This window comes from Megascapheus bottae, chromosome 14, assembly GCF_031878675.1.
Source record: "Megascapheus bottae isolate mThoBot1 chromosome 14, mThoBot2.hap1, whole genome shotgun sequence".
Classification (NCBI taxonomy): domain Eukaryota; kingdom Metazoa; phylum Chordata; class Mammalia; order Rodentia; family Geomyidae; genus Megascapheus; species Megascapheus bottae.
Genome location: NC_143522.1, coordinates 22,095,561 through 22,214,697, shown reverse-complemented (window position 1 = coordinate 22,214,697; position 119,137 = coordinate 22,095,561). Strand labels below are relative to the sequence as shown.

The following is a 119,137-nucleotide window of genomic DNA, read 5'->3' as shown; positions in this document are numbered from 1 at the left end:
CACTGAGCTACATTTCCAGCCTTAGGGAGATGTCTTTAGGCATCTTTTTTTTTTTTTCCTCAGAAGGCAAATACTGAACAGTAATGATTTTGAAGACAAAGTGTGGCTGGCCTAAAGTCAGGTAAACCTTGTGAGCTACTAGGGATCTTTTCCCATCTTTTCCTTCCAACCATATTAGGAGGAGAAAGAAAAATAAATCCCCATACTGGCAGTATTTTCTGATCCAGTTTCAATCTCCTTTATCGCTGAAGATAACAGACTGACAATGCTCTTGGCAAATTTAAGTTATCTGCAATTTTCTCAAACCGCTGGTGAGTCCCAATGCACATATTATATTGTGGAGACCTTAAGATGAGCTGTAAAATTGTAAACTAAGCAATGGATTGTTATAGATAAAGCTTACTAGAACCATTTTCCTGCAAGAGATAACAAAGCAGAGAAAGACCTTAATCCCTTTAAACATTTCCCAATCAGCTCTAGATCCCAGCTCAGATCTTTATCTTTTGTCTCCAGTACTAGATATCCCTTTAGGTTAATTCCCTTTAAAAGCAAGTGTAACGTTAAATGCCAAAGGCTAAAGTTTTCATGTGATAAATTGGAATTATTCAAGCCACTCAATTTGCCCCAGAAGAACAAATGTATAGAAAGAGATGATTTGGTCAACGATATCCGTGTAGAATCTTTGGAATGATCCCCTTGCAGAAATAAGTCTGACGCTGGTGGATGTGCGTACAACTCCCTCATCAAGAAGTTTCTGAGACAGAGTAATGATGGATTCCTAGCTAGCCTAAGTTATAAAAAATAGTTACTGAAATGGACACTGAACTTGAGGCCAGTTGTGTGTTCTCGGGCAAGGTAGGAATCAATATAGGATGATTTTTGAAATCCCAGTATTGCTGACTAAGTTTTTCTGAAGACCTCAAGAAAACTGTCTTCATATGATATTTTTAAAACCTCATATCCTCTTGATACAGTCCTCTTGGTAATCTGCTATTCATTTGACACGTATTTCTTGAGTGCCTACCTGTACCAGCTACTTTTTAAATCATAGGGATGTAGCCTCTCTGTTCTCATGAACGGAAGGAGAAATTACACCTAGTGATAAACTAAGGACATAGGAATATTTCTTTAGCTTGTTTAAAGCATACCTATCTTCAACCACAGTCAAAAACATACACAACACTGCACCCTTAGAAGCATTTTCAGTAAAAATCTAAAAGAATATGCTAGCACTATTATTACTGAATATTGTTCCTGGCTAATGTAATTTTTTTTTAAATTAGGGGTTTGGCTATTGGAAAGACAGGCCAAAACTACTGTTATGCAACTACAGATAATTATTTCTCAGCAAAGTTTTATTATGTAGAACATCTGTGTTCCTGTCCTTTTCAGTTCTATAGATTAAACCCAGAGCCTTTTGCTTCCTAGGTATGTACTCTGCCACATGAGCCATACTCCCAGCTTTTTTACTATTGGTTTGTTTTTCAGATAGGGTCTCATGCTAACTTTGCCTGGGCTGGCCTCAAATTCATGATCCGCCCACCTCCACCTCCCAAATAGTTCAGATTATAGGCAGGAGCCATGAGTCTCAGCTTGGAAATCTGCTTTTTAAAAAATATTTATTTTAGCTGGGTGCAGTGGCTCATGCCTATAATCCTAGCTACTCAGGAGGCTGAGATCTGAGGATCGTGGTTCAAAGCCAGCCTGGGCACTAAAGTCCATGAGACTCATATCCTACAACTGACAAAAAATACTTATTTTGTAATCTGTAATTTATTGGACATTTTGATCTAGTAATTTGGAGTGCTGCCATCATCATATGCTAATTTATGTTCAGTGCCTTATGTATTCAGTGCCATTGATGTAGAGGTCAATATTTATGACCAGTCAGTACAGTTTAGATTTTTATAGCTTTGTTACAAATCCTCATGTTGGTCTTTTTTCTTCCAACATATAAATCTTTATAAACACAAATAATGATCTTGTGCCAATAGATTTCTGGCATTTCAAATACTTTAACAGGATTTTTTTTGTTGTTGATCTGGTGAGAAATAACATTCTATAGGAACCTCCAAATCAAAAAAGTGCTACAAAGCTAGTGACTTCCCTGAAAATAAAAATGCTCTCAATTTCTGCACACAAACTGCATTGCATTAATCTCAAATTACTGACCATCTGCCAAGAGCCATTTTCCTCTTGTACAGCTTCAATGAAGTCACCACCTGCTATTTTGGCAAAGATCTTAAAGTGAAAACTACAATTATCCAGCCTCACCTTTGATTCTAATTCTGTTTGTTTAAGTCTGAATATCACAGGCAATTACACATTGACTAAGGCGATCCAAACAGGTGTTCTCTGGAATATTTATCAAGTCCTTCTGATGCACATTGCATTCGACAGCCTAGACAGGTTTAAACTAAGCACATAAAGAGAGCTGATTACACTCAATTGCTTTTTCTATCAAGCTTCTTGTACTCTGAAAATCAGATTGAAAAGTCTGAAAACGAATTAATTTTCAACAATGGAAGTAAACTTAGAGTTTGGTTGATATAAATTCTATTGATGCAACAACCAGTTCTGGCTCCAACTTATTCTGATGCTATAGAATAGGATGGAAAAGAGTATCCATTTCTATTTAGTAGTAAGGAACCATAACAGATTATTTTAAAACATTTTCAATAGAAGAAAAATCTAAAATTTTAAGCTAAAGTAGTGATGTCTATTATATTTAAGATGCAAAAAATCCTCCTCAATTCTTTATTGTGATAGACAATTTATCTTCACAGTTTTTTCCTTGTACTGGGATCTGCTACAAAGTCTCTAAGATGAGAGGTGAGCAATAAGTAAGAAAGGGCCTTTGCTTCCCCTAGAGTGCTGCTCTTTAGAAAAACATATTAAGTTGCTTCCAGACACCATCTAAATTCCTTTCAAGATTTTCATGTTTTTGCTGGCTGTAGTAGTGCAGTATATTCAAGTATAATATCAACACTTCGGAGACTGAGGCAGGAAGATTGCAAGTTTTGGGCTATCCTGGGCTACATACTGAGACATCATCATATTCATCATCAAGCCCTCCAGGTAATAGCTGCTGACTATTCTACACTCAAGCAGTACTGGTCTCCTTGCAGGACATTTTATGTCTACAGTGGTCTGACTGCAGATATCCATTTGCTTCAACTCCATGATTTCATAAACGTTTCCAAGGACACGTTTCATTGATCAGGTCCTCCTTTCAAGCCATCTCCATCTCCTTTCCCTGATTCATTTGTTTTTAAAGTACTTATTATCACTAACAAAGATTTGTTCCTTGACCAAACTTTAATCCAATTCCTTTGGACCTTTTTCTCTACTTATTCATGATCTTGGGCTTCTGTGTCCATTCCTACAAAATCCAGTTATGATAAATTGTTTTAGAGAGAATAGCTGATCCCTCTCAATAGCTGACCAATTTCTTATTTTATAATCCACCATTCCAACATCTTTTGCCTTCTTTTGGCAAAAATCCTGTTAACAAGAATTGTCCCTAATCTTTGGGTAAAGAAAACGTGGCACATACATACTATGGAAATAATACACAGCCATGATGAAAAAATGAAATCATGTCATTTGTAAGAAAATGGATGGGACTGAAGAAAATCAAATTGATTGAGATACACCAAAACTCTCAACAAACCAACTATTAAATGTTTTTGCTTATTTTATGGAAGCTAGATTTAAAGGACAAACATCCACGAACATGTGCATACACAAATACAAATACACACATATATGTACGTATACATATGTATATATGTATACATTTATATGTGTACGTGCATAGTCTATGATTCTATTTCTAGGACTGTTTAGAGAAATGAGCATGAGGGGAGAGGGAAAAAGAAAGATGTAGAGTGCATAATTTTGAAACACTTTGCAATTATGTATGAAGATTGGTTATAAGGAAAGCAGTTGATTAGCAGAGGATTGGAGGTGGGAGTGGGAGAACAGCAATGCAGAAGGTTATCTGATTAAAATTTAATATATGCAAGTCTAAAATATCATGGTGAGCATTCTTGGTGCAATTAATACATACTAAGAAGAAGAAAAAAAAGAATGACAGGAAAGTAAAGCTGGCTGTGTTGGGGTCAGGGGTGGAGGGGAGGCGGGTTACCAGCAGAAGAATGAATGAAGATGAGCATGTTCAAGGAGTGGATGAAGGGGTCATAAGATGATAAGGAGTGGATAGTCTTTTTTTTTTTTTGCCAGTCCTGGGCTTGAGCTCAGGGCCTGAGCACTGTCCTTGGACTTTCTCAAGGCTAGAGCTCTACCACTTGAGCCTCAGCACCACTTCCGGCTTTTTTCTGTATGTGGTACCGAGGAATCGAACCCGGGTCTTCATGCATGCTAGGCAAGCACTTTAACCACTAGGCCAAACTCCCGGCCCCGAGTGGATAGTCTTGTACACATGGAAATGTCACAATGAAAGTCCTCTGGTACAATGAATATAAGCTAATACAAATTTTAAAAGCAATCAGAAAAATTAAAAAAGAAGTCCTTCTACTCTGGATAGCTCTTAGTGATTTTTCTGTCTCCTTCCTTCTACCTTTATTTTTGCAATGCTCTCTGTTGTATTTGATCTGCACTGATTCTTCTTATATTTGGAGTTGAGCTGAGGTTGTTTTTCCTTTGTCTGAATGAAATGTATTTTTGTTATGTTGCTGTCAGGCTTTGGTTTTCTTTAAAAAAATACTTTGTATATTTTGTAAGTGTATTTGAACATATGATCATCTAATTTACCCCCCTCCCAAGAATATTGACACCAAGAACAGAAATTCTGCTGCCTCTTTCTAGTGCCTAGAATAGTGTACATAGTATTGATCAAAAATGTTTGCTGAATAAATAGCTTTCTTTCTAGTAATACACTTAACACAAAAAGATCCAGACATTATTTAATATTTGATAACTCTTAGCACTTGGTAGTGTAGGCTATTTAATTGATTGCAATACAGATACTTTTTTTTCTTTGCCAGTCCTGGGCTTGAGCTCAGGGCCTGAGCACTGTCCTTGGACTTTCTCAAGGCTAGAGCTCTACCACTTGAGCCTCAGCACCACTTCCAGCTTTTTTCTATGTATGTGGTACCGAGGAATCGAACCTGGGTCTTCATGCATGCTAGGCAAGCACTCGACCCCTAGGCCAACCTCCTGGCCCGCAATACAGATACTTTCTTAGGAAACTGTCATCTAAAGAACTGCTAGCTAAGAATGATGGTATGCCTGTCACCTTGGGAAGCTGAAACAGAGGATCAGGATTTCAAGGCTAACCTGAACTACATTGTGAAATCTTGTTTCAAAAGCAAAAAACAAGCCAGGAACTGGTGGGTCATACCTGTACCTCTCCAGAAAGCTCAAACTCAAAACATATCTTCATAAGTATTTAATACTTATGAAACTATGAACTACTTATAAACTATTGCAAGTCTTCTTTTGTTATCCTTATATCCATTTCTTTAATGTGATACCTTTTCACAAAAGCATGTTCACTCTTTATGTAATTTTTCAATCCTTTTGTAATTTTTCAGAGATGATGTTGGCTTGTATTGAAATATAGGTATATATGTAAAAATGTATATACATACATTAATCACTGTATATATTTTTCACTTTGTCTTAAAGCTTTATCTTTATCATGCTTCACTCCTCAGAATGTAAATTCTTTAAAACAGTATGTGTATATTCACTTTTCTTGATCACTCTCGATAGTAGCAAGCTCAGTGATTTACATGTGGGCGTCCAACTTCTATTTAGGAATAATTATGGTGGTGGTTCTTAACCTTTTCCTTTCTGCTTGTGAATAGTAGAAATGATGCATACGCCTGGTGGATTCTTATTCTCTAGCAGAATAGACATAAAACCAGGAACAATGAACCCAGAGATAGTAAAGTAATAAAGAATTTTCATTTAATAAAGAGAAAGGAAGGGGCCACTCAGGAGAGTGAGCAGCAGAACCCAAGACCCAGAAACTAGTTGTCATCTCAGGAGTCTCAGGGTTGTTGGTTTATGTTACTCCTACTCTCCCCGCCCCATACACACTTTTTTTTTTCCTCCTCTCTTTAGACTATTTGTCAGATTGTGATTGGCTTGTCTAAAATGGGTAAGACCCGCCCCTGGGACAGTAGCTGCAAGATGGTGGGTTGACTTGAGACAGTATAACATTGCCCTTTTTTTTTTAGAGAAAATTTTCCCCTTAGGCAATTTGTTAGATTGTGGGTCTGCTTGTCTACTCCATAGGGAGTAGCTGAAGGATAGTGGGCTGGCCTGAGACATTGTGTCATTTCCTCCTTTTCTCTTCCCTCAGAAATTTGAGCAATGTACTTGAAGAATTAGAAACAACTTGGAGCAATCCAAAAACAGTTACAGAATAAGCACTACTCAAATTATATCTCTCATTATCTACTCAATCATTCTCTTATAACATCTTCAAATAGCACATCTCTATCTGAGTAGAATTGTTTGTGTTGTCAATTCATAGAGCAAAGATCTCTCGTGGTTTCTTTCATTAGATTGCTGTCAAGATATTTATCTTACTAGTCCCTAGCTAGTTGTACTGTACTATTCTCCATTGCAGGTTTAAATCAATGTTTTTAATTGTAAGACTAGGAATGTAGCTCAGTGGTAGAGTATGAGCTTAGACATGGAGTTAAATTTCACATGTTTACCACAATCTGAGAGCATTTCTAGTCATGATATTAATCATTTACTGTAATATGTAGGATCTCTGTTTAGGAAGCAATGTGCTTTTTTTTTTGCCAGTCCAGAGGCTTGAATTCAGGGCCTGGGCACTGTCCTTGGACACTTTTTGCTCAAGGCCAGTGCTCGGCCACTCGATCCACAACACCATTTCTAACTTTTTCTGTATTTGCCATACTGAGGGATTGAACTCAGGGTTTCATGCATGTAGGCAAGGACTCTACCATTAGGCTATGCTCCCAGGCCCAGGAAACAATGCTCTGTGGATCAACATATTACTATACTCTTGAGAGCACAGATATGGGCTGCCTCTGTTCCAGACTGTCTTGAAAGGACTTTTATGCCATGAACAACCATGGATAATAAAGATAGTATCTCTCTTTAGAGCAGAGAATAGGCTTGTTTATTATCCATTTGCTAAAGATAGAATCTCCCTTCAGGGCAAAGTTCAGATAATTTTACTGCCCATTATAAAATATTTAGGTTCCCTAGGTTTGGTAGAGATTTCTATACTAGAACTCAGTGGATTGTGTAGGGGTCCTCTGATCCTATTTGGTATTTCTATGAGGAAATTGATCTTCAGGATTTGAGTTACATCTCTGTTTCTGTCCTCCTATTTCTCTGCCTCCGTTTGTCTGTGTCTGTGTGCCTCTGTCTCTCTCTATATCTCTATTCCTCTCTCTCTCTCAGGACTGAGGCCACAGGAGAGGTTGGTGTATGCAACCAAAAAGTGTGAGCATAGATTCTAATTCTATGAAGTAAACTTGCATGAAGGAGGGAATTGGACGAATAATTTCTCTCCTTTTTCTTTTGTATGGGTGACTTCTGCTTGCTTCTCATTGAGGCTGCACCTGCCTCGATACGTGTTGTCTCTTCACAGTTTCATATAAGCCAGGCAGTAACATCATTTCATGTCACTTTACATGACTTTACTTCTTTTTTCACCCTCATTCTTCTGGGGTTGTTCTTTGTCATTACACCACCAATGTCTTAGTCTTTACCTTGTGCTCGGTTTTCTTGAGACTCTTGACTAAGGTATTGGATGGGAAAAGAAGGAAGGCTCAGGATTCTAAAAGAATTAACAGGTAAACACATGCTTTCCAGTACATATCCTATAGAATTAGAAATGAACAGTTTTCTAAAATGCAGTCACCATGCAACTGTAAGGTTTGTAAGATTTTATCAAATGTATTAGTTAATTAAGTAAATGCTAATTAGCAAAGGAGAGTGTGGCTAGGGCTCTTGCAGCAAATTACAGAGAAAAGGTGTGAATTCATTTTCCAGGGCTGTTATAAAATAGTAACAAATTGGGAGGCTTAGACAACAGAAATTTGTTGTTGCAGTTCTGGAAGATGAAACCTATGATCAAGATTAGCGTTTTTTGGTGGCTGTGATGAAAACAACCTGTGCTTTCTCCAACTTCTCGTGATTGTGGCAATACTTGCTTTTCCTTGTCATGTGATATTTTCCCATATAGGTTTCAGTTTTCAATTTTCCTGTTCATATAAGGATGCTAGATGGATTAGATTAGAGTTCCATCCTACTTCATTAATTAAGATAAGAGCCTTATCTTGATACAACTAGCTATACCTGAAATGAAACACTTTGTCAATAAGGTCACATTTTGAAGTCTTAGAGATTAGAGTTTCTGTATATGGAATTAGGGGGAGGGGCCTTTAAATCAACCCATAACAAGATGGTATATTTAACCTGCGCTTAGACACAATAGGAGCTAGTAAGATTGACAACTGAGGTTATTACTGGTCATGGATGCCACACATGTGTCTGGAGTTCTGGAAAAGCATGCTTAATTTTAGGAAGAACTATTAATGGAGGTGGCAACTCAGAGCAGGGTGGATGGGACAGGCAGTGAGACTGTTAAAAACCCACTGGAGGGGGCCGGGAGTTTGGCCTAGTGGTAGAGTGCTTGCCTAGCATGCACGATAGACCCAGGTTCAAGTCCTCGGTACCACATACATACAAAAAAGCCAGAATTGGTGCTGAGGCTCAAGTGGTAGAGCTCTAGCCTTGAGAAAGTCCAAGGATAGTGCTCAGGCTCTGAGCTCAAGCCCGGGACAGGCAAAAAACAAACAAACAAACAAACAAAAAACATTGGAAGTTATATGTGTAATAAGGAGAAGTTGGTACTTTATTTCATCTTTATCTAGAAGCCTTCCATCTGGTCACTCAAAATTATTGTTGTTACCTTAATTATAAAGATTAGTAGGACTGAAATATTGGTTGGGGTTTTGTGATCATTCAGGAATCTCAATATGGCCAGAACATACAGGTTCTCTCCTTTTGGAATTCATTGCTTCCACTGTTCTATCCAGAACATTTTATGGCTTCTTTCATGTGGTATTGCTTCCCACCACATCAGCTCAGATGAAAATCTCCAAGTCTCCGGTTTCTAATTTAAACAAGGAAAAAAAAAACCTACCATTTCATGAATTGAGAAACTTCAAGATTTGGAGAGACTTTGGAGAGAACTGTAATTATGTCGTCTTTCTGACTTCATTCCTCCCTCCTCTTCCTGGAATGACAAATTCAGCCTCATTGCTCATGCAGAACAGTCCTGCCCACATTCAGATCCTTTAGGATCTCATGTCCCAGGCCAAATACTCATTCAGGTATTTTTCCAAATGAACAGAAGTCTCTTTTCAGGATGAATTCTGAGGAATAAGATTCAATCATGTCATTACATGTATTTTTTTAAAGGACCTAAGAAAACACACCAGAAAATTGCCCCTGGTCCCAGAAACCTTACTGAGTTGCTATTTGTTCCAGTATTCATTCTATTATGCAACTAGGCTCATTTTATATGTCCATTAATTTGTATCCTGCTTGATTTTCTCCAGGGTCTCTGGATCACCCTCTCCCAAGGTGGACTTCAGTCCCCAGGCTTCACTCTATGGCTATAACAGGGGCACATAAGTCAGCCAATCAGAGTCAATAGTACCAAAGTGTAGTAGTTTCTAGAAGAGCTGGGGAGAAAAGCTCTTTCCACAGGGTTGCTCAGGTATAACTGGAGCTGTTGACAATTCTGCTTGTCTGGGAATGGGGTCAAGCCAGAGAAGATGTGAGTTAATTGTGATGAACTGGTTCTGATGATATCACCTGAATCCTAGGATCCAAGAACACCAGTGTCAGTTTTAGGGCTGTTCAGTCTACAGTTACTCACACCTGTAATCCTAGCTACTCAGGAGGCTGAGATTTGAGGATCGCCATTCAAAGCCAGCCTGAACAGGAACGTCTGTGAGACACTCATCTCCAATTAACCACCAGAAAACCAGAAGTGTCACTGTGGCTTATAGTGGTAGAGCACTATCCTTGAATAAAAGAACGCAGGAACAGTGCACAGGCATGGAGTTCAAGCCCCATGACCAACAGAAAACAAACACTATAATTTCTTTTTTTAGTGTAAACCTCTTTGAATAGTATTTTATTACTTATTTTTATTGTTAACAAATAATCAAGTCCTGATTAATAATATGGCAAGCATTTCAAGTTTTCAAGGGTTACAAATTTCTCAGATAAAACTAAAAGGAGGGGCCAGGAATTGGGCCTAGTGGTAGAGTGCTTCCCTAGCATGTACATAGCCCTGGGTTTGATTCCTTGGTACCACATACACAACAAAGGCCAAAAGTTGTGTGGCTCAAGTGGTAGAGCTCTAGCCTTGAGAAAGCCCAAGGACAGTTCTCAGGCCCTTTGTTTAAGCCCTGGGACTTGCAAAAAAAATTAATAAAAAAATAAAACAAACACAAAAAAACTAAAAGGAGTCATATTGTCAGTATACAATGTTTTGTTACAAAATATGGAAAAGGAAAAAGAAAAAGGACAGAAAAAGATTTTTTTTTTGAGTATTCATGAGCAGCTCATTTTTCTATTACCTTGTGCCTCTGCCATCTCTTCTGGTCTTGAGATGTCATCTGAGGATGGTCTAATTACGAATGTTTTTGCTTCACATTCTACCCTTGGGTCATTAAAAATTGTAATGGAAAAATATGATAATGGGAAATTAATGATTTAAATCGGTTATTAACCCGAGTACTTAAATATGTATCATGGGATCCATAAAACATTGTGCTGAAAAATCTGAGACAGAAGCATAGTTATTTCTTATTCTTATACATTTTTTGTGTATGTAGCTAGTAACTGCTGTATCACAAATGTACAGCAACAGAATAGCTAATCTTAATTCAGTGCTTAAATTCGCATAATCAACATCTTTTTTCAGGAACATTCTACCTGATCACAATATTTAAGCCATTTGACTTCACGATTACCCTACATGCTCTGCAAGAAATTATTTAATTAGGAGGCAACTGATGGTAATATCCAAAATAGCAACTGGAGAAAAAAAAACAAACAACGATCCAGACACCATTACTATTTATTAAGAAAATGGATCTGACCTGTCAAATGTACACTTAGGAAATCAAATTTTCTTCCCATCAAATGTCTGGACCAGTGAGCTTGGTGAAGCAAGAAAAAAAAAAAAAACAACGAACCAAACACAAACGAAAGGATGAAGTTAGCATCCCAGTGTTAACATTCCCAGGAAGATGAGTAGCCCAGGGTGGGTACAGAATACAGAATGAGAAAGCCCTGCAACAGGAACCGCGGTTGCCAAGGGTTCGTCTGAGTGCTGAGAGGCTTGGTGATGGGTGCTGTAACTGGGAGGAGAGCGAACGCGGCCACAGGGAGAAGAGAGCCACACGGCACAGCAGAAAGGGCTTCACAGGGGCAGAGACCTCTGGTCACCCCACCAGGGATGTCGGGTGAACGGGTGAAGGGGCGTGGCGAGCGCAGGCGGGGACGGAGCAAGCGCGGGAGGGGCGGGGCGAGCGCGCGGGGGCGTGGCCACGCGACGCCGCACGCCCCGGGCTCGGTGGGACTCGGGAGCGCGCGGTGCGCGTGCCTCAGGCTCGTGGCAATCCGCTCCGTCGCGAGGTCGGAGCGCCGCAGGTGACCGGGACTCGCGCGCGGGCGGAGGCTGAGGCGCTGCCGGCTGGAGACGGGCTCTGGCTCGTCTCCTCTCATGACCTCGTTGTTGCGGGCGGGGGAGTCGCGGCCGGCCGGCGCGGGCTGAGGAGAACTCCGGGGCGTGTGGGGGGGGCGTGGGAGGGGAAGACGGGGGGTTTCTCTGGACGGCCGGCGGCGTCCGCGGCGCGCGGCATGCCCGGCGGGGCGCGGCGTCCTCTCCCGCCCGTGGGCTGACGCGGGATGCACTTACGGGGCGCTGCGTAGAGGACGCGGCGGGCGGGCGCGGAGTCCCAGCGGGTCGCCTGCCGGGCGGCCGCCGACGCCGCCTCCCGGTGGGCCACCGCCGGCCCGAGCCCCGCGGCGGGGTGGGCGCCCCGCCATGGCGGCCCGGACCGCCCCGAGCTGCCACCTGCGGCTGGAATGGGTGTACGGCTACCGGGGTCACCAGTGCCGCAACAACCTCTACTACACGGCGGCCAAGGAGATCGTCTACTTCGTGGCTGGGGTCGGCGTGGTGTACAGTCCGCGCGAGCACCGGCAGAAGTTCTACCGGGGACACAGCGACGACATCATCAGGTACGGGGCGCGCGGCCCGGCCAAGCTCCGCGGGGGCTGGCACCCGTCCGCCCCGGCCGCGCGTCGTGACTGCTTCTGCGGGGAGCATCGCCCCGCGTGGAACCCGCGGTCCGAGCCCACCCCATTTGTCACCCTGCTCCCTTCCTTCCCCTCCCCCCCCCCCGTCCGATCTTTCTATTCGGCCCGCCTCGGTCCCCCGACTTGTTCTTTGGTGCTTAGGGCGTTCCGCTGGATTGCCTCTCACCTTTCCCCACCCCCGAGCAAAATGATAAAAAAAAAAAAAAATTCCTGCAAAAAAATGTTGTTTTGGTAGCGCAAAAAGAAGAAAAAAAATCCCACGAGAGGTTTCTTATTAAATTAATTCTTAAAGAGCGAGGGGCAAAATCCTTACCCCCTAATAGAGAATTGCCCTGAACCCCACGAAGCTGGGGCTGGCGGGTCTCACCGACTGCAGTTAGCGGCAGATGGACAGGCAACCTTGGCGCTATTCACTGGAAGTTAAAATGTGCACATCCAGAGTCAGGTTAGGGGTACATCTTGGTTTGAAAAAGTTACCCCCAAATAATTCCACAGATCTCCAGTTCTCTTGTTGCATCTTCATGAAGATACTCCTGTTAGTTTACATGCCTACCTTTATGTTTTTATTTAAATCACAGACTTGGTGTGCATTTTCTTTCTTGAGCAATGTCTTTACATTGGTCCAGGTGCTTGTTTACATTTCCGTAGTGAGTGGCATACGTAACGTCATTTTTCAGCCAATGGTTCAGTAAAACTTTTATAGTAGTTAGGTGCTTAAGGGATTCCTCTAGGCTACAGATTATTGCCTCCACCACAGCGTGTTCATCCTTTACGGAGGGTATTACAGTTTAAAAAAAAAGAACATGTTAAGATTGTGTTTGTTGGCTGCTCTGAGCAGTTATTCCCAGAGGTTCTGTGATTTTGATTTGGTTGCTTAATTTTTATTCCTACTTGACTGTTCCACAGGCTTGAAATTGGGCATTTCATATTCAATGTGTTGATTTGATGTTTTGTATTTAACAATTTGTGGTACTGAAATTCTATGAAGCAGTTGTTTGGTTTTGTCTCTCTGTACATCTGTAATGTGTGGGAGGGGAAAGCAGGCCTAGAACAAACAAAAGGTAGGACAAGATGGAGAAAAGGAAAGCAGAATTTTCATATTATTGATAGAAAATGAAGCATATATACATATACATATATATATATATATATATACTGAGTTTTTCTAGATTGTGCTTGATGAGTTGCTTTGGAAAGGAAATTGACCACTCATTTTAATTTTCTCAAATTAGGATTTTTATTAGCATTAATTGCTTGTACAAAGAGTTCATTTTAACATGCCCAGATATGCATACAATTCAAATTAGGATTCTCTTTATGGTGGTAGACATTTAGTGTAATAATTCAAATTGCTAGCTGAAACACAACACATAGTAATTGTGGTTTTGTTGCTACCAATGAAGTTTACTTCAGTCTGGTTTTTCCCCAGTCCTGTCATCTTTCCTCATCTTTTTCATGAATCAGGTCTTCCAGAGTCCCAGGTACATAAGCTCCACCTAGGTGAAGTAGCAGTGCTCAGGATCTTGTCTGTTAGGTTGAATGAAGTACTGCGGGTGTAAAGATTTAATGTTTTTCATAGTGCATTTGAAATAGATATGGTCTTTTTGGGGTGATGATAAATTATGTCTTTATCTTCAGTGACTAGAAGCCACATTATGCATTACACTGCTTTTTTCCCCCTGGATTTGAATCCAGGATCTCAACAAGTGCTCTACTACTAAGCTGTATTGCCATGAAATTTCATATTTGATTTCAGTGAACTGTAAAGAATGTCATGATTTGGGCTGCTTACAGGATAGCTGCATAACCCATACATATAATCCCAAAATATTTTAAATGACATACTCTCTACCACTTTAAATACTTACCTGTGCTTTTATACAAATGTCACATCCTTAAATTAATTTGTAACATTTACAATAAGTTTCCAGAAAAGTTGTAGTGAGTATTAAAATCTCAATCATATCATGTATTTCAAAAGATGACACAAATTTAGCCCAGCACTGAGAATGTAAGTTAGAAATAAACCAAAAGGCTCTGAAATTTTTATTTACAGAAGTAATGACAAATTAATTTCTGGAAATAACTCATGCAAATTCTAAGACCATTGGATTTTTTAAAATTCAATGTTTGATCTGTAATTATAATAACTATTCCAGTAATTTTTAGAAAAAGATGTGATTTTTTTTATCAGAGTGACAATGGTAGAAAACAGTAGTGTGATATAAATTTTAGTAATAAAAATGCTGTTTTCACCCTTGGTTTTGTTTCCACATTTTCTTTAAACTTCCTTGAAATTGATTGGTCAGATATGACTTAATCTGGAGCTAAGATTAGTCCAAAACAAGTAGGTCATTGTTTGTAGGATTTGCAAATGTGTTACATTGGTCACAAAAATATAATCACTACCAGTCACTTGTTCAGTGGTTCTTCTGTTATCTCAGCTGTCATCGGTGATTGCCGATAGTGGTGCCATGTGACATCTCATCCTTCTCTCTGCATTGTTCATATTTGGCTGTCTTCTTTTTGATTATATCTGATTACCTTATACTTCTGTTGTAGACGCTAATATTTATCCTAATAATTATTTTATATGTAGAAATGATCCTTAATATCAGATATACTACTGATTTTTTTCTTTGTGTGTTTCTCTCAAATTATATTGATAAAACTGTACTTATTAGATATTTACAACAGGTTTAAGCTTATATCATAACATAAGCTACTAGTACCAGTTTTAGGTATAAAATACACATCAGTAGCCTGGTTTATATTTGGAAACTTTTGCCAGTTGTCTTGTCTTCTTTTCTTTTTGGGATGGTGGGTCTGAAACTCAGGGCCTGCCCTCTTTCCCTGAGCTTTTTTGCTCAAGGCTAGCACTGTGCCACTTTAAGCTACAGCTCCACTTCTGGCTTTTTATTTTTTTATTTTTTGGATAGTTTATGGATGTAAGAGTCTCACAGACTTTCCTGCTGGCTTTGAACCACAGTCCTAAAATCTCAGCCTCCTAATTAGGATTACAGGCATGAGCCACCAGCACCCAGCAACCAGTTGTCTTTTTTTTAAAATATTTTATTGTAATTAATAAAAGGGTTACGTGATATTTGCCAGATAGAAGGTGCATTAATTCACATACACTGATACCCTTTCACATGTCTTGGTACCCATTACCCAACCCCCCATCCCCTCCCCCCAACCAGTTGTCTTTCAAAAGGATAAGATCGCTTTTAAATTTTGTTTTCCAGTTAGTGCCCATCACTTTTTTTTGCAAGTTTGTCTTGTCATCTTAAAAGTGGTAGATATTGGGCCGGAAGTTTGACCTAGTGGTAGAGTGCTTGCCTAGCATGCACGAAGACCTGGGTTCAATTCCTTGGTTACCACATACATAGAAAAAAAGCCGGAAATGGTGCTGAGGCTCAAGTGGTAGAGCTCTAGCCTCAAGAAAGCCAAGGACAGGGCTCAGGTCCTGAGCTCAAGCCCAGGACTGGCAAAAAAAAAAAAAAAGCCAAAAGCTTTTTGGGGCCAGGAGTTTGGCCTACTGGTGGAGTGCTTGCCTAGCATGCACGAAGACCCAGGTTCAATTCCTTGGTACTACATACATAGAAAAAAGCCGGAAATGGTGCTGTGGCTCTAGCCTTGAGAAAGCCCAAAGACAGTGCTCAGGCCCCAAGTTCAAGGCCCAGGACTGGCAAAAAAAAAAAAAAAGTAATAGACATTAGGGGCCGGGAGTTTGGCCTAGTGGTAGAGCGCTTTCTAGCATGCACGAAGACCCATATTCCATCCTCTGGTAAAAGCCAGAAGTGGTGCTCTGGCTCCAGCAGTGGAGCGCTAGCTTGAAGAAAGCTCAAGGAGAGTGCTCAGGCCCTGAATTTAAGCCCCAGGACTGCCAAAAAAAAAAAAAAAAGGTAGATATTAAGTTTTGAATTCATTTAGAGCTGTGAAGACCATTGGTAGAATAAGGTTAACTTGGTGTATTTTGGTACTTCACTCTGGTTAAATCATGAGAGTCACTAGGGCCCATTTTTGATGCATTTGTAGATTTGAAGTACCTTGTTGTTGTTATTATATGTCTCCTTAATTGAGAATAAACTGAAATGACAATGTATCCAAAATAATTTGAGAAGTATATCATTATTATATGATTGCAGATTAGAATAGTAATTCATTGTTTTTCATTATAGCTTTTCCTTGTTTAAGATAGTGGAAAGTGTAGAGTTCTTTTCAATTGTGGTAGGTGATATGGTGGTGTTCTTAAGAAAGAAAATAACCCAACTCTCACTGTGATCTAATAAAAGTGGTTTCTGACAGCTTAGCAATTACAGTAAATAAGCTTTATTCAATGCAAATCAAAATTGTACTTGGAAAGGCAATTTAGAATGTTTAACATTAATATGATGAATCAGTATTTTTGTGTTTATTATTTGGGGCCAAGTTAGTAACTTTTTAAGGCCTAACAGTAGTCTTATAATGACTACTTTTTATGTCCTGGACATATGTGCTAATTTAGATTATATACTCTGCAAATATTTTCTTCCATTTTTCTGATGTATTTTCATATTCTTTGTTGCCATTCTTAGAAGCATAGAAGTCTGATTTTCAGATTTTTAAGTTAGCATATATTAATTGGACATTTCATTGACATTAGCGTTGAGGCATATAATGTATTTGCCTAAATTTACCCCCCTCTATCACTCTTTCATGCCTCCTCTACTTCCCCTCTTTTTATAGCTTTTAGTGGTTTAGCTAGGCTATTTGCATATTTATAATATACTAAAATCATATTCATCCCATTCTCCCTTTCCTTTCTTACTTCTTTCTTTTACGGATTCCCCTCTCAGATGTTTTTTGTTGTTGGTGGTGGTGGTGGTGGTGGTGGGGCTTGAACTCTGGGCCTGGGCGCTGTCCCTGAGCTCTTCAGCTCAGGGCTACTGCCCTACCCCTGGAGCCATGGTACCACTTCCTGTTTTCTAGTAGTTAATTGGAGATAAGAGATCCTCAGATCTCAACCTCCTGAGAAGCTAAGATTACAGGCGTAAGCCACTGTGCCCAGCTTCAAATGTTTTGATTAAGTCTATCTTAACTTTTTTGGGGGTCACTTTTGGTGTCACATTTAGGAGACCATTGCTTCATCTAAAGTCTATAGATGTATGCTTAAGTCAGGCACTGGTGGCTCACACCTGTCATTCTAGCTACTCATGAGGCTGAGATCTGAGGATCATAGTTCAGATCTAGCCTGAGAACAAAAGTCCATGAGACCATTATCTCCAACTAACCACCAGAAAACTGGAAGTGGTGCTGTGGCTTAAGTGGTAGAGCATAGGCTTGAGCTGAAGAGCTCAGGGTCAGTGCCCAGGCCCAGAGTTTGAGCTACAACTGACCAAAACAAAACAAAACACCCAGTATACTTAATACTTCCTTCTAAGACTTTCATGGTTTTTGCTCTTGATCCACTTGGGGTTGATTTTTGTATGTGGTTTGAGGTATGGTACAAATTCATTCTTTGCATGGGGATATTCATGTGTCCCAATTTCATCTTTTGGGAAGACCATTTTTACCATCTTTGAACTGTCTTGATTCCATGCTTGTTAAAATCAGTTTATCAACAATTGATTTCTGGACCTTTAATTTGATTTAATTATCTTTATGACAGTCCCACACCATCTTGATTCCTGTAGTTTTGTGATAAATTCATAACTTTAAAACTGGAAAGTGTGCTTTCAACTTGGTTATGATTGTTCTGGGTCTTTCTGAATGTTAGAAGCAACTTGTCAACATCTGCTACAAAAGCAATGGTACTTTTGACATGAATTGTGGCAATTTTAGATTAATTTAGGAAGTATTGCCATTTTATAAATACTCTATCAAGTATAGACCCTGAGATGTTTACCCATTTATCTAGATTGTAAAAAGTGGTACTGAGATTTAAATTTAGGGATGTGAAAGTGTTTAGCGGGCACTCTGTTACTTGAACTACTCTTTAACTCCTTTGCTCTAATTATTTCTGAGAGAGGGTCTCTTTTTGTTTGAGTCCGCCTAAGCCATGGTCCTCCTATTTGTGCTTCTACCGTAGCTGTGATGACAGGCATGTGCTATCACGTCTAGTCTTTTGTGTTGCGATGTGATCTCACAAATGTCCCCCTTCTCCGCTGGGTCTTGGAAACTTTTTACAATCTTCTCGGTCACTCACGTAGCTAGAATTATAGGCATTAGCCACTGGTATGACTTTCAGTGGAATTTTGTGGATTTCAGTGTGCAAATTTTTATAATATTATTGTGAAAGATTTTTTATGCTACTGTAAATTGGATTGATACTAAGTTGTCTGTAGAAATGGAACTTTTTTTGTTTGTTTTTTGGCCAGTGGTGGGGCTTGAACTCAAGGCTACCTACCTAGCCCTGGAGCTGCAGTGCCACTTCCAGTTTTCTGGTGATTAATTGGAGATAAGAGTCTCACAGACTTTTTTAGTGCCCAGGCTGACTTTGAACCACAATCCTCAGATCTTAGCCTCCTGAGTAGCTGGGATTACGGGCCATCCATTTTTGCTTTTTGGCCTGTTTTTCAAGTAGGGCCTCCTGTTTTTGCCTAGAACCAGCTTGAATTGAGATTCTTTTGTGTATCTCTCTTTCATAGCTGGGATTACAAATGTGAACACAGCTCAGCTTGTTTTGTGTTGTTTTGAGATATGGTCTTACAAGCTTTTTTTTTTTGCCATGTTTGCCTCAAAATATGATCCTCTCATTTCTGACTCCTGTGTACTTGGAACTCCAAGCATATACCACTGTGCCCAAACCTGCAACTAACTTTTTATGTTGATTTTTGTCTCCTGCTTGGCTCTTTTATAGCTCCTCCCTTTTTTGCTTAAAGATTTCTTAGGATTTTCTTCACAAAATAATTCCATATACAAGCAGAGATTGTTTTACAGCTCTCTTTGTTTCTTTCTGCCTGACTTGTCCTGGTTAGACAATGTTGTTAATCATTAATGAGGCTGGATTTTTATTGAACTTTTTTTCTGTGTCTATGTATATGGGAGATTGCCTTTTATTTTACTTATGTATTTGTTGATTTCCATGTGTTGGCTCAAATTGGCATTTCCACTCATCAACTTTGCATTTCCACTCATCTTTTCTCCTGTTGTATTCCCTGACATGATAAATTCTACCCCAAACTAATCAAATGCACAAGTTAGATATCAAGTCATCTTAAGCCCTTCCCTTTCTTTTATCATCATCATCCAACCCAGAGATTTTGTTTTAAAATCTTCCTCACTTTCCCTTTTCAATTTCTTTACTCTGATGCTAGACATGACTTTTTTTTGTGTGTGTGAGTCATTAAGCTTGAACTAAGCCTGGGCACTGTCCCTGAGCTCCTCTGCTCAAGGCTACTGCCCTACGCTTGACCCACTTCTCATTTTCTAGAGGTTAATTGGAGATAAGAGTCTCAGGTCCTTTTGTGCCTTGGCTGGCTTTGTACCTTGATCCTCAGATCTCAGCCTCCTGAGTAGCTAAGATTACAGGCATGAGCTACCACGCCCATCTAGACATGATTTATTTTCTAATGTTTTAAACCTACTTTTAGAAAAAAAATTACTAAGTAGAAATTTATTTTCCTATATGCTTTTTGTTATTGTACATAAATCCTCACAAACAGATAAGTCTTTGTCTTATTTTAAAAAACTCATAGGTCACTTTCTGTGAACCATATAAGACCTTTCTGGGTTTTTAAAAATATTTTTTATTGTATTTAATAAAAGGGTTACATGATATTTGCCAGATAGAAGGTGCACCTTTCTGGTTTTTACAAGAGGATTTGTAATTTAGGTAATATTACTGTAGGAATGATACTAAGTACCATTAAGATTTGGTCTAAGCTGTGAGTCAGTGGCTCTTGCCTGTAATCCTAGCTACAGGAAGCTGAGCTCTAAGGAGCATAGTTCTAAGCCAACAAGGCCGGACAAATCCAAGACTTTTATCTCCAGTTAACTAGCAAAAAGCTGTAAGTGATAGAAAGCCAGAAGTGATAGAGCACTAGCCTTGAGTGGGGATTAGAGTGAGGGGGAGCATGAGGACCTGAGTTTAGTCTCTCTCATTCTCTGTCTCTCTGTCTCTGTTGCGCATGCGCACTCTCTCTTTTGCTCTCTTTCTCTCTCTCTCACATACACACACACAAATTTGATCCAATACTATCTACTAAAAATAATGGGCTCCAGTTGTTTGTAGGGGACCTGTCTAGTACATGATCCTGAGTTCAAACCCTAGTACTCCTAAAGTAAATAAGTAATGGTCAAATGGAAGACAGGGCTTAAAAATAGATGACTACCAATTGGGAAAATTCTATATAGTAGAGTTACTCCAAATTTGGTGGTGTAGTTCTGTTGATGTCTTGTGAAAGTTCTTAAGAAGTTTTTGGACAATATTATATAGGGATTATGAAGTGTAAAACTAGTTTATCATTAACTGCTTGTTATATTACTGAGATTAATAATTCTTAGAAAGGAATTTTAGAAATTATTTCAAATCCAAATTAAGATAAAATTCAATGTGAACATTGTTATATGTAGATGTTATGTATTCAAAGACTTTAAAAGCTCACTTAGCAACTTTTAAATCTTATTATTAATTTATTCTTTATTTTGTAGTCTTGCGCTGCATCCTGAACGAGTATTAGTAGCAACAGGACAAGTTGGGAAAGAGCCTTATATCTGTGTTTGGGATTCATACACTGTGCAGACCATATCAGTTCTAAAGGATGTTCATACTCATGGTATAGCTTGTTTAGCATTCGACTTAGATGGACAGGTATGTGAAAAAATTTTCCATTTTTTAAGATTTAAAATGTATGTAATAATATATGGTTACAAAGCTAAATATGAACTGAAGAGTGACTGATAAAAATGTTCATGCAAAGACAGAGATGTGTATAAATGTGGTATGGTAGGTGGTTGACTTATATGATAAAAATTAAAAGAAGGGGCTTTTATCATCTTTTTTTTTTTTTTTTTGCCAGTCCTGGGCTTGAACTCAGGGCCTGAGCACTGTCCTTGGACTTTTCTCAAGGCTAGAGCTCTACCACTTGAGCCTCAGCACTACTTCCAGCTTTTTTTTCTATATGTGGTACCGAGGAATCGAACCCAGGTCTTCATGCATGCTAGGCAAGCACTTTAACCACTAGGCCAAACTCTCAGCCTGGCTTTTATCATCTTAACTTCCTTAGTTAAATGAGTTACTACCTTAATTCCCAGGAGATTCTGATTTTGTGCCATATCACCTGATTGCTGTAGGAAATTTTATGTGCAACTTTTTTGTAGGTAGAGTATTTTCATGGGACAGATGAAAAATGTCTTAGGAAAATGTATATTTCCTCTAAGTAGAGCTGTACCTTCAGGTATTTTAAAAGTTATTTTTTATAATTACATTTTTATTAAAAAACAATGAGATACACAGTACTGACCCACAGACCAAGGGCATTCTTCTTAGTCCTGGACTAGCTCTGGGAATGAAAGAGGGAAGTTGGAAGCCATATTGTGTGTCAACCACTTAAATGTTAACACTTTCAAGTAACACTCTTCTCCTTGGCGCTGCCATGGGGACAGAGCATGTCTGACATAGCAGCCTGACTTTTATACCTTAATCTTAAGATGAGAAAATATACTCACAAGAGTCAAAGAGTCCTCTTTATATCTGACTGTAAAGTTTGTTTTTAAGGTTATTTTATGAAGTTTTTTTTTTTTTTGGTGCAATGAAGTTTGTTTTGTTTAAAAAAATTCTATGTTGGGGCCAGGAGTTTGGCCTAGTGGTTAAAGTGCTTGCCTAGCATGCATGAAGACCCGGGTTCGATTCCTCGGTACCACATATAGAAAAAAGCCGGAAGTGGTGCTGAGGCTCAAGTGGTAGAGCTCTAGCCTTGAGAAAGTCCAAGGACGTGCTCAGGCCCTGAGCTCAAGCCCAGGACTGGCAAAAAACAAACAAACAAAAAAACGGTAATAGTTTTCCTACTTCACAGTAGTATTAAATATTATGGAACCAATGTTAAATGTTTTAAAAAATAATTCATCATTTACATGAAAACTCAAGACATTTTAACTGTGAGAACATGTATACTTTAAATATAGGTGGTTTCTTCCTAATTTTTAAAAATTTCTTTTTAAAATGTAATATATTGCTTTCTTGAAAACTTTCTTTAACACATTTCCCCAAGGAAAAATCCTAAAATCCTCCCTATAGCATTTTACAGGTGAAAAGCCTTTAAGTTTGCTTACTTTGATCAACTTAGAAGAAAATCTTGGACACAAGTACTCTACCATCATAGATCTTCATGAGAACATGCTATTATAAATTTAGGCTTCTAAAACTGAGTATCTGAAAGTTGTGGAACACATAATAAGTGCCAGACATTTTACTAAGCCTGCATTATCTCACTTTATCCTCACAACAGCACTATGAAATAGATACTGTTATTATCTCTATTTTACAGATAAAGAAACTTGAGACTTAGAGAGGTTAAATAGCTTGTCCCAGGTTACACAGCTAGTAAATGGAGCCAGAGCGGGAACCCAGGTCAGTCATAATGAAAAGCTCACGTTCTACATCACAATGCTTTGCTGCCTCCCAAACATAATTTGAAGGAGGTTATTTACATTTTTAAAAATCATCCAATTTTAAGAACAGGTAAATTGTAAGGAACAGCTGTCAGTTGAAAACTAATAGTATAAATAGGAAAATGTGTTTGAGAGAATATATTTATTTGTTTACTTATAAACTGTTCATGGAATACCAAGTAGGGAGCAGCTTGATTTTCGTACTTTATGCTAAATTTAAAATTACAAGTGATTATCTAGTCAGTGCTTTTCCTTATTTACGGTAATACTGATAATTTTTTTTTTTTTTTGCCAGTCTTGGGCTTGAGCTCAGGGCCTGAGCACTGTCCCTGGGCTTTCCTCAAGGCTAGTGTTCTACCCTGAGCCACCACACCATTTCTTTTTCTATGTATGTGGTACTGAGGAATCGAACCTGGGTCTTCATGCATGCTAGGCAGGCACTCTACCACTAGGCCAAACTCCCAGCCCCTAATACTGATAATTCTTATTCCAGAAGATTTCTTCTAAATAAGTTGAATCCACATGAATCCATTCTGCCTTTTTGAGGGTAATTCAGACTTGAAAAGGATATTTCTATGAATTCATATCCATCAGAGAATACAATTTCATGTAGTAAAATGATAGAGGAGTAGGAAGAGGAGAAGCTTAGTACTTTATCTTTAAGATATGACTGTGGCTGGCTGAACTCCCATGGCTCATGCCTGTACTTCTAGCTGCTCAGGGGGCTGACATCTGAAGATAGCGGTTCAAAAGCCAGACCAGGCTTCCTGAAAGTATGTGAGACTCTTATCTCCAGTTAAGGACCTTAAAACTGCAAATGGAGCTGGAGCTGGAACTCAAAGTGGTAGAGTGCTAGCCTTGAGCAAAAATAAAGCTTAGGTATGGGGCCTAGACCCTGAGTTTAAGTCACCTGCCTAGCAAAAAAAAAAAAAAAAAAAAGACTTGACTGGGGCACCTGTGGCTTGTACCAGTGCTCCTAATCCTAGGGATAGCATAGGTGGAGATTAGGAGGATTGCAGCTCCAAGCCAGCCCAGGTCCTCCTACTCCCTACCCCCGCCCCCAAATCTCTGTGGGACTTCATTTCCTCAGTGTGTGTGTGTGTGTGTGTGTGTGTGTGTGTGTGTGTGTGTGTGTGCGCGTGTGCGCGCGCGTGCGCGTGCATGATCATCATCTAAGCTTGGAACCATAGTTCTACTGACAAATCTTGTGCCTAAAGAACATACAACCCTCAGTTCAATCCCCAGTACTGCCCCCACTTCAAAGACCGTAATTTATAAAAATCAAAAAACATTTCACTCAAGAGAACGTATTTCTTATTATTGCTAGTTAAAGCTAAGATTGTAGCAATCCTGTACGGGAGAAAGACCTCAAGAGAAATGTCTGAATTTTATTCTTGTGTCTATAGAGAAATAATATGACTACTAGGTGCACAGTAGGTTTTCAAGAAATGCTTGTCAAGTAGATACATTAATTTATACCTTTCCTACTTGGAGAAACTTTTAAGAATATTCATATTTCTTCTTTGTATTCCTAAGCATATACATGCCATTTCAGAAAATAGAATATAGATTTTTTCTGTAGCCCTTTGGTTTGGATTAATGTATTAAATGCTGGACTTTATTTTTCTAAGTTATTTAATTTGATGCCCTAATATTACTTGATTTTCAGGGCTTACTTACAATAGCGTGGACATTAAAAAAGCAATCATTTTGTTAATAAGAACATAGAAACTTGTTAGCTGTAAGATGGCATAAAACAAAATGGTTCAGTTTACGTTTGAGTTTTAAAACATGCACTTATAGATGATCATTTTTGCAAAACAGTATATTGGAGTGATGAGGATAACACAGAACTCTGGCTTTTTCCGAGTGCATTTTAGTTTTCTTGTTATCTATATATACCTCAGTTTTTGAATTCTTGCGTTTTCTTCTCTTTCATTGTATTTTTTTTTTGCCAGTCCTAGGGCTTGAACTCAAGGCCTTGGCACTGTCCTTGGACTTTCTCAAGGTTAGAGCTGTACCATTTGAGCTACAGCACCACTTCTGCCTTTTTCTATGTGTGTGGTACCAAAGGATCCATACCTAGGTCTTCATGCACACTATGCAAGCACTCTACCATTAGGCCAAACTCCTGGCCCTTCATTGTCTTTCTAAACCCTAACGTACTTACAAAGGCTTTCAGTCTCATTTGATCACTGTTTATTCAGTTAAGCCCAACATCCTCTCTAAGATTTGTGATCTGTAATACCAAAAGTTTTATTATACCAAAACACTGAAATTGCAGGGTGCTTTATAGTAGAATCAGAAGTTTAATCATTTAACTACACTTTATTTGAATTTGTTTTATAATTGCAGGAACGCATGAGATTCTTCTAGTATATGGTAGGTCATTTTTCTTATTTGAATGATGTACTACTTCCAATTCAGCTAATGGGCACAAGTAATATTTTGTTTGGGGATAGGATTGGGGAGGGATTTGGGAAACTAGGTAGAGGCTTCTTTTTTAAATTTTCTTCATTCTCTCTGATTGTTGTTTATTATCTTTAAAGGAGACTAATGTTAGTGTTTATCTCATGTTAGTGTTTATCAGAAATCTTTAGTTTCTCATTCCCCAAATGATTATCTGGCCCTAGGCCTTCCATTCCATAGTGGCTCTGGCTTCTCTCAACTTTCAGTAATCTGAGTGTCCAATATACATCCATTACTACACATTTGGACTTCAGTATTTGTTCATTCTGAAACTGTAAAACAAGAAAGCTTACTTTTTCTTTTGGCTTCTGGCTAACTCTCCAGCCTAGTTCTTGCTACTTTTCCATTGATGCTTCTTGGCAAGACATATTGAATTACTGGCTTTGCTTTGAAAGCATTAGGGTCTTGAGGTTCTGGGCTCCTGGATCTGAAATGCACTTTCTATTACTTTTCCATCTTACTCAAATCAGTAGAAACTGGAAGAGGTAGTATTTGACCTGGTCTTTTTGCCCTCTTTCTTGTTCCTTGTCTTCTGCTTAAGGAGTAGATTTGGGCCATTATATGGTTGCCATGCCTACAGAGTTCATTTTCTTATGCTTACTTTGATGCTGCCTATAAGGTAGATGCTTTGACATTCTATATTTTTTCCTTTGAGGTTGTAGATTGAGTGTTAGCTGCTTTATACTACATAATTACTCTACCAGTGAGTCACTTCTCTAGGACTGTCTCTATTTGGATGCATGAAGTTTGAAAGTTTTTGGCCAGTTGAGGTTTCCTAACCAAAAAGAAGAGACATCAATAGAAAGAACTGTTCAGCAGTTTATATTTGTCTTGTGACATTTTTGTCTTTATACTATGCTATAACAAGAGGCAGGTATCTTTGTAGATATCTTCTAGATAGATACTAGGTAGTCCCTAATTCTTATTAACTCTTAGCAGGAGGAAATAATTTTCTATTCCTGTACAGGCTTTTTCCTAGTTTGATTTGATATAAAATTGTTACCGATTGCATTCTGCATCTGTGTGTGCGTGTGCATGTGCGTGTGCTTGTGCATGCACACATGCATGCCATTCCTAGATCTCAAACTCAGGGCCTGAGCTCTGTCCCTGAGCTTTTGTGCTCAAGACCAATGTTCTACTGAAATCCAAGATCTCAGTTTCCTCAATAGCTAGAATTACAAGCATTAACCACTAGCACCTGGCTCTGTATCTTTTATATATGAGCAATTCTTTTTTCCCACTTGGTTCAGATCATAATTCTACTTTGTCAGTCATGGGGCTTGAACTTGGGACCTGCGCACTGTCCTGAACTCAAGGCTATTGCTTCACTATTTTGAGCCACAGTGCCACTTCCAGTTTCCTGGTGGGTAATTGGAGATAAAAGACTCGGACTTTCATGCCTAGGCTGGCTTTGAATCATGATCTTCAGATCTCAGTCCCCTGAATAGCTAGGATTACAGGTGTGAGCCACCACTGACCACCATAATTCTACTTCCTTAAAGCTATTTTTTATTTATTTTTACTTCGAATTTTTTTGTTTATGTGGTACCAAGGAATTGAACCCAGGGCCTCATGCATGCTAGGCATGCACTACCATTAAGCTATATTCCTAGCCCTTTAAAGCTTTAACTGGGTTTTAGATAGCGTTACTCAGTTGGACAAATAAAGTGTATGGGTTCTTGAAGCTGTTATAGTATATTAAATTAATAGTAATGATGCTGATGATATAAAACTTTTATGTGACATATGTCAGGAAGCTCTTCTAATTCCTTCGTAATGCTAATTTTTATATTATCCCTGTGGTGTATTATCCCCATTTAATGAGTGAGGAAAATAGGGCTCTGAGAGGTTACATAGCTAACTATCCAAAGCCCACCAGCTAATCAGGCCAGTCTGATGCCAGAATTTATGTGCTAACCTGCACTCTGCTAAGCTTAAAAAAGAAAGAAAGAAAAAAAACCTGATAGTAAATATTTCAAGCTTTGTGGACCATATGGTTTTTGTTGTAGCGATTCATCCTGCACTGTGGCTTCAAAGCAATCATAGCCAGTGTGAAGAAATGAGTGTGGCTGTATTCCAGAAAAACATAAGTTGTGAAAACAGGATATAGTCAGAAATTGGCATGATGGTTGTAGATTCCCTAAACCAATAATCCTCCAAGAATTTATCCCTCACATTTTCCCTGTACTTTCTTCAACTCATTAGTTATTTAGAAGTAACTGTTATTGTCATTTTCAAATATTTGAAGAATTTTCTGGATAATGTCCTTGTTAATTCCTTATTTGATTCTGATATTGTCAGGGAACATACAAATGACAGAATAACCAGTTAAATGAAATTTTAGATAAGAATGTTTTATTTACAGATTTACCATTTGAGGATTCTTGCTTATATGTGTAAAAATAAGTTTCTATTTAGTATCATTTTCCTTCTGTCTGAAAAAAACTTCGATTATTGTATCTTGTATGCAGTCTTGCTGACAAGCCATCTTCCTAGTTCAGCTTCCAAGGAGCTCAGACTATATGTGTGTGTCCCTCTATTTACCAGCTTTTGTTTGCTTTGGGGGGGCAGGGAATGTTTTGACTTTTCAAAAGGTACTTTTGTTAAGAATATAGTTTCAGGTGACTTCTCCGCTCCCTCATCCTTTAACATTGTAAAGAGATTTTCCACTGTCTTTTGACTTACATTGCTCTAGATGAGACCACTGGATAGTTAATTTTTTTTGTACTACTAGATTTGAACTCATACTAGGCAAATGCTCTACTACTTAATGTATACCTCCATCTATAGGATAATTTTTTTATATTTGTTCTTTCATACAAAAAAATTCTTTTCTGACTGCTTTTAGAATGTTTTTCTTTAACAGTGGACTTAGTACACTAAAACCCAGTTCAATAATTATGTGTCTTAACATATGGTTTTTCTATGTGGATGATTATTCTGCCTGAGATTTGTTTAACATGTTTATGGATTTATTTTAATCAAATTTAGAATGTTTTCAGTTATTATGTCTAATAATAACCCTTTTTCCCTCTGTCTTTTTTTTTTTTGAGCTACTTTTTGCTTGGATATCCTCAAACCACTAACCTCCAGATCACAGCCTCTTGAGTGGTTAGGATCATAAGATCTAGTCACTGGCTCCTGATTTATGTCTCTCTTTATCTTTTTGTCTGAGCATTTTTATTTTAACTGGTTATATAGTCCACATTTCATTATCTGTATATTTTCTATATCTATTTCTATTGACTTGATTCCTTCCACCCTTGTAATTGGCATTATATTTTTAAACATGCCAGTATTGTTTTATTAGATATTGAACACTAAACATACTATATTTTGAATATGTATTTTCTTAATCCCTTTAAAACAACATTTGTCTGACATGTGGCAGATCACTGACTACTGATCTTCACTAATCAGACCAGTCCTTACGAAAAACTTGATTTGAAGTCTTGGCTAGAATAGTACCTTTCACATTTTTTTTTCCAGTCCTGGGACTTAAACTCAGGGACTGGGCACTGTCTTTGGACTTTCTAAAGGCTAGCACTCTCTCTACCAGTTGAACCTCAGCACCACTTGCAGCTTTTTCTGAGTATGTGGTACCAAAGAATCAAACCCAGGGCTTCATGCATGCTAAGCAGGCATTCTACCACTAGGCCATGATCCTGGCCCACCTTTCACATTTTTTAACCCTCTTTCATTCATCCTGTTTCATTTTATCAACTGTCTTTCATCTCCCAGTGTTATTTAACCTGATGTGTTATTTAACTCTTCCACTGAGATTTATTTATTTTGCTTGTGCTCTTCCGCCCTCCCCCCTCTCTCAGGTTATGGGGCTTATGGGACTTGAACTCTGCCTGGACGGCTGTCTCTGAGCTCTTCAGCTCAAGGCTACCACCTTACCCTTGAGCCAAGCACCACTTTCCCATTTTCTAGCAGTTAATTGGAGATGAGTCTTTGTGCCCTGTGTGGCTTTGAACCTTGATCTCCAGATCTCAGCCTCCTGGGTAGCTAGGATTATAGGCATGAGCCACAAGCACCAGGCTCTCTCTCTTTTTTTGTGTGGGTACTGGAACTTGAACTTATGGTCTGGGTGCTGTCCCTTAGCTTTTTCACTCAAAGCTAGTGCTCTACCACTTGAGCCATATCTCCACTTCTGACTTTTTAAGTGTGTTAATTGGAGGTAAGAGTCTCAAAGATTTTCCTGCTGTGACTGGCTTCGAATTGCAGTGCTTACATCTCAGCGACCTGTGTAGCCAGGATTACCGACCTAAGTCACTAGCACCTGGCCTTATGTTTGTTTTTATTGAATTTCTTCCATATAGAAATTCTTTGAGGAAAGAATTGAAAGTTGCATTCTCTTATATGGATTTATATTTGCCTATATACATATTGTTGGAATTGCTTGAAAGTACAACCATTCCATAGGATCACCGAGTGAAGTTTCCTGCTTGAAAAGTCAATATTAGTGTGAATTTAGGTTTTATGACAATGTAAATATTCTTCTAGTTACAGATGTTCAGGGAGAATCCCCACCCCCTTTCCCGACTTGCTCTTCATGCATTGCTCCCTTTCTTAATAAAGAGAGTGTTCCTCATTGTACCTTGTTCGGAGAGCTTTACTACTGTAGAGGTCTAGATGTAAGTCAGGTACTTATCTTGGTAAGCACTAGACTTTATCTCCAATCCCCTTTGCTCTACAATACAAAAATCAGGAGTTCCAGGATTCATTTGACACCTTTAGAGTAGATGTAGGCTATCTGTTAACTTCCAGGATTCCCGTTGAGAACCTGGTTTTGTTCTTATTCTTGATTTCTTAAGCCTCTAGGCAATGTGATTTAAAATTCTTTTTTTATATTTTATCTAGAATGCTTAATTGGGTTGGAATCACCTGTAGGATATTTTTCTAATCCTGCTATTAGAAATAGAAGTCATTCTTCTATTTCTTAGCGTGAAAAAATATATATCTATGCACAAATACTAACATAAAATAGATCTACTTTCCTTCTGTGGGATCTACGAGATGTAAGTTTTGATGTTTGTAAAACTCACTAGGTAGAATTTGTGTGCCAATTATAATTTGGTGGTTCTTTGATTTGTTTGTCTTTTTATTCCCTCCTGGACTTTTGGACATTATCCAGCGCTTAGTTTCAGTTGGACTCGATTCAAAGAATGCAGTTTGTGTTTGGGACTGGAAAAGGGGGAAAATGTTGTCCATGGCTCCTGGTCATACAGATAGGGTAAGTATTCTCTTTAGGATGTCTAATGATATTGGATTAAAAAAAGGCTAAAGGAGAGTTCAGGATATTGTATTCTTCAGTGTCTTCTTGCTGCCATATATATATATATATATATATATATATATACACTATAGTTAATTAAAATTATATCATTTTGGGGAAAGAAAGAGAGTATAGAATTCCTACTAATAGTTATGGAGTTCCTTTATTGGCAATGAGAAGTTCTAAAACTGTAGTCATTACAATTCAGTGAGTGTACCAAGAAGCACTGGAATTTCACAAGTTTTAGAGTATGTGAATCATATCTCAATAAAGCTGTACAGTTGTACATGCCTATAAAATCTTAGTGTGTATAATAGGACTCAAAAATATGGTTCAATATGTAATGTTAGAATAAAACTTTTAACTCACTATTTGCTTTTGGAAAAGCTATGCAGGTTTTTTTAATTTTTAATTTTTAATTTTATTGTCAGGGTGATGCATAGAGGGGTTACAGTTACATTCATAAGGTAGTGAGTACATTACTTCTTGAACATTCTTACCCCTTCTATGTTTTTCTCCCATTTTTCTTCCCCCCACTCCCTCCCAAGTTGTAATGTTTATTTCCAATATATTATCTTGTGTATATATAGTAAGAAGGTACCAAAGTCAGTTACAACAACAGAAGATAAACCATAACTGAAACAACAACAACAGGGAAAAAAAATGAGTAAAGAAATAACTTCACATGGTACATTAAAAACAACAACCACATTAAAAACAACAACCACATCTCATAGAGGCTGCGTGTAGTGAACTGCAGTTTTTTAAACAGATTTATTGAAATATAATTGATTTGTAAAGAACTATTTAGTGTTTGATTTGTACCATTTGATATATACAAATACCTAGTATTCAAGTATCAGTTTTTAAGTTAAGTGATTTTTGTCTAGGGTCTGTTAAGTTTGGTTTACTACTAATATGTTGCATATATGTTAGTTAAGGTGAACATTGATATGGCTTGTGTGAACTTAAATTTATTACTGTGGGTTAGAGTTGTTACTATGTGGTAGAGTGCTTGCCTAGTATATACAAGGCCCTATGTTCAATCCCCAATACTGAAAAATAAATAAATATTAAACTTTTGCACTGTAGGTAAATTAAAAATGAATAAAATAAAGAAAGAAGGTGTAACTAAATTTTCAGAGGCCTAACATGTTTTATTTTAGAAGCATGTAAAATATATATTCCTTATTCTAATACCTAGACTACTAATTAAAATAATTCTTTCATAGCTAGTTTTTTTTTGTTTTTGTTTTTTTTGCCAGTCGTGGGCTTGAGTTCCGGGCCTGAACACTGTCTTTGGACTTTCTCAAGGCTAGAGCTCTACCACTTGAGCCTCAGCACCACTTCCAGCTTTTTTTTTCTATGTATGTGGTACCGAGGTATCGAACCCAGGTCTTTGTGCATGCTAGGCAAACACTCTATCAACTAGGCCAAACTCCCGGCCCCTCGCAGCTATTTTTTAAATTAAATATTGTGCCACTTTAATAAACATTAGGAAATATCATAAAATATATAATTTTATTTGTTGAAATGAAAAATTCTGTTTTATAAGAATCCATGAATCCATAAATGCTGTAAAAAAACATGTCAATTTATTTGCATTTTTAAAGAAAATACTTGATTTTTAGCATAGTCATGAAGGATCCTGTTACCATACTAATACATATAGCACATAATATGTAACATATTTTATTGACAACTGTATGTCCTTATTTACTTAGATCAAAGTACTTTACATATTACTACTAATTATAAAAACAATATCAATACAATGTTACTTTTGATTTAATTTTATTGTCAAGGTGATAGACAGAGGGGTTACAGTTACATACACAAGTACATTTCTGGTTGAACATTTTTCTCCCATTTTTTCCCTTTCCCTCCATCTTCCCCTCCAAGTTGTAATGTTCAAGTCCAACATACTGTCTTAGGAGTATTGCTGTTGCATTGGTTCACTCTTTATCCTTTGTCTCACCATTCAAATAGACGTGTCTATAAGATACAGGGTAACAAAATCAAATACAGTGACAACTGGTGATAAAAAGGGGAAAAAGAAAAGAAAAGAAAGGTAACTTCATACAATACATTACAAACAACAGTAACAAAAAAAACCCTCTTGTTTCTATATCTTGGAGTTCATTTCACTTAGTGTCATGATCATATATACTTACGGTCATATTGAGCTATTGAGCTATTGTGATCCTCTTGGAGGACTATCCTAGACATACACAAATGAGAGAAACTGGAGTCTGTGTTTCTTTGGAGTATTTTTGTGGATTGTATTTTAAAGTTCATATACATATATGTGTGTATATATAAATATATATATATATATATTTTTTTTTTTGGTCAGTTGTGAAGCTTGAACTCTGGGTCTGGGTAATATCCCTGAGCTCTTTAGCTCAAGGCTATCACTTTGCCATTTGAGCCACATTGCCACTTCTGGTTTTCTGGTCTCACAGACTTTAGTGCCCTGGCTGGTTTGGGATTGCAGTCCTCAGATCTCAGCCTCCTGAATACCTAAGATTACAAACATGAGCCACCTGCGCCTGGCAAAGTTGATATATTTTTATATGACCTGTATTATTAGTTAAACATCAATTGGAAAAGGTATTCTCATAAGGATATAACTGAAAATTTTTAGACGTATAAGCATCATAAGTTAAAGCATACAAGGGTCCAAGAAACGTAGTGATGGTAGACTAAGTCAGTTATTTAAAAAATTTTTGTCTTTTATTAATTTATTATGTGTTTCTAATGCATATTTTATTTCATTTGTAGCAAAAATATTTTGTATATATTTAGAATTTATAGGATATAATATATGAACAAAACCTGGACCCTCTGAAATTTAAGTATGTATAAATTAATTTTAGTTGCCTCATATAGAGTAATAAAAGGAAAATATTAGTGTGAGATAAATGTCTGAAATTTTTATGAAAGTAAATGTTTGTGTAGAAAACTATAGAAATATTCTTAATTTTTAACTATATATTTAAAAAATTTTTACCTCTATAAAATTATGCAGTATTTGCCTATGGCTTAATTATGTTAAACTATTATTATTTATGAGCCACGTTATTTTTTAAAAAAATTAAAATGCTAGGTACCAGTAGCTCATGCCTATAATCCTACTTAGGATGCTAAGATCAAAGGATTATGGTTTTGAAGCCCTCCTGAGCAGGAGAGTCTGTGAGATTCTTACCTCCAATCAGCCACCAAAAAGCCAGAAGTGGAGCTGTGACTCCAGTGGTAATGTGCTAGCCTTCAGCACAAAAGTTCAGGAATAGCAGGCCTTTCATTTAAGACACAGGACTACCTAACACACAGAGAAAAAAAATTAAAGTTAGCTGGGTACTAGTGGTTTATACATATAAACCTAGCAAGTCACGTAGCCGAGACCTGGAAGTCCTGGTTTGGAACCAGCCTGGCCAAAAAAGTATAAGAGACTCCCTCTCCAACTAGCCAGCAAAAAAGTAAGACTGGCTCAGGAGGTAGAGCACTAGCTATAAGCAAATAAACTATTGTGTGTGTGTGGGAGTGGAGGGGCTCGAGGGGTGGGAAGTGGGCATGATAGAGCAAGGCATATTGATTCATACCATGTTGCTGAGAAAGGAGGACTTTGAGTTTGAAGCCACCATGTGCTATTTAGTAGTACCCTGCCTAAAAATAAATAAACAGTATCAGTTTTTAATTTACTCTTTATGAAGTTAAAACTAATAAATAGCTTTTATTCCTTATCATGTGTTTTCATATTTACTTTTTCTTACGTGAGTTTGTAATTGGGATTCTAGTTATCATATATTGATATTGCCTTCATTTTGATAGATGGAGGTGTGGACCACTTGCTCTTTTTGACATAATTCTTAAGTGATGTTGGAAATAAATATTTTAACAATGAGTCTGATTTATTTACAGATATTTGATATTTCTTGGGATTTGTACCAGCCAAATAAACTTGTCAGCTGTGGTGTAAAACATATCAAGGTACTAGAATGGTCTTGTTTTTTATAATAGTATATTTATTATATTATATTTAAATAATAGTATATATTTATAATATATTTGTATATTATATAATATATAATATAGTTTATATTATACTATGCCATATTATATAGTATATTATATTTAGTTTTTTGTACATATCATACTATTAACAATTCAAGGTAGTTTCAGAATGTTGACAGTTCTTAGTTTTTAAAATGTTAACTTTTTAATGTTCTTGTGTTCGTCTAACAAATATTATTGTGTAGTCATTTTGGGACAGTATAAGGGAGGGATATAAATGTGAATTGGGAATTGAACAACTTCTGTGCATAAAGGGTTTTGTAGTCTGATGAGGTAGGATTCATTGTGTTCATCTTTTTTCTTCGTATTTCTGTTACAAATGAAGTCTAAGAATAAGAAGCAAAGTCACCTAAGAAGTTTTTTATTCATAGAGCTACAGTGGAGTTGAAGAAGCAAAATTGATAGAGTTGGTCCTGCTGTTTATTAGATACTTAACCTGAATGAGCCATCTAACACCCTTTGAGCTTTCTTTTCATGTCTTGATACTATGCTTGCTCTTACCATTCTCAGGGTTAATTACAAATGTAGCATATTTTAAGTGCTTATTGTTACAGTGTTCTGTATAGGATAGCTTTCTGAAAGTACTGGAGTTTTTTCCTTTTTCTCATTGTGTGTCTTCTCATTTGCCTTCAACATTGGTAACCACTATTTACTTTGTGTATGCAAATTCTGTAGTATTTTCTTATCCTTCAGGTTTTAAAACCCTCAAAGTCAGTGAGAATATTCTTTTCTTTTTTGCCAGTTCTGGAGCTTGAACTCAGGGTCTGAGCACTGTCCTTGGGTTTTCTCAGGGCTAAGGCTCTACTACTTGAGCCTCAGTACTACCACTTCTGGCTTTTTTCTATGTATGTGGTACCGAGGAATTGAATTGTGGTCTTCCTGCATGCTAGGCAAGCAGTCTACCACTAGGCCAAACTCCCAGTCCAATAGTGAAGGCTTTTTGTCAGTACATAATTTAAACATTGTTCAGATAGAGAATCATGCCTTCAGTCTAGTTTTTTTCCTAATTGGAAATGGAGTGTCATGTATTTACAGGCCTCTGTTCCCTGTGCCTGATTATTTAAAACAAAAACAAAAACATATATATAGTTTTTTAGGTTCTGGTGCTGGAACTCAGGGCCTGGGCACTGACGCTGAGCTTTTGCTCAAAGATGGTACTGTAACACTTAAGCATCAGTGCTGCTTCTGGCTTTTTCGGAGTAATATATTGGAGATAAGAGTCCCATGGACTTTTCTGCCCAGGATGGTTTTAAATCCTGATCCTCAGATGTTAGCTTCCTGAGAACTAAGAATTACCGGCATGAGCAACCAGCACCTGGCATCAATATATATATATATATATATTTTTGGTCACTTGTGAGACTTGAACTCTAGGCCTGGGTGTTGTCCCTGAGCTTGTCAGCTCGAGGCCTACCTGTTGAACCACAGCACCATTTCTGGTTTTCTGGTGATAAACTGGAGATAAGAATGTCATGGACTTTAGTGCCGGGGCTGGCTTTGAACTGTGATCCTCAGGTCTCAGCCCCCTCAGTAATTTGGATCATAGGCATGTGCCATTGCACCCAGCTCAAACCATATTTTTTTGTGAGCCACATTTTCTATTTCCTCTGATAGTCAATCAGAGGTGAAAGAAAAAATTGTAGTCATCTTTTGCAGCAATACATATAACGGAACTGAGTTCCAAAGATGATCTAAAACTGTACTGTTCAGTACAGTAGCCACTAGCTACATATAGCTATTTAAATAGGAATTAAAGTTAGATTTAAAATTCATTTCTATGCACCTTTTGTTATTCTGTCTGTCTGTCTGTCTGTCTAGCTATCTATCCATTCATCCATCCACCTACCTATAATCTATAGATAGATAATTTTCACTGAAAATTCTGTTGGATGGTATTGACCTAGATTCTTAACTCCTGTTGAGTATCAAAAGCATTTGGAAATCTCAGCTTAATTCCTCAAAGATTCTTCCTCAATTATTATCGCAGTTAAGGAAATTTTGTAATTCCTCTTACTTGATCCTAAAATGAAGTCAAGTTTGAGAATCAATGATATAAGAGAAAATAATAGATTCAGATTAGCACTTGTGGAAAAGAAGAGACTATCTGTTCTTATGCAAATTATATCACTGTTAAGTTTAAAATTTTTACACATTAAACCCCTCAGATACTTGAATGGACAAGTATCATAGTTTTTAGTTCTTTAGGCATCAAGCCTTAAAATGCAAGTATGTATAGCCAGGCCCGGTGGCTCACGCCTACAATCCTCACTACTCAGGAGGCTGAAATCTGATGATCGCTGTTCAAAGGAAGCCTGGGCACTAAAGACCAAGAGATTTATCTCCAGCTAATCACTAGAAAACCGAAATGGTGCTGTGGCTCAAGGGATTGGGCAGTAGCCTTGAGCTGAAGAGCTCAGGGACAGCACCCACGCCCAGAGTTCAAGCTACCATGACTGGCACACAAAAAAAGCAAGTATTTAATTTTGAAGAACTGTTACTTTTTATGGTAGTTTAAAGTTAAATTAGTCTGTGGGCCTACTTTCTTCATACAGAACTATTTTGCGTATCGGCCTCCACTGTGCTACATTAAAGAGTTTTTCCTCCTCTACAAAATTTAGTGGAATCCAAATAATATAGTAAAAATTCTGGTCATGAAGATTCATGTATGATTTTTATCTCTACAACAAGATTAAGTCATTATAAATGGGTTGCTATCTTACTATGGGTTTTTTTTTGCTGTTGTTCTTGGTCTTTGTTTTTGTTTTTCTAATTGTGGGGGCTTGAACTCAAGGCCTGGGTGCTGTCCCCGAACTTTTGTTCTTAAGGTCAGAACGCTACCACTTTGAGCCACAGGTCCACTTCTAGTTTTCTGGTGATTTATTGGAGAGTCTCACAGACTTTCCTGACCAGGCTGCCTTCCAACTGTAAACTGCAAATCTCAGCCTCCTGAGTAGCTAAGATTACAAGCATGAGCCAGCAGTGCTATCTTGTTTTTTAAGATTTATAAATAGAAGAATTGTTCAATTTTGAAATGATGATGAGAGTAACATACAGTCTTTCCCCATCTTTATTATTTCTATCAGTGATTGAATATTAGATTTGGCCCTTTTCCTATTAGTGCATGATGTTGTGTCTTCATTCTCATTGCTAGCTCTTATTCCCATTTTTTTCCCCTGAAGTACCTTATTAAACTTACTCATTTCCAACTTTGTACCTAAGTTCCATATAGACTTTTAGAACAAGATACGGAAGGTATATGTCTTTTTTAAAAAAACTAGCAAAGTCTTTATTCTTACAGATAAAGATTGAAGCACAGTGATTTATTTGCTATACCATAGCTTTTGACAGCACTAGGATGAGGATGTGAATACTGAAGGCTATTGTATCATAAGGCAATTACCTAGATAACTTCTGGCTGCTGCTAGCATCCAAGTATTGGAAATGCTCTACTTTTTAAGCTTTATTTTTTAATTGACTGTTTTATATTCCTTTTAGTTCTGGAGTTTATGTGGAAATGCTCTGACCCCAAAACGAGGTGTCTTTGGTAAAACGGGTGACCTTCAGACAATCTTGTGCCTCGCCTGTGCACGGGATGAATTAACGTATTCTGGTGCACTCAGTGGGGATATATATGTTTGGAAAGGAGTTAATCTTATACGAACAATACAAGGAGCCCATACTGTAAGTACATTTTGACACTACAAATTCTTAAGTTGTAACTACTTAACTTTCTTACAACAGAAGAACATACTGTTTCTAATCAGTTAAGTGCTCAAGACCAGCACTCTGCCACTTGAACCACCACTCCAGTTATGGCTTTTTCTGTGTATGTGGAATTGAACCCAGGGCTTCATGAATGCTAGGCGAACACTTTACCACTAGGCTATGCTCCCGGCCCCCCAAATTTTATTTATTTGTTTGTTTTTTTGTTTATTTCCAATCCTCGGCTTTTGCTCAGGGCCTGAGCATTATTCTTGGGTTTTCTCAAGACTAGAAACCTACCACTTGAGCAACAGCACCATTTCCTGCTTTTTCTGTGTGTATGGTACTAAGGAATCAAACCCAGGTCTTTGTTTAGGCTAGGCATGCATTCTACCACTAGGCCAAATTCCTGGCCCCCCAAATTTTATTTTTGCATGTAGAATTTTCCTCTATAATTCAGTTTGTTTTCCACCAGTCCTGGAGCTTGAACTCAGGATCTGGACACTGTCCTTAAGCCTTCTCTAGGCTAATGCTCTACCACTTGAGTCACAGCACCATTTCCAACTTTTTCTGTGGTACTGAGGAATTGAACCCAGAGCTTTGTGCGTGCTAGGTAAGTAGTTTACCACTAGGCCACACTCCCAGCCCTCTATAGTTTCATTTTATATGTCCTGTAAAATTTAACTTTGTTTTCTTTTGTGTTAGGTCTTTGTCATTACCTACCACCTTAATTATATACTAAGTTCCTAAATTTATTTCTAGATTTTCTTTTCTGTTTTCTGAATGTTTTGCTTATTTTTATATCATATATGAATATTGCTAAATAGATTTTTAATTTTGTATAACAAATATTCTTCAGAAGTTTATATTGTTAAATTACTTGTTTCTTCATCTAGGCAGGAATTTTTACCATGAATGCCTGTGAAGAAGGATTTGCTACTGGTGGCCGAGATGGCTGTATTCGTCTTTGGGACTTAACTTTTAAACCAATTACTGTGATTGATCTCAGGGAAACAGAACAGGGATACAAAGGTAATAATGAAATAAATGCTTCAGTATGGGGCAAATTCTTGATAAACCAAGAATTGTTATTTCAGTAAACATGCATGTTTTGTAAGAATATATACAAGTTTGATTTACCTCTATACACTGTAATCCTAGCTACTTAGAAGGCTGAGATCTGCAGATCAAGGTTCAAAGCCAGCCCAGGCATGAAAGAACCTGACTCTTATCTCCAGTTAAACTCTAGAAAAACGGAAAGTGTGGCTTGGCTCAAGGGTAGGGTGGTAGCCTTGAGCTGAAGAACTCAGGGACAGTGCCCAGGCCCAGGGGTAAGGTGGTAGCCTTGACCAGAAGTGCTCAGAGACAGCAAGCACCCAAGCCAAGATCAAGCCCCATTAACACATACAAAAAAAGAAAAAGAAAGAAGAAAGAAAAGAAAAAAGAGAAATATTCCACATAGAAAACAATATGGATCATTAGAGAAACTGAGATTATGAATCAAAGATTTGGGTTATTTTCTTCTATTTCACATTCATGATATAAAAGGTACAAAAATGAAGCCAGGTGCTGGTGACTCATGCAGAATTTTAGATACTGAGGAGGCTGAGAGTCTCAGTTCAAAGCCAGTCCTGGCAAGAAAGTCCATCAGACGTTTATCTCCAAAAGCCACCCCATAAAATCTGAAGTGCAGCTGTGACTCTAGTAGTAGAACACTAGCCACAGGAACAGTGTGAGGATGAGTGTGCATGCACTTTTACACACTCATGCACACATGCAAAAATTGATTTCCAATGAGAAAGATTGGCATTATGTTACCAGATTGATACTAAAAACAATTTTAATATTGATATTAAATGTACTTTTTATAGGTTTGTCTGTGAGAAGTGTTTGCTGGAGAGGTGACCACATTTTAGTTGGAACACAAGACAGTGAAATTTTTGAAATTGTGGTACATGAAAGAAACAAACCTTTCCTAATTATGCAAGGGCATTGTGAAGGTGAACTTTGGGCACTTGCTGTACATCCCACTAAACCTTTGGCTGTGACTGGAAGTGATGACCGTTCAGTCAGGTAATCAAGTACAATTTACTTCACAAAGTAATTCAAAAGGCTGAGATTGGTCCTTAGAAACACTTAGAACTTAAAAAAATACTTAGATGTAAGTATGCTGTAGCTTAGAATATATCAAATGAACATAAAAGAAACTTAAAAATTAATAGAATTGCTGGGCATTGGTGGCTTACTAGCCACTCAGGAAGCTAAGATCTGAGGATCATAGTTTGAAGCCAGCCCTGGCAGGAAAGTCCAGGAGACTTCTATCTTCAGTTAACCACCAAAAAGCCAGAAGTAGACGTTTAGCTGAACTGGTAAAGCACCAGCTTAGAGTGAAAAAAATCTAAGAAAGAATGCCTGAGTTTAAAAAAAAAGAGATTATTGCTTTAAACAAAAAATTTAAATAAAGAAAATTTAAGACTTATTATTAACTGTTCTTCTCAAATTTTAAATTAAATGTTGCAGGATTTGGAGCCTAGTAGATCATGCATTAATAGCAAGGTGTAATATGGAAGAACCAATTCGCTGTGCAGCTATAAATGTAGATGGAATCCATCTTGCCCTTGGAATGAAGGATGGCTCATTCACTGTACTTAGAGTCAGGTATGGTATTAGGGTAGAAATAGAAACAGTAATTTTCTGTTACGCATTTAACATGTATAATTTTCATTGGTTTACCCATTCATCATTTTTCCCATTTTGTATTAATATGTTTCAGATATTAGCTTCATTAAATATTTACAAGTTTTATTAGAAAACTAAACTCAGAAGCTTTGGTTTGGGGAGTTAAAAGTGATTCATAGATAACTAGCTATACTTTTGAGCTATACATTTGTGTCATGACTTTTCTTTCCTGCCACTGAACATGAGGCTATGAAAAATAGGTCCATAGTATTTTGTTGTTGATTGTGTATTAACACATTGAAAACAATTCTTGCATTAGAGGTGGGAGTCTCATAGTTTTTCTGCTTGAGCTGGAGGCTGGGTTCAAACCAAGATCCTTAAATCTTAGCCTCTTGAGTAGCTAGGATTACCAACACCGAGCTCCTTCTCTCCACTTTTAGACTTGGAGAGCATCTCAGTTTTTGGGTTGGTTTTTTTTTTTTTTGGTTTTGGTTGTGGGGCTTGGACTCTCAGCCTGGGTGTAGTCTCTGAGCTCTTCAGGTCAAGACTACTGCCCGACCCCTTGAGCCACAGCACCACTTCTGGTTTTTCCAGTGGTTAATTGGAGATAAGATTCTCAGGGACTTTAGTGCCTAGGCTGGCTTTGAACCTTGATCCTCAGATGTCAGCCTCCTTAGTAGCTTGGATTACAGATGTGACCTACCTCAAATTTTATTCTCAAACTGAATTCTACCCTTCCTTGGTTCCTTCTTATCTTTAATCTAGTCTTACTCTTCTTTCAGTACTTTTCCTTCTTTTTATCTTGTTTTTTTTCTTTGAAGTACTGGAATTTGAACTCAGCCCTCATATTTGCTGGTGCTTGTATCACTTGTGATACCTTTGGTCCTGCTTGCTAGTTTTTGTGGAGTTGGAGCCTAGCAAATTTTTCTTTCCAAATTGGCATGGTCTCTAAGGGAAGAATTTGTGTTCTGTTAAGTTGTATATGGTGGTACATATCTGTAATATCAGTACTGGGGAGATTGAGACAAGAGCATCTAGAATTTGAGGCCAGCTGTGGATACATAGTGAGTTTAAGGTCACTAACCTGAAGTATATAATGAAAGCCTGTCTCAGTTAAAAAAAAAAAGGTCAAAGAGGTTGAAATAGAAAAACATAGTAGTGAGAAAAGATGAATAAAAATAACTAGTGCTAAGTAAATAAAGCTATATATTCAGACATATTATTGAAGTAATAAGTTATTTCATAAAGGAACAATTTTTATGATCCAAAATTACATTCATTATAACAGCTTGTTTGAAAAATTATAGTGTTTATTAGTAAATTCAATGTTTACAAAGAAATTTTATCACAAAAACCTTTGAGTTTGTTTCATTTTATTCTCTGAGTCTGGAAGTAGTCTAATGTACTTAAGACCAAAGTAATTTATAAACTGAAATTTATCATTCTTTTCTACTTCTTTTTTTTTTTTTCCAGTCCTGGTTTGAACTCAGGGCTTGAGCACTGTCCTTGGACTTTCTCAAGGCTAGAGCTCTACCACTTGTGCCACAGCATCACTTCCAGTTTTTTCTACGTTTTGTGGTACCAAGAAATTGAACCTGGGTTTTCATGCATTCTAGGCGAGCACTCTACCACCACTAGGCCAAATTCATGGCTCAAGAGAAACATTTCTTGGAGCTTTACCACTTGAGCTACAGCACCACTTCTGGCTTTTTTTTTTTTTTTTTTTGCCAGTCCTGGGCTCAGGCTCAGGGCCTGAGCACTGTCCCCGGATTTTCTCAAGACTAGGGCTCTACCACTTGAGCCACATCACCACTTCTGGCTTTTTGCTATGTATATGGTACCGAGTAATCGAACCCGGGTCTTCATGCATGCTAGGCAAGCACTCTACCACTAGGCCAAACTCCCCGTCCCCACTTCTGGCTTTTTCTCTTCTCTTCTTTTTTTTTTTTTTTTTTGCCAGTCCTGGGCTTGAGCTCAGGGCCTGAGCACTGTCCTTGGACTTTCCCAAGGCTAGAGCTCTACCACTTGAGCCTCAGCACCACTTCCGGCTTTTTTCTATGTATGTGGTACCGAGGAATTGAACCCGGGTCTTCATGCATGCTAGGCAAGCACTAGGCCAAACTCCCAGCCCCTTCTCTTCTCTTCTTTTCTTTTCTTTTCTTTTTTTTTTTTTTGCCAGTCCTGGTCTTGAGCTCAGGACCTGAGCACTGTCTTTGGACTTTCTCAAGGCTAGAGCTCTACCACTTGAGCCTCAGCACCACTTCTGGCTTTTTTCTATGTATGTGGTACTGAGGAATCGAACCCATGCATGCTAGTACTCTACTACTAGGTCAAACTCCTGGTCTGGCATATGTTTTTATACAGTAAAATAATTATTGCTGAACTATGCCTATCAATTTTGATAGTTTATAAACACTTAATATAGCCTTACAGTAATAGTGTAGATATTTAAAGCAATTTTTGATGACATTTATTCATACTGTTTTAATTTTTTTCTTAACAGAGATATGACAGAAGTTGTACATATTAAAGATAGGAAGGAAGCAATTCATGAATTAAAATATTCACCAGATGGAACTTACCTTGCTGTTGGCTGCAATGACAGCTCAGTTGATGTATATGGAGTTGCTCAGCGTTATAAAAAAGTTGGCGAATGTGTTGGATCACTTAGTTTCATCACTCACTTGGACTGGTCCTCAGATAGTAAACATTTACAGACAAATGATGGACATGGGAAAAGACATTTTTATAGGATGCCAGGTAAAATTTTCCAGCAAACTAAAGCAATAGTATATAGTTTACAGATTTTTAGTGTCTGTACAATATTTTTTAATTTTGCTAGAAATGAAATATAGCTTGGTCATAGGAAACCAAAGATAATCTAAACTAATATTTCTGGTATTGTGGCCTTTATCATGATATTGTCATCCTTTTGTAGTTTTTCCCTCTCTACTCCAGATTACTAATATATAACTAGCATATAAAATTGTGTGTGTGTATATATATATATATATATTTAGCATATATAATGTAATGTATATACCTGCATTGTACACTATAAAATAGTTGCTACCGGGGCTGGGAGTTTGGTAGAGTGCTTGCCTAGCATGCACGAAGACCTGGGTTTGATTCCTCGGTACCACATACATAGAAAGTGCTGTAAATAGTCTTGTGGCTCAAGTGGCAGAGTGTTAGCCTTGAGAAAGCCCAAGGACAGTACTCAGGCCTTGAGTTAAAAGCTCCAGGACTGGCCAAAATAAATAAATAAATAAAATAATTGCCACAATCAAGCTAATTAACAGATCCATCACCTTACAGTCACTGTTGTGTGTATGCTGAAATCATGTGCCTTAGGATGGCCTAGAAATCATAGCAGTTCTGCATTAACTCCCATGTCCTGGAATTATAAGCATACATCATTAAACCCAACATGTTCTAACATTTAAGATCTTCCTCTGATAGCCATTTCAGGCATACCATTTGGCAATTATGATAGTCAATATACTATATATGGGCTGGTCTGAATTCATTCTGTGTAGCTGAAGCTTTATACCCTTTGACCAACTTTTTTGCATCCTGACCACTTTTCCCAGTCCCTAGAAGCCAGCTTCTGAATGGTTTCTTAGTGTCAGCCTTGAGCAAAATAGCTAGAAAAAGCATTCACGTTGTAAGCTCAAGGAAAAATTAAAAACATTGTGACTATTAATAATATAGCTAACAAACTTCTAAAAATAGCTCTCATCAAAAACCTATTTATTTATGTGATAGTACTGGGGTTTGAATTAGTTTTGAACTAGCTATACAGGTATTCTACCATTGAGCCATGTTGTTAGCCCTTATTAAAGATTTAAAACACTGATAGTCACAAAAGAATAGAATCTATCAGCAAAGTACTTCATTTACTATGACACTTAGTAAACTAGTCACTATTTTCTGAGAGCCTACTTAATGAGACTTTTCCCCATAATTAAATTAATGCATTTCCCTGAAAGATTTTTCATTAATAATCTAGGTACAATGAATATTTACTGAGTTCTAAAAATCCTCTTGTCAAATGAAAATATATTCTTTTATAATCATACTTTCATTTTTAGTTCTTTTTTCCTTAATTATTGTAGCTTAGATTTTCTTAATATCTGATTTTTTTCTTATAATTTAGGCTATATCTAATCTGCATCATGATTGAGTAAAATTCAGTTTTTATTATTTTTATTCATAAGTGGAAGTTGTACAAGGAAGGTTCATTGTGACATTTCCATATGTGCATATAATATATCCCATACTCATTCCTTCTATCATTCTTTCTTACCCTGATTCTCATTTTACAGAACAGTTTTTAGCAAGTTTCATTGTTGTGTTTTCACACATGGATACTTGGACCGTATCCTTTTACATTCACTCTCCTTTCACCCTCCCCTCTCCAGCTGATACTGCCTACACACCAATAGAGCTTTACTTTATTATCATTCTTTTGGACTTTTTTTTTTAGTGTGTGTTAACTGTACCAAGGAGTTTCATAATTTTATAAAACTTTTATTTTCTACATGGTTGAACCTACTAAAGTAACAATCACATTCAAATCTGTGTGCCTCTGAATCAGTATAATTTTATCAGTAGCCTTGTAAAAATCTCTTGCAATGGGCCAGGAGTTTGATCTCGTGGTGCAGTGCTTGCATAGCATGCATGAAGACCAGGGTTCGATTCCTTAGTACCACATACATAGAAAAGCCGGAAGTGGTGCTGAAGCTCAAATGGTAGAGCTTACCCAAACTTGCTTACCTATTTATGTGTTGAGGTAGAAAATTATTTAAAATTTTCTATTGCTAATTTCAGTTGCACTTTAAGCGTTAGTTTAAAAAAAAGAATGAAATGAAATCACTTCCTAATTTAAGTCTAATTTGCTTTTAGGAGGAAAAGAAGTAACAAGTAAAGAAGAAATAAAAGGTGTTCACTGGGCTTCATGGACATGTATTTCAGGACTTGAAGTAAATGGAATTTGGCCCAAGTATTCAGATAGTAACAATATAAATTCAGTAGATGGAAACTATATTGGCCAAGTTTTAGTTACAGCTGATGACTATGGAATTGTAAAATTATTCCGATACCCGTGTTATAAAAAAGGTATCTTTGGGGGGCTGGGAATATGGCTTAGTATTAGAGTGCTTGTCTAGCATGCATGAAGCCCTGGATTCAATTCCTCGAAGTGGCGTTGTGGATCAAGAAGTAGAATACTACCCATGTGGAAAAGAAGCTCAGGCACAGTGCCCAGTCCCTGAGTTCAAGCCCCAAGACTGGCAAACAAAAAAAATATATTTTTTCTTTCAGAACAATTTATTCTCTCTCTTATAAAAAGACATGTTCTTAAAATATGTATATTAATACACGAAGAATTTTATTTTCGTCTGGCCACTGGTGGCTCACATCTGTAATCCTAGCTATTCAGGAGGTTGAGATCTGAGGATCATGGTTTAAAGTCAGCCCCAGAAAAAAATCCCCGTAACACTCTTAATTCCAGTTAACTACTCAAATAGAGCTGTGGCTCAAAGTGGTAGAGTGCTAGCTTTGAGTAGAAGAGCTCAGGGACATTGCCCAGACCCTGAGTGCAAGCCCCACAACCACTAAAGAAAATATTTTGCTAAATCAAAATATGTCACATTTATTTTGGGATATGAAATTTTATTGGAAGATTATTTTTAATATGTTATAATGACTAGACTAGACTTCTTTTTAATGAAACATTTTCCTCCACACTTCCTGAAATTATTCATATCATCAAACTATGCAAAAATGATTTAACTTTTCTTATGACTTATTACCTGCAATCATTTAGTTTGCTGAATTTAGGTGTTTTGGGAAATACTTTTCTCAGGTTTTACCTCTAAGAATTTTAAGTGTGTAATCAAATGTGACACAGGTCACATTTTGGAACATTATTGGCTTGCTGACTGGTTTTCATTTGTTAATGTGTTTTCGCTTAAAGTCTTAGAACATAGTGTTTTGACATTTCTTAATTTTGAGCAATAGTAAGATGTAGAAATAGGTTTTATTATTGATTATTTTCTTTTTTTCCCATCACTTGTGGGACTTAAACTCTGGGCCTGGATGCTATCCCTGAGCTCTTCTACTGAAGGCTACCATTCTACCACAGTGCTACTTCTTGTGGTTTTCTTGTGATTAATTGGGGATGAGTCTCACAGACTTTTGTGCCCAGGCTGGTTTTGAATGGCTGTCCTCAGATCTCAGCCTCTTGAGTAGCTAGGGTTACAGGTGTGAGCCACCAGTGCCCAGCCTATTGGTTATTTTCTATATAGTCTACATATTATTACTTTTTTCTTGGATCTCTTCTAAAATTAGGATATTAATCGTTCTGTTAATAGAACCTGTGATGATTAAATGAAATGATGTACTAGTAATTTATTTTGTACTTCCATTCATAAAGCAATTTGTGTAAAGAAACAGCATAAAAGTAAATACAAATATAAGTACCATATTAAATCCAGATAAAGTAACAGTCAGATATCAAATGTGAGTCTAATCTTCGTAGAAAACAAAAATAAAGCCAACACACAAAATTATACATTCATTTTAGATTTTTGTTAAATATATACTTAACTCTGAGGAAAATCAACTTTCTTTTGAGATTGAATTTTCAAAATCTTTCCTGTGTAAAAGTCTCTATATTAGGTACAGTGAACATATATCTCTACAATATCAACACTTTTAACAGATAGAGTAATAACTTTTACCTGACTTGTTGAAAAATGTCATTGAAGAAATGTTGAAATAAAATAACAGACAGTTATGGGAATAGCTAAAGTATGTGTTACTGTTACCAGTTTTGAACCAGCATTTTTTATCATAATTAAGATAATGGAAGGCTAACATAATGCTTTGTATATATGAATTATTATTTTGTGTATTGATTTTAGTTTACAAAATTAAAGATATATTTTTGTTATAGGGGCCAAGTTTAGAAAATATATTGGCCATTCGGCTCACGTAACTAATGTCAGATGGTCACATGATTATCAGTGGGTTATTTCTATTGGTGGAGCAGATCATTCTGTCTTTCAGTGGAAATTAATTCCAGAAAGAAAACTAAAAGATGCTCTTCATATAGCACCCCAAGGTGAGTAAGCATATACTGCCTAAGCAATATTGTCATCTTACAACTCTAACTTCACTAACTCCAGAATAGCAGTTTTACTCTTGAAATGTGATATAGTTTCCTAAGTTAACAGTATAACTTGTTGGCAGAAATTTTCAATTAAATATTAGGTCTACGTGTTTAAAGTGAGATGTCACAGTATGTGGCATACAAAGTACTGTGGGTTATATTTTAATCTATCAAATGATGAGTGAAGAGGGTGTTATGTTATCAAAATGAACATAACACTGTTTAGGTTTTATATATGTTTTTCATTTTTTGCGTGTAGTATTTTTAGTTATCTTTCATGTTAATTATAGGTTATATCCACTTATATTTGCACAGACATTTAAATTTGGTGTAGCGGTCATTGGGGAACCAGTGAAGGGATTTAAAGGAGCTATTGAGTTTGCAGTGAGTGGAGAGGAAGATAATCTGTAGTACAGTTTACTGACATCTGTGTCACTTGAATAGGTAATTCCATTTGATTGTTTTATGGCTTGTCTCCATGTCAACTGATAGAGTCAATTCTTAATCATTACTTTACATTGCTATTTTGAAAATGAATCTTCTTTAAACAAATGGCATTGTATTTTTAAAACACTACAGAAACCTTGGCTGAGTCTAATAGTGATGAATCAGATTCAGATCTTTCTGATGTTCCAGAACTGGATTCTGAAATTGAACAAGAGACACAACTCACCTACCATCGACAGGTAGTTTTCTATTATCACATGATTTTTTTTTCTGAAAAGTTTACTTTCTCCTTTTCTGATTCTCTGCTACTTATCTATTGTTGATTTTTATAGCTTTTTAGTTTTCCAAGTATTGTATAACTATCTGTTTTCCCCCTTTATGTAGTAAAGCTCACTTGTGTAGTGTTCTTTTATGTTAAATGCTCGATATACAAGTATGCCTGCATTCTGTTTGCCCATGGCTTTTCCCACTTATACTCTTTTGAAGCATAAAGATTTCTTGGCTGGGCAATGGTGGCTCATACCTGTAATCCTGGCTACTCAGCAGGCTGAGATCTGAGGATCGTGGTTGAAAGCCAGCCTGGGGACTAAAGTCTGTGAGACTCATATTTTTAATTAACCACCAGAAAACCGGAGGTGGCCCTGTAGCTCAAGTGGTAGAGTGGTACTCTTGAGCTGAAGAGCTCAGGGGCACCGCCCAGGCCCAGAGTTCAAGCCCCACAACCTAGGGGAAAAAAAGATTTCTTGGACACCAAATATATCTTTTTCAGTGTAATTTATACAAAATAAGAATTACTTTTTTAGGAAGTAAAGTTTGTGAAGTACTCTCTTACTGAAAACTATTAGCAGCTCATTAATAGTAATTACAAGAATGAAAAGTTATATTAGGAGTATATGAACACCTTTATTCAAATATAGGCTAAGAATATTCCCACTTATATACATTTTTAAAGGTTTACAAAGAAGATCTACCTCAGCTTAAAGAACGATGCAAGGAGAAACAAAACATCAGTACTTCTAAAAGAAGAGATCAAGCTCCAGGAAATAGTATTCGATTACACTTTGTTCATGGGTATGAAACTATGTGATTTGGAATAAGTTACTTAGCCTCTATTTCCTCTTCTGTAAGTTAGAAATAATATTAGTGGAGACTTCCAATATCATCTGCCATGTAGTCAGTTACTATATTAATTTTTATTAAATAATTACTGTATGCAACTTTGGTGTTATGTTTGTAGAAATGGACACATTATGTTCAAAAATGTAAAATATAGATATTATCTTGACATGGAATAATGTGACATTTCTACCTGAGCATTCTGGTTCTCCTGTTTTAGTTTCAGTAAAATACTCATTTCTGGGTTCTGAACATCTAGCAGTACAGGTCACTTGTTTTAGCTTGGCAATGACAGACTTTCCAGTATTACTTTACCCCTTAGCCAGCATTCATTCTCTTAAGCAGACTAATAATGCATTCCAAAAATTTGACCAAAAGGATTCATTAAAAGGATTTTCCTGGGCTGGGAGTGTGGCCTAGTGGTAGAGTTCTTTCTTAGCATGCATAAGGCCCTGTGTTCGATTTCTCCACCATATACACAGAAAAAGCAGAAAGTGATGCTGTGGCTCAAGTGTTGCAGTGCTAGCCTTGAGAAAGCTCAAGGACAGTGACTAGGCCCTGAGTTCAAACCCCAGGACTGACAAAAAAATAAAGTATTTTCTTGCCAGGCCTAGTGGCTCACTTCTGAAATTCTAGCTAATTAGGAGACTGAAATCTGAATATTGAAGTTCAAAGCCATCCTGGGCCAGAAAATCCATGAAATCTTATCGCCAATTCACTACCAAAAAGCCAGAAGTATAATTATACTTATATATGCTATATAATTGTGGCCCAAAAGACCATGAGACTATTTATCTCCGGTTAACCACTAGAAAACAGGAAGTGGTGCTGTGGCTCAAGGGATAGGGAGGTAGCCTTGAGCTGAAGAGCTCAGGGACAGCACTGAGGCCCAGAGTTCAAGCCTCATGACCAACTAAAAAAAAATTATGGCTCAAGTGGTAGAGTAATAGCCTTGAGCAGAAAAGCTCAGGACAGCTCCTAGCGCTGGCACCAAAAAAATGATTTTTCTTCTAATGTTAAAAGAGGCAGCATTTCTATTCAGTTGTGATTTATGAATTGGTATCTTTAAAACACAAAGCAAAGTTGCCATAGGAATTAGTGACAATTTTTTTTTTTTTTTTTGCCAGTCCTGGGCTTGAGCACTGTCCTTCGGCTTTCTCAAGGCTAGAGCTCTACCACTTAAGCCTCTGCACCACTTCTGGCTTTTTTCTATATATGTGGTACCAAGGAATCGAACCCGGGTCTTCGTGCATGCTAGGCAAGCACTTTAACCACTAGGCCAAACTCCCGGCCCACATGAGTGACAATTTTAAGAAGATTTGGCTTATTTTTCCTGGCTAACTATTTTAAATAACTTTAAACCTATTTTGGGGATATATACTATATCCTCCTTGTTCACAGTAAGAGTTTGGGAACTTTTGCTTCCTTTCTGCCTTTATTGTGATCATTTATTTCCCTTCTCAAGTCAACACTGTTGTTCAGTTTCTGAAATAAAAGTAAATGGGCAAATAAATACAAATAAATGTTATTTGTATACTCTTATTAAAAACAACCTGTTTTGTTTTATAGCATCAAAATTTAAAGCTAGGTGCCTATGGTCCTTAGCTACTCTGGGTTCAGATCCAAGGATTGTGTTTTGAAGCCAGCCTGGGCAGGAAGGTCTATCTCCAATTAATCACCAAAAGGCCAAAGGAAAGCTGTGGCTCAAGTGGGGTAGAGCTATCCTTGAGCAGAAATGCTGTGGGAAGATGGGTGTGGTGGCTCACGTTTGTAACCCTAGCTACTCAGGAGGCTGAGATCTGAGGATCAAAGTTCACAGCCAGCCCATGCACAAAAGGACCTGAGACTCTCATCTCCAATTAACCTCTAGAAAATGGGAAATGGGGCTTTGCTCAAGGATAGGGCAGTAGCCTTGGGCTGAAAAGCTCAGGGACAGTGCCCAGGCCCAGGGGTAGGGTGGTAGCCTTGAGCTGAAGAGGTCAGGGACAGCTCCCAGGCTGAGTTCAAGCCCTAAGATTGGCACCAAAAAAATTAATATTATATTGATGCAAATGCTAATAGACTCAGTTTACTTTTCTGCATTTTGCTGTTTTCTCTTGTTATTATAGAGTGGATTTAATTATTTGTAATCTGAGAAATTCATAAAAACTTTTAAGATCTGAGAAAATTGCATTAACTTTCAATTATTATTTATCCTTTAAAACTAGGGATTAAATGAAGAGAAGGCACCTGCTTCTCTGTATGTTCTGTATTGACCATATAAAAGGCCAAAATTAATTATATATGATTTGTCTTTCTCTATTAGTTACAGAGGCTATGACTGCCGGAGTAATCTGTTTTACACTCAAATTGGCGAGATTGTATACCATGTGGCAGCAGTGGGTGTTATTTATAATCGACAGCAGAACACACAGCGTTTTTACTTGGGTCATGATGATGATATTCTCTGTCTGGCTATTCATCCTTTGAAAGACTATGTGGCAACAGGCCAAGTAAGTTTCTTCGAAAGATGAAGTAACAGTAGGCCATATATATTAGAGTTTTGTTGGAGTTTCAGGTTACATTCTTTCACACACATATATACATGTGTACATACATTCATACATACATATATATACATACATTCTGTCTGTCTGTCTGTCTTTCTGTCTCTCTTTTTCTCTCTCTCAGAGAGTGGGGGATTTGATTTAGGAAATGTAAAGAATTCTGCCAGCCGCTAGGAATATGACCTAGTGATAGAATGCTCACCTAGCATGCATGAAGCCCTGGGTTTGATTCCTCAGTACCACATATGCAGAAAAAGCCAGAAGTGGTGCTATGGTTCAAGTGATAGAGTGCTAACCTTGAGAAAGCTCAAGGACAGTGCCCAAGCCCTGTGTTCAAGCCTTGGGACTGGAAAGAAAAAAAGGAAGGAAGGAAGAAAGGAAGGAAGGAAGGGAGGAAGTAAAGAAGGAGTTACTATTATTATATTATTACCTAAGGTAATGTAATAATAAACTACTTCAGATGTTTTATGACAATATAGCATAACTATGATGATTGTGCTTTTTACTTGGTAATCATGATAGTAACCTGTTTATGTTTAATGATGTAGATAGCTCAATACTAACATAGAAAGCACTCAGAGTCTTGATTGATACCTCTCTGTACTGTTATTCTAAGAGAAGGAAGGGAAGGATGCATGTCTGCAGATTCTTATTGTATATATTTCACTAGCTTCTTAATGTATATTTATTCTCAGCTAAATGCAAGAAAGTGAAATAAATTCTCCTCATTTATAAAGAGAAGAAGACATTTAGGTCTATCAAAATTAAATTTTAAAAAACTGTGAAGTGTTTCCTAAAATCAGGACTAAAATAAAGGTGCCCATATCCTCAAATATTCAATTTAGTTTTCAAATTCTTATCCAGAGCAACAAGGCAAGGTCAACAAAGACAACAGATACAAATAGTAAGGAGTAAAATTATTCCTCTCATGCAGATAGTGTGATATTCTACGTAAGAGATTCTGTAGATTCTATGGGAAATCCTAGAACTGATAAACACTTTCAGCAATGTAGCAGGATACAAAAAAGCCTGTTTTTAAAAAAATGGCAGCTGTTGGGCCGGGAGTTTGGCCTAGTGGTAGAGTGTTTGCCCAGCATGCACGAAGACCCGGGTTTGATTCCTCGGTACCACATACATAGAAAAAAGCTGAAAGTGGTGCTGAGGCTCAAGTGGTAGAGCTCTAGCCTTGAGAAAGTCCAAGGACAGGGCTCAGGCCCTGAGCTCAAGCCCAAGATTGGCAAAAAAAAAAAAATGCAGCTGTTTGTCTATGAAGCCTACATGCCTGATGCTTTTATCTTCTCAGTCTTTGAGAAAGCACTTGCTTGGTTCTCTTTTTAATCTAAAATCTGAGTTTCTGAAAGCCCACATCTAGTGTCATCTCTTTCATTGTATATTTTCTCCAAAATTTTTGGATTCTCATGAAGTATATATTACCAGGTTTTTTTCCTATTTATCTGAAAACATCCTGTTTTTCCAATTAGTTTGTAAAAGTTAATCTGAATATTTTAGTATCCATTGAATCTACCATAAAATTCCTTCTAGTAGCAGATGCTTAGTCATAGATAGTATAAAATTATAAGATTATTGTATAAGATTTAGAAGTTGCCATAGGTGGTGGGTGGCTCATGCCTATAATCCTACCTACTCAGGAGGCTGAGATGAGGATCATGATTCAAAGCCAACCTGGGCACAAAAGGACCTGATACTCTTATCTCCAGTTAACATCTAGAAAATGGGAAACAGGGGTTGGCTTAAGGGTAGGGCGGTAGCCTTGAGCTGAAGAGCTCAGGGACAGTGCCCAGGCCCAGAGTTCAAGCACCATGACCCACAAAAAAAAAAAAAAAAAAAGAGATTTAGAAGGTATCATGTAGTTTAGTGGTATGCCTGGATATATACTGTGTTTTGTCTCATGAGCTTCCCATACATCACCACTACCACCCCACCTTTTTTTTTTTTTTTTAAACTGTGAAAACTGTGATAGGGATGGAACCAGGGCTTCAAGCATGCTAGGAAAGTGCTGCATCACTGAGCCACATCTTTAGCTTGTTAAGAAAAAAAATCAATCATATATACAGTCTGCTTTGTATTTTATATGTGATAAATCTAGCAAAACTAAAGCTGTAAAATCTCTTGTTTTACTTCCTTTTAACAGATATAAAAATAAGCAGTTATATAAATTCATTTTTATCACTTTCAGGTAGGTAAGGATCCCTCAATTCATATATGGGATACAGAGACTATCAAACCCTTGTCAATATTAAAGGGCTTCCACCAATATGGTGTCTGTGCTGTTGATTTCTCAGGTAAGAGTGTGTCTATTCAATAATGATCAGAATGAGAGGCAATATGTACCACTTTAGTCTAAATCAGTGTAGCTTCAACTTGTTTCTGTAGTGCTCTGCAGGAAAAAAAATGAGAGGGAAAGAAAAATTTAAGAAAGGGGATTCTGTTGGGATAGGTGGGGAAGGGAATGATAGAAAGGATCATATTGATAAGATACATTATATTCAGAAATTGAATTGAAACCTCTGTACAAGTGCTTAAGAGAATTTCTTTAAAGAACTGAAAAGGAGAGAAAGGATTTACTTCAACTAAATCTATCATAACAACTGATTGATAAGAACTCGATGACTACTAAAAGTTAAACGAAAAAGACAAAGGTCAATTATTTTAGTTGTTGCTACTGTCAAGCAAAAAAAATGAACTATCCTGCCTCTCTTTTGAATTTTTTGGGGAGTGGGTCATGGGGCTTGAATTTGGCCTGGGCTCTGTCTCTGAGCTCTTCAGCTCAAGGCTGCCGTCCTGTCCTTCAGCCAAGACCCATTTCCCCATTTCTAGAGGTTAATTGGAGATAAGAGTCTCAGGTTCATTTGTGTGGGGCTGGCTTTAAACTTTAATCCTCACATCTCAGCTTCCTGAATAGCTAGGATTACAAGCATGAGCCACTGTGAACGGCTACATTTTATAATGTATACACACATGCATGTTTGTCAGCATTTGTCACAAGGCATTTTGCTTGAGCACTTTTATCTAATACATTTGTTATTTTTTGCTTGATACTGATAACAACCTTCAAAAAGTAGGCTTTTAATAAACCTACTTTTTTAATAATGACAATGTGATGTAGAAATGCTTGATTCATTTGATTAACTTTATAGCCACTGAGTTCTTAGATAACAACATAGTTCTTATGGTGAATTAATTGAAGTAAATCTGGGTCAGGCATGATTGTCTAGCTACTTAGGAGAGGAACATAGTATATGACCCAAGGCCAGCCAAAATAAAACTTGAGATATTATGTCAAAATAATACTAAATGCTAAAAGGACTAGTAGAATGGCACAAGTGGTAGTGTTGACCTGGCAAGCACGAGGCCCTGAATTCAACCTCCAGTAAAAACCAATTCGTTTTTTTCTTCATCTCCTTTGTTAATTTTTTTCTTTCTCTCTCACTTTTTTCTGAAAATTTTTTTAATTGCCCATAATGACTATTCATATTTATGAAGCATTGTCTAATGTTTTGATACCTATGCATGTTATATGATAATTAACACCAGGTATTTAGTATATCCATCACCTTGTACACTTATATCATTTTCTCCCTCCTTTCCCTTCCCAAACTGATGGAGAAATAAAGTAAATAAAGTTAGGTGAGATGGCATCAAGATTGACCACGTGATTCAAGAAATCATTATTACCCCCCTTTATAAATTCTGTAAAGTTCCCTTCATAGCTGTATGCATGCCTAACATTCATTATTTTTCAAGTTTTAATTATGCTGTTGGAGCATGCTGATCCATTTTTTTTATTATAACATAATATCTGAGGCTGGGTATTTTTGTTTTTGGTTGGTCATGGGCTTGAACTCTGGGCCTGGGCACTGCCTCTGAGCTCTTCAGCTCAAGGCTACTGCTCTACTACTTGAGCCACAGCACCACTTCTGGTTTTCTGGTGATTAATTGTAGATAAGAGTCTCATAGACTTTTGTGCATGACTGGCTTTGAGCCACAGTCCTTAGATCTCAGCCTCCTGAGTAGCTAGGATTACAGGTGTGAGCCACTGTGCCCAGCCCTCTTGAGTATTTTTAATAAAGAGTTTTGTTTAGCTCCGAGTTGTAAAGTATTACTGAAAATTCAAGTCAGGTGATCCCTTTGGTTCTGCTTTTGGCTGTATCACAACATATTAGAATAATGTGCATGAAAGAGACATCACAGGATGATACAGCCAGAGAGATTCAATAGTCGGGCTTTTGTAATAGCCTATGATGATGAAACTGACTCTAACATTATTTTTAAGGTCCCTCAAGGACATAATCAGCTCACATTCCTTCTTAATGGTTCCACCTGCTTAACTCTTAATTCATTGAGGACCAAGCCTCCGGCATATGAAACCTGGGAGGAAAACTATATTCAAATTAAAGCATGTAGCTTTAAGATACATAGTAATTTTTTTAATCTTTCAAATGTTAATGGTCAATAAGATATCTTTCTGATTAATTATCACAGCGGATGGGAAACGTTTGGCGTCAGTTGGAATAGATGATAGCCATACTATTGTGCTGTGGGACTGGAAGAAAGGAGAGAAGCTATCAATAGCAAGGTAGGGAAAAAAGAAAAACATGAAAACACACTGTCAATAATATCCCCAGTAGTACTTTTGCTTTGAGCTTTTTTTAACCATTTGGAAATTAAGCTAATATGTAACTCTGACTTCTATCTTTATTAAATTTGATAAATGTAATCATGATTTTAAAAAAAAAGTAAGAGGCCAGGAGTATGGCCTAGTGGTAGAGAGCTTGCCTAGCATACACAAAGCCCTGGGTTTCATTCCTCGGTACTACATATACAGAAAAAGCTGAAAGTGGTAATTGTACTCAAGTGATAGAGTGCCAGCCTTGAGAAAGCCTAAGGACAGTGCACAGGCCCTGAGTTCAAGCCCTAGGACTGGCAAAAAAAAGTGATTTTATGGTTTCTTTGTAAGTTTATCTCAAATGAACCCACTAGCTAAAGTAATTATAATATGGTGTTCTAATAACCATTCTCTCAGGGCTCCATGTATAGTTGGAGTATATTTCAGAGGAGAGACTATTGAACAATAATTTCAGAGCATGATAAAATGTTCTTATGTTTAAATGAAAAAAAGATTCATATATCACAAGGCATTTCTATGTTTTTATTTTCTTATACATTTTCTTTGTACATTTTTCTAAAAATGGGTATTATTTCTATAATAAATATACGAACAGTGCTCTGAAGAAATAGTCAACAGTGTAAGAGCTGCAGTTTTAATTTTCTGTTCCTTACTGTGCACATTCGAGCACTAAGAAGTAGATCCATGCTTTCTGCAGTGTATAGATAATAAAACCTCATTGCACTTTATTAGTCTTCTGTACTTCACTAAAGCATAATATAGTCTTTCAACTTTGAAGGTAAGATTTTTCATGCCGCCAACAGCATTCTAGCACAAGTGACAGCCAAATGAAGTTCAGCTTTCATTGTTCCTTTCTTAGCCTATTAAAATTTTGCCCAAAGAATAAAAAGTATGCAAATGTATGATTTCACAACCTAATATTCAGTAAGTGGAATAACCAACATAGATTGTGGTTGCCAGGCCTACTGATACTCAGCTGTAATTGTAGCTTCCTGTGGGCACAGACAGGAGGATTGCAGTTCAGTGCAAGCCCAGAGAAAAATTAATGAAACTCTGTCTCAGGAAATAAGCCGAGTATGGGAACACACCCCCTGGTCTCACCTACTTTGGAGATAAAAATAGGACTGTGGTTCAAGGATAACCCAAGTAAAGTTAACAAAAGATTCTGTCAGAGAAATCTAAAACATTAAGTGCCATGGCTCATCCCTGTAATCCTAGACAGAAACAGAAGGATTGAAGTTTGAAGTCAACCTGTGCAGAATTTTATGTTATTCCCCCATCTTGACCAATAAAAAGTTTGGCAGAGGGCATGCACCTGCCATTCAAACCATGGGAAACAGAAGTAAGAGAATCTCAGTTCAGGGCCATCCTGAGCATAAATATTCGGCCCTATTTGAAAACAAAAGCATAAGGGGCAGGGCTATCAAGTGGCTCCCCTGGCAAGCAGGAAACCCTGAGATCAATAATCCTAGAACTGAAAAACAAAACTAAAATACTGAAAAAACAAAAGGATTGGGGTCTTGTGATAAATAGTAGAGCACTTAGTGAGTGTAAGGTCTGAGGGCTTGGGTTTTTCTAAGGGAAGGAAAGGAAAACATTCAAGAAGTACGAACTTTTTGCCTAAAAGTTCTAGATGATTTATCTTTAAAACTAAAATATTTTTATATTTATTGCAGAGGAAGTAAAGATAAAATTTTTGTTGTAAAGATGAACCCCTATGTGTCTGATAAATTAATTACAGCTGGAATTAAACACATGAAATTTTGGCGTCGAGCAGGTAAGGAAATATTTTTTCTACTCTTTTAAGATTTAAGGAATTGTCACTTTTAGAAATAATTTAATCTAGGTGTCAGTGGCTCAAATCCTAGTCCTAGATAAGACTTGAGATATAAAGATCAAAGTTCAGAGCCATCTGGAGCAGAATTCGAAATTCTTATCTCCAGTTAACCAGCAAAAAGCCAGAACAGGAGGGATGGCTCTGGTGGTAGAATGCCAACTGTGAGTGAAAAGGCCAGTGAGGAGTTTGAAGCCCTGTGTTTAAGCCCCATACTGGTACACATACACTAGAAAAAAAAATAATTTAGCAGTGATGTGCTGTCCTGGGCATTAGAAAAGGGACAGTAGAAAATCTGGTTAATTGACAGTAGCAGAACACACGTGTCATCCCATCACTTAGGAGGTGGAGGCAGGAGAACCTCAAGTTCCAGGCCAGCCCTGGCAAAGTTAGCAGGACCCTACCTCCAAAACAAAATGTAATCCAAAGGGCTAGATGGATGACTCAGGAGGTAGAGCATTTGCCTACTCACAATCCTGTATACAATTCCCAGTACTCAAAAAAAAAAAAAAAAGCAAAAAGCTAATGAAATCCAGTCTAGCTTATAGGAATATATCAAAACTGTTACCTTAGTTTTGACAGAGATTATGGTAAAATATGATATTAAAATTGGAAAAACTAGATATAGAAGTATATCAGAAAATGTTACTTTTTTGCATCTTTTATAGAAATCTAAAATTATCCAAAATTTACTGGAGTGGGCAGGATATAATTTCATGATGATAGAGTACATATCTAGTATGCCTGAAGACCTCCGATCCCCAAAATTGCAAATAAAGAGAAAAAAAATCTCCCAAGTTAAAAAAAAGGTTATTTTTAAAGTGATTTTTTTCTACTGTCTTGATGCATTTTAAACAAAGATGTTTTTCTATGGTATTCATATTTGCAAAAGAATTTAACATTTGATATCCAGATTCTTTCCTTCAGTTAGATGTGTTTTATACTGAAGGGTTATCAATGGTCAAGAAGTAATGTAACTGTAACCTGATAAATGTAACTGTAACCCCTCTATACATCACCCTTGCAATAAAATACAATTTAAAAATCTTTATGTACTATACAATTAATACAGAAGTGAATAGTTTCACTCATTTGTTATTTTAAGTTAATGTTTTAAAGTTAAAAGATACTGTTTTTCAGCCAGGCATGGTGGCTCATGCCTGTAATCCTAGTAATTCAAGAGGCTGGAATCTGAGGATCATGGTTCAAAGCTAGCCTGGGCCCTGAGGAATGTAAGACTCTTTATTTCCAATTAATCACTAGAAAAGGGGAAGTAGGGCTGTCATTCAAGGGGTAGGGTAGTAGCTTTGAGCTGAAGAACTCAGGGATAGCACCCACGCCCAGAGTTCAAGCCCCATGACCAACCAAAAAAAATAATAATACTGCTTTTTGGCGGGAAATACGGCCTAATGGTAGAGTGTTTGCCTAGCATGCACAAAACTCTGGGTTCTGTTTCTTAGTACCACATACATAGAAAAAGCCAGAAGTAGTGCTGTGGCTCAAGTGGTAGAGTTCTAGCCTTGAAAAAGCCCAACAACAGTGCCCAGGCCCTGAGTTTAAGAGAAATTTCGTACACTCCACAGAAATACTATTCCTATCTTACAGAAATTGATTTTCCATTTTAAACATATGGGTAAAAAAACACATTTTCTCTAAGATTTTTAAATGGATTCTTATTTTTAATTGGTTTATCAAAATTTGTCAAATTTTACATACAAAAACATTCTAAAAATCATTTCTAGCAAGTACTTGATATCTAGTTAGCTCTCTACTCCTTTTGTTTTGTTCTATCAGATAATTAACTCTTTAAAAAATTATCATAATTAAACAGCAGAGTTCTCATCCATCTTCAATGAAGTATGAGAGATGCCAGATATTGATAAAGCAAACCTATCAGAGTTTTCTGATGAGCATGTTTTGTGAATCCTCCATTGTGCTCCATTCTCTTACATGTGCATTTTTCATGTTCACCTGCAATTGCTTAATCTCTTCCCCTATTCTAAAATTAATTTCCAAAGTTGGAGTATAGTCCTTTCCCCCTTAGGCTATGCATTAATTGAGGCTTTCTTTTCACCATGACTTTATAATGTCTAGTTGCGATATTTCTACTTCCCACATCTTTGCTCTGCACAATCACCTTTCCTTTCCTTTCACCAGTGAAGAAAAAAGACTGTCAGCTAACAGGCAAATTGTAAAGGTGTCTGTGTTCATGTAGCTTCAAAGTTAGATTAACATTGCCAGGCACAGATTTAGTCTTGTCATTTTGTTTACACATTGGGGAGAAAAAAAATCAATTTATTAAGTGTTGCATGTAATTACATCCAAGTTTTGCCAGGCTGGAAATTTGGACCTTTTCTGTGTAGTGACTTTTTAATTCTAGTTTTCATAACTTGGAGATCAGACTGTTGCTTTTGCATGATGTACGTAGTGTCTCATGACTGAAGTTTGCTTTGTTTTATAGTATCTGTACTCCTTGTATTTTTCAAGAGCTATTTTGTAAACAGATGATGTATTTCTCCATTGAAAACACAATAAAAAAAAAAACAAGCACAATCAAAAAAAAAAAAAAAAAAAGAGCTCCGGAGTCTGTATTACTTGTGGATAGCCAAGAAGGATGACAACATCTGGCTCCCAGATGTGGGGCACAACTAGCAGTCTGTTTGTAACAGTTTCCAGTGGACCCACAGAAATGAACAGCAGGTCCTTATTCAGATATAAATTTGGCCCTTACCAAGTTCCAGTTTCAGGAATAGGCAATCTACAAGATCCTGCCACCACAAAATGGCCTCTCCGCAATACCACCGCCGGCTACAGCCAGCTGACCTGAGTCCTGCCTCCACCTTCATGACCTCGCCAGTACGGCCCAGGACACTGACCTGTCCAGAAAAACGTCCTGGACTGCTCTGCCAGATATGGATGCCATGGACTTTCCTCAAAGCTACCTCATCCTATGTCTACCCCAGCATGGGAACCAGAAGAAACAGGAACTGTGGAGGCCCAGAGTAATAAACTTGACTCCCAAGAAGGGGACCGTGATATGATTATGAACAATTATCTTTCCTCAAAGCATGCTGGGGAGGACATGGGGGCTATGATTCCCATTTGCCCCAATCCCGTTTCTGAAACCCACCTAGCCCTAGTTCTTTTCGGCCCACCAAGTCCATTTCCACAGCAGCAGGACCCATGTTTTTTTTGCTAAGTTGGTTGAGTCTAGCTAATGTCTTTGCGCACCGTTTAGGTACCATCCGACATTCGTTATGAGTGTCCACAAATAAAGACAAAGGGGGAGATGTGTGAGTACCCTGCTGCTTGCTATCAAGCAAGATATGATAAGAACACCTGCTCAGCTATGTTCATCTCTGTACTATTCACAATAGCCAGGCAATGGAAACAATCCAGATGCCCTACTACAGATGAATGGATACAGAAAATGTGGTATATATATACAATGGAATTCTACATAGCCAACAGACCAGATAAAATAATGGCATTTGCAGGGAAGTAGATGAATCTAGAGCAAATCATGTTGAGTGAGACAAGTCAAGACCAAAGGAACAAAAAAGCGCATGATAGCCTTAACATCTGGCTATTAGATCCAAACAGTACAAGAACGAGGACTCAATATTTGCATACCCAATGCTATGGACATGGTATTGAAAATATAAACACAACTACATAGACATAAAAACCTATGACTCTATAGATATAATGTTTTATTTCATAAATTAATATGTATCTATGATATACAAACCCATAGCCTAATTTTGATTATGTTCTAAAATCTGAGTGCCAGTGGTTGTATATAGAGATTCCCTTCTTAAACACTTGTTTAAACATGTCATTTGAAATATGATGTAAAAATCAATGTTAATAAATTCTTTAAAAAAAAAAAAGAAAAAGAAAATACTGTTTTTCAAATAGTATGATATATTCTCTGAGCAAAATGACTCAGTGAATTTAAACATGTCATAGAAAAAGATTTGGGGAATATGGGGGGAGGGAAATGGGGACAAAAACATAAGAAGGAGTATCAGTGTATGAGAAGTAATGTACCCACTATTTGGCGAATGTAACTGTAACCCCTCTATACATTACCTCGATAATAAAAAATAAAATAACAGAAAAGAAAAAAATTTGGGAAATATCATCAAAGATGCTCAAGACTGGTTCAGATAGATTCATGTGTCAGACACTGGCGGTTCATACCTGCAATCCTACCTACTCAGGAGGCTGAAATCTTAGGATTGAGGTTCAAAGCCAGTTGGGGCAGCAAGGTTTATAAGACCTTTCATCTCCAAATAACTACCCAAAAAGCTGGAGGTAGAGCTGTGGCTCAAGTGATAGAGCATTAGCTTTGAGTACGGTGGCTCAGAGACAGCACTCAGACCCTAAGTTCAAGCTCCAGGACCAGGAAAAAAATAAAAAAAACAAAAATCTGACTAAAACGTGTTAGTGGATGGGCTGTAATACACTATGCAAAATTTTATCTAAATATCTGAGAGACAACCCCTAATTTTCTTTTTTAATTTTTAATTTTTTAATTTTTAATTCTTATTTGCCTATTACAGCAATAACAACTGTAATTCTTTATAACTGTGCATATTTTGAATGTGGTACTTTTTAATATTTTTACGAACCAGGGGGAGGATTGATTGGAAGAAAAGGCTACGTAGGCACACTGGGAAAAAATGATACAATGATGTGTGCAGTATATGGATGGACTGAAGAGATGGCTTTTTCTGGAACATCTACAGGAGATGTGTGTATCTGGAGAGATGTCTTTCTGGTGAAAACAGTTAAAGCACATGATGGGCCAGTGTTCAGTATGCATGCATTGGAAAAGGTAAGTAAGCTATAGAGATTATCAGTTAACATAATCTGATCATGGACTGTAGAACATTTTCAGAAGTAAAGGAACATTGCCTTTCTCTTGGACTAGTTATAGTCTATGGACCTATGTCTTCTTGACCTTACTTTGTTCCTTTTTTGAGACTCCTGAATGCAGTAAGAAATAGGTCTGCTGCTTAAAAAAAAATTTTTGGCCAATCAGTAAGGCTCACACTTGTAATCCTTGCATTTGGGAGACAGAAGCAGGAGCTGAGGCCAGACTACATAGCAAGATCCTGTTGCCAGAAAAAAATTTAATAATTGATAAGCCCTATCTGTCAGAAATTACACTAATTGTTTTACATTTTAATTGCCATATCCTATATAGTAGGTATTCTTTATTATCCCTTCTTTTTAATGGATTAAAAAAACTCCAGAAGGATACATATGACATATGACTTGCTAAAAGTGGTAGATCTTAGTTCTAAATTAGAAACTGTTTTGACTGCCCTAGCCTGTAAAATCAATCCTTCTATCTGTCTGTCTTTTTTTTTTTTTTTGGTTAATTGTGGGGTTTGAACTCAGGGCACTGTCAGTAAGCTCTATCAGCTCAAGGATAGTGCTCTACCACTTTGAGCCATAGTACCACTTCTGATTTTCTGGTGATTTTATTAGAAATAAGAGTCCCATGGACTTTTGTGCCTGGGCTGGGTTTGAACTGAGGTCCTCAGGTCTTAGCCTCCTGAGTAGCTAGGATTACAGGTGTGAGCTACTGGGACCTAGTTCTTATAAAATATTTCTTATCACTAAATATTTTTTACAGATTCTGTGTTGTTTTAAAACAAATGTATTCTTATGCTAGTTCCTATAACTTTTGACTAGTCTTCTCCCTAGAGTTTTTCAGTAATAAATACAAATTGTCATTTTTCATACATTTAGATTTTTATCAACTTGAGGTTTTGTTATCACAGGGATTTGTAACTGGAGGAAAAGATGGCATAGTAGCTCTATGGGATGACTCCTTTGAAAGATGTCTCAAGACTTATGCTATAAAAAGAGCTGCTTTGGCCCCAGGATCTAAAGGTAATTTGAGATTTATTTTATTTTATAGGAAAAGATCAGTTGCATATGAATATGCTTTTCCTTTTCTTTTAAGGTATCATACTACTGACTTCCAAGCCTTTATGCAAGCTATTAGTTTTGCCTAGAATTTGTTCTTCTGTCACTCCTGCCCCCTCCAGTTATCTCAACATATGGTCACTTTTTATCCTGTAGAAAAGAATACTCATTCATTAATATGCTGATTATCAGATGTGAATATGTACAATATCTCGTTCCTTCTACCAAGTGAGCCACCCCTCCAGGCATAATTCATCAAACATTATTTCTTCTAGAAAAACTCCCCTGTCCTTATAAATGTCATCCCTGTATACTCCTTTATCAATATAGTCCTTACAAGACATCTGGTTTTCTCACTGTGTAGTGGAGTCTACGCCCATCATATTTACTACAGCTGAGGACTGCCTAAGATATACTGTGCATAAAGGAATGCATCTTACTTGGGATTAAAATTTCTAATCAGGGCCAGGAGTTTGGCCTAGTGGTAGCGTGCTTGCCTAGCATGCATGAAGACCCGGGTTCGATTCCTCGGTACCACATACATAGCAAAAAGCTGGAAGTGGTGCTGAGGCTCAAGTGGTAGAGCTCTAGCCTTGTGAAAGTCCAAGGACAGTGCTCAAGCCCTGAGCCCAAGCCCAGGACTGGCAAATAAATAAATAAATAAATAAAATTTCTAATCAGAATATTGTAGGTGTGCTGAGGACAGAAGGTAGATGACAAAATAAAAGGACCTAGGATAGAATAGAATTTCTAGTTATGTGGACTTACTTTGAGGCTAATAAGTTGAAAAACTGAAGGAAATATAGTATATTATTAGGGTACTTAAAATATAGGAGAAAACTGCCTTGTAATGTGATTTCTAATGTCAAAATAGCATCATTGGCAGTATGTATATGTATTAGAGTGATTTTGTACCTTTAAGAATATTTCCATTTCTTCTTTCAGGTCTTCTCTTGGAAGATAATCCATCTATACGAGCCATATCATTAGGACATGGTCATATTTTAGTTGGCACAAAGAATGGTGAAATACTAGAAGTGGATAAAAGTGGTCCAATAACACTTCTGGTCCAGGTACTTTTAAATGCTAATGGTCTTTCTTTTCCTTTGCATGTAATTTATTCTTTGAGTATATAAGAGGCAGAAGTTAACAGGGAAAAATAATATTAAGTCAACTAGGGAAATAGTCTTAATGTATACAGAAAAATTTAGTTATAACTAAATGACTACCAGTAAAATAAAATGCACATTTTATATGGAACAACTGCGAATGTTTTAAGTAAATTCTCGCCACAAAATGGGCTGTTAGATAGAAAAAATAATTATAATTAATTTAGCTCAACACCCTTACTTATTTGCTTTTGGTGGCTCTGAGGATTGAGTTCAGAGCCTCATTCTTCCTTGGTTGACACTCTGGTCTTCAGGCTTCATATTTATTTTATTAATTTTAATGTTTGTTGCACATTAGCTAATTATCTCTAGTTATCTATAAGTTTTCAACTTACAAAAACAAAGGAGTATATGACTTGTTACAATTTTGTTACTGAAGACAGGCACCAGTGGCTGATGCCTGTAATCCTACTATACAGGAGGCTGAGATCTGAGGATTGCGGTTCAAAGCCACCCTGGGCACAAAAGTCTGTGAGACTCTTATCTCCAGTTAACCACCAGAAAATCGAAAATGGTAATATGGCTCAGAATGGTAAAGCACTAGCCTTGCTCTGAAGAGCTCAGGGACAACACCCAGGCCCAGATTTCAAGCTCTATGACCCACGATAGATAGATAGATAGATAGATAGATAGATAGATAGATAGATAGATAGATAGATAGATAGATTTGTTTGTGTGTATGCCAGTCCTGGGGCTTGAACTCATTGCCTGGATACTTGTTCCTGAGCTTTTATGCTCAAGGTTAATGCTCTACCACTGAAGTCATAACTCTTCTTTTAGCTTTAGGGTAGTTAGTTGAAGATACAAGTCTCATAGACATTTCCAACCTTGGTCCTTAGATCTCAGCTATGATTATAAGTATGAGCCATCAGCACCTAGTATAATTTTTCTTTTGCCAGTCCTTAGGCTTGAACTCAGGGCCTGGGAACTGTCCTTGTACACTTTTTGCTGAAGACTCTACCACTTGAGCTGTACCACTTGCAGATTTTTCTCTGTATGTGGTACCAAGGAATCAAATCCACGGCTTCATGCATGCTAGGTGAGCACTCTACTACTAGTCTATGCTCCTGGTCCCCCAGTAGAATTTTTTTATTATACATTTCTTATTTTGTTTTTATGAAAACTAGGGAGAAAAATAAATCAATACTAGAAAACCATAAAGGAGGATCCATCTTGATGAAAAATTTGCCCTCATGTAATTCTATATATAGTAATAAGAATGTTTGGTTTACCTTTTATTCTGGAAAATAATTATTTTCTTCCTTTTTTTTTTTTTTTTTGCCAGTCCTGGGCTTGAGCTCAGGGCCTGAGCACTGTCCTTGGACTTTCTCAAGGCTAGAGCTCTACCACTTGAGCCTCAGCACCACTTCTGGCTTTTTTCTATGTATGTGATACCGAGGAATTGAACCTGGGTCATCGTGCATGCTAGGCAAGCACTCTACCACTAGGCCAAACTCCTGACCCAATTATTTTCTTTCTTAATATAGACATTTCTTTTTGGTCCTCATTTCATTCTTGTTGGGACATCAAAAAATACACATAGATAATACTGCACGTGATATAATGTTTTATTATATTATTGGAAACTAAATATATTGAGGAGAATATGTGTATAAATGCCAAAATATTATATGCTGCTTGTTAGTTTTAGTTACATAAGATGCCTTTGAAATAAAAGATTATGGAGGGGGTTGGGAGCATGGCCTAGTGGTAGATTGCTTCCCTAGCATGCATGAAGGCCTGGGTTCAATTCCTCAGTACCACAGAGAAAAAGCTGGAAGTGGTGCTGTGGCTCAAGAGTCGAGTAGTATCCTTGAGAAAGATCAAGGACGGTGGCTAGGCCCTGAGTTCAAGCCCCAGGACTGGCAGAAAAAAAAAGATTATGGAGGCATGATCACGATGATGGGTTGTTTTTGGTTTGTTTGTTGTTTTTTTTTTTTTGCCAGTCCTGGGCTTGAGCTCAGGGCCTGAGCACTGTCCTTGGGCTTTCTCAAGGCTAGAGTTCTACCACTTGAGCCTCAGCACCACTTCTGGCTTTTTTTTTCTATGTATGTGGTACCGAGGAATCGAACCCGGGTCTTCATGCATGCTAGGCAAGCACTTTAACCAGTAGGCCAAACTCCCGGCCCCCTGGTTTTGTTTTGAGATGGTCATGCTGTACAGCTCTAGGATGACTTTGAATTTGTGATCCTCCTTGCTTACCTCCCAAGTCCTAGGATTACAGGCTTGTGCTACTATGCTCAGATGTTCATGATTTTTTTAATGTATTTATGATCTTTTTGAAAAAATATTAACAAAATAACTTTTTATAGATTAATCCAGAGTTTGAATTATTAAAAACAGACTCTAGGAGATCTAGGAGTCAAATGACAGCTACTAAGAGAAAAATTTTAAAGTAACAAAATTTATTTTTTATTGTATTTTATTGTTGGGATAATGCATAGAAGGGTTATAGTTACATTTGTTAGGTAATGGGTACATTACTTCTCGAACTTTGATACACCTTCTCATGTTTTTGTCACCCTTTCCCTCCTCCTACCCCCTCTCAATCATCTTGTTTTCCCTTCCCTATTTCAAATAAACAAATAAACATATATGCAATATACCAGGTAACAAAGACAGATACATTAACCACATGAGATTAACCATAGGAGAAAAAAAGAGAAAAAAAATAACTTCGCATAGTACATTATGAACAACAATCAGAAAGATAAACCTCTAGAGTCCATTTCGTTTAGTCTCATCCTGTATGACCATATGTACAAATGAGGGAAACCATGGAGCCTATGTTCCTTTGGGTCTGGCTTACTTCACTAAATATGATATACAAAATTTATTTGAACATTAAGATCTTCCTGAATTGGACAGCATTGAAGGCACTTATATTGTTTATAAATGTGTCGTGTGATAGTTCCATGTGAATGCTCAGAGAAGAAAGGAGAAGAACTAGATGTTAGTTTAAACCACTGCGCCCCACTTGTACTTCCCCCACTCCTGGAAGATCTCAGTGTAAATACAATAGACTTTTGCTATTCTTTCACTGTTCTTACAAGATTCTAGCAGGTTTTCTTTAATAAATATTGCTTCATTTTTTGTATCTCCTTGAAATCACTTCCAGACATTAAACGTTTGGGTACATTAAAGAAAAAATCATTTTCTCTGGTGAGCATGTCTGTGGAGCTCCTCACTTTGTCTTGCATTTATTTTCAAGTTATATTAATTTTAACTGTTTCCTTATAGGGACACATGGAAGGAGAGGTGTGGGGTTTGGCTACACACCCTTATCTACCCATCTGTGCTACTGTAAGTGATGACAAAACCTTAAGAATATGGGATCTCTCTCCTAGTCATTGTATGCTAGCTGTCCGGAAACTGAAAAAGGGTAAGAGGCCTTCAATTTAAGTTGTTACAGTTTTTTCACCTTCACAGATACAATAAATCAATAGTAAAAATATAAAAGCCTTTAAATATTTTGAAATGTTTACTCAGTGTCTTCTTTCTAATGGTGCTATGCAAATAAAATGAATTAATTGTACCAGTTTTTACCTTATAGGACTCCTATGATCATGTTTAATGACATGCTGGAGGACAAATGGAGGATGTAAATACAACTGAGTTTTCACTCCTTTGTGTCTGTGATTATGTATAATTCAGAACTAAAAATTTAGAAACAAAATTTAACTTTAAAAGTCTGTTGGGGGGCTAGGAGTTTGGCCTAGTGGTAGAGTGCTTGCCTAGCATGCACGAAGACCTGGGTTTAATTCCTCGGTACCATATACATAGAAAAAAGCCAGAAATGGTGCTGAGGCTCAAGTGGTAGAGAGCTAGCCTTGAGAAAGTCCAAGGACAGTGCTCAGGCCCTGAGCTCAAGCCCAGGACTGGCAAAAATAAATAAATAAATAAATAAATAATGTCCGTTGGGTGTGGAAGTGAATGCCAGCAATCCTAGCACCTCAGGAGGATGAGGCAAGAGGACAACCTATGCTACATACGAAGACCTTTTTAAATTTAAAAAAAAAAAAAGAAACTTTAAAAGAGGTAGCAAAGGTAAAGGAAGTATGTTTTAAGATAAACAGAACCAGGTGCGTTTGTAGGAAGCATATGAAACTGTTAGTATATAGACACAAGGAGTTCATTGAAGCAAATTTACTATCTAGGGCAGATAAAGATGTATATATAATTTTTAGTTTCTTAGAAATAATTCTCAGGAGTATTTACAAACCCCTTCAATTGGCATTATTATGTTGGCTGCATGCAGGAAACAAGTAGATCTTTATTTCTGTAGTAACACTTCTTCTAATTAACATAATGAGTGTTCAATTTCCCACACAAATTAGAAGAATATAGCATAGCACTTTAGGAGATTTTTTGTTATAAATATGAGATAGTGAACAAAATAAACTAGAATCTTTATTTTGGGGCAGTAGTGGTGCTTCAGTTCAGAGCCTCCCACTTCCTAGACCCGACCTCTGCCACTTGAGGCACACCGTCTGCCCTGTAAACATTATTCTGAATACAAGTAATAATAGAATTTCTGAATTTCCATAATACCTTTGTTTGACTCTTCTGCACTCTGTTATCTGGACAGATGCAGAGTTTCTTTGTTCATTGATACACTTGATTCTTTTGTTTGCCAGTCCTGGAGCTTAAATTTAGGGCCTGGGCACTGTCCCTGAGCTTCTTTTGTTCAAGATTAGCACTCTACCACTTGAGCCACAGTACCATTTCTGGCTTTGTCTGTTTATGTGGAACTGAGGAATCAAACCCAGGGCTTCATGTATGCTAGGCAAGTACTCTGCTACTGAGCCACATTCCCAGCTCCTATTCACTTGATTCTTGATGCTTGGGGTGTACAAAGATTATCTTGAAATGAAAAATTCTGGTGTTTTTTTTAATATTTTTTATTGTAATTAATAAAAGGGTTACATGATATTTGCCAGACAGAAAGTGCATTAATTCACATACATTGATACCCTTTCACATGTCTTGGTACCCATTACCCTTCCCCCCAACCCCCCCACCCGTCTTAGTTTTCCCCCCGTCTTAGTTTTCCCCCCTTCCCTATCAAATTTCAAATGACCAAATACAAATAAATTCAATATATCAGATAACAAAGTGAGATACTGTAACAATATGAGATACCCAAGGGACAGCAAAGGAGATGAGAGATAACATAGTACATAAAGGACAACAATCATTCGTTATATGGCTTTTGTTTCAATATCCTGGAGGTCCTTTCAATTATCTTCATACTATATGGCCTTATGTATCAAGATTTTGGTCTATTGCAGATCTCTGCTAGGGGAGCCCAAGGTTTCTACTGATTATGACGAATGAGGGAAACCATTGAGCCTAAGTTCCTTTGAGTCTGGCTTACTTCACTTAATATGATTTTTTCTAAGTCTTTCCATTTCCCAACAAATGGGGCGATGTCGGTCTTTCTGACAGCAGCATAGAATTCCATTGTGTACAAATACCACAACTTGTTGATCCACTCATCAACTGAGGGACATCTAGGTTGGTTCCATATCTTTGCTATGGTGAATAGTGCTGCAATGAACATTGTTGTGCTAGTGGATTTAGTATGCCCTTGTTTCTGTATGGTTGGGTAAATGCCAAGTAGTGGAATTGCTGGGTCATAGGGGAGTTCTATGTTTAGCCTATTGAGGCACTGCCACACTGCTTTCCATAGTGGTTGAACGAGTTTGGTGTTTTTTTTTTTGTTTATTTATTTTCAATTTTATCACATCTTGAATGTAGGGGCCTCATGCTTGCTTTGCTCACTTGCTTATATAAGGTGGAGGCTCTACTACTTGAATTATATTTCTAGCCTACCTTTTTGCAAGTTAATTGGAAATGGAGTCTTGAAGACTTTTCTGCCTGTACTGGCTCTGAACTTTGATCCTCTAGGTCTTAGTTTCCTGAGTAGATAGAATTACAGTTGTGAGCCACTAGTGCCTAGCTTTTTGTGTTCCTCAAAGAGCAATGTAATGAAAAATTTCTCATTTCTTTCAATCTCTCTCTACCCCCACCCTTTCTGTCTCACATAAGATTTGAACTTAATAACTTGCGTTGTTAAAGCAGATACACTGGAATAGCCATTCCCCCAGACTGCTTTTACTTTGTACTTTTTAGATAGGGTATCTTGTTTTTGCCTGGATCAGCTTGGAACCATGATCCTCCTTCCTGTTTAGAGAGAGTGTGGCTGTCACCAGAAGACTCAGTCTGTCTGTGGTGAAGAAGCCTACCAAGAATGAAGGTCTCAGTGGAACAGTGAGAGTGAATGGTAATTGGGAAATGGAAAGACTTGCCAGAGGGTGTAAACCGTTTCTTGGTAAATAGTTTAATCTAAGGCCTAAGTCACTGAACTGTGGACCTCAGTTATATGTACATAGAATCTTGCTGGAGTCTGCAGATTATAACTGAATCATTACTGTGAAAGTGAAGAAACTTTCTGGAGGACCTAAGGCTGCACTGTGAAGAAAACTAGTATGGGCACTAGCCTTGAGAAAGCTGAAAGACAGAGCTCAGACCCTGAGTCCAGTCTGACCAGGACTGACCCAAAAAAAAAAAAAAAAAAAAGGTAGTACATGTGTATATAAAACAGCACAGCAGCATTTTGGGCCTGGAGTATATCTCCAGTGCCCTCTATTGGCAAAACTAGCAAAAGATAGTCCGTGAGGCCTGAAGGACAGCATATTTGGAAGTATAAAATTAATATTAATAAAATTAATGATATTTTCAATCATGTAGTTTTGAAACTTGGATCTTCCTAGCTTAAACTAACAATTGTCTATGATATTTTTTTTAATACCTTAAAAGTTAAGTGCAGATGGCTTATGTCTAGAATCCTAGCTACTGAAGAGGCTAAGATCTGAGAATCACGGTGTGAAGCTAAGAAATCCTTAAGATTCATATCTCCAGTTAATTGGAAAAAAGCAAGAACTGGAGGAATGACTCAAGCGATATAGCACTAGCCATATTATGTATTAAAACACATACTATTGGGGTTGGGGATTTAGCTCAGTGGAAGAGCATTTGCCTGGCAAGTGCAAGGCCCTGTTTGGTCCTCAGCTCTGAGAATAAATAAATAAATAAATACTACTATATATAATATATATTAAACATATGCTCTTATATATTATATGCATTATATTTTATTTTATTTTTTTTTTGCCAGTCCTGGGCTTGAGCTCAGGGCCTGAGCACTGTCCTTGGACTTTCTCAAGGCTAGAGCTCTACCACTTGAGCCTCAGCACCACTTCCAGCTTTTTCTATATATGTGGTACCAAGGAATCGAACCCGGGTCTTCATGCATGCTAGGCAAGCACTTTAACCACTAGGCTAAGTTCCTAGCCCGCATTATATTTTAAATAGTAGTATAATATATAATGATATATAGCTACATATAGATTATATAGCTACATGTATAATTTATATATATAATTATTTTTGTGCCAGTCCTGCTACTTGAAGTCAGGGTCTGGGCATTGTCCTTGAGCTTCTTTTGTTCAAAGCTAGCACTATACCACTTGAGCCATAGTGCCACTTCCGGATTTTTGTGCAGTAATGACAGTGCCTAGGCCCTGAATTCAAGCCCCAGGACTGGCAAAAAAAAAAAAAAAATCTCATGGACTTTCCTGCCCATACTAGCTTTGACTCACCATCCTCAGATCTCAGCCTCTTAAGTAATTAGGATTATAAGCATGAGCCACTGGCATCAGCTTTATAAAGCACTTTTATAAAATGTTTAAAGTATTTCTTTAAAGATAGGCCCACATTTTAAATTTCTGATTTCTTGGGAATAATCTTATCAAGTTAGCACTCTCATTCTTTTTCTTTTTCTTTTTTGCCAGTCCTGGTCCTTGAACTCAGGGCCTGAGCACTGTCCTTGGGCTTTCTCAAGGCTAGAGCTCTACCACTTCAACCTCAGCACCACTTCTGGCTTTTTTCTATGTATGTGGTACAGAGAATGAAGTCCCGATCTTCATGCATGCTAGGCAAGCACTCTACCACTAGGCTAAACTCCCAGCCCTTCTTTCTTTTTCATCAACTTAATTTCTCTCACTTTCTTTGTTACATTTAGAACTGAGTTTGTTTTAATTCTTGCTTAAGTTTCCATCTGATTTTCTCACAGAAAAATGTATCAACCTTAACACCTGTCTTTTTAACTTTGATTTGAGGCCATGATAGACATGTTTATAAGTGAAAGCTCTTTAAAATCAGGTTCATGTTCTGATTCATGTCTGATTCATGTTCCCTTTCTCTTTCAGGCGGGAGGTGCTGCTGTTTTTCTCCTGATGGAAAAGCATTAGCTGTAGGTCTCAATGATGGAAGTTTCCTAATGGCAAATGCAGATACTCTGGAAGATCTTGTGTCTTTTCACCATAGAAAAGATATTATTTCAGATATTCGATTTTCACCTGGTAAGATCCTTTTGAAATTGTATTTTCTTATTGACTTCAGTGTCAGTCTATCCATGGCAATTTTCATTAACTTACTTTGTCTCAGAATTTTACTTTTTTTGACTAGAATTGTAGGTAATAGGTAAAAGTTTTATATTTGATTTGTACAAATATCTTGGTAAGTGCTCATTATTATACCACTAACTTTCCAAAATACCTAGACTCTTCTGTGAGCTTCAGGATTTTTTTTCTTTGTAACATAAAAAGGGGTTTGATAACAGTTTTCATGATGTATTAATGCTTTGGAAAGTGCATTAATTTCATGCCATTTTATTTCTTTCTGTGTATTATTAAGTATTAAACCAACAATGATAGAGGAATTACTACTGTTAAGGCAAAAATCTTCTGATATTGGTTGAGTTCCATTTTGTTCTAAATTTAGAGGTTTTAGTCAGGCTGAGTACAAAGGATACTAGAAGAGCACCATATAATTTTTGAAAATATTCTTTCCGCTGAACTAATTTGTCAGACCAAAAAAAGTTACTTCACTTTACTAGCTATTAATATTTTTAATGTTATAATTTGTCATTTGACATATAGGTCTGTTATAACTTGTGAAATACCTAAAGTTTTCCAAAAACATATTTTAAAAATCAACTTTAGTTTCAGAGTATTAAAAAATATTTCCTGGCCAGGAGTTTGGCCTAGTGGTAGAGTCCTTGCCTAGCATGCATGAAGACCTGGGTTTGATTCCTTGGCACCACATACATAGAAAAAAGCTGGAAGTGGTGCTGTAGCTCAAGGGTAGAGCTCTAGCCTTGAGAAAAATCCACGGACAGTGGTCAGGCCCTGAGGTCAAGCCCCAGAACTGCAAAAAAAATATTTCTAAGCTGGGTGCCAGTGGCTCATGCCTGTACTCCTAGCTACTTAGGAGGCTGAGATCTGAGTACCACAGTTCAAAGCCAAACTGGGCAGGAAAGTCCATGAGACTCTTATCTCCAGTTAACCACCAGAAAACTAGAACTGGCACTGTAGCTCAAAGTGGTAGAATTCTAGCCTTGAGCAAAAAAGTTCCAGGGTTACCTCCCAGGCTCTAAGTTCAAGCCCTACAACAACAACAAAAATTCCATTGCAATGAGATCCTCCCTGTATGACTAAAATTATGCTAGTAAAAAAACATGAAAATAATTTTGATTAAGTTCTAGATACTAAGTCCCAGTGATTGTAAATAGAGATTCCCTCCTTGAACACTTGTTTGTTAAACTTGTCATTTAAAATATGATGTAAAAATCAACATTAATAAATTCTTTAAAAAATGAAAATAATATATTTGCATAGATAATCATAGATGAGGGGCCAGGAGTGTAGCCTAGTGGTAGAGTATTTGCCTAGCATTCACGAAGCCCTGGATTTGATTCCTTGGTACCACATATACAGAAAAGGCTGAAAATGGCACTGTGGCTCAAGTGGAAAAGCATTAGCCTTGAGCAAGGACAGTACCCAGGCCCTGAGTTCAAGCCCCAGGACTGACCCCCCTCAAAAAAAAGAAAGAAAAGAAAATCACAAATGAATGTGTTTCTATTTTAGGTTCTGGGAAATACTTAGCTGTGGCATCTTATGATACCTTTATAGATATATACAATGTAATGAATAGCAAACGAGTAGGAGTATGCAAAGGAGCTACCAGTTACATAACTCATATTGATTGGGATATTAGAGGTAAGAGTTTGAATAACCTTTTAATATTGTCATATATTTTCATTTGACTTAATATAGCTGTTTTAAAAGAACAGAAACAATTTAACAGATAGTTTTAGAAGCCTTGTGAAAAAGTTACTGTCCACTACTTTATTTTACATCTAAAGATAATTACTTTACAGTACTTTATCCAGTATAATCCCAATGATAGTACAATAACTAGTAACTTTTATACAAGAAAAACTATGTCATGATTATATCCTAATTTATGTTGAATAAATTGACAAACTTCAAATGACAATGGGGATTTTTTTTTTTGTGGGTCATGGGGCTTGAACTCGGCCTGGGCGTTGTCCCTGAGCTCTTTAGCTCAAGGCTACCACCACACCCATGAGCCAAGCCCCACTTCCCATTTTCTAGAGGTTAATTGGAAATTTGTCTCACATGATCTGATCCTCAGATCTCAGCCTTCTGAGTAGTTAGGATTACAGATGTGAGGCACTGCACCCGGCTGATAATGAGGATTTTTATTTGACAGTACTGGGGTTTGAACTCAGCTCCTTGTGCTGCTAGACAGGCACACTTACATTTGAGTCATTTTGGCAGCCCCTTTATATTGGTTGTAATAGTTGAAATCAAGTACACTAGTATTTGGTGCTTATATGCTAGAGACTTACCTCCTCTTGATGGATTGCTTCTTTTATAATATGAGGTGACATTCTTTGTCTCTTCTTACTAATTTTAGTTGTTATTTTATTAGATATTAGCCACTCTTGTCTTCTTTTAGAATCCATGTGCTTGGTCATCCTTTTATCCTTTCACTCTAAACCTGTATTTGTCTTCATCAATGAAAGTGTATCTTGAAGAAAACAAAAGGGTTTTTGTTGATGTTGTTGTTGTTATCAGTCACGGAGCTTGAACTCAAGGCCTGAGTACTGTCCCTGAGCTTCTTTCTTTCTAGGCTAGTACTCTACCACTCTGAGCCATAGTGCTCTGGTTTTCTGGTGTTTCATTGGAACTAAAAGTCTTTTTTTCCTTCCTGGGCTGGCTTCAAACCTCAGTCCTTAGACCTTATCCTCCAGAGTAGCTAGGATTATAGGTGTGCGCCACTGTTGTCCAGCAGGTCTTATTTTTTAATCCAATTTTCTGCTCTATGCACATTTGACTGGAACATGAGATCAATTAACATTTACTGTTAGAATTGAAAGCTTTGTCCTATTTCCTAACACTTTTTTTTCATTTTTATGATATTTACTTCTTTCCTATATCTCCTGTACTAATCTGTTCATTTAGTGGCATTTATTCTTTCTATGTTTTCCTGTTTTCAGTGTCTTCCTCTTCAGTGTTTGGAGTTCTTTGAAATATCTGAAACGTTAATTTAGTTTTATAAATTTCCTTTTAGCATTTGTCTATAGTAGAAAGTTTTATTTCTCCCTTAAGAATAGCTTTAATGGATCAATAATATAGATTAGCAATTATTGATTTTCAAGTCTTGATTAAAATACATTATATGCATTATGGAAAACAGTTAAGCCACTTTTTACAATTATTTTACACTAATACAACTAAAATAAAGCTGGGTACCAGTGGCTCACACCTACAATCCTAGCTACTAAGGAAGCTGATATCTGAGGCCAGGCACAAAGACCATGAGACTCATCTCCAGTAAGCCACTAGAAAACTGGAAGTGGCGCTGTGGTTCAGGTGGTAGAGCAACAGCCTTGAGCTGAAGAGCTCAGGGTCAGGCACAGAATTCAAGCCCCACAACTGACAAAGAAAAAAAAAAAGAAAATATAGCTGGGCACTGTTGGCTCATGCTTGTAAGCCAAACGACTCAGGGGGCTAAGATCTTAGGATCATAGTTTGAAGCCAGCCTGGGCAGGAAAAGTCCATGAGTCTATTATTTCCAATTAATATCAGAAAACCGGAAGTGGTGTAATAGCTCAAGTGGTAGAATGCTGGCCTTGAACAAAACATCTCAAGTACGGCATCCAGGCTATGAGTTCAAACCCCATGACTAAGAAAAGAAAAGAAAATGTTCTTACTATATATTAACTACAGGGGGAATTGGTCTGTTTCAGCTTATTTTTTTCCATAAAATTTAACATTATACTAGTGACTTATGTATTTATTTTATTTCTAATGCTTTTTTAAGGAAAGCTTTTACAAGTCAACACTGGTGCTAAAGAACAATTATTCTTTGAAGCTCCCAGAGGGAAAAAACAAACCATCCCCAGTATGGAGGTAGGAAAATTCTAGTACTTGTGGTAAGAGTAGTTGGAGAATGATCATGTGGTACTCACTCTCACATTACTTGAATTACGGCTTTCCTTTAGTTGAGTTTGTTTTATTGAGTTGAATACATAGATGAGTAAAGGAAGAAGCACTGTTTTAAGGAAAGGAAAAAATTATATCTTAGTGTGTAAGCACTCTCCTCAAAGGATGAAAAGCATTGCCAGTAAATTGAACACACATGCCAAATCTTTGAAGTGCTGAGTATCTGCCATGTCCTTTGAAACCCATATGCCTGAGATGCTTGTTCTGACTTTAAAAAAAAAAGTTGTGTTTGATTTGTGCTTCACAGTCTTAGTTATTATTAATGTAGCATCAGAAGAATTTCATTTACCATGAAAGTATCTTAATGAAGGAAAAAGATGAAGTAAAAAATTTTGATTTCCAGAATGATTAATTGGAAAAAAGTGGTTATAATGTATTAATGAAAATGCACACATATGAACTGTAAGAATGTTTCTTTATTATGCCAAGACTCTAGAAACTATCTTATTTATTATTACTCTATGCTCAGATATAGAACATGCAGTAGATATATAATAAATAAATCCTGAATGGTGTTATGTTAAATTTTTTCTTCAGAAACTCATAGAGTCTAGGAAAGTTTAAAACAAAGGCAACTAACAAGTTAGCTATTTCTCCACTAAAACTTTACTAATAACCTAGAAAAGGTATATAGCTTGGTTTGTCAACTTTAATTTTATACATCTATTACAATTTTGTCTCTTTTTAGGCAGAAAAAATAAGTTGGTCATCGTGGACAAGTGTGCTTGGTTTGTGTTGTGAAGGAATTTGGCCAGTAACGGGAGAAGCCACAGATATTACTGCCTCTTGCCTTACCAGTGACAAAGTGGTCCTAGCTACAGGGGATGACTTGGGATTTGTGAAGTTGTTTAGATATCCTGCTAAAGTATGAATTTTCTTTAACTTTTCTATAATTACAGTTATGGAAGTAGTTAAGGTAAAGTCTTCCAGTAGTATTTTATGCTCGTAATATGAATGGCACATATATGCCATGGAATATACCATGAAAGTTATAGTTTGTTTCCTATTTTTGCTTCATATTTATGATTATTGTGGGGTTTTTTGGACAATCCTGGGGCTTGAACTCAGTGTCTGGGCACTATCTTTGAGCTTTCTTAAGGCTAGCACTCTACCACTTGAGCCATAGCAACACTCCCAGTTTTTTTTGTGTATATGGTACCACGAAATTGAATCTAGGGCTTCATGCATACTAGACAAGCAATCTACCACTAGGCTACACTCCTGACCTCCATATTTATAATTTTTATATAGAATAAGTATTATAATAATTTATGATCTCATGTCTTAACTTATATATTATAGTGTATAGTGGCACCACTATTAATGTAAACAAAAAATTGAACTGAGGCATTAACTATTATGATTTTCAGTTTATGATAGTCTTATTTGACTTTCCATATTGATGTTTTCAGATCATTGAAAAGAAAAGATAGATTTAAAACTTCTCATTGGAACTCAGCTACTCAAGAAAACATCAAGAACTGGGGTGGCAGCCAACTGATAGAGCGCTTATCTAGATATATGGGCCCTAGGTTTGATTGCAGTACTGAGAAGAGAGTGAGAGAGAGCCAAAGAGTGAGAATGAGATAAACAAACAGAAACAGAGGAATAAACAAAAAAAATTTCACTGATCCTATTTTAGATACACAGGAATGTTAGAACCATCATAGACAAGAATGTGTACCACTTAAATGGCTATTAATCAGAAACTTCACTTCCATTCCAGATAGTATAGATACTTTAGATTCTAGGATACTAGTCTACAAGTTTCTTTCTTCCTCTCATTGTAGCAAGAATCTTTGTAGAGTACTTTGATGACAAATTTCCTAATTTTTATTAAGAATTTTTATTATTTAAGGTTCTTCAGTCTTTTATGAAGACTCTTAAATTTTTATAGTCTTTTTCTAGATAATTCAGTTTTTGCTATTTACTACATTTTCTTTAAATCATCATAAAAACCTGGAATTATTGAATTGAAACTTATTTGTATAACTTGTAGCACTGAAAACTTGATTTAAAAGTTTCCATTGTAAGTAATAATGAGGGCTGATAATTTGGCCTAGTGGTAGAGTGCTTGCTTAGCATGCATGAAGACCTGGTTTGATTCCTTAGTACCACATACATAGAAAAGCCAGAAGTGGTATTGTGGCTCAAGGGGGAGAGCTGTAGCCTTGAGGAAAGCCCAAGGACAGTGCTTAGGCCCTGAGTTCAGTCCCAAGGACTGACAAAAAAAAAAAAAGTACTAGTGAATTAAGATGAAAGATACTTATATGTTTGTGTATGCCACAATAATTGATGATTACGTTTGTTACTGTAGCCATCTGTGCATACACATTTATATTCTTTCTCAGTTACATTTATTTTCCAACAATAATATGTCTTTATAGTCATTTTTCAATTAGATTATGCTGCTACACAGATATATATTGTAATTAACTTATTCCCCTGAACAGTTAAAGCATTTAAATTTTCACTAATGTAAGTAAGTACTATGGTAAATTTTTTTGCACACATAATATTTTTCAGCATAGATCACTAGAGGGGAGATGTGTGAGTGAAAAGTAAGAATATATTTATGTTTTTAATATGTAATATTGCAATTGGTTTCTAAATGAATTAATTTACATTAACAATATTTGAAAGTAGTTTTAGTCTATAGTTTATTTTGTTCTCAAGTTTTAGAATTAGTACTTTTCATTGTTGGAAATTTCAATATTTCTTCTTTTTTTGTTGTTGTTGTTGACCATGGGTCTTAAACTCTGGGCCTGGGTGTTGTCCCTGAGCTCTTCAGCTCAAGGCTACAGCCCTACCCTTTGAGTCACAGCGCCACTTCCCTCATGTTTTTAATACCTATTATACTTACCACCCCTAATTTCTAATCATCTACTGAAAAAATACAGCTAAAAGTTTTCAAATAATTCAGTTTTTTATAAGAAAGGATTTTTGAATTTGTTTATCTTTAGGGAAAATTTGGAAAGTTTAAGAAGTATGTGGCCCACAGTACACATGTCACAAATGTTCGCTGGACTTATGATGACAGCATGCTGGTCACTCTAGGAGGTGCAGATATGTCCTTAATGGTATGGACACATGAAATGGAGAACTATCGAGAAAGAAAGACTTGTGACAGCGAAGAATCTGATATAGATTCTGAAGAAGATGGAGGTAGGTGTATGTCATTTTTAAACATTTAAACAAAAATGAAATATGAAAGTTAAAATAATAAGTTTGAGATATTAGTATTTTTGGTCAGTTTTGCACCAAAATTTGTTTTGTGATAAGAATGACAGGTCGACATGTATTTTGGTGACTCTTAATATTCTTCACATAAATGTAAAACAATCACTTAAGTATTGAACTTCATGTTTTATTTTGTTTGTATTGAAGTTTTGAATTCAGCCTTCTGTTTGCTATGCAAGTATACGACCACTTGAGCCACAGCCCTTCATCCCTTTTCCGTTAGGGTTTGGTGATTTTGCCCAGGCTGGCCTCAAACTGAACTCCTCTTGCCCTTTTCCATATAACTGTAACCACAAGCATTGTGTTATAGTAGGCTAGGCTTGTTCTTTGAGAAAATGTTCTGCCCTGGCTACCTTCAAACCATGATTCTCTTATTTCTATCACCCAAGTAGCTGGAATTACCATGCTGGCTGAACTTCATTTTAAAATAACTTCGATTTTTGTTTGCTTAAAGTGCAGTCATATTCACCAGTTTACTATAGAAAGTTTATTTTATGGTTTGGGAATGTGGCTTAGTGGTAAAGTGCTTGCAAGAAGCCCTGAATTTGATTTAGCACCACATATACATAAAAAGCTGGAAGGGGCTCAGTTGCTAAAGTGGTAAAGTGCTAGCCCTGAGGAAAAAAAACTCCAGGGACATGGGGTAGGCTCTGGTTCAAGCCTCAGGACTGGCACACAAAAAAATTTATTTTCTAGTTAAAACAAACCAGTATCTACAAAGGATGCAAATTTTTCCGTATAGGTAGAAGCTAGAACTAGCTTACAGACTCATAAATAAATACGTAGGGTAGTATGCAAGTGTGTATAGAAATATATTAACTGAAATATGGTAGAATCAAGGGAGATCTAAACTAGTATAATTTCTTAGAGAGGCAAAGTCAAAGTTCAACAGAATAAAACACCAGGAAGTAGGTACATGAAAGCGGTGGGGTGGGATCAAAGGGAAAGGGGTAAATGAATGAATGTAGAGAGAAAGAAGGGAACATGCTGTCAAGAATCCAATGTATGTCCTACAAAATTAAGAGTGAGGGAAGGGGGTGGAGAGGATTACGATGCAGGAGAATGTTCAGAGGGGTGACATTGATCAAGATATGCTGTACTCAGGGGCCAGGAGTTTGGCCTAGTGGCAGAGTGCTTGCCTAGCATGCACAAAGACCCAGGTTCAATTCCTCAGTACCACATACATAGAAAAAAGCTGGAAGTGGTGCTGAGGCTCAAGTGGTAGAGCTCTAGCCTTGAGAAAGTCCAAGGACAGTGCTCAGGCCCTGAGCCCAAGCCCAGGACTGGCAAAAAAAAAAAAAAATATGCTCTACTCATACACTGCTTTGTTAAATGGCAACTCCTTTTTGCCACTACTTAAACAATTAAAAAAAAAAACTCAGAACAAGCCCAGTTTTTTTCAGGGGGAGGGTGGAAAGAATCAGCCCCAAAATGGGAAAATATGTTTGATTCTCATGTGAAATGTACAATAATATATTGGAAGATGAAAAAACAAATATTCCCACATCATCCTACCTTAACCTCTGCTAACATTTTCAGCTATTTAATTTGCATTTAGGTACATGAAAATTTTATAAGTTGGGGTTATATTGAATGCATTTTTGGAGTTTGCTATTATCTCAGTGTGCTTTGAACATACCATTACATAATAAATGTTATTTGCAAAATTTTGCCAGATGAATATCAGTTATAACACAATTTATTTCTTATTGTTGGAAATCTTTATCTTGTATTTATGGGGTCATAAAAGGTCTCAACAACGACTTAAGGAATAACTTCATATTTTACTGATAGGCTATGACAGTGATGTTACAAAAGAAAAAGAAATCAGTTATACCATCAGAGCCTTATCAACAAATATTCGCCCAATGTTTGGAGTCAAGCCTCATTTACAACAAAAAGAACCTTCAGTTGATGAGAGGTAATAATAAAGTTTAAAAGTATCTTTAAATGAAAATGAAGTTTAAATTTAAAAAAAATACATTCATGGTAAATTTGTTTATTAACTAAATGGATTTTCTACAAAGCTAACAGTGGTTACCTTGTTTTATATGGTACTCAGCAACTCTTGGAAAATATTTTTATCCTGAAATACTTCATTAATAGCTGTCTTCACTAGTAATTTAGAAATGGTTATATCCATATGTGTGTATATGTACATTATATATGTAACACATACATATAAATTTATGTGTGTGATTCAGTTTTAGATCTATCATATCCCCTTAATTAAGAGTAGAAATTGTTTCAAAAAAGTTGTGAAGCAAAAAAATGCAGATTGAGATATAGCTTGTCTTGAATGGGATCTAGCAATAGTGGTGTAAAATCAGCACATCAACAATGATATGTGCACTGCAATTTTATAAGTAGATAGCTTTTTAATAAAGCCTCTGGGCTAATGGAAAAACTATGGACCTGGAGTTTGCATAATTAAATAGAGAAAACAGTGAAAAGCCCTGTAGAGGACAGGGATGTCTTTCAGTGTTAGGATTGCCTACCATGTATAAGGCCCTAAGCTCCATTCCCAAACTGGAAAACAAAAACAAAAAATACTAGGCTTACAGCATAGACTTAAGAAGTGGAGAGGTTTTCAGATAACGATTAAGGACAGATTATTCAGCAAGGCAGAAGCAGTAACAAACAGAGGTGGTGAGAGATGGGAACAGCAGTGACTCCTGTCAAAGGGTATGCATCGAAGAACTTTCTATCTGAGGAAAGGCTAGGAAATAAAACCTCTGGGTTTAATATTCAGAGACTGAAGTCTGGGGGTAAGGTGTACTTTGGTGACAGACAGGTAAGGGAAAAGTAGAGATTCTGATAAATTCACTATCACAGCCTTCCAGGGAAGTTAGCTCTTCAGTAAGTGTTGGCTTGCAGATAGGATAACTGAGAGAGGAGGTCATGCATGTGTTATATGTAAAGATGCAAATTTCAAAGAAATGCTAACAGAATTTAATAATCTAAATATTTGCAAAGAATATCAGTGTTGAATCAGCTTGCTAGAAGTTTGTCTTCATGCCATCCAAAGGACATAATTCAGATGTTGGAGCCAGACAAATAGGTAAAAATACTCATTTTTCCGGGCCAGGAGTTTGGCCTAGTGGTAGAGTGCTTGCCTAGCATGCATGAAGACCCGGGTTCAATTCCTCAGTACCACATACATAGAAAAAAAAAAAGTTGGAAGTGGTCCTGAGGCTCAAAGGATAGAACACTAGCCTTGAAAAAAGTCCAAGGACATGGCTCAGGCTCAACTCAAGCCCAGGACTGGCAAAAAAAAAAAAATACTCACTTTTCCATTTATTAGTTGTGTGTGACCTTGAAGGCTTATTCATTCTTTCTAAACCTCAGAAGCAAAATGAGGATTATAATTCCTAATGCATAGATGATTTCATTTTAACCTTTTCCAGTGACATCCTCTCTTGACATGAAACACAGAGTAGCCTGAGGCTATGGCTGAAATAGCCTTTCTGAAATAAAATATTCATAAAGTAATAAGTAGATACTACCTATGTATTTATTTCTTAGAAAGATGCATATAGATCCACACATGAGTATGTGGAGACTTGTTCTTAATATTACCTAAAAGAAATTATATTGCTCTAGTAATACAAAAGTAGTATAGTATTCTGTAAGGAAAGAACTCTAATATATAGTACCATATATTTCATTAATATCTTATACTGTTTTTAAGAACATTATCTTTGTCAGATAAGCTTGTTACATTGCCTAATTGTAATCATTAGTCATGGCACAACCCTTAAAGTTAAATATCCTCTGATATTGTTGAAGTTATTCATATTCAGACAGATGGAAATATTTTCCAGCTCATGAAGAACAATTAGCTTTTGCCTTTACTGTAATCTTTGGTGTTAGCTTGGATTGTTTTGCATCGAACGTTGTGTGTGTGTGTGTGTGTGTGTGTGTGTGTGTGTGTTTGTGTGTTTGTTTGTGCACCCTAGCCCTGGAGCTTTTGTGCTCAAGGCTAGTGCTTTACTTCTTAAGCTGTAGCTCCATTTTGGCTTTATAGTACTTGGAGATAAGACTTTCATACACTTCTTACATGACTGGCTTTGAACAACCATAACCCTGTGGTCTCAGCCTCATGGGTAGCTTGAGCTACTGGCATTGGGTGGGCCTGTGACAACTTTTACAAAGTTATTTTAATTTGTTTTGTCTTTTTTTTTTTTTTGCTCAGGGCCTGAGCACTGTCCTTGGGCTTTCTCAAGGTTGGAGGTCTACCACTTGAGCCACAGCACCACTTCCAGCTTTTTTTTATGTGGTACCAAGGAATAGAACCCAGGTCTTCATGTATGTTAGGCAAGCACCCTACTACTAGGCCAAACTCCCAGCCCCTGTTTTGCTTTTTAAAAAATTGTCAGTGTTGATTCTGCTAATGTGGCTACTAAGAACTTCATTTCACAAAATGAGGTTTAGGAAGTAGTCCTGTGGCTCAAGGGGTTAAGGTGGTATCCTTGAGCTGAAGAGCTAAGGAAAAGCGCCCAGGCCCAGAGTTCAAGCCCCATGACAAAAAAAGAAAAAAGTTTCCAAATGAGAACAAAATGAGGTTTTATATATATTACTGGAAATATAATAAAAAACTTCAAAGCACTGTGACTGTATTTTTCTATTGACATGCTACCTTTATTGTGTTTACTAAACTGCTGAACTTATTTATTGTTAATTTTCATCTGTGTTTCCCTACTTTTTTCTGCTATTCCTTTCGAAGACAGGGGGTAGTAAGGTAAGAGTTTTATTAAAGAATATATTTTATTGAAATATTTTTCATTGTTCTATTTTTATCTTTATAGCATTGTACGGTATTAATATTTTATTTTATTTTCTTGCTGGTCCTGGGGCTTGAACTCAGGTCATGAGTACTATCCATGAGCCTCTGTGCTCAAGGCTAGTGCTCTGCCACTTGAGCTACAGTGCCATCTACTGCTTTTTCTGAGTTATTTTTTGAAGATAAAAGGCTTATAGACTTTCCTGCTTAGGTGGCTTTGAACTGTGATCCTCAGGTCTCAGCCTCCTGAGTAGCTAGTATTAAAGATGTGAACTACTGGCGCCCAGCTTTCTATTAACAAATGAAATAGGACAGATCCCATAAATTTGCATTTTTAGATATAGTGTGTGATTATCATTATGAAAGGTTTAATTATGATACATAAATTATAAAAATGACTTCATGAACTTCTCTAGTTTAAGATCTGTCCACATGTTTTAGAGGCTTACAAAAGTAAACAGGCACATATATTTATCAGTGAAACCTGGTAGCTTCATTCATGTTTAATTTATTCATTCAGTAAAAAACATTAAAAGGTTAATTCCATAATTGTACATTTAATAAAATAACATGGGTAAGATGACATGGATAATTTTAGATCTACCTTTAATGAAATGAAAGTGTCTCTAGAAAGCTTATGAAGCACTGCACTGGGAAAAATAAAGAGTCAGCTTTGGAAGTTGGGGCTTGGAGATGTGGCACAGGTGATAGGGTACCTGCTAATGAACACATTCAATGTCAGATAGCAAGATTGAGTCTCAGGCTCTGATGGGGAGGAAGCAAAGAAGTAACTGTAGAAGTAAGACAAACAAAGTGGCCATGGGAAGATTCTAAGAGATAGAATTTTAAAAATGCATTTGACCAAATTGTGCAGCTGCTCAAATAGTAGGATATCTGAATATATTTGACAGCAGGAACTATCTGTGAAATTGATGATGTACTTTAAGCAGGCATGTGTGCAAAGATGAGCACGGAGTGTGACACTACTAAAGAGACCTACATAGCGGTGGAGGTGTGGCTCCTGTGCTAGAGCGCCAGTGAAAGGGAAGAGTCAAATGAAAGCACCAAGCTAGAGCGTGAGACCCTCAGTTCCATCCAGAATACTAACACACACACACACACACACACACACACACACACACACACACAACACATAATGAAGTCCACACAAACCCCTCTATACATTACCTCAACAATAAAAAATAAAATAAAAAATCCACACAATCTCATTCTGTTTAACAGACGTGAAACATTCAAAGTTAGCTTCTAATCCAAAGTAGTTTGTTCATACCAGTGTCTTCATTGTGGAGACACTGTCAGTTTATGGAATAAAGGAAGATTGCATAGCCACTTAAGAAGAACAGTCCGTTTTCTGGGAATCATTTGTTTCAAAGCAAGAAAATGAAATAGAGATATGATTATTTTCTTGGATTTGAACAGCTTTTTATATAGATGTGACCTCGCTGTTACTCCATGCTTTTATGCGCTTAGATGCCCTTTTGTCACCAGCGCCATCAAGTGATGTTCTAGATGTTCCAGGAACTGTCCTGGAACAGGTGACATGGGGGCCTCCTGTGCACCCTACACTTCTGTCAGGCCTTACACCCCACCACTTTGTACCCTCTGATGGGTGTGAGGCAAGTTTATTCTTTTATTTTTTGTTTACTTTTTGTTGTTGCTGTTGTTTCTCGAGACAAAGTCTTAGTGCATAAACCAGGCTAGTCTCAAACTTGAGATCTTCCCGCCTCAGTCTCCTTAGTGCTGGAATTGTGGTTGTCTGTCACCACTCCAAAACTCACTATATAATATTAAGGGGAAAATGTTGTTTCTCCTCTTCTCTCCCCCCGCCCAGTGGAACTGTGGGCTCCACTGTAGCCTTATACTAATAAGATAAAAAAACTAAAGCTAGTTTTATAGTGATTGTTTATAAGGAAATTTTTTCTACATAATTTATGAAATGACTACATTTAAAAAGTAGTTGGTGCTGGGAATGTGGCTTAGTGGTAGAGTGCTTGCCTAGCATGCATGAAGCCTGGGTTTGCTTCCTCGGTACCAAATATACAGAAAAAGCCGGAAGTGGTACTGTGGCTCCAGTGATAAGAGTGCTAGCCTTGAGAAAGTCCAAGAACAGTGTACAGGCCCTAAGTTCAAGCCACAGGACTGGCAAAAAAATTGGATTTGGTTTTTCTTTTTCTTTGTTTCTAGGGTTTGAACTCAGGGCCTCCTGCCTGCTAGGCAAGTGTCCTACTGCTAATTCTATTGCACTTCACTTAATTTTCAGACAGGCTTACATTGTTATAAAAAGTCAGCCTTGAACCCCACAATGCTTCTACCTATGCCTTACAGAGTAGTTGACACTACAGAAGTGACCTACTATATCTGGCTTATTGATGACATGGGGATCCCACTAATATTTTTGTGGGGGTTAGCTTTGAACTATGATCCTCCTGATCTCTTTCTTCCAGATATCTGTGATTATTGGCATGTAACATCAGGCTCAACAGAATTTTTCTGTTGATTGATTGATTGATTATGTGCTGGTCCTTAAGCTTGAACAAAACTGTTTAACCCAAAGTTGCTATTTTACCACGTGAGCTGCTGTTTAATTTATAGATGAGTCTTGAGATTTTGCTGCCTTGACTGGCTTTGAACTGAAATCCTGAGAGCTCAGCCTCTTGAGTAATTAGGATTAAAGGCCTAGTATTTCAGTGTTAATTTCTTTACTAGCAAAATTCCAAATCCAACAAGACCCGCGGTTATTCCTCCTGCCTGCTGAATTGGCTGACTCTTCCTTCATGACCTCAGCAAGGAACTTAGACATTTCTCTTAAAAACAGCCGCAGTGCTACCTGCCTTTCACATTAGGATTTTATTTCCCATGTGTAAAAACAAAAATAAGCATATTTTTGTTCGAAATTCAGTTTGTGCAGTCTGAACAAGAAAAAGAATGGTGTGTTTATGGTTTAACAACACAGAACATTTTGAATTTTCACTTACCTCTTTTTTGCCTTTTTTCTTCTGATCTCTTTGCCATTAATGGAATAATTTAATAATTTTTAAGATAATTTAAATAATTTTAAGATAATTTAAATAATTTTTAAGTTCAGTATTAAAGTCAGCAGGCCTTTAATATGTTCAGTGTAGTCTGTACTAAGTACATAAAATATTCTATTACAGGAAATACATTACCGAGTTTTAAAACTAATTATGTTGTAATATTTTCTTCTTTCTTTGTTTGCTGCTGAAAAGAGGTTCCAGGTAATCTTATGTTTTAAGAGGCCTAATTTTGTGTTTCCCTCATCCTTTTCATTTGCCATCAGTGAGCTATGTGACTCAATGCTGTTTGTCTCTGTTTAGTTTTCTGTACTTTCTCCCTTTGGAATTAGGGCCCCTGAAATGAATTGTGTGTGTGTGCGCGCACATGCACCTGTGTGTGCACATGCCTGTATGTGTGTGTGCTGTGCTGGTCCTGGGGCTTGAACTCAGGGTCTAGGTGCTGTCCCTGAGCTTTTTCACTCAATGCTAACACTGTACCACTTGAGACACAGCTCCATTTATTTGGGTGGTTTATAAGAGTCTTAAGAACTTTCCTGCCTAGACTGACTTTGAGCCATGATTGTTGGCTCTCAGCCTACTGAGCAGCTAGGATTGTAGGTATAAGTCATCAATGCATGAGCAGAACCATAATTACTGTATTTGTTCTCTAACTGCCGTTCAACATGTGTAGTTTTTAACTTGTACAATTTTTTAAGCCATAATACAATACACATTACTGGAATTGTCCTTATAAAAATTAAAATATGCTTGTTACATAGAGTTGTATGAATATAAATTGCTTGTTTATTGTTTGAGTTATAGAGTTGTCACATACTAACATTGATGAAACAAACTACCAAATTGACTTGGAAGAAAACCAGTTTTTCTGGACACTGGTGGCTCACACTTGTAATCCTAGCTACTCAGGAAGCTGGAATGTTAGGATCACAGTTCAGTGTCACCCCAGGCAGACGAATCTCTGAGACATTTATATTGAATTAACCTGAAAAAAGCCATAAATAGAGATGTGGCTCAAGTAGTAGGGTGCTAGCCTCGAACAAAAAGCTTAGGGTCAGCATCCAGGAACTGAGTTCAAACCCAGGACCAGCATATCCCCCCAGACATATTTGAATCAGATCAATCCTAGTAGATATATTAAAGTGGCTACAATTACAGGTGTGAGCCATCACTGCCTGCTATAACATTTACTTTATGACACCAATCAGGCATGTGTATATATATTCTACATGTCGCATATAAAATCTACATTCATTTTCTTTTATTTTTGCAGTGTTAGGGATTAAACGTAGGACCTTGTGCATGCTCTACAAACTCCAGACTGAACTACATAATCACTTTATATTTTGCATGTGCCAGCACTCTATATTTATTTTATGTTACATGTTCAAAATGTAACACTTCATTTACTTTCTGACAAGTTTTAATATGAAAACATTATGCCTTTGATTTTAGACTTATTCATAAATATTAGAATTTTTCCATAAGAGGCTTATTTGTATCACTTTTTGTGTGTGCTTGTACTGAGGTTGGTGCTCAGGGCCTGGACTCTGTCCCTTTGTTTTGCTCAATGATGGATTTAGATTCAGTGTTCAGGTTATTCAGTTTGGCTGGTACTGAGAAGAAGGAAAACAAGCAATGGGAAACATTAGTAAGAATGATTACATGCTCTTATTAACAAAGAAATAAAAGTAAGCTGGGGGCTACTGCCCATGCCTGTAATTCTAGCTTCCCAGGAAATGGAGATCTGGAGAATCACACAGTTCAAAGCCAACATAGGAGCTGGCTGCTGTGGCTCACACCTGTAATCCTAGCTACTCAGAAGGCTGAGATCTGAGAATCAAAGTTCAAAGGCAGCCCAGGCGAAAAAGGACCTGAGACTCTTATCTCCACTTAATCTCTAGAAAATGGGAAATAGGGCTTGGCTCAAGGGTAGAGTGGTATTGTTGAGCTGAAGAGCTCAGGGACAGTACCCAGGCCCAGGGGTAGGGTGGTAGGCCTTGAGCTGAAGATTTCAGGGACAGTGCCCAGGCCAAGTTCAAGCCCCATGACCCACCAAAAAAAAAAAAAAAGCCAAAATAGGCAGAAAAGTCTTTGAGACTATTTCTCCAAAATAACCAGTTAAAAAGCTGGACTGGAGGCCTGGCTGAGATGGCAGAGAGCCAACCAAATGAACAAGCTGAGAAATCATGAGGCCCTCAGTTCATACTCAACACTGGGAGGCTGGGGGAGGGGAACCCAAACCCAAGAAAATGAATACATTTTTAAATTACTTTCTTTTCACCATATTGCATGAGAAGCTATCAAAATACAGGGGCCACAAGTCTTTGGGAGCCAGATGGGTTCTCTTGGCAAGCTGGGACCTCTCCAGAGGGAGGCCACCCCTGGGTGGCCCAGGCCTACATCTCCTCCTTCCCAACTGCCTTTCAGGCCTCCAGTGAGCAGAGCCCCCCCACAGCCTGAAAAACTGCAGTCAAACAACGTTGGCAAGAAAAAGAGACCCATAGAGGTAAGATTTCCCATTGCTATTAAAATGTTTCCTGAGTTGTTTTTATAAAACAGCTGTCCTAGTAGTAGAGTGCTTGCCTAGTATGCACCTGGGTTCGATTCCTCAGTACTACATACATAGAAAAAAGCCAGAAGTGGTGCTGAGGCTCAAGTAGTAGAGCTCTAGCCTTGAGAAAGCCCAAGGACAGTGCTCAGGCCCAGAGTTCAAGGACCAGGACTGGCAAAAAAAAAAAAAAAAAAAATCCAAGCCTTGTCTTTGTCTTTGGTTTTCATGAAAGTAAGTGTATTGTGCATAACCTTCTTTGTTTTCTTGTAAAAATCTGTTGCTAAAGTCCTACTCAATTCTGAAGTTTGGACTGATATCCACTGTTTCTCTTCATTTTTTAAAATGAGTCTTTTACTTTCCATGCACAATACCTTGCAAAATTAGTCAGTGTCTAAGAATTTGTAAATATAGATGTATGGAAATGATCAGTTGCTTAAGTAAGAACAACATCTTAGCACTTACTGGGCTGAATTTACAAGCTAAAGATTAAATACTCTACATCTGGGACTTTGCCACATGTGATAACCATGGAGACCATTTTCTGTCTCTCCTTCCAGACAAGAGTTCTTTCACAATAACTGAGGAAGAAGAAAGGCTCTGGCCAGCACTTGTTACCCCAGCAGCCTGCACTTTCTCAGGTGTGAACCGAGTTTGAGGCTGTTCAGTGAGAATGGACATCTTGAGTTGTAACATTCTCTGCCTAAACTTGAGCCTGACTTGTCAGAGACGACCTGGGGTTTTTCAGAGTACCTGATGTGCACATCATTTATCCTAAGATGCTCACTTATCCTTGGAGAACATTTATGTGACTACATTGAATACAAGTTAAAATATTCTTTTGGAAACAAGCATCTCAATGTTTAACACATAGATATTTAATTCTAAAATGCTTCAATCAGCCAAGCTCCTCATTTCCTTTTTCTTTTTATTAGTTTACATAAACAATCAAATATGTGTTTTATTTGTCCAAAACAGGTTACATACAGAAATATATCTAGTTAGTTTTGTGTTTGAAGTTTGGTAAACATGAAGAACTCAGCAGCATGCACAGAACATAGATGAACATTTACATACCAAGAAAAATATGGTAAAATGGTTTTTTCCCATGATTATTACAGGACCTTGTTTTGGATCTTGTGTTTGGTTATCGCGGCAGAGACTGCAGGAATAATGTACACTATTTAAATGATGGTGATGATATAATTTATCACACTGCATCTGTTGGAATTCTACACAATGTTGCCACAGGTAGGAAACCCTAATTTACCAGTACGTACACACACGCACACACACGCACACACACGCACACACACACACTCACACACAATTTTATTTAGGATTTATCCAGCAGCTAAAAGGTATTTGTTAAAGCTGTAAATAACATTTTAAATACATTAGAGAAAAAGTCCAGACTATTTCATTTTCCAGTATTTGTGGGAAGGTATTATATTGCTATTTTTTGTTTGTTTTTGAGACAAGCTCTTCCTTTATGTGTAATCTGGGCTAGCCTGGATCTCTAGGTAGCTCAGGCTGGCCTCAAAATTTCAGTTCTTCTCAACCTCTCAAGTGTTGAGATTACAAGCATGCACCACCATGCCCACACATATTTCAGTCTTTAAGAGCATTTTACAGGGCTGGGAGTATAGATTGGTGGTAGAGTGCTCGTGTAGCATGCATGAAGCCCTGGGTTTGATTCCTCGGTAGGTGATACAGAAGTGGCACTGTGGCTCAAGTGGCAGAGCACTAGCGGTGAGCAAAAAGTGTCCAAGAACAGTCCCTAGGCCCTGAGTTCAAGCCCCAGGAGTGGGGGAGGGGAGCATTTTACAACAGAATAATATTTCATCATGCAAAGTTCTATTTGTTCTCTTTTGGAAGAGAGGATTTACAGTATTAAGAGCCATGTTTTGTAATAAAAGGTTTATAATTGGAGTTCCATTTTCCCACATCCTCACTTGGGAGATGGTTTGAGATGATTGTCTCTGATAATGATTGAAAATAGCATGTCAGAAATGGCTGCTGGATAAGTTGTTTTTACTGAGGTCTTGAAAAGCTGTTTCTCTATGGTTTTATTTGTGAGTCCAGAAATGTAAGAAAGTATTTCTTGATGTTTAGTTAACTGACCGGTGCAAACTTTCTAGTGACATTGTGAATTCTCTTTGTTTGGGTTTTTTGTTTGTTTGTTGAGTGTAGGGCTTGAACTCTGGGCCTAGGCGCTGTCCCTGAGCTCTTCAGTTCCAGGCTAGTGCTCTACCACTTGGAGCCACAGCATCACTTCCTGTTTTTCTGGAGGGTAATTGGAGATGAGAGTCTAACGCACTTTCATGCCTGGGCTGGCTTTGAGCAGCGATCCCGAGATTTCAGGCTTCTGAGCAGCTAGGATTACAGGTGTGAACCTCTAGTGCCTGGCTTGAATTCTGTTTTGTTACCTAAATTTGTAAGTTTCATAAAGTCTTAAATTAGAAATAGAAACAAGTTATGTAGTCCAACCAAACCTTATAGTTTTTCATTTGAAAATTTCTCTCTGAATGGATAAAGAATAGATGGATCACATGAGTCTTGATTCTCTTCCTGGTCAGTGTTAATCAGTTAAATAATCATTAATTTAGTGCCTAAAAAAAGGATACACCAGGAACATATGAAATCATTAGCAGTTTTGTATTTAATAATTCTGAGAATTTAAAAATGCTATTTTGAATGAAAATTGAAGCTTCACTTACTCTTCAAGAATAGGGAGGAGTAAGACAAACAAAAAATGTAAAATTTTTTTTTGATTTTTAACTAACCACCTTTCTAATGGTGGGCTATCAAGAGAGAAGGCAGAAAGACAACTAGGCTTTAACTACATTCTGTGTATTTGGTTTCTTGCGAGTTTGGTGATCCAAAGCATTATTCATCGTCTAGGAATCTAAATCTGTTACTTGGTCTTCACCAACTGACCAACAACCTTCAGGTCTAGAAAGCATAAAGCACATTTCACTTTGGGAAATTTAAAAGTAATAGTAGGTTTGCTAAATGTAGTTGTAGAGATTTTGTTTTGTTTCATTGTATTAGAGGGCCTGATATTCATGGTCTTCTATAATTTGGGTCTCATGTGCCATTTCTCACCAGGCCATTAATCTGCAGTTTCATTTAGTTTATTATATCCCACACAGACTGCTGCTGTGGTGTTCTGATGTCTCTTCAACTTTCAGCATCAATTGATGCTGAAATTCTTTAATAAATTAATTATTTGATAAAAAAAAACCAAAATCTTTTGTGTTTCTCTATTCACTGCAAATAAATGTGAAATAAGAATAAAATGGCCCAGATTACTAGATGGAAAACTCATCTTTTTTGTTTATTTATTTCTTTTCCAGTCCTGGGCTTGAGCTCAGGGCCTGAGCACTGTCCTTGGAATTTCTCAAAGCTAGAGCTCGACCACTTGAGCCTCAGTACCATTTCCGGCTTTTTTCTGTGTATGTGGCACCGAGGAATTGAACCAGGGTCTTCTTGCATGCTAAGCAAGCACTCTACCAGTAGGCCAAACTCCCGGCCTGATCTGTTGTTTTTAGTGAGACTCTGGTGAATCTTTTCCTTTAAAAAAACCCAAACTGAAAGATCATCATCGAACCTTCAAAATCTTCCATAATTCTAGTTGCCTTCCCAGCCACACTGCTGATTCTCATTACTCCTGACCCTCCACCTGAGCCACAGGAGCCCCGTGTATGTACACCCAATGCCTGCCTGTCTTTGTGCCTTTGCTCAAAGTGCTTCTTTGCCTCAAATAGTCTTCCCCAGCCACCATCACATTGGTCAATATAGGAGTGCTACATTAACACACTGAGAATACTCTTGAATACTCTTTTCTGTATTGAATTCTGATAGCTCTTTGTATGTGGCTTGGGGTGTGGGGGGGTGTTGTGTCTCTGGGATTTGAATCCATGGGCTTGTACGTGCTAGGCAAGGGCTTCACCACTGAACCCCATCCCCACCCCTCCTTAGCATTTGAATCCTTGTCTCTCCTGTATCTTCAGACTTATATTATATGGTTTATCATAGAACTCTCATGTTTTAGGGGCCAGGAGTTTGGCGTAGTGGTTAAGAGTGCTTGCCTAGCATGCACAAAGACCTGGGTTCAATTCCTCGGTACCACATACATAGGAAAAGCTGGAAGTGGTGCTGTAGCTCAAGTGGCAGAGTGCTAGCCTTGAGTAAAGCCCAAGGACAGTGCTCAGGCCCTGAGTTCAAGCCTCACAACTAGCAAAAAAAAAAAAAAAAAAAAAAAAAAAACTCTCATGTTTTAAAACTTTGGGCTTGTTAGTTCCTTTATGATAATTTTTATACAATAAGTGCTCAAAAGCTATGCAAACTGGCAAATCCATTAAAAAGTAGTTTATCATACTAAGTTAAGTACATCTGACTGTTGTATCTTTAAATTTTAAAACTTACCTCTCAAATTCTTTCCCTATAGGAACCCAGAGTTTTTATCAGGAGCATAATGATGACATTCTGTGCCTCACTGTAAATCAGCACCCCAAGTTTAACAACATAGTAGCAACTGGCCAAGTAGGTATGTTTCTATATTTTAAAAAGAAACAGTGTGAAACATTGATTTTGTTTAAATAAATTCATTATGTTAAAAAAAAGCTTATGGGCCAGTAGTTTGGCCTAGAGGTAAAGTGCTTGCCTAGCATGCACAAAGACCTGAGTTCGATTCCTCAGTACTACATATACAGAAAAAGCCAGACATGGTGCTGTGACTCAGATGGTAGAGTATTAGCCTTGAGGGAAGCCCAAGGATGGTGCTCGGGCCCTGAGTTCATGCCCCAGAACTGGGCGGGGGTAAGAAAAAGGAAAAAGAAAAAAAGAATAAGCTTAATCCTAGTGTAATTATGGATGATTCAAAGTCTATATGTACATAAAGCAAATACCTATTATTCTATAAAATTTATTTCTATGTAATTTTCTGTTGCTTACTTGAATTAGTTCAGACATTTAAAATTTTTTTTTAAGTTTTATTTTTTTTTAATTTTTATTTATTTATTTATTTATTTGCCAGTCCTGGGCTTGAGCTCAGGGCCTGAGCACTGTCCTTGGACTTTCTCAAGGCTAGAGCTCTGCCACTTGAGCCTCAGCACCACTTCTGGCTTTTTTCTATGTATGTGGTACCGAGGAATTGAACCCGAGTCTTCATGCATGCTAGGCAAGCACTTTAACCAGTAGGCCAAACTCCCAGCCCCCAGACATTTTAAAATTTTAAATAAATTATATATTGCTGGAAACAGTTGGAGGTAGTCCTTTAGCAAGAAATGGTCTGTTTGGCCTCATTTTAGAATATCTAATCGCTAGGCCTGTGACTTCATCTTCCAATTTAGAAGACAGCTACTACATTCTTACAAAATCTTGTCTAGTACTTCTGTTTTGGAAGGTCTCTTTTGGGCCTCTCCATTGGCATTCCATGAGACATGTCCATGGGAGCAGTGGCTTGCTTTTTCCCCCATGGAAAGCAATCCATTTGATATCCTAGAATTCTCGATCAAATGTCCTAAACCCACTTTTGGACCTTTCCTCAATGCTCATCCTCCAAGTAGAAGATTGCACAACCATAATCTGCATGCTTGAGGGGTAGAATTCTGAGGTTCCGAGTAAGGACAACTATGTCTTAGCTTTTTTTTTTTTTCCCCCAGACCTGGACCTTGAATTCAGGGCCTGAACATGGTCCTTGGGCTTTCTCAAGGCTAGAGCTCTACCACTTGAGCCACAGCACCATTTCCAGCTTTTTCTATGTATGTGGTACTGAGGAATCAAACCCGGGTTTTTATACATGCTAGGCAAGCACTCTACCACTAGGCCAAACTCCCAGTCCCAAGTAGCTTTTGAGTACTGTAATAAATACCATAGACTGGGTGGTTTAGGGGGGAAAAAAAAGAAAAAAAAACAAAACAGAAATTGAACCTGTCACTGGTGGCTCACATCTGTAATCCTAGCTACGTAGGAAGCTGAGATATGAGACTCAAAACTATCTGGCACTGGGTGCGGTAGCTTACACCTGTAATCCTAGCTACTCAGAAGGCTGAGATCTGAGGATCAGGTTTCAAAGGCAGCCCAGCACAAAAGGACCTGAGACTCTTATCTACAATTAACCTCTAGAAAATGGGAAGTGGGGCTTGGCTCAAGGGTAAGGTGGTAGCCTAGAGCTGGAGAGCTCAGGGACAGTGCCCAGGCCCAGGGGTAGGGCAATAGCCTTGAGCTGAAGAGCTCAGGGACAGTGCCTAGGCTGAGTTCAAGCCCCGATGACCCATAAAACAAAAACAGCTGGGCCAGACAAATCTGAAAAACTCTTTGGTCAGCTAAATAAGCCAGAAGTAGAGGTGTATCTCAAGAGTTAGAACACCAGCTTTGAGCAAAAAAACAGTGCAAGGCCCTGGGTCCAAGCCCCTGCACTGGCACAAATATAAACAATTTATCAAGCTGTGGAGATTGGAAGTCAAGATCATGAATTTTGATTGTGTGGGGTGTACAGATGTGCTATCTGGGTTACAAGTGGCCTTTTTATAGCCTCATAAAGAGAAAAATGATCTTTTTCTTAGTCACTGATCTTAGGATCCCCTAATGCCTTACCTTCTCATGCCATCATGCTTGATAGGAGTGGCATTTTTGAGTTTTAGAGGACCACACATGTTGGGAGCCAGAGTGGAATCAAACTGTACCTTGATTTGCATCAGACAATTGCTTTATTGTCTTATTGTTTTCTGGCCTTATTCAGGAACCCCAATTTGCTGCCGGTAGGCCCCAGCACACACACATTCAGTTTGTGGTAGCACCTGTGAGCTTTATGGTCCCTGGTAGTGTGAGATGGACAGGGTGAACTTACACTGGCCCAGCCTGCAAGGAGTTCTCATCTGCACCCGTCCATCCACGTCATGCCGGGATGTATTCCCCAAGATGAAAGATACCTCATTTGAGGCTTTTTTGTCTCAGTCACGATTAGGCCTGTGATATTTGACTTCTCAACACAAACAATGTAGTTATCCAGGGACCAGCCTGATCACAGCAAATACTCCCAATCTTTCAACCATTCTTCATGCAGCCTTGATCCAGTCCTTCTGCCAGCTAGAAGTTTTCAGAATATGTTGAGAAGGATAAAGGCATGGTTCAAGTAGTAGAGTACGGACCTACCAAACACAAAGCTCTGAGCTCAAACCCCCAGTACTGTCAAGAAATTAAAGTATGTTTAGAGCTTAACATGTTATTTTCTGTATGAGTACTTGACAGAGTGGAGTCCTTTATTCTCTGTCCCCTCATCTTTCAAGTCAAGACACTCTAGACCTTGTAATTAATATGTTCTCGAAATCCTTGTTTGGACTGGGATGGCTTTGAACTGTGACTCCCAGATCTCACCCTCCTGAATAGCTAGAATTACAGGCATGAGCCATCCCAATCCATAAGACTATATCCAAGTAAGCACCAAAACTTCAGCTCAAGTTGGTGGAATTCTAGCCTTGAGCATAAAAGCTCAGGGACAGTGCCCAGGCCCTGAGGTTAGACCTAGGACCAGTGCATATATAACCCTCCCAGGGGAAAAAAGTTGCCAACAAATAGAATGAGCATAGAATGGCAAACTTTTACTCATATAGAACATCTTTTGTTACAAGGAAGAATTGTTTTTGTTTCTTGGACTACACAGACACCATCATGTCCCTTAAAAAAGTTTCCATCTAGATCTCTTCTCTGAAAGCAGAGATGCACAGGGCCTAATTGACAAAATGCATTTTATAAGCCAAAGTAAATGTCATCATGATTTAAATCATATCAACATTATTTTTAAGTTATTACAATTAAAATTTCATGTACCTCATTAACTACAAAGAAAATGTCTTATCTGAAGAAAAAGATTGAAAGTCAACATTGACACATATCCCTCCATCCAGTTTGTTCAGCTGATAGGATTTAGATTATGTTAAAACTATTTTATAATAATTGGGTTTTTACACTTTTACTGTTAATATTTGTTATTTATAGGTAATTATTTTTCTCTTTTTCCCATTATAGGTGATTCAGCAGATATGTCAGGTAAGGAAAATTGACTATTCTCTGCCCTGAGTTCAAGCCCCAGGACTGGAATTTTGAAATGTATTATTTTTATAGACTACAATTTTTGAAATGTTTTTTCAGTTATTATACATATTAAATCAACAAATTTTAGTGAAACTTAAAATTACATCGTTTTTTGTTTTTGATAACTAGTTTATAAATTTAAAAGCTATTTAATTAATAATGTATATCCATTTTTCTAGGTATTATAATAGCTAGGCCTTTTTAGTGAAAACTTAAATTCAATGTATTTATCATGTTAAACGCAGATAGCTTACCATATAATTATATAAAGATTTATAAGTAGGTTCCTATGTCTGTTTCCCCTCTGGTGCTGAAGATTAAACCCCAGGCTTTGCACTTGTGCTGAGCTATTCCTCCAGGCTGCACACATGCATTATTTTTGATACCTTGTTCAGTATTATTATTGCCTGATTTGCTTGTCAAGATGCTATTTATCAAAAATTTGGGATATATTATATACTTTTTTTTTTCCAGTCCTGGGGCTTGACCTCAGGCCTGAGCACTATTGTTGGGCTTTCTCGAGACTAGAGCTCTACCACTTGAGCTACAGCACTACTTCTGTGTGTGGTACCAAGGAATTGAACCCTGGGCTTCATTCATGCTAGGCAAGCATTCTACCATTAGGCCAAACTCCTGGCCCTATAGTATGTACTTTTTGTTTACTTTTTCTTTCTTTCTTGCTCCCCTTTCTTTCCTTTTCTAAATTTAGTTTTGGTTTTGAGCTGTTGTGTTAATTGTAATCTTTAGGACTATTTTCTCAACTTTTCATAGGTATCAGATTTAGAAATGGAAATGTTTTGGTCAATTATAACTTTTGGATTTTATCTTTGTTTAGCTACAGCCCCATCTATCCACATCTGGGATGCAATGAACAAGCAGACTTTATCTATATTAAGATGCTACCATTCAAAGGGTGTGTGTTCAGTTAGCTTCAGTGCTACTGGCAAACTATTGCTGTCTGTGGGCTTAGACCCAGAACATACTGTTACCATTTGGAGATGGCAGGAAGGTAAGGGTCTTCTTGTTTGTATGATTTTAAAAACAAACAAATAGCCAGGCATCTGTGGCTCATGTCTGTAATGCTAGCTGCTCAGGCAGCTGAAATCTGCAGATTGTAGTTCAAAGCCAGCCCAGGCAGAAAAATCCCCATGAGATTCTTACCTCCAATTGACCAATTGGAGTGGTGCTGTGGCTCAAAGTGGTAGAACACTCATCCAGAGCACAAAGAGGTTCAGGAACAGCGCCCAGGCTCTGTGTTCAAGCCCCACAACTGACCATAAATAAACAAACAAATAAATACAAACAAGAATGTTGCTCAAGTAGATGATTGTTGAAACCATTATTTACTATAGTACCATACAATACCAAGGCTGTTAGTGGTACAGTAGGTATGTTTCCCTTTAAAAGCTCACAGAACATGTTAATAAAACTGTTATTAGTGTCAGAATGCTTCACTGCTATTTCCTTTCAATAAGAAACTATGTATTTACTAATCATTAAGGAATGACTTTGGTTGGTTCTTGAAGATCTTGACAGAGAATGAAAATGAGGTCTAGGATACAGCTCAGCTGGTGGACCTCTTGCCTTTCAAGTGCCAAGCCGAGAGAAAGGCTGGGGTGGGGGGGAGGCTAGTGTTCTGCTAGTAAGTCCCAGACTAGCCCATAAAGTATATCTTAAATCATAGAGGAGACTAATAGCAAATATTACATAACACAGCTTAGACACAAATGTTTAAGACATACAGAGAAATTAATGGAATTAACCCAGAAAGAAAAACAAGTCATGGTTCCTAAAATCTAGAATGGCCCTTCAGTGGTAACGCAGTGCCCCGTTTGCGCGCCCGTGTGAATCTATAGAAGGACTCCACAGACAGCAGGGCTCGGACCATGACCCTCTTTTCTTATAGGCATCGTTTTGTTATTGCTTTGAACTACATTATTTGGATTGTTTGATTCTGTGGCTTCTTATACTAATTTGGATAATTTTGTTGTATCCTTTGTGTCAGGGACCAAAATTGCCAGCAAAGCTGGGCACAACCAACGAATTTTTGTAGCAGAATTCCGACCTGATTCTGATACCCAGTTTGTCTCTGTGGGAGTAAAGCATGTGAAGTTCTGGACCCTGGCGGGAAGGGCCCTTCTTAGCAAGAAAGGGCTGCTGAGCACACTGCAAGATGCCCGGATGCAGACCATGCTCGCCGTTGCATTTGGTGCAGTATGTCTCTTAAAATACTGTGTGGTAGTGGAATTTAGGCTACTTGCCTTTTTTTTTTTTTGCCTTAAGTAGATAAAGTTACATATCTGTTGATCTGGAGCAATAATCCACTAGTCATTGTTTGTACTGGTCACACTATATTTCATCTTTGAAAATTGTGATATCAGAAATGAAAGTGACTAAGAAGGAAGAAGAATGTTTATGAAACCTTCGCCTCCATGGGCTGTTGCTGTTCTCGAAGGCCTTCATCAACATGCTTGAGACTCTAGCTTTTCTAAACCGTGCATCCTCCTTGTAGTTCTTCATGCACCAAAGATTTATTTCTTGTCACAATAAAAGGAAAGTCAGGCTGGATGTGGTGGCTCACACCTGTACTTCTAGCTGTCCAGGAGGCTGAGATCTGAGGATCAAGGTTCAAAGCCAGCCCAGGCACAAAAGGACCAGAGACTCCTATCTCCAGTTAACTTCTAGAAAACAGGAAGTGGAGCTTGGTTCAAGGGTAGGGTGGTAGCCTTGAGTTGAAGAGCTCAGGGACAGTGCCCAGGCTGGCTGAGTACAAGTCCCATGACCGACAAAAAAAATTTAAAAAAAGGATGGGCTGCTGGGGCCAGGAGTTTGGCCTAGTGGTTAAAGTGCTTGCCTAGCATGCATGAAGACCCGGTACCACATACATAGAAAAAAGTCGGAAGTGGTGCTGAGGCTCAAGTGGTAGAGCTCTAGCCTTGAGAAAGTCCAAGGACAGTGCTCAGGCCCTGAGCTCAAGCCCAGGACTGGCAAAAAAAAAAAAAAAAAAGGATGGGCTGGGAGTTTGGCCTAGTGGTAGAGCGCTTGCCTAGCATGCACGAAGACCCGGGTTCGATTCCTCGGTTCCACATATGTAGAGAAAAGCCAGAAGTGGTGCTGTGGCTCAAGTGGTAGAGCTCTAGACTTGAGAAAGCCCAAGGACGGTGCTCAGGCCCTGAGCCCAAACCCAGAACTGGCAAAAAAAAAAAAATAGAATTATTTAATAACCATTCCCCTCCTCAAAAAAACATTAGAAACAGTTTATTTGCTGTATGTTAAGGAGCAGTCCCAAGGACGTTCTCTCTTGTAACAGGTAGGTTTATGTCCAGTTTAAGTGGTTCTAATTTACTTTGAATTTATATAAAAATATACAATATTAAAAATAAACTAAAAAAATTGTACATGCTTAGGAGGTACCCCGAGATGTTTCTCAGTTGAAGTGTTCTGAGTCTGTGTCTGGAGGCTGCTGTGTGCACTGAAGCAATTGTTTCCTAACTGCCCCTCCATCTGCAGGAGGCTGTGAGGAGCAAAAACTCCTGCAACTTCTGGGTAGATGAGAGCTTTACTTTTTTTTGGCCTATTTTCTATAAAAACCTGTTTAAAAAGTGATGATCTTCCTATCTTTTGCTACTTTCAGTGATTAGGGGCCTTTATTTTGATAGAGGAAAACAACCCAAGGAACAACAGAAACTAGAATGTTGGTATTTTAGAATCAGAAGAACTGTCCTAATTAATCTAGCTAGTAAGTGGTAGACTGAGAAACATCCCTCACTGTACCTCCAGTGCAGGTTCCTTGTTCCGAGTCCAGTTCTGTCTCCCACACCTGCCATGTGTATTGTCATCCCACCACATAGATGCTTACATTTGAACTCTCTTGGAACTTTTGATGAGTTTGTCTCCCCCTTCCCCACTCCTTTTCAGAATAACTTGACGTTTACAGGTACCATCAGTGGTGATGTCTGTGTGTGGAAAGATCACATGTTGTGTAGAGTCGTGGCCAGAGCTCACAATGGGCCAGTGTTTGCCATGTACACCACCCTGCGGGACGGACTCATCGTCACCGGAGGCAAAGAAAGGCCGTGAGTCCGCTTCCCCTCTTCCTCCTCCCTCAGATCCCCAAGGCTTGTAGTTAGATCTCATTCTTCTCATGCTACAATGCTGTCCTCTCAAGACATACTTCTCCCCTGTTGCTTTTCCTGTGCCTTCTCAGGAGTCTCATTTCTGGTCTTTGTATTGTAGATAAAACTTCAGCTCCAGCTGGGGTGCTAGCTTATCTGACAAGTCCAGAGGCACTTGTCCTGCTCATTAAGAACAGGGTTTCCCAATGCCTGGATGGCTATGTCAGTATTTGCGGGATGAAAAGGGTGTGAGGGAAGTCCTTACCACTGACTCCAGGCTGCGTTATGCGTGCTGGTACTGGATTAAGCTCAGGTTCTTACACTTTCATTTGGCTTTTTCACGCAGGGCTTGCACTCTACTACTTGAGCTATACCTGGTTAATTGGAGATGAGGTTCTCATAGACTTCTGCCTGGGCTGGCTTCAAACATAGATCCTCAGATCTCAGCTTCCTGAGTAGCTGGATTATAGGTGTGAGCCGCCAATGCCTGGGTGGCAGGCTTGCACCTTGACTGCCTTTTATTCTCTTTGCTAAAGAGCACAGAGCCCACTGCTTCCACAAGAAAGGAACAAAGGACTCTGTGTGTGTGTGCGCGCACGCGTGCACTTTGGCTTCATGCAAACTTGAGACAAACTCTTTTTTCAGTTGGTCATACAGCTTGAACTCTTCAGCTCAAGACTAGCACTCTATCACTTTGATTTTTTTTTTTCTTGTGGGTTGTGGGGCTTGAACTCTGGGCCTGAGCTCTTCAGCTCAAGGCTACTGCCCTATCCCTGGAGCCACACCCCCACTTCCCATTTTCTAATGATTAATTGGAGAAAAGAGTCTCAAGGTCTTTTGTGCCCAGGCTGGCTTTGAACTTTGATCCTCAGACCTCAGCCTCAGAACTCTGCGTAGACAAACTATTATACAAGACCTAAAATGTGAGTGTGAGGAGAGAGCCTTTTTTGAATGATTTTTCAGATGTCCAAATAGTAATCAGGTACTTAAAAACTGATTTGCCACGAACATACTCACTGCATGTTGAAGTGTGACAGACAAGCCACTAAGAAGTCCTCTTCATCCACCACAGAATCATAAGAGCCTGTGCATGTCAGCTAAACACAGGCAAGAGCTTATCCTTTTCCAGTGAGCAGTGTATTATGGTACACTGGTGAGGTTTCTCCTAAGAAAGCAGGGAATGACAGAATACGTTCTTCAATGGTCTGGAGAGAAAACTTGTGTGGGGGCTTGATTTTATTCTTTGCATATTACTTCTGACACTTTTCCCATATTCTGTTTGGCCTCTACCTATAAACTGCTTTGGTAAGATAATTTACTGGTGGTAGGAAGAGGACTGGGGTCTGAGTGCTCGTCTAGCAAGCACAAGGCCCTGGGTTCAGTCCGCAGCACTGCGCATGTGAAGACAGTGGTGGTGGTGGTGGTGGTGGTGGTGGTTGTATAATTATGGTAGAAAAGGAATATGCTTCTTTGCCCTTAAAAATATAATGCTGTAAGCCAGGTGCTGGTAGCTCACACTGTCATTATTAGCTACTCAAGAGGCTAAGATATGAGGACCGTGGTTCAAAGCCAGCTGGGCAAGAAAGTCCTATGAGACTCTTATCGCCAAATAATTATCATCGGCTCACGTGGTAGAGTGCTGACTGTGAGTGAAAAAGCTAGAGGACAATGCCTAAGCCGCCATGAGTTGAGCTCCAGTACTGACACAAAATTAATAACAATAATTTTATAGCATGATATCTATAATCCTGTTACCTTGTTTTGCATTTCAGTTTTCCTTTTAATATTAAAAATTATTTTACCTATCTTTATAGTGATATAGTATTGAGAAGATAATGTATGGTAGAAGCTATATAACATGATGCTCTTTAGAAAGTAAGAAATACTTTTTGAAATATAATTTTCTGAAGCCAAATGTTCATTTTGACCGATTGTATCCTATAATTGCCATAGGAAGTTTAGAGTAATACTAGAAGCTATAAGCATTAGGCCTTTTTTTTTTGTATTCTGCTTATAACTTAAGTGTTTGCTTACAAGGGAAGGTATTTGTAGGAGTTAATATAAACACTAACTTACATTTGGCTTTATTCCCCAGGTCCAAAGAAGGAGGAGCGGTTAAATTGTGGGATCAGGAACTAAGGCGATGCCGGGCCTTCAGGCTTGAGACAGGACAGTCCACAGATTGTGTTCGATCTGTGTGCAGAGGCAAAGTAAGATGTTTCTCAAACTGATACTGAACAGTAGTCGAGCAATACGTATTATACTGAAGAATGGAGTTTTTGTTCTCTGCAGTTGCTGGCACCTGTGCAGTGATAGTACAGGGAGCTATTGTGTCTGCACACTGTAATTAAACCTCTAGATTGTCTTTACTTTGGGAAGGGGAAACGCAGTCTCGGGATTGAACCCAGGACGTCAGGCATGCTAAGTGGCCGCTCTATCACTTAAGCCATAGCCTCCAGCTCTTTTTGTTATTGGTTATTTTTGAGGTAGGGTTTTATGTTTGTGCCAGAATCTACAGTCTTCTTGTTTATGCTTCCTTCATAGCTGTGATGATTGGTATCTACCACAATTTCCAACTCTTTATGGACTGAAGTAATGTCTTTGACTTTTTTTTCTTGCCCAAGCTTGAAACCTTGATCCTCCTGATCTTCACCTCTTGAATAGTTACAGGATTACACGTATGCCCAGCAAAAGCCTCCAAGAACTAAGAATTCTTTCTAAGCTGGTCTCATGCCTATAATCCAAACTACTTAGGAGGCTGAGGTCTGAGGGTCATAGTTCAAAGCCAGCCCCAACAGACAAATCCAGAGCAAGACTCTCACCTCTGGTTAACCAGGAAAAAGCCAGAAGTAGAGTTCAAGTGGTAGAGTGGAAACCATGAGCAAAAAGAAACCAAGCAAGAAGGTGAGGCCCTGAATTCAAGCCTTGGTACTGATATCACCCCATGCACACACGCACGCGCATACGCTCACACCCACCCACACAAACACACACACACACACAATTTGCCAGTTGACCCATTTGGATTAGAGCAGCTATCTCTATTTTTAGATACATATTCCTTTAAAAATTGCTGAAGGTGTTTGCACTTAAGTATTTATAAATCATCTCCATGCATTAACATCAGTTTAAGTATTTAAATATTAAGCTTATTTTTACATGTGTGCTACTGAGAATTGAACTTGGGACCTTGCCTTTACTGGGCAAGCACTGTACCCTACCAATTGAGCTTTTTGTTTTTACTTTTTTCTTGCCAATAGGGTATCACACTTTGCCCAACCCAGCCTTGTTCCACAGTCCTCCTACCTGCTCCTCCCATGTAACTGGAACTATTGGAATGTCCCACTACTGCTTGGCTATTTTAACTAATGTATGAATCCTAGTTTTATTCCTATATCCTAATGCATGTAGACCTCTTGTAGAGGTCCTAAGTAAAAGCTCTGGTTATTTAGAATCCAGGTTCATTATCATAGAAAAGAATGCTGCCTTTTGCTTGGACTCTACCTTGCACCCAGACCAGCGCGACTGTAGACATGTGCCTGTGAGCGTGGAAGAGTTTACCTACCCAAGTTGATGGCTCGTGAGGAAAGCTTGTAGTTGTTGTATTCTTTTGATGTGTTGGTTCTGTATTTCAGGGCAAGATACTAGTTGGGACAAGGAATGCTGAAATAATTGAAGTTGGAGAGAAAAATGCAGCATGCAGTACTTTAGTTAATGGGCATGTAGATGGACCAATCTGGGGGCTAGCAACACATCCTTCTAGAGACTTCTTCCTTTCTGCTGCAGAAGATGGGACAGTGAGACTCTGGGACATTGCTGATAAAGTAGGTACACAGTTCTTTAGAGGTTAAAACTTCTGGGGGAGGGAAATGGGGACCAAGACATGAGAAAGAGTACCAATGTATGTGAATTAATGCACCTTCTATCTGGCGAATATAATGTAACCCTTCTATTAATTACAATAAAAAATATATGAAAAAAAAACTTCTGACGGCTTTAACTGCTAGTATTCAACTCAGAATTACGCTGTGACTTGGAGAAACTTTGGTTCTATATTTAAATACTTTTTGTAGTTTTCTATGATTGTTTTGCTTTGTATGCAGAAGATGTTAAACAAAGTGAGTCTGGGACATGCTGCTCGTACGGTGTGCTATAGTCCTGAAGGGGACATGGTGGCTATTGGAATGAAAAATGGAGAATTTATTATTTTACTGGTGACCTCTCTAAAAATATGGGGCAAAAAGAGAGATAGACGGTGTGCCATCCACGATATCAGGTTAGTCAACAAATGGAATAGAACAGAAAATGCTGATAATGTACTGTGCCAAAGCTAGCACTGAAGAATATGACAAATGCTTCTTAAGCAACCTACTGAGTACTAAAAGTTGTGCTAAACCTTTGAACCCACTAACGTCTTGCTTGCTTGTCTGGGACGGTTCTACAAGAAAATATAAGTGCTAACATTCATGAAAACAAAAAAACAAAAAAACCAACCAACCTCAGAATGGTGCAGGGAGTTTGGCCTAGTGGTAGAGTGCTGGCCTAGTGGTAGAGTGCTAGCCTAGCATGCACGAAGATCCAGGTTTGATTCCTCACCACCACATACATAGAAAAAAAGCCAGAAGTGGTGCTGTGGCTCAAGTGGTAGAGCTCTAGCCTTGAGAAAGTCCAAGGACAGTGCTCAGTTCAAGGCCCAGAACTGGCAAAAACAAACAGAAAACTCTCAAAATGTCTTGGCAAAAAAGTAAAAATAAAAGTTTCTAGCCTATGCTGGGCACTAGTGGCTCACACCTATAATCATAGCTACTCAGAAGGCTGAGATCTGAGGATCACAGATGGTTCAAAGCTAGCTGGAGCACAAAAAGTCCATGAGACTCTTAATCTCTAACCACGAGAAAACCCTGAAGTGGTGCTATCACTCCAGGGGTAGGGCAGTAGCCTTGAGCTGAAGAGCTCAGGGACAGCGCCGAGGCCCAGAGGTCAAGTCCCACAATCGACAAACCAAAAATTCTATCCCACAATGACGCAGCCAACATTTGAAAACCTTATTTACACCTTTTAAATAGGTCCTAGTATGGCTGGGGAAACAGCTGAAAGGATAAGAGCTACTGTCTAGCAAATATGAGGCCCAGTCCAAGGCTCAATACTATACCAAAATACATTTAAAAACAAATTCAAAGGCCCAGGGAGAGTGAGGGAAGGGGTAACTTGTTCAAAAAGAAGTGTACTCTTTATCTGACTTACGTTAACTGTAACTCCTCTAAACATCATCTAAAAATGCATGAAAACTATAGACTAAAAAAAGACCCAAATACCTGTGGCTGTTGTGCACTGATCTCTCCTTACCCCAAAGCGTGGTATGGGCACACTGTGCTTCCCATAAATGCGCTGCCAGCCGCATCCCTGACCACAGCCCTCCACAAGTTGGAAAAACTTCACTTCGGTGAGGCTTCCAGGTCTATCCTCTGTGTCTCTATGATCGTTTGCCTTCTTCCCTGGAGTCCCTGAACATCTACCTCCCCAAATCAGAATTAGCTTAAACCTGTCTTGAGGTTTAAGTTTGCACCACAGTACTTACGCGTATTTGAGCAGTAGCTCCCATCCACCGGTGACCCAGGTCTGTGGAAAGGGCTGACTAAGCAGTGAAATCCTTTGACAAGGGAAACCTCCTCAGAACTCCAACCTGTAAAGGTGACATAACCCCTCCAAGTCCTTATGGACTTCTGGGGACACTTTATTCAAAGACTGGCTTTGTCTGTACTGCTTCTCAGGACTGATGGGCAAAGCCCATCTGACAAACACAAGCTCTTCAAGGTTTCGAGTAGCGTCTGGGCTCTAGGGTTATTCTTTATTTTTCCCCTGTTGGTCATGGGGCTTGAACTCTGGGCCTGGGCACTGTCTCTGAGCTCTTCAGCTCAAGGCTAGTGCTTTATTTCTTGAGCTACAGCGCCACTTGCTGTTTTCTGGTGGTTAATTGGAGATGAGACTCACAGACTTTACTGCCTGGGCTGGCTTTGAACCACGATCTTTAGATCTCAGCCTCCTGAGTAGCTAGGATTACAGGCATGAGCTACTGGCTCCTAAGTTTTCTTTTGTCTACTCCTTTTAGTTCTATGTTAATTTAGTAATTCCAGAATGTTACTTTTTTTTTTCTTTTTCTTATTTTCCTTTTTTTTTTTTACCAGTCCTGGGGTTTGAATTTAAGAGCTTGAACACTGGCCTTGGGCTTTCTCAAAGGCTAGAACTCTACCACCTGAGCCACTTCAGCTTTTTCTATGTATGTGGCACTGAGGAATCGAACCTGGGTCTTTGTACATGCTAAGCAAACACTCTACCATTAAACCAAAATCCTGGCCTGAGATACTGTTTTTTTTTTTTTTTAAGGAGATTTTTTTTAAAGGACTTGAAAGATATTTAAAACTGAACTAAAATGTAAAACTTTATTTCATATACAAATGTACTCTGTATACATGATCAGTTTTCTTCCAAATAAATTGGAAGCCATGCCACACTTTTTCAAAGACTACAGGGAAAAGTCACTGATCTCAGATTTTAAACTATTGCATGTGGTCTAATGTGCTCTTTATTTCTTGTTACATATTCAGGTTTAGTCCAGATTCCCAGTACCTGGCAGTGGGTTCTAGTGAGAACTCGGTGGACTTCTATGACCTAACATTGGGTCCCACCCTGAATAGAGTTGGCTACTGCAAAGACATTCCAAGCTTTGTTATTCAAATGGACTTCTCTGCAGACAGCAGATTTCTCCAGGTACATAATCCATGGTATAAGAACTTAGTGAATGTATTTGCTGCCCCAAGTTCCATGTGTCTTAGCTTGTACATTTATTATTCTTTCTACATTAACCCTGTAATATCATTTAAAAATAAATTTTGGTGGCTCACAACTGTAATCCTAGCTACTGAGGAGGCTGAGATCTGAGGATTGTGGTTCAAGCCTGGACATGAAAGTCTGAGACTCTTATCTCCAGTTAACCACCAAAAAACAAAACAAAACAGGAAGTGGTGCTGTGGCTCTAGTGATAGAACACTAGCCTTGAATTGACCAGAGTTCCAGCCCAACCCTGACCAAAATAAATATTTTGGTGCATTTTTTTTTTTTTTTTGCCAGTCCTGGCCTTAAGCTCAGGCCTGAGCACTGTCCTTGGATTTTTCTCAAGGCTAGAGCTCTACCACTTCAGCCTCAGCACCACTTCCGGCTTTTTCTAAGTATGTGGTACCAAGGAATTGAACCTGGGTCTTCGTGCATGCTAGGCAAGCACTCTACCACTAGGCCAAACTCCCGGCCCATTTTGGTGCATATTTAAGATACATGTTGCACATGTTTTTCACTAGCTTATCAAAGTGAAGTAAATGAACGTTTTAATCTTCTCAGAAGTCTTCCACACACTTTTGGTGTGACCAGAGCATCAATCCCAAATACAATACCTCATTACCTGGAGCCTTTGGGTAGAGCCTGGGCTCTGACCTACTCTGACCTGCACCTTTTCACTTTATTTTTATAGTGCTCTGTTGCCTTCTTTACACTAGACATGTAAATCAAACAGCATTTGGCTAACATTTCATAAGCCCCTTGTGGATTTTGCTTTCTTCTGATGGAATTCTTGTCCCATTTTTATACGGTGAAAGGTCTCCAGCGGCTGCTATAAACGGCATGTGTACGAAGTGCCTTCAGGAAAACTTCTCCCGGATCATGCTGCCATTGACAGAATCACCTGGGCCACGTGGACTAGGTAAACACATACTTTGAAAGAAGTAGCTTTCCAGGTCAGAATAACTGGGGAATTCCACTAGGGAAAAGCAATTTTTTGTTACTCTATCTTGAATTCTACAAGTATGTTCATTCTGGGACCCCTTACGATTGAACTGAGCTCTAGGTTTTGTCTCTGTATCTCACCAAGTTCTCATCAAGAAATCCAAGTTACACATTAAAGATGTAGTATTTTTCTAAATATTTAAGAACAGGCTGTAAGCCGGCACAGTGGCTCACACCTACAATCCTAGCTACTCAGGACGCTGAGATCTGAGGATTAGGTTCAGTGTCAGTCCAGGCACAAAAGGACCTGAGACTCTTAACTCTAATTCACCTCTAGTGGGGCTTGCCTCAAGAAGAGGGTGGTAGCCTTGAGCTGAAGAAGAGCTCAGGGACAGGGTCCAGGCCAAGTTCAATCCCCATGACCCACACACACAAAAAAGAACAGGCTATGAAAACAACGGATACTGGGACTGGGATTTTGGCTTAGTAGAAGAGTGCTTACCTAGAATGCACGTAGGCCCGGGTTTGATTCCTTGGTACTACATACAGAAAAAGCCCGAAGTGGCATTGTGGCTTAAGTGGTAAAGCTCTAGCCTTGAGAAAGCCCAAGTATAGTGTTCAGTTCCTGAGTTCATGCCCAATGACTGGGCCCCCCCCCCCAAAAAAAAAGCTATGAAGAAATGTTAAAAATTAAGTTTTAACTTGTTCAGATTTGCTTAGCTGCAGCTTAGATTAGCCCTTTATATCCATCAACTTCGAAGTGCCATCAAATCCTATGAGGGAGCAAGGTCACACTGGGAAATTTGAACTTAGCCTCAGGCTGGCTAAACAGGTGCTCTACCACTTGAACCAAAACTCTAGACCTCCTGTAGGCTTTTGAGAAATAATTGGCATTCATAAGGCATAAGTTCCATTTTTAAAAGATTTTTTTTTGATCAGTCATGGGGCTTGAACTCAGGGCCTGGGCACTGTCCCTGAGCTCTACCGCTCTACCACTTGAGCCACAGGACCACTTCGGTGTGTGTGTGTGTGTTCCTGAGAAATTGAACCCAAAGCTTCATTCATGATAGGTAAGCAATCCACCACTAAACAACATTCCCAGCCCAATATTTGAAAGATTTTTAATCCCTTAATTTCCCTTAATAAGTAGGAGTTATACCCAGATGAAATGTAGGCCTCCATGTGATTATCCTCACTCGCTTGCTCTATTTTAAGTAACATGACTTAAGTAGATTAGAGAAATGACTCATCAGTGGGACACAGGTGTCCCTGCTCAGCACAGTGGGTTTCTCTTTCCTTCCAGTATTCTAGGAGATGAAGTTCTGGGAATCTGGTCCAGACATGCTGAGAAAGCTGACGTCAACTGTGCCTGTGTGTCTCATTCAGGAATCAGCCTTGTCACAGGAGACGACTTTGGCATGGTTAAGTTATTTGACTTCCCATGTCCAGAAAAATTTGTAAGCTTGTGTTTATCACTTCTAACTTAAATGCTGCACCCCTCAAATTTACAGCATGTTTTGTCCTGGTTTAAAATATTTTCTTCCCAAATCTGCACTATGAAAAAAAAAAGCTATTAGTAACAAATTCCTCCATGTAATAATGCTTGGATAAAGCTGCTAAGCTGTTACCTTTTACCAAGCCGTTGCCTTTTACCAAGCCTATAGTTAATCAAGTTTCAAATGCTTTTCCCTAGAAGGTATTTTCATAGGACTGCCTCTGACTGTCCACATGACCTGGTTTTTATATGAAGATGTATTAACTCTGAAAAAGCATTTTAATTAGTGTCTGTGGTCTAGACTCACTACTCTCCCCACAGTTCTCCTGGCAGCTTGACTTTTGTGTGCCTCCGATGTCCTGAAGTCTTATTCTTATCATTGTTGTTTTAGGCAAAGCACAAAAGGTTCTTGGGCCATTCATCCCATGTGACAAATATTCGATTTACCAGTGGTGACCGCCATGTTGTTAGTGCTGGAGGCGATGACTGCAGGTCAGTAATTTTGGGAATTTACTGAAACTATTTCTCTAAGCTCTGGCTAATGATCTCAACACTAAAGGCAATATGAAGACTCTAAAGCCCCAGGCTTCCTCATTACAATAGTGTGGAGGTGTACATTACACTCCAGGGCTGGGGATCAAACCCAGAGCCTTGCACATCCAAGGCAGTGCTCTAAAGGTTTGTAAAGATAGGGCTCACTTTGTAGCCTTGAATTTGTGGATCTCTTCTTCCTTCAGCCTCTCAAATGCTGGGATTACAGATGTATGCCACCATGCCTGGCACACACAATTTAAAAACTCAGTTGAATACAATGAACTGTTCTGACAAATGCAGAAATGTAGTGAATTTCCTGCAATTTTTTTTGACTGCAGTTTATTTGTCTGGAAATGTATACATATGCCTCATTGAAAAGAAATGGGATGTTAAGAAGACTACAAATTAACCATCCTGAGAGACCACAATTACAGAAGGAAAAAAACCAAAACTAATCTCTAATGGTCGTGGTGCTAACTGAAGACTGTAACAGAATAATCATCGTCACAACAGTAGAAGAGATGTTTATGTTACTGTCCGTAGTCCATGCACTGCCACACAATTGTCTTTCAACGAAGGCCTGCATATACCATGGTGAGAGATCTCTTATTCTGTACAATTCTGGCACATCTGCTGGGATCAAGCACTTCTGTGTTGGTGCACGCCTGTAATCTTGGCACTCAGGAGGCTGAGGCAGGAGGACTACAAGCTTGAGATCAGTTTAGGCTTACATAAAGATCGTATCTCAAAGGAAAAGCTTTAAAACTCAACTTGGACATTTTTCATCTTTTAGTTGCTCTTTAGCACTTTAGTCTCAAGGTTTCTTGTCCAATGAAGTGTCTTATTCCTGCATTTCTTTTAAAAAGGAAAACCACTATTATTACTTGGCACATAGTTTGCAAGGTAAAGTTTCCCCATTCATATCAGGCCACACAGGGCCCACAGAACCACTGGGTACTGTGGGACATGTCACTGCCGGTGGCTCCCGGCCTGTATTCATCATTTAGGATGGCTCTGCTGGAATGTCTGATGGTAGGCTAGATGTGCAACTCAAATGTCAGCTTGCCTACCAAGCAGAAGGCCCCTGAATTCAAAACCCCTCAGTACCAAGAAAGAAGAGAGAGAGAGAGAGAGAGAGAGAGAGAGAGAGAGAGAGAGAGAGAGAGAGAGAGAGAGAGAGAGAGAGGGAGGGAGGGAGGGAGGGAAGGAGGGAGAGGGAGAGAATGAGAGAGAGAGAGAGAAAGAGAAAGGAAGGAAGGAAGAAAGAGAGAGGGAGAGGGAGGGGGAGAGAGAGAGAGAGAGAGAGAGAGAGAGAGAGAGAGAGAGAGAGAGAGAGAGAGAGAGAGAGAGAGAGAGAGAAAGAAAGGGAGAGAGAAAGAAAGAAAGGAAAGAAAGAAAGAAAAAGAAAGGCTCTTAACTGAAGAAAAGGTTCACCACGAGGATCAACCAGTTTTCAAAAGGCAAATATTTTCCCTGAGGAAAGAGGAAAACACTTTCTGGAAAAATACAATGTTCTTTATGAACTCTAATGAATTTTTTTTTGTTATTGTCAGTTGTGAGGCTTGAATGTGGCCTGGGCTTTGTCGCCAACCTCTTCAGCTCAAGGTTAGCATCTACCACTTGAGCCACAGAGCCATTTCCAGTTTTCTCGTGGTTAACTGGAGATAAGAATCTATGGAGTAAAGTGTTGGGGCTGGATTTGAACCTTAATCCTCAAATCTCAGCCTCCTTGAGTAGCTAGGATTTATAGGTGTGAGCCCCCAGTGTCTGGCACATCTTTTTTGTTTTTTTTTTTTAAATAAAGGACACTTCTTGCTATTTGAATTGAGCAACAGACCCAAAGTTAATAATATATATCTGCTACATTTGCACTTTTGAGCAATCAGAAGCCATCTCTATGAAATTTGAAAACACAATTATAGCCTCATTAATGGAATAGTATGATTAATATCATTTCCGGTGGTGTGCAGTTTCGTTAACATTCTCAGCAATAGATGGATACTGCATATTTAAAAGTATGATCTAATATACAGACATTTATCATATCAACAAATACATCAAGTTTACACATACTATTTTATCTATATTTTTGTGGGTCATGGGACTTGAACTCTGGGCCTGGGCTCTGTCTCTGAGCTCTTCAGCTTAAGGCTAGCGTCCTACTATTTGAGCCACAGCACCACTTCCAGTTTTCTGGTGGTTAACTGGAGATAAGAGTCTTTTGTGCCCAGGCTGGCTTTGAACCTCCATTCTCAGATCTCAGCCTCCTGAGTAGCTAGGATTATAAGCATGAGCCACCAGTGCCCTGCTACATTATACAATTTAAACAACTCTTGGTACAAAATTTTATATATATATATTTTTCCTACTGGAACTGGGTCCATGGGAAAAAGGGGGGAGAGGGATTCCTGTCACTTTAAATGCTGCCAAAGATCAGTACTTACCATTCACGACATTGCTGTTTTTTAGTCCATCTGTGTTTTCCTAAAAACACATGGACTGCTGTTTTTAGAAATTATATACACACACACACTACTACAGTGTGTAGTGTGTGTGTGTGATTTTTTTTGTCTTGTCGGTAATGGGGCTTGAACTCTGGGCCTGGGTGTTGTCCCTGAGCTCTTCAGCTCAAGGCTACTGCCCTACCCCTTGAGCAACAGTGCCACTTCCAGAATATATATATATTTTTTAAGTATGAAGTTAAAGTTGCTCTTCTGGACCTATCCATTTTTATTTTACTGTATTAGCTACATTTGTAGCCCAATAGGTTCCCCTCCCTCGGGCATCTAGAATCTTCATTTTTTTTTTTTATTATTATTTCTTTTTGACCTCAGGGTCTGAGCACTGTCCTTGGACTTTCTCAAGGCTAGAGCTCTACCACTTGAGCCTCAGCATCACTTCAGGTTTTTTTCTATGTATGTGGTAACAAGGAATTGAACCCGGGTCTTTGTGCATGCTAGGCAAGCACTCTAACCACTAGGCCAAACTCCCGGCCCCTAGAATCTTCATTTTGCTGTGACAACACACATTAAGATTCATTTTTTTTTTTTTTTTTGCCAGTCCTGGGCTTGAGCTGAGGGCCTGAGCACTGTCCTTGGACTTTCTCAAGGCTAGAGCTCTACCACTTGAGTCTCAGCACCACTTCTGGCTTTTTTCTATATATGTGGTACCGAGGAATCCAACCTGGGTCTCCATGCATGGTAGGCAAGCACTTTAACCACTAGGCCAAACTCCCGGCCCCTAAGATTTCATTTTATATGGTCATACTCTGAAAATAACAAAATCATGAATTTAACTCTGCTACAGAAATTTCACTCAGCAGTGACTCAACTTGTCACTTTAAAGCTGAATGACCTTGTTTGAAGACTAATGAAGTTAAGGAAGCTAGAAACTCGACTATCATCATACACATAAAAAAAAGATTATATAATAGGTCAAATTTTAGAAAAAAATGAATGTACTAAATTTCTATTCAACCTATTTTACAATGTAGGCAGCAAATTAAAATCCTATAAAAGAGAATTACTCTAAATTTGAGTCTCCTATACTTATGAATTTTCTCTCAGGATCATCTTTTATCTATAGAGAAATGTCAGTTCTATTGTAGTAAAACCTTAAGTAACTAAACTATAAACATAAAATCTACTTATATTTCATTTCTGCCCTTCAAAGTGGCTGACCAGGTATACCAGGCCTCATCATTGCTGTCATCAGATTCAGGACTATGGGGCATATTGACTGTCAACTGACTTACGTGACACACTTGTTATCAACCACGGGCTGATGAAAAAGCCACAAACCATATAATATCTGCCCTATGTTTTTTAACTTCAAGAAATTTTTTCTTCAGTATCTGATTAAGTTCTTGAATTTATAATCTGATACTAGTGGCCATTTTACAGTTCAATCTCACTGTTGTGTCTCCACCTTTTCCCCACCGAACCCAAGGTGGGGGGACTGAGTAGCTGAGCAAGCTCTCTACCATTTGAGCTATACACCCAACCCCCATTCAGTTCATAGTTGTATGTATATACACACTTGCCAAAACACACCACTCTCACTTTAGAATCAACAGCCATGCCTCAACCTGTCCTTTTTTTTTTTTATGATGGTTCATTTCAGAACAAATTAGCCAAGAAATATTTTTAGGGTCAACTTGAGCTTTCCACAAACCCCATAGCAAATAAAAGGCAAAAATCTATAAAATGGTAAAGTAAAATCAGATTTTAGAATGATACTTATTTAAAAAAAAAAAAAAAAACTATGAACCACATACGCCATACACCCTTGTTCCCCATTTGTCTTTACAGTGGAATTATGAGAACACTATGAATCACTGGAAAATAAATTAAAATTCTATTTCCAGAAACAGAAACATTTTAAAACAAATTTTTTACCCAAAGATGCAACATATCTTAACACTAAAATGAAAACATGCCTTAAGTTCCAGGGAGTACACTCAGAAGAAAGCAGCGCTGTCATTTCACTTAGACCCAAACACAGCAGCTCTGGGCAGGCCTGTATGTTTGCTGCCTTTGTTCTTTGGTACTGAGTATCTACTTTGGGGAATCTCCAAGAGGAAGAACAAAAGCAGAGGCTGGCTTGCAATATTTTGTGTGTGTGTGGGGGGGGGGGGGTTGACCTCTGGGCCTGGGCGCTGTCCCTGAGCTCTTCAGCTCAAGACTACCATATCCTACCCTTCAGTCAAGCTCCACTTCCTGATTTCTAGAGGTTAATTGGAGATAAGAGTCTCAGGTCCTTTTGTGCCCGGGCTGGCTTTGAACCTTGATCCTCAGATCTCAGCCTCCTGAGTAGCTAGGATTATAGGCATGAGCCATGGCTCTTGGCTGGCTTACAGTCTTATAATTATGAACTTTTACAGATGTTTTATTATCCATCCTTTGGGTGTATCACTAAGCCAGTCAGTGAACTTTTTAAAACTTTTTAGTGTAATTAGATCCTGAAAGTATTTGAGTCTTTATCAAACCTTTTCTATTAATTCACCC

General features: G+C 38.1%; 1 protein-coding gene and 1 long non-coding RNA gene across 5 annotated transcripts; one reads left to right on the top strand and one right to left on the bottom strand.

Moving 5' to 3' along the window:
- The first annotated feature begins 11,897 nt into the window (after positions 1-11,897).
- Positions 11,898-114,591, top strand: Eml5 (EMAP like 5). Of its 4 annotated transcripts, XM_090344677.1 has the most exons (44): positions 11,898-12,288; positions 21,001-21,160; positions 30,569-30,667; positions 34,631-34,699; positions 38,279-38,464; positions 39,382-39,517; positions 40,357-40,558; positions 41,006-41,143; positions 43,668-43,924; positions 46,073-46,285; positions 48,126-48,293; positions 48,921-49,027; positions 49,741-49,859; positions 52,210-52,396; positions 54,648-54,753; positions 56,954-57,047; positions 58,775-58,875; positions 63,573-63,775; positions 64,731-64,842; positions 65,824-65,951; positions 69,288-69,429; positions 74,321-74,473; positions 76,040-76,171; positions 78,306-78,394; positions 79,176-79,352; positions 81,451-81,652; positions 83,522-83,648; positions 86,454-86,468; positions 89,759-89,767; positions 91,994-92,072; positions 93,236-93,365; positions 96,568-96,666; positions 100,149-100,169; positions 101,050-101,223; positions 102,220-102,428; positions 104,133-104,290; positions 106,425-106,539; positions 107,965-108,153; positions 108,433-108,605; positions 110,935-111,097; positions 111,976-112,079; positions 113,406-113,559; positions 113,989-114,089; positions 114,470-114,591. In XM_090344677.1, exons 1-44 carry the CDS (start codon positions 12,092-12,094, stop codon positions 114,504-114,506), a joined length of 5,934 nt encoding a protein of 1,977 aa, XP_090200803.1. In that variant the 5' UTR covers positions 11,898-12,091; the 3' UTR covers positions 114,507-114,591. The 4 variants fall into 4 exon arrangements, with proteins under 4 accessions (XP_090200803.1, XP_090200801.1, XP_090200802.1 ...); XM_090344675.1 differs by lacking the exons at positions 86,454-86,468; positions 89,759-89,767 and having other exon boundaries at positions 108,436-108,605; XM_090344676.1 differs by lacking the exons at positions 86,454-86,468; positions 89,759-89,767 and having other exon boundaries at positions 113,406-113,523.
- On the bottom strand, positions 93,847-108,527 carry LOC150054799 (uncharacterized). Its single transcript, XR_016537590.1, has 7 exons — positions 107,895-108,527; positions 106,406-106,522; positions 105,347-105,494; positions 101,376-101,484; positions 98,971-99,209; positions 96,546-96,674; positions 93,847-94,638 (listed from the first exon to the last, which is right to left on the bottom strand). It is a non-coding gene; the product is annotated as an uncharacterized LOC150054799 (long non-coding RNA).
- Positions 114,592-119,137: the final 4,546 nt, after the last annotated feature.

Excerpts from the sequence above, each read along its gene's own strand:
- Eml5 (XM_090344677.1), top strand. The coding sequence starts at position 12,092 with ATGGCGGCCCGGACCGCCCCGAGCTGCCACCTGCGGCTGGAATGGGTG. Across the intron at positions 21,161-30,568 it reads CATTCGACTTAGATGGACAG|CGCTTAGTTTCAGTTGGACT; the intron begins GTATGTGAAAAA and ends GACATTATCCAG. Across the intron at positions 43,925-46,072 it reads ACATTTTTATAGGATGCCAG|GAGGAAAAGAAGTAACAAGT; the intron begins GTAAAATTTTCC and ends ATTTGCTTTTAG.